Below are 144,179 nucleotides of genomic sequence, written 5' to 3' on the forward strand. Positions count from 1 at the left end.
TCTAGTAGAGTCCAAATATAAAAATATGAATTTGGAAATGAACTGAATAGATCCCCTTTAATAAATGTCCTGTAATTTAATATCGTCATCCCTAAACAAACATATGGCAGTAACTGTAAAGATAAGCTGCTGCGTGAACCAAACCTGTCACTCGCTTTTCTCCAACACTTCAGCTCAGACTCACAAAACAGTGGGAGCCTCACACACTAAGATCTGCAGCCTTTATACTGTCAGACACCATAATGTCCTCTTTCAGCTGAGCTCTCTTTGTGCGTCTCCTGTGATAAGCGCCGCTACATTTTCACCAAAGATGATGAGACTGAAGCACAGATGGCGCGAAAGCCTCCACCATGCTGTCTGCTAAGAGAAAAGAAACTTCTACTGTACTCTCCTTTGCCGTTTTTGAACGATTCACACTGTGCTGGTGCTTCCGCAATAACGCACACTCACTTTTCACAACCTAATTAAATCTGTGATGCTCAAACCCTGACTCATTTATCTCACAGATGCTTCTCTCAGCTGATGTTCTGATGTGAAGCTAAAATGAATGGTATCGTCACTAAATTTAACACTTTCCCTGTAAAATTAGCTTATCTTGCAAGTGTGATGAATGAAGCTCGAGAGCGAGCAAAGATTTGATCCCCTGCCTGCTTGTTGGAGCTTGTTAACACAAGATATGGAGTTTTTCCCCCCCTTTCTTCTCCTGCTTTCCTGAGGCAGGCTGATATAATCCCTCGTGGATAGGAAACAGCTGACCCGGTCACTGATTTCTGGAGACCCTGCTGCGTGTCTATCATGGATTAGTGGAGTTGAATTTGAATCAGAGGTGGGGAGGAGATGCAGCCGATGGGCAGAGGCGCCGTCCAGGTGTGAAAGTGCACACATTTACCGTCATGGTTTGGTTCATCTCAAAATGCATGACATTTCCTCCCTGGAGATCGTTCCATAACGAGGTCATTAGACCCCTGGACACAGCGGGAGGGAAAAACTCCGCAGTGGTGGATGCGGTTTGCTGGGCTGTTTCTATACACGGTGCATAATGTATTCACCCATTTCTGCCGGTATTAAAGCTGAAGGTCAGTTTTGTGAAATAAGAAGCAGTCGTCCTCAAAACTCAATTTCTGATTCATTTCAAGGCTGCGACAGGGGTGTTAATACAGCCTCCCAGATATTCAGAGGCCAGTTCATTTAGTACACTGCACAAGTACGCCTCTAACATTTAGCATCTCCTGGTAGGGATTTTCAGTCTCCTTGCAGCTCTGTTGAATAGTTATTTGTCTCCTTGTAACTATTTAGAATCTTTATGAATATTTTGGACCTCGCTTTGCACGTCTTTGTGGTCATTCTGCTTCTGTTTGTGCACATTGTTTTGCATCTGCTTGTAATGATCATTTGTAGTGACTGTGTGTCATTTTGCAGTTCTTATACTGTGTTTTTGCCTTTCTATCATTTTTTTTATGTCTTGTTAGTTATTCTGTATGTTTTTGAGTCTCTGAGATTGTTTTGCATCTCTGTTTAGCGATTTCATTTTTTAATAGCTGTTTTTTATTGTTATTCTACAATTGCAATGAATTTCAAACCCCTAAACCCGTATTTTATTCATAAAAAAGGACGTAGAAACTGCACAATTTTAAGAAAAAAACATTGTCTGGTTTTGAATTTGATGACTACAATTTCCAAAAAGCTGGGATAAGGCCATGTTGACCATGTGGCCTCCTCTCTACTTTTTTTAAAGTTATTTTTTAATTTTTAAAAATACTGTATTTGAATTAATTTTTTAAAATGTATTTAGCCTCTCTTCTTTTAACAACAGTCTACAAACATCAGGGAGATGAAGACACCAGTTGCTGGACTTCTGGGAGAGGAATGTTGACCCATTCTTGGCTGAGATAGGATTCTAGTTGCTCAACAGCGCTGGGTCTTCTTTGTTGTATATTTTGTTTCATGGTCCTCCAAATGTTTACAGCTGGTGAAAGGTCTGAGCTGCAGGCAGGCGAGTTCTACGAAGCCATGCTGTTATAATAGATGCGTCCTCCTCCTCCTCTGTGCAGCATGCATGTCATTTTTTGTGTTTTTACTGTTATTTTGCATGTCTTCAAAATGTGATTTTGCATATCATTGCAGTCTTTTTTGTGTTTGTGTAAAGTTATTGTGATAGTTTTGGTAGTTTTTCTTGTTTTCCTAGTGTCTCTCTTATTGTGTTGAATCCTTTTGTGTCCTTTTTTAGTCATTTTGCATCTTTGTGGTTACTTTGCGTATTTGTTTTTCTTGTGTCTCTGTAATAATATTGCTCTAATATAGCATCTCTTTCTAGTTATATAAAAAATTACAGTATAATAAGTTTAAAGCTAATAATAAATTTTCACTTCCCATCAATTAACATTAAAACTGAAGCTCCTCTATCTTGTATCTGTTGTTGCTCTGTAGTATTTTTTTGTGCCTTTTATCAGTTTTACACCTTTTTGTTTGTTTTCAGTCTCATTGGTCTGGTTTAAAATTTTCTGTCTCTTATATTGAGGTCCCTTGACATATAAAAACCTCTGCACGATATGAGCTGTTTGGTGGGCTGGTTCTCTGTACACAGTGTATAATATATTCATCCATCTCCACTTAGCATTAGAACCGAAGGTCAGTTTTCTGAAATAAGAAGCAGTGGGCCTCAAAATTCAATTTCTGCTTCATTTCCAGGCTGAGATGTTAATACAGCCTCCGATATATTCAGAGGCCAGTTCACTTTATACTTTGCACACGGCCGCCTGCTGACATGTACTGTACCCACCAGCAGCTCTGCCAGATAGCGCTCGACTTGTACTGTATGTGCTGCCAAGTAAATTAGTGAGAGGTCATTGATCACCCACAGCCTGAGATATATGCGAGAATTAATTAGACACAGAGATCTGAAAGTGAGACAGACAGGCAGGAGGACAGGAAAGAGGAAATTTGGGTGAGAAAGTAGAGCGACACCGTGAGATTAACAGTGTCTGCAGAGTGAGATGCAGTGAAAAACACAAACCGAGTGGATTTACAGCTTTTTTTTCTTTGAAGACATCCACAGCCAGACTCTTGGTGTTGTCCATCAAGCTGAGACAGTCATCCCCTCGAGTCTCTCCATGTAGCTCCTCAGGCACTCTATTATCTGAAGATTGTCCCACTATCACAATCAGGGCATCCTGTCTTACAAAGCTCAATCTGCATGACATGTAAAGGACAGCATGCTGCGGATACTGTCAGCATTGTGTCTTAATCCTGATCTGTGTGGGATTTATTCCTCTGAGACAGGTGGGGTGGTTTTTAGATTACATGCCCTTGTCATTGTTCTTCTTTTCTTCCTCTCGCTCCATCCTTAACTCTTGTTTCTGGTGTAAATGTGTGAGTTTTGTTGGGACCAGAGATCTTCCACAGACCTATTTTCCAACACGTATGTCTGATACACTCATCATCGTCCTCCACATGAAAGGATAGGCTTTTCCGCGAATCGTTAGGGCTCTGTTGTGGTCCAGCAGTCACCGTCCCGGCAGGCCCGAGTTTGTTTTCCTTCCTTTCTCCCTCTCACTCTTTATCGCCTCTCAGGCGTAGCAGTGGGCTGGTTCTGCAGATTTTTCTCCAGCTTTTCGTACCTCCAGCCGTCCCACCTGGTTGTTATTAGCTCATCAAGCCTGCAGTATTTAAAGACCATCTCAAGCCTCCACATTCTGCTAGATTGTTGCCTCCTCAGTTGTGACTTTGCTTTTTCTTTTTTCCCTGGTGAATTTCCTGGTGCTCTTATCTTCTGTGTTAAGCACATTAAGTTTACCTTTAATGAAATGTGTTGTACTGTATAAATAAAACTGCTATTGCCATAAACAGCTGGAAACTCCTCTATGAATTTTGTTCCTCAGTGAAGGGTTTTGGATAACTTCTGCAAACTTGACTCACCTGCTCTCACAAGCTGGTCTAATCCTGCTGGGGGAAGAAATACCTACCCATTACTCACCTGTTTGCCCACTCCCCCCTCACCTTTGAACTCCTCTGGCCTGCCTCCTTCCATCCTCACAATCTGCTAAAAAAATCTGACCTGATCTTCTCTCACCTGTTTAGAAGTCCCAGGTCCTGTCCTGTAAATAAACAGTTTTTCTAGTTTGTGTTGTGCTTTTGGATCCATAATTACAGGCATCATGACATCAGTATTTCTGCCTGTCTGGAAACCATCTTTGGAATCATACCTACAGAAGGAAAAGGGAAACAACTTTTCCCAAAACCCCACCTCAGTAAAATGAATTGCTCCAGTAACGTCCTCCCTCATTTAAGTCATCCTGTTAAATATGACAGCCCTGGTCAGTGAATTAAGTATGTATAGCTTTCACCTCCTCACTGATAATAACTCTGATAAAATAAGTCGCCTGTACTTAGTCCCAGAATATAATGTCCAAGCTGCTGGTGTATGACCAAGATGCCATTTTCTAGCTGTATGTGATGCATACCGGCATCATTTTAACACTCTTTTTTTAAAATCTGATCATGATCATTATGACTTTTAGTGCCTAAACATAACCTAATACCAAGAGAACAGATATATTCCACCTTAATCTTTGCTACTTTCAGCTCAGTTTCAGTACTGGGAAATGCTGAGAGGACCAGATGTGGTCAGGAGCTGGGCTTGAGATGGGTTGAGACCATTGATTTTGGCCAGATGTGGCCTAAATCCCACAACACATCTGACATCTGGCTCATATAAAGAGGACCAGTGTGCAAGCTGAGACAACCAAACTCAGCCCAGAGTCAATTTTTTTTAGTTAAAGGCAAATGTGGCCCTAAGAAAATGACTAATGATTACTAATGAGGTTTTTAGTCCCTAATTCTACAGCAAGCAAATGTACAATCAGTATCTGGCTGATACTTTCTATTAATATGCACCTTCAAGTTCCATAAAACCAAGGCGGATGGCTCTCATGGGTATTGTTATTGCTACAACTGGTGCGTCACAGATGCCAAAGGACACATAGTGTGTAATGCTGAGATGGTGAGATGCAGGCAATGATAAAATAACATTACGTGACATGCTGGGATGAGAACATGCTCAAATAACATCCTGTTTTTCAATCAACTCCTCCAATAACTCGAGTCTTTCTGGGGGAAGATGTTCTTTTTCTGTTTGCTTTTTTCTTTTCTGAAATGTAGTTTTTTGTGCGAATAGGCAGGAAGTCGAAAATGTTTCTGCCAGTCTTATGGACGCCAACAGATACTTGGAAACCAATGCTTGTGCTGGCCGATGAATGAACAAACAAGCAGTTTCTACTTGTCTTTGTTGGTGGCTCAAACTGAGTTTACTCTGGCATAAACAGCCCTCAGGAAGTTGGCATATTCTCACACTCACAAACTTTTACCTTACATCTGTTTTTACATACTTCCTGTCAGGTTTGGAAGAAGGAGGGATATAATTAAGAAACGGGCAATTCAAGGATTCGAGCAAATTGAATAGCTACTTCGACCATGAGTCACTGCTAATATCTATCTTTTAATTGTCACATGCTGCACTGCAACTAAGAAGTCCCAACGCAGCAACAACCAGAGGTGTGGACTCGAGTCACATGACTTGGACTCGAGTCAGACTCGAGTCATTAATTTTATGACTTTAGACTTGACTTGAAAAAATGTTCTAAGACTTGTGACTTGACTTGGACTTTTACACCAATGACTTGGGACTTGAATTGGACTTGAACCGGTTTACTTGAAAAGACTTGATATTTTACCCCAAATATAAAATTTAACATGCATATTATATAGAGATTGAAAATGTGACGTCATTCAGGGGTAAAACCGCAAAGGATTCTGGGAACTCGTGGCAAGAGGTACTACCGCACGCAGGCTTTCAATTGAAATCAGTCACACAGCGATAAAAAGAAACACAAAAATGTCAAGAAGCTGTTGTATGATTAACTGCAATAGCCGGTCGCATGACAGCCACGGGAAGCCGACGGGTAAAGAGATCGGTTGTTATCGGATTACGTCGTTGAAGAGAAATTGTTCCCGAAGTAACAAAGAGGCGACGGATGGCCTGGATTGCAGCCATTCAAAGACCAAATATAACGTCCCAGAACACTCCAGCTCACAGGTTAGTCTGCTCCAAGCATTTACACAAAGGTCAGTCTGCTGTTGTAGTTAACACGTCATTTTTCTTAACATAATTGGTGATATAGGTTACAAGCAAGTCTGGCGCTGAACAGAAATTGTTGCGCTATGCTCCTTTATTTATTGTGCATAAATAGTGAATTGTCCTGACACAATATTGCGTTTCGCTTCTGTTATTATGGTACATTGACAAAAACATATACTTTTATTCACAGGATAAAACAGGTTTTTTGTATCACTAATTGTCCAGTACGATTACAGATTACAGTATTATTGTCACTGCTACATTTCTGTGATGCTACCAGAAATTATTTCCACTACTAATTAATTACCGTTGAGCTCAAAGGTCCTATTAATAAACGGTTAACGAATGTGTATTTATGAAGACGATTTGTGAGACTGGTAAACTTATGATACGTACGATGGTCTTTCGTTCTACACGGTGCATTTCAAGGTCCTGTACCCATCCGTCAGTAAACTGTACCTGGGCTTGTTGCAGTGACCTGAAGTTACTAAACTTCACGAGTGTATGCACTCACTCCAAGAACTGTATGATTATAAATATGCATATAAATATGCTACGATGAAATAGCTGACTTCATCTAACTAGCAAATGTTTTCCAGGCTACGTTGGTGATGCAGTTTTTTTTAATGTGTATGATATTTTTGTCATGCGATTTTAAAGCCGGTCCTACAACCGCATCCAAGAATAACATGCAGCTTATCTCAGAACTGTCGGTGAAAATTATTCTAGGAGCTAGGTTTAATTGAGCTGCATTTTAAAGAGGTGCAATTTCACAATTTGTGTATATTTTCTAAGTTCACTATTTTGTCATGTGTTGAGAAAAACACAGATTTTAAAATTACATGGTCTAATATTTACATTTAGCATAACTGCAACATTATTTTTTCGTTTTTTTTTAAAGACTCGAAAGGACTTGAAATTCAAAATTTCAGACTTGTGACTTTACTCGGACTTTTACACCAGTGACTTGAGACTCGACTCTGACTTGCCTGACATTACTTGAGACTTGACTTGAGACTTGAGGATAAAGACTTGAGACTTACTTGAGACTTGCAAAACAATGACTTGGTCCCACCTCTGGCAACAACTGTGCCAGCCGGATTAAATAGGAAGACTGTTTCAACAATAATCTATAATCAAACAAACTGAAACAGAGCAGGCAAAAATAAGTATCGAACACATGACCAGTTTTCTAAGTAAATGTGTTTCTGAAGGTGCTATTAACATAAAATTATCACCACATGTTTGTATCAACTCAGTCAATTCATACATACAAAGAAATCAAACCATAGTTGGAGATTATGTATTCAGGAGCGGGGCCACGCCTCCAAACACGCTCCTTCCGGTTGTCATCTATATAGGCTCCCCCCAGTTCTGCAAGCTGTTCATTCTTGTTTACGTGCCCCACCCTCCTTGTTCTCAAGTCTTTAACTTCTTCACTCCTATTTAGTACATCGGGATCTGCCCGGGAGCCGTCGCCAGTCCCTTCGAGGCCTTCCCCAAACCGCAGCTCAGTTCATGTCCAAGCATTCACCTTTACCTACTAAAACGCTGTCAAATCCTAAGATGAGGACGTGGACCAAACTAGTGAAACATCCATAAATTGACAGTTATGTGCAATAATGACAAACGACACGAGGAAAAAGTATTGAGCACGTGCAGAAAGGGAGGGGCAAAAAGGCATGGAAAGTCATGATAGCAGCTGAAATCTGTCAGTAATTAGAAGGCAATCCTGCCACTTAGTGCAAATTAATATCAGCTGGTTCAGTCCCAGCTGGCCTATATAAAGGTGTCTCATTACCAAGGTGTCACACAGGAAACATCCCATGAGGAGTAAAACCAATGAGCTCTTTCAAGACCTGGCTAACCTTTTTATTGCAAGACATACGGATGGTATTGGTTGCAGAAGAGTTATAAACTACTCAAGGTTCCAGCGAGCAAAAAATGAATTAAAAAATGAATTTCACCATAAAACGGCCATGACCAGTTGTTCCCTGTAAGATTCCAGACAGAGGAGTAAAAAGAATTATCAGAAGAGTCCAAGAGCCAAGGAGCACTTGTGGAGAGCTCCAGCAAGACCTGGAATCAGCAGGTACAGTTGTTTCAAAGAAAACAATAAGTAACACACTCAGCATGGCCTGCATGCACACTCACCACACAAGACTCCATTGCTGAAGACAAAAGCATGCTGAAGTGTGTTTAAAGAACATTTAGACAATATAAACCATGTTTGGAAGTCAAAAGGCACTGCATAAGTACCATAATGACAATGAAGTTTGGCGGTAGGAACATCATAGTGTGGGGCTGTTTTCCTGGCACACTTCATGTAATTGAAGGAAGGATGAATGGAAAAATGTACAGAGACATTCTTCATACAAATCTTCTGCCATTTACCAGGACGATGAAGATGAAACGAGGGCGAATGTTTCAGCAAGACAGTGATCCCAAAAATACAGCAAAGGAAACTTGCAATTGGATTCAGAGAAAGAAAAATAAAGCCGCTATATTGGCCGAGCCGATCACCTGACCAGAATCCAATTTAAAATCCTTGGCAAGAAGTAAAGCTCAGAGTTCATAGGAGAGGCCCACAGAACCTTCAGGATTTAAAGACTGTGTGTGGAAGAATGGGTCAAAATCACACCTGAGCAGTGCATGGACTCGTTTCTCCATACAGGGCGTGTCCTGAATCTGACGTGTACTAAGTACATGTCAGTAAGCCTGGTCAATACTTTTTCCCTGTTCTCATTATTACACAGAACTTAATTTATGGACATCTATGCTTTGATTTTTTTGCATGTGTTGATTGGATGAATTATTCTCAAAATCCTGTGAGAATTTCATGTCCATAGCACCTTTAGAAATCTTCAGGTATGTATATAATATATATATATATAAATCAGGGGGTTCAGTATCTTCCAGTTCATATGAAGCTGCATTTTAATGTCATTATATTTGGTTATAATGACATTAAAACTTGGGAAATCGATCCAGTAGTTAATTTTGATGTAAATAAGCTAGCTCTTAAGGTGGACATCTTGCAACAGCCTGAATTCATTTATCTATATCTATATATATATACACACACATATATTTATTTATTTATTTTTTGGATGCCACCAACCACTCCTATAAGCACCAACAGCACCTGTTAGATGCCATGAGATGAAAATTGCATTGTTTTCCTTAATTCTAACAAACAAACAGGATAACCTGCCAAACCTTTAACATCTTAAATGTCAGGAAAGAATTCCGACATGCCACGCTATTGGTAAATGAACCAAAAACACACCGTCAAACTGTCACAATCTTGGAAGAAGATCTTGGAAGATCTTCTGCTGCACCACAAACATGTTGGTTTGGGAAGAACTGGAGCACGGAGAGGGAGAAAATCAACCTATCAAGTCCTGAGCGTTTGCATAAACTCCTTCAGGTGATGACTTCAAGAAGCTGTTTGAGAAAAATGAAGAGTTTGCAAAGCTGTTATCAAAGCAGGAGTCTGCTTTGAAGAATCTGAAATATATTTTGCTTTGCTATACTTTTTTCTTGCTTCCCACACAAACCAAAATGTGTTGTTTCATCAATTTTGGTGGATTCCAGTAAACTTCTGTGTGAGGGTTGACACTGCACTCCAAAGCATCAAACTTGAAGAAAAAAAAAAAAACTACAAACTGAAAATGCGTTAAATCTCTTTTATTCACCTTTTATCTTAATGTGGAAGAAGCTACATTTCCCAGCTTTTCCAGTGCTAATTTGCACCTCAGATTTACTTGGGCGGTGTTTGATCAGACCTTTACTGCAATAATCCCTGAAATTCATCTCAGCTTGGCTTCAAAGGCAGAAATGCTACAGGCTATTCTGCTGATTTAAACTGCATCAGAGAGCATGTATCTGAGAGGCAACGCCAGCGTGGAATCTACAAGGACACAATTAAAGGGTTCATTTTAAATGCTTAAGAATAACGAGGCAAAGACTGGTTACTTTCATCTGTAATTCCCCTTAATCGAAGAGATTGGAAGCACAAGCTGATTCCCATTCCCCACGTCATACTCAGGTACAGTAATTTATCTTTGTTTGTTAACAGAGAGGCAACAGGGTGTTCTGATGAGAAAGTAAATAAATAAAATAGAAACATCTAGAATACAACAAAATATGAAGTTATTTATGACTTAGAAGAGTTGAGAAAATAATTGAAAACATGTAATCTTTGCAGTTTAAAGGCCTATAATGCTCTGTGATTTGGTTCAGGCTCAGGCAGGGACAGCCATGTGTGTCACTCTTATGTTACAGTAAAATTTGAGTGTCCACTCTGAGTTAAAGCATGACAGAGACTGTGATGTAGAAGTTCACCCAACAAGGAAAAGACAGTCCTCTGTGATTTTAAATTGGTGTAAATTAGTGTTTTATTAGCAGCACTGTTGTGCTGTTACACGTCTTTCTGTGAACTATGTGAATTAAAAAAAAAAAATCAGTGTTACATAAGATAATTACCAAAAAGTCTTAGTTACAGTGCCTTAAAGTAAGAAGCTGTTTGCTGTCCAACAGTCCAAGCAGCTCTATCATTACATAAAGAAATTAAACAAACTGTCACATCTGAGCACGTGGGAAAAAGTGATAATGTCCATTTAAGCTTATTAATGTGAATGATGACAAAATCATGCAGCTCAGGACACAAAATTCATTCGGGTTCTAATCTAATCAGACAAAAATGAAAACATTTTGAAATACAAATTTGTGCAAATATATAAACTAAAAATAATCCACATTGTTAAAAAACCATCCAACTTAGCCTGGCTCTGTCATTCAGTGAACCTTAGTGATAGCCATTATTGACAAATAGAGAAAACTTGGAACAGTGATGAACCTCCCCAAGAGTTCCTGGCCAACCAACATTACTCCATGAGCATATCAGCTCCATGTCAGGGGGGCAGAAAAGAACACAGACCAATATCTTAAGCACTGCAGGCCTCACTTGCCTCAGTTAAGGTCAGGATTCCTGATTCAACAATGGCAAAAACACCATCTATGGGAGAGATTCAAGGCGAAAACCAATGTCGACCAAAAAGAACACACACACTCGCCTCGCGTTTGCCAACAAACATCCTGATGATCCACAACACATTTGCAACAATATTCTGTGGACTGACCCCCCTCTAATAAATTAAATAATCATTTATAAGCTTTGTTACGAACTTGCATGTCCATGTGTTTGTTTGTGCAGGTGTTGTCTTTTTATGTTAATTTAGCTGTGCCAGGGCCCTGCTCCGATTGGTGCGTGGATACACCGCCCCGACGTGACTGATTCCAGCTGGAGGACCCGCCCATTAAAAGGAGGCTGGAGTGCTACAGCGGGAGAGGTCCTCGCGTGTCTCCTCATGACCCAGCAGTATTCCTGTGGCAGCCGCTGGCTGCAGTGCGCTTAAAAGCTGTGGAAGTGGAGTGGGTAGGGGTGAGCTGCCGTTTCTTTTGATCACCCGTTTTCTCCTGTTAGTTAAGGAGGTCAGACTCTGTCTTTATTTTTGACTTTGTTTTGGTAAGGTCAGGGGTGCGGGATTTGTGTAGATTTGTTTTGTTTATTGTTTTGGCCTTGGCTCACCCTGAAGTGTTGACACTCCCGTTTTGGTTCCTTTATTTCACATTGTAAATAAATCACCTTGTATCTACCGGATTTGTTTCTTGTGGCTGCTTGGGTGTTGGGGGGGGGGAAGCGAGTGCCTCACTCATGTTATTGCCTGGCCCTAGACAGGTCGTAACAGCTTACAAATAATTTGATCAATTTGAAACATTTAAGTGTGACAAATATGTAAAAAACCAAACAAACAAACTAGGAAATTAGCAAGCGGGGAAACAGGACTATATACCACATGATTTCAACACTTTTGAATTTTTACCAGGTAGGTAGTTAAAATGCTGACATGTTTCCATTTAATGTGCCATTTAAAAATAAAACAAAAGAATGCGAGATTCACCTACCAGCTGTTCTCTGAAGAGATCCTCTTCCTTCTCTTTCAGATACACCTTCAGGCGACGGATTGCGACCTCTCTCTTCATTTCCACCGAACTCTGGAGAATAAAAAAAAAAAGCAAAACAAAACTTAAACTTACAGTTTATTAGGTGAAAAGTCAAAACTGTTACATTTATGTGACTTGCGTTGTGCCAAATATTGATTTTAAATATATTTTTAAAAGAATTAAAGATTTAATCTTTGTAACTTCAATTTAAACTGTTACACACTGACCTGCTTTAAATGCCCACTTTGCTAGCAGTAGGATAAGGTGAGTAAAAGTAAATGTAACCTAAATTTCATCAACAGCACAATTGTGCTTTTGATGAATAGGACCTGAAGCAGAGGAAGAAATGAATTGTAACTGTAACAACGAATTCATCAATACACCTGCGAGGTACATTATATATACTTTCCAGTTTTAGTAGTAGGTGGGCTAAATGTTTCTCAATTAAATTAGGCAATTCACCAATTTCTTCATCCTCTGCATTTGCTACATCTTCACACGATGGATTTTCATTATGTTCCTCAAGAGGATCATCTCCTGCATTCAAACGACTGACACACCTCTGTATCAGCTCAGGCTTGAAGTCATCCAATGAGTGAGGAGCGTGTTTTCGGTTCCTATGAGAAGCACATGTTCAACACGTTCCATGAACATTTAAATGAGCAGTAACAATCCCAGTACAGGCAAGGCATAAACAGTCCACCATGGCTATGTTTAAGCCTGTAATGCTTTCAGAGCTCATTCCTTCTTGATGTTTCAAATTTGCAAATTTTGCAAGTCCAATGCATTTTGAAATTTACTGCAACCTTTTGTAATGCAAAGAATTATTGAAGCTTTTGAGTTAACAAGCTAAAACCTTTCTAAAACACTACAATGCAACACTGAAAAGATGAATCACAAAGACTGAACAAAATCGAATTTTAAAATTTACATCTACAGACTGCAGTTTAAACTTGTAATAAGGTGTCAAATCCAAACGTGTGAGAGAAATTTCTTTTAAACTATTTAAATACCACTGTGGAAGGATGTTGAAACTCATTTTTACATGTTACACAAACTTAATGTTTTCTGTTGTTGATTGATGACAAAAGTATTTTATTTATATTCAAACATTTAAGTTAAGGAGCTGTTTTTTAATTTTTGTGTTGCACTGACTTTTAACATTGATTAGTCAACTCACTGAAAGTGTACATGTAGACAACTTACTTTTTTTTTTTTTAGCAGAAAAATGCTTTTTTGTTAAGTTCTACCGACAAACACAACGAATATTTTTTAGAGTGTACCAATGGCCAAATGCTTTGCAGCAAACTAAAGTTGACCTCTGGTGCATTTTTTCCTCTCAGCAAGCATAAACTGATTGTTGTTTCAGAGGCTCAAGGAGCAGCGGCCCCATCTCATCCTCTGTAAAGTGATTACTCTCATTCACAAACATCCATCCCTGCGCAAACACTCTGGGAAAGCAGGTCAGTGGGGGCCTTTTTTACCTGGGATAAACTCAATCTCATGTCAGAGTATCCAATTATACAGCCTTGCCAGCCTCTTTCAGAACGAGGTCACCTTAACTCCTATCTCTTCCTCATCGAGTTGAGATTGAAAGGGGGGATTTGATTGGATGATAGCAGCCGAAGCAGAAGGTGGTGGCGGTGGGGTATATTGGTAAATTATCATCAACATACCCCGTCTATCTTTTTTAGAAGGAAATGCTTAGGGGAAGGTAAGGCCAAGGGAGTAAAGCCAGCTGGAGTGTGAAGCAAAATGGAGCAGTCAGGTGGTCAGTCGAGGGGTGAGTCAGCAGATGTCTTATCGCTTTTCAGCCTGTTTTGTGCAGTTGAGGGTTTGCTTGCTGGAAGGTTTGTGTGAATAAAGATAATACGTTATGGCTTCAAACGTGTTGTGCCAGTAGTTAAAAAAAAAAAGGGTTATTTTATTATTTTCATTCTATTTTTATAATAAACAAATTTTAATTCGAAGCACTAAATGCATAAAAAGTGTAACACTTGCAGTCAGAAGATGATCTGTGGCAGTGTCTCATAAAGGATCAAAGTGTTGCGTTTTTAAAGTTACGATTTAGTATGACGATGCTCTTTATCCTCAACCATTTCTCATCTTCAGCTTCAGGTGAATGATGCAGTGGACAGTATAGTTGGGACGTTTGAAGTTTACATGGATGTCATGGGGATTTGGGGTTTTTAATGATTTCTTTGAATTGTTCTTTTTGCAGGCTGGAACGATTTCACAGCATACATACACTGAACAAAAATATAAACGCAACACCTTTGTTACTGCTCCCATTCCCCATGGGATGGACGTAGAGACCTAAAATTCATTCCAGATACACAATATAACCATCCCTCCCAGACAGTGGTCACAAATCAGTCCAAATGTGTGGTAGTGGGCACATCTGCCATATTGAGATAATCCATCCCACCTCACAGGTGTGCCACATCAGGATGCTGATCTGACATCATGAGTAGTGCACAGGTGTACCTCAGACTGCCCACAACAAAAGGCCACCCTGGAATGTGCAGTTTTGTCTCACAGCAAAATGCCACAGATGCCACAAGCAATGAGGGAGCGTGCAATTGGCATGCTGACAGCAGGAATGTCAACCAGATCTGTCGCCCGTGCATTGAATGTTCATTTCTCAACCATAAGCCGTCTCCACAGGCGTTTCAGAGAATATGGCAGCACATCCAACCGGCCTCACAACCGCAGACCTCGTGTAACCACACCAGCCCAGGACCTCCACATCCAGCAGGTTCACCTCCAAGATCGTCTGAGACCAGCCACCCAGACAGCTGCTGGAACAATTGGTTTGCACAACCAAACAATTTCTGCACAAACTGTCAGAAACCGTCTCAGGGACGCTCAACTGCATGCCCGTCGTCCTCATCGGGGTCTTGACCTGACTCCAGCTCGTCGCCGTAACAGACTTGTGTGGGCAAATGCTCACATTCGATGGCGTCTGGCACGTTGGAGAGGTGTGCGCTTCACGGATGAATCATGGTTCACATTGTTCAGGGCAGATGGCAGCTGAGAATGTCCCAGTTCTTGCATGGCCAGCATACTCACCGGACATGTCACCCATTGAGCATGTTCGGGATGTGCTTGACCGGCGTATACGACAGCGTGTACCAGTTCCCACGAATATCCAACAACCTCGCACAGCCATTGAAGTGGAGCGGACCAACATTCCACAGGCCACAATTGACAATCTGATAGACTCCATGCGACGATGTGTTGCACTGCATGAGGCAAATGGTGGTCACACCAGATACTGACCGGTTCTGGGTCCCCAGACCCCCAATAGTGCAAAAAACTGCACATTCCAGGGTGGCCTTTTGTTGTGGGCAGTCTGAGGTACACCTGTGCACTACTCATGATGTCAGATCAGCATCCTGATGTGGCACACCTGTGAGGTGGGATGGATTATCTCAATATAGCAGATGTGCCCACTACCACACATTTGGACTGATTTGTGACCACTGTTTGGGAGGGATGGTTATATTGTGTATCTGGAATGAATTTTAGGTCTCTACGTCCATCCCATGGGGAATGGGAGCAAATTAAAAATCGTTGCGTTTATATTTTTGTTCAGTGTATTAAATGACTTTAAAAAACAAGAATTGGGTGCATGAGTTTGAATTTATCTTGGATTTTCCCTATTTATACATTTAACTGTACACAGAGGGTTAAATGTATAAACACAGGGTTAGTCACACTTCCATCAGACAATTCTGGTAGCCATCAACAAGCTTCATCCATCCATCCAGCCAGCCAGCAGCCTAAGCAGAGAAGCCCAGACCTCCCACTCCCTGACCACCTCCTTGAACTTGTCTGAGGCGTTGTCATGGCGTTCCCATTCCAAAACCAGTTCTGATATGTGTTTCGGATCATTGTTCTGTTGGAATACCCGACTGTGTTCAAGTTTCAACCAGCCGGCACCACTGAGTGGAAAACAGCCTCAGAGCATAATGCTACCACCACTCCCCGTGACAGCTGGTTAAACGCTCTCACCAACACAGACCATTTTGAGTCCCAGCAGCTTCTCTGGGCAGGTCAGCGGCTACACGAAGACTCTCATCAGTAACATCAAACTATGTGATAAGAATCTTATTTTTGACCAGCATTGTATTATTTTATTATCATTATATTTAACTGAGCTGCTTTTGTGTAACAACATTTGGGATACTTGTATATATATTTTATATTTTAAATTTAATTCTTCGGTTTTGAATTTCGAATTTCTCAAAGGTCATTCAATGTTGTTTCTTTCATCTTAAGCAATGTTTAAAAGTCAGCTTTTGAAACAGTGCAAACTTTCATTTTCAGCCAGTAACTTGAACTGTTAGCACACACCTTTTTTACTAACTCACTTTTCACATCAGTGTCTCAGTCCTCACTGGCTCCAGCTAGTTCAGAACACAGTTGTCATACATTTAACTGCAATATGGACCCAAAGACTACACTCATACATACAACTGATAACTGTTTGAAAAGGTTTATTTGTAAAGGTGGAATGAGTAATCAGAGAGCCAGTATTTGACTCTAGAGGGAGTATTCACAGCTGGAGCAGAGCTGGAGTTTCTGCTGAACAGGAGAGTAGATGTTAACAGTGGGCAACTGGTATCATCTTGCAAAGTTTAATATGATTCTGATGCCTTACTTGCTGTTTTCTTGAATAGGTGATTCAGAGGGGCAGCAGGCAGACAGACGGGGGGAATTCCAGTGAGGAAATAAGAGATTCAATAGAGAGCAGGCAGGTGAGCTGCAGGTAAGTCCTTGGTTTTGTAGTTGCAGTGGCTGTTTGGCTCAGCCAAGTTAAACTGGCTGTGCTCATTAAACTTCTTGAAGTTATGCAGGTCAGTGAACTTGGAAGCGTAACACAGGCTTCGGGCAGACAACTGGAGAACAAATGAGAGCAGAGAATTACTGGATGAAACATATGAGAGCTGGAAAGTTTAAAAAAAAAAAAAAGGAGGCCTATTTACCACCGTGATGGTGGAGTGTAGCAGCACCAGCTGGTTTTTAAATATCATGAGCTGATTAGTCAATGAACTACAGGTGTGGGAGGAAAAAACACAGGAAAAGACCATTCCACCTGCAGGCTGACCTGCGAGGAAGCAGTGGCCCACATCTTCACCTGAGAGCAGGAAGTAACAAGATGGAAGAAAGCATGAGAGAGAAGACAGGGAAGGAGAAAAAAAAATACAAGCCTGCCCACATCTAAGCTGGTGCTGCATGTCACTGCTGTTCTGAATGATTATTTTAAAGTCTTTGAGCCTTAAAACAGCTGCTTTTGTGATTTGGTGCTTCATAAATTGAACTGAATTAAGTTCTAAAATCTGTTTTATTAATTTTATTATCATCTGATCGGTGTATTCTGACTGTTCCATGCTCTTCTTTTAAATCTAGAGACGATTTTTAATTTGCTTTAGAGCAGACTTCCTCGGCTCATCAGTTTGACTGAATCTATGGTTTAAAACAAACCACAGCTGGTTTTCCAGTGTTTTTGGCTTCACTGCATCTGGATCTGTACGCCTCTTTGGAACTGTGTGCTGCACAGGTTAAGCTTTTATTATAGAGTTATTATTAACTCACCCATCTAACGGGGGTGTGCATTAGTCAGAGCTCAGCCACACATGTCAGTAAGTGCTCCGTTTTCAAGGCTGTTTAGCTCCTTTGTGAAATAGTCTGATGATGTTATGAGAAAACTACGGCTGATAACAACATGAATGTGCACACTCTGCCACAGCTTAGATCATAAAACAAGGAGCACCAGTGATTCACACAAGGTCAGCCTCGGCCCACGGGCCCTGCTAACTGTAAATCACTCTTGATACCAGCAGCAGCCAAATGCTTAATATGTAAATGTCCTCATCACGGTGGCTGAACCTGGTGCCAAGCTCGTGGGGTGCTATCAGCCGAGGAAGCCCTGCAGTGGTTGGCAGGGAGCAGATGGGGACGGAGCAGATCCCTCTGATGAGAGAAGTTCACTGATTACACTAATTTAACAGTATGAGCTTCATTTCAGTCTGCTGGATTTGTGGATGTCATACAAGCCCTCTTTCTTTTCTTTCTTTTCTTTTCTTTCTTTTCTTTTCTTTTTTCTTTTGCTTTGCCTCTGTCATGCTGCTGACTTTCATGCTCTTTGATGTTACCAGCAGAACTTGAAATATGAGAGTCTCTGAGTGTATGGACACAGGTGCAGGATATCTATTTCTGCCCTCATGGGTACAATCTTCAAAAATGTACACCTCAGGACTAATTATTTTTTATCTTTGAGGGCCAAAAACCTACACATGTATCTGATCAGGGTCAAAGTGGAGCCAATTTTCAGCCCAGAAGTCCACTTTTAATATAAACAAAGCCACAAATATAGTACGTAATCTACATTAAACAGTGTGGTAATATGCTGCATCTACTTTTAAATGAGCCCATTAGACCCATTACACCTTGCTACATGTCCAATATATCATCATTTAATATTTATGAACAAACACGTAATGGGGAAAGGGTGAGAAAAAGTGTAATGAGGAATGAAATCATGAAAAATAAATTATGTACAACGGAAAATATGTTTTAAAAATAATGGCTGGATTTTTATTGGTCTGTCACCTGAGCAGGTGTAAAACTAAGATATTAAGTTAAAACTATTACCACAACAAAAGCTTCCAAAATATGTAAGCAACAATAAAAATTGAGCACCAAAACTGCACACTGAATAAAACAAGCATAAAATATAAAGAACCCAACAACATTAATAATAATTTAAGATGTTTTCATCTGTGAGATCATTTTGGGAGGGTAATGGCTTGAAGTTCTTAATTGAAAAGGATAATTTAAGTGGAGCACCCTACTGCAAATAACAGCACAGACTCATTACAGTCAAATGCATTGAAGGTCATTAATGTTAATGTGCACTGATGAGACGATACAGTTGTGTCAATAACCTGCTGGGAAAATACATCATTTTTGCAGTTTAAATCAAACGATCAAGGTGTGATTGAAACACATACTTCCAGCTTAAACTTAAGAGGTTTTACTGTCATTTTATAAATGAGGTAAAATCAAAAAACTTTGAGAGATAAAGCAAAAAACAGGAGTCGGCAAATCAAAAATCTGGTAAATTCTTAAGAAGAAGGTTAAGAAAACCTCCTCCACAGCATCTAACAAAGTCAAGAACAGCTTCAAGGATGTAGGTGTCCCACTGTGAAAGTCTACATGAAGAGATGCCTTAATTAGTTTCATTAATAGAAACACACTCAACAACAGAAAGGTCAGATTAGACTTCATCAGAACACAGCGAGAAGAGCTGGCACATAAATAAATAACAATATTTGAACAGATGAAACTATGATGAACTTGAACCAGAACAATGGGAAAAGAAAAGCATGGAGAAAATGAGAAACAGCTCATGATATAATAATGGATTGCATTTATATAGCGCTTTTCAAGGCACCCAAAGCGCTTTACAATACCACTATTCATTCACTCTCACATTCACACACTGGTGGAGGCAAGCTACGGTTGTAGCCACAGCTGCCCTGGGGCAGACTGACAGAAGCGAGGCTGCCATATCGCGCCATCGGCCCCTCTGGCCCACACCAGTAGGCGGCAGGGTAAAGCGTCTTGCCCAAGAACACAACGACCAGGACAGAGAGCTCGGGAATCGAACCGGCGACCTTCCGGTTACAGATACGCTTCCCAACCCCCTGAGCCACAGTCGCCCCCTGATATGATGAATATGATTCATAGAAAAGCTGCAAAACTGATCCTACAGTGCTTCACGTCACCAAAGGATAATGGCTGAAAAGTCTTTTAAATTAAACAAATGAGATATTTTTCAACGATTGTTTTTTCATTAAAAACAATCGTTATATTTAAAATTATGCCAGCTTTTCAAATTACATTTGAGCCTCTGAAAATGAGAGACTGTGTGCAGAAGTGGCTGAAATTCCTAAACACTTTTTTGGGATTAAAGCTGAAAGTCTGCACTTCAGTCACATGTTGATTGTTTGATTTAAAATCCAACAGTGATGTACCGAAGCAATACTACAAAATCTGTCAACAAAGATTTTTTCTTACAAAGTCTTAAAATCAGAGTTACAAGTGGATGCCAATGCAAGTGGCAATGTGCTGCACTAAATATCTCAGTCATGTTTTCTACCACTTCTACGTTTTTGGAATTGAGTTAATTGAGTTAACTGGGTTATTTGACTAATAATACGACTTGCTGTGTTGTGCAGATGATCCAAGATATCTGATGCGCCAAGAAAACAACATTATGGTGGCTTGAAAATGCAGCTACATCCACCTTTTATCTTTTATCTGCCATTAAATCCAGATGTTCTTTCCAGCAGAAAGCCAATTTCCCAAATATAGAAATGTTACTTTACTTTTAAAGAATGGGATCTGTGAAGTATTATACTCGGTTTGCCGTGAAAATCATTTCTAGGCTGCTAAACTATCAGAGTGGAAATGATTGTACATTGGCATTCAAAAAGGCTGCTTCTGTCTCCTCGTCCTTCGTTCCCAGACTTTCCATCTGAAGGCCTCGCAGCTTGTGACTCTGAACAAACTTCTTTGGACGGGCAAAGAGAGCAGCTGACAAACTGGTTGTCCTGGGAACGCCGCGTGCATGCTCACTTTCCACTCGACATACATTACACTTCCACTTGACATGTACATTACATTACAAGAGACACACGGCGGGGAGAGGGGTGGGGGGGATGTGTGTGGGAGACAAGGACCAGGAGTTACTTTTCTGAGGATGCGGCTTGTCACAGCACATCACAGAGACAGCCGAGCTGCGAGCACAATAGGCAATTAGAAGCTCCCATGGAAGCAGAGGAGACATGATGTAGCTAATAAGGGAAAATAGAGGAAGGACTGGGTGTAGAAGAGGAGGGGGTGGTTGTTGTTGTTTGGATGTTGCATCCTTTGAAGAGTTTGATCCCGCCAGGAGGAGATTCACCTTAATTTACTTGTAGGAAACATCGGGAGCTTGAAGGGTTTGTGTTTGGGAAGTACACAGCAGCCACGCGCTCTGCTGTGATATCGCAAATTTCTCACAAACACGCCATCAGCCTGCATGCTTCCCTAAATTACTCCATTTATAGCCTGGAGTGGCAGCAGGTGTTTGATTCTTTGTGGTGTAAAAGTCGACAGGAGCGGTGAAAATCTCCGCCGAAGCTTTCCGTCTTTTATCTCAGCCGCCGTCCCGTTTAGAGATGGCAGCAGCTGACCTAATTTTCCAGGAATGTGGATGCTTTGTTTTTAAGCCCATCGATACCCTTTCAATTGGCTGGATGCACGCTGACATATCTGTGTTGTCACACTTGTACCTTGCTGTGGGAAACGCCTTATCCATCGTGCAACAGCACTGGGGAGAGGTCTGACCCGCTTCCATATTCATTTTGCAGGCGTACAAACATAAAGAGCTGCAACAGTCAGTTCAACAAGCACAAGTCCTCTGGAAGAACTGAAAGTAATTTATTTTATTGAAGAAAGCCTGACCAGAGAGCCAGATTGAGGTAGATAAAATAAGTGACGTACCATATATTAAACAGCCAAACAGAAACATGATGCACAAAGTTTTGAAATGTAAATTAAATGAGATTAATATGAGATGGCAGTCATGCACTGGGGCTGGAAACAGAAGAAGTTAAAGTTTTCTTCTTCAAACTTTTCCTGCATCTCCCTCTGTGGAGTCTGGGGATCTCTGAGCTGCTACACTGATGTGTGTCACAGCGCGGGAACAGCAGGCCAAACATGCACAAAAACAGCCAATCAAGAACAACCAGAGTGGCTGGTATTTCTACTGTTTGTTATCTTAATGCTGAACTGTTTGCATTTCTCAAAGCTTAGTCAGTTTGTCAGTTGTCATTGCATTAACTGCGAATGCACTGTGCAACTTTGTGCTCCAAATTAACAGCATTGCTCTGTGCTTTTAGTGATGCTGGTGACTTCACCAATGCACACTCCGTCTTTCACCACAGTCCAGATGGAGTAGTGCAGAATGTGATCGATCTGCAGTTTCTTCAAAACCTAGTCGAGCTTTTACTCCGAAGTTGACATCTTTACGGTAACAAAGACAGTTAAGGCCTTTTCACACTGAGTGCTTTTGCGACAAAATTAGACGAAATTCAAATGCAAGCTTGTCGTGTATCATCCACAAACACCAAAAATGTGCTGTTTTTTTAAAAACTTTGTTGTTAAAAAACTGAATTTCAAAATTTGTAATTGATAACTGTTAGAGTCAAATTGTTAAATGCACACACACACATGGATACATATACAGTGGGGCAAAAAAGTATTTAGTCAGCCACCGATTGTGCAAGTTCCCCCACCTAAAATGATGACAGAGGTCAGTAATTTGCACCAGAGGTACACTTCAACTGTGAGAGACAGAATGTGAAAAAAAAAAATCCATGAATCCACATGGTAGGATTTGTAAAGAATTTATTCGTAAATCAGGGTGGAAAATAAGTATTTGGTCAATAACAAAAATACAACTCAATACTTTGTAACATAACCTTTGTTGGCAATAACAGAGGTCAAACGTTTACTATAGGTCTTTACCAGGTTTGCACACACAGTAGCTGGTATTTTGGCCCATTCCTCCATGCAGATCTTCTCGAGAGCAGTGATGTTTTGGGGCTGTCGCCGAGCAGCACGGACTTTCAACTCCCGCCACAGATTTTCTATGGGGTTGAGGTCTGGAGACTGGCTAGGCCACTCCAGGACTTTCAAATGCTTCTTACGGAGCCACTCCTTTGTTGCCCGGGCGGTGTGTTTTGGATCATTGTTATGTTGGAAGACCCAGCCTCGTTTCATCTTCAAAGTTCTCACTGATGGAAGGAGGTTTTGGCTCAAAATCTCACGATACATGGCCCCATTCATTCTGTCCTTAACACGGATCAGTCGTCCTGTCCCCTTGGCAGAAAAACAGCCCCATAGCATGATGTTTCCACCCCCATGCTTCACAGTAGGTATGGTGTTCTTGGGATGCAACTCAGTATTCTTCTTCCTCCAAACACGACGAGTTGAGTTTATACCAAAAAGTTCTACTTTGGTTTCATCTGACCACATGACATTCTCCCAATCCTCTGCTGTATCATCCATGTGCTCTCTGGCAAACTTCAGACGGGCCTGGACATGCACTGGCTTCAGCAGCGGAACACGTCTGGCACTGCGGGATTTGATTCCCTGCCGTTGTAGTGTGTTACTGATGGTGACCTTTGTTACTTTGGTCCCAGCTCTCTGCAGGTCATTCACCAGGTCCCCCCGTGTGGTTCTGGGATCTTTGCTCACCGTTCTCATGATCATTTTGACCCCACGGGATGAGATCTTGCGTGGAGCCCCAGATCGAGGGAGATTATCAGTGGTCTTGTATGTCTTCCATTTTCTGATGATTGCTCCCACAGTTGATTTTTTCACACCAAGCTGCTTGCCTATTGTAGATTCACTCTTCCCAGTCTGGTGCAGGTCTACAATGCTTTTCCTGGTGTCCTTCGAAAGCTCTTTGGTCTTGGCCATGGCGGAGTTTGGAGTCTGACTGTTTGAGGCTGTGGACAGGTGTCTTTTATACAGATGATGAGTTCAAACAGGTGCCATTCATACAGGTAACGAGTGGGGGACAGAAAAGCTTCTTACAGAAGACGTTACAGGTCTGTGAGAGCCAGAGATTTTCCTTGTTTGAGGTGACCAAATACTTATTTTCCACCCTGATTTACGAATAAATTCTTTACAAATCCTACCATGTGGATTCATGGATTTTTTTTTCACATTCTGTCTCTCACAGTTGAAGTGTACCTCTGGTGCAAATTACTGACCTCTGTCATCATTTTAAGTGGGGGAACTTGCACAATCGGTGGCTGACTAAATACTTTTTTGCCCCACTGTACACTCAATGCCTTAGGGTTTATGATGCACCATAGGAGTTTTTTACAATGGGTGTTGCTGTAAACTGTGTGTCACAGAAGTAAAAGGCTGCTGTGGGGTGATGCTTCTTCAAAGTGGTCTGACACCAAGGGCAGAAGGGCTGCTCTGAGATCCTTCCCTTGCTAGCACGTGAAAACCGGTTGAGCTGTTCTGTCTTGCTTTGTTAACGGGAATAAGTCTGAACTAGCAGGCCTGTGGAAGCGCAGACCCAACAATAACACACAATGATGAGCTGGTCACCGTGTTTCTAAACAGTAACTGAGATTCTGGGTTCATCCAGTTCTCACAAGACGCCAGCAGCAGGGAGAATTTCACGGTTTCATCCAGGAGCTGAAGCTGTATCACGATCGCTTTCATGCATATTTCAGGATGTCAGAGGGGCAGCTTGAGCTCTTGTCTGCAGAGTTGGGACCACATCTGAGGACGCAGAGAAACTGATTGATCCGAAGCAGCGTCCAGCTGTGTGTCTGAAATAAAATAGTATTATTTCACTATTTCCATATCATTGTACATTCAGTACTGATGTGTGTTTTGATCTGCGAGCATGCTTGTTGCCAGATCCAATCGTCTGATTGGTCCGATTGCATGCAAAAAAGAGGAAAAACGCAAAACAAATCAAGCTAGGTTTGAAAGATCAAAATGCCACAAATTTTTCCTGCAAAATTATGCGATCGGTGTGAACAGTGAATACTTTTAATGCATAATATATTTGCGCATTCTACACATCCGGTGTTTAAAGCTCTTTAGTCTGGAAATGTTTTGGAAACACAGTAAAAAAGTTCTTTTACATGCCAGCCGTTGTGCATCACTTTTGGCTTCATGCTGCTGTTTGACGAAGATGAGCATAAATTCTGTGTAATAAACATTCAAGACTGTTACTCTGTCATAAGTGGTCTCCATCCCTCCAGTTGCTAAGTTTAAGTTATTTATGTTGGACCCCTCCTGGGGTAAAAGAGAGAAAATATAGAACAACAGCACAGGAAGTAAACACACTCACACACAAATAAATAAATCTATAAACAAACTCTCCACATCCAAATATAAAAATAAGTTCATTTGAAAATGTTACGTGTGCTGTATTGTAATATCTTTAGCACATATACAGGCAGATATTTCTGTCTTTGCTACTTAAAATCGTCCAAAAGCTTTCTCAATCTACAGAGTGCACTGCCACGTCCAATACCACGAAACCGTTGAAACCTCATAAATTAACACCAAAAAGAAACATCTAGACTTCACAGGAACACCTGGTTAAATATTCTATCATTTATACAGAAGCTGTTGTTAAAAATCACAGATTTCTAACTTTGCCTCAGGATATCACATCTCCTCATCTCAGCTGCAGCTTTTCTGTACCTGCCATTCACTGCACATAAATAAGTCAATCATGCATAATCAAGTATTTGTTTTAGCTTCGCCATCAATTTAAAAACACTCTTCTCCTGGTTATTCTTCAAGCATCTAGACTTAAGGAAGGGGCATCATTGTGATTTTGAATCCACCGGTTGGCTGGGTGCTGTTTGTGTGGAGTTTGCATGTTCTTCCGGTGTGTTAAGAGTGGGCGAGAACAACCCACAGAGTTAAAAATATAACCTTGAAGCACAGGAGGGGAAAAAACATGGGGATGATAAACAGACACTCTGAGACAGGAAAAAGGGAAAGCGTGGCTTTATATATCCAGACACAATGAGGAGAAACAGCTGAAACTAATAAGGGGTAACAAGAGCAGGAAAGCAAGACTAAATATAGGACAAAAGAAACAAAGACTATCAAAATAAAACAGGAAGTAACTAAACAGGGAAGCATCTAACAGAGACAGGAGGGAAAACCTGAGGCAACAATAACTACAACTAAGAATCTAACGTTATAAGACCAATAGTTAAACTAAGGATAAAACAGAGAATATTCAGTAATATTTAAAATTTCAAAGTTTAAAAAAGAAAAAAAGAGAACAAACAAAAACAAAGTCAGTCTGTGTCTCAGAAGGAGGAAGATTACACTGTTCTCTTCAGGTACTTTGGCTTCCTCCCACAGCTTTTTACGTTAATTGATTATTCTAAAGTGGCTGTAGACAACCCTGCTAAGCAGGAAAAATGCATGGAAGAAAATATGAAAGGATCGTGTATTCCTGTTGCCATTCACCAGAAGAAAATCATCTTTGTCTTGCCTCAAAGTTTCAATTACTTTAACCAGGTCAAACAGTTATTTTGACTATTGATGCTGTGAATACTGTGGTGCTGTAGAGTGGCTGTATGTGAAGAACGCTGAGGGAAGTTAAAAAAGAAAAAGCAAACCTTTCATAGCTCTTATAACAGAAATATATACACTATATAACAATACAAATAAGTTGTTTGGCTTTTCTCTTTTATTGAGTTCTCACTCTGGTAATTAAGATATTACCGTTGTCCATTATTATTGTTATGTGTGTGTATCTATAACTATGGCCTGTATAAAGTTTAGTTTGTAATTTAGTTTTTTTTTTATACCAACCTCGCTGATGTATCTTGGTTTTCCACTTTTATCTTTTCATTTATTTGTTGGAAATAAACGAATCCATCTGAATGGCAGTCTAAAAGAAGCAGGAAAAGCTCGGAGAACGAGAGGTACACAAACAGAAATTAGAGACAGCAGCAGCAATGAACACAACGCAGACAATAACAAAAGAGGGAACAGAACAAAAGCAGCCGGTAAAACCACAACGAGAAACAAGAGACAGAAGCAATACAGAGGTGGTCGCTGACATTTATCAGCTATAATTGGTTTTAAGACTTAAAGGCAAAAAAGCAGATCTAACACCGTTGATGATGTTGATGTGAGTCAGACAGCGATAAAACCAACCAACATAGCATAATGTGGAATACTTATGCACAAAAATCTGACTACTGTAGCACCTAAGCAAATACTAACAATAGGTGTGTTTACCATGAACAAATAGAGTCTGAGCAGAAGAGCAGAATAGTTCTGCTTTCTTTCTCCTCCTACACTGATGCTACACCTTTACACCAGGTGCAGCAGCTTCCCCATCAACAATGAACACTGACAGTCTGCCCAGGCACTCTGCAAAATGTATAGACTTAGACTTTAAAGACTGTAAAGAATTATTTGACCCGTCCTTAAGTTTTTGGTATTCATGGATGATGGCTAAGAAACACTGGGAGACACAAAATGCACATTTGAATGGAGGAAACAGGAAGAAGCTGAGAATTCAAGCTTTTGAAGCCCAATAAATAAGACAGTTACAATCCTGCTGACACAGATGATGCTGATAATTTGTGTAGCATTATGAGTCCTCAGGAGAGGCTCTTGATGAGGCTGCAGCACTTCAGCACTGGAAAGGATATTCAGAGAAGGCCTGATGGTTGGAGAAATGTTCACAATAGATAATAATTCTTAAGATAAATACCGAATTGATCCTGCCCTGCTCTATCCAACCTTAATTACCACACCAGATTGCTAGTTCTGGACAATTTAGCAGCAGCTTCGATAACACACAATTGCAATATTATTGCTCTTTCCATCAATATTGGAAGGGTTCAGCAGGAATCCCAGCCATCTGATTTTTTCTGCACATCCAAGAAGGAAATGTCAGATATTTCGAGCTATGCAAGGTGCAGCTGTTCTTATCTTATAGTGGCGAGGTCCCTAAAACAGAGCTGTGTAGGGTAACCAGATGTCCCTCCTTATGTAGGACTGCACAATATTTTTAGCCCTTGTCCTCCTGGCCCACATATTAAGACAATGCCCCACATTTTGATTGTCTCTGCTTTTCTAAAGTCAATACTGTAGGACAAGACAGTTTTCTAAGATCTGGCTTAGGTCTGGCTTAAAAAGAAATCCAGCTGCAAAAAAGAGAGGATGCAGAGAAAAGCGTTCACAAAGAAGTGGCAGAATCCAGACGATGTTTAACACTGATGTAATGCTTTCAGAGAGAGGAGGAGCCATACCAGAGGCAGGGAGAGTAAAATCCAAATATTTATTCCAGGCTTAAGAGCAGATAAAAGATACAGAATGACTGGAAACCAGAGGATTGCGCTGTAAAGCAGAATTTTGGGTTAACTTTTAGGATGAACTCTGGGTTTTCACTGTTACAATGATGGTTCACTTACTGGTGTAAGTTATGCTACAGATCTGGTTCAGAGCAGGTTGTTTTTGAGATAAGAAATGTGCAAGGACAAACCTACCGCCTACTGGCCTATTAATACTCTGGAAAATAGCATCACGAGTCTTGGAAGATGCTCAGACATCAGTGTGTTGACAATAAGAGGGTCTGAAGTCTTTGTCTTTCTCTAATGAGCATCAGTAACAAATATGATTCTTAGATTCAGAATCTGTTTTCTTGTCTCATATCAAAGTTGCATGTAGTCCCACATGGTCAGGCTCCTGCCTTTAGCAAACATGCTGAGGGCCTCTTAACTGCTCCTATTTTAAAACCAAAGGTGATCCCAGGCTTTTAGGTTGTGGCTGCTAAACTTTGGAAGCGTCAGTCCGTCAGGTAGGCTAACCAGCCTGACGGATCGAGGAAGCCTGACGTAGTCTAATCGATCTACCTGATAGACTGCCGGCTGATTCAGTGGTTTGTTTTAAAACAGTTGAAAACTCGGTTTTAGAGGTTAATTTTCTCTTGATTGTTCCCCCATTATTTTGGCTCATGTGTGTATAGAAGTGTGTATGCAGGAATGAATATTGAACCTGTAAACTTAATGTGAAGTTTTTAATCAGACTGTGAAGCACTTTGTGACTGTATGTTTTAAAAAGTGCTCTACAAATAAAAGTATTATTATTGCTAGATTACGTCTATGTTTGAATTCTATTTCTAGATTAATTCTTGCTTTCAGGCCATTAAACACCTCTGCTGAAAGAGTAAGAGCTAAACCAGCCCTGTGTCCATCTAAATATTACATTATAGAAATAATAATTACAGTATGACATTTGTTCAGTGCACTCTCACCTACACTTGCACACACACACGTGCTGCTTTCAGCCTATATTATGGCTTCAACCGTATTTTTCTGATATCATATTTTTATGTTTCTTATGTGAATCAGCTGCTCTGCTGCTGTCCATGGACATACTAATATTTCTGATTGGATAAGGAAATGATAATTTGGGTGAGGTGAATTGCTTCATAGTGCAGGAATGCATGAGAAAATAAACTAATAATAATAAACAGAAAAAAATGGAAACTTAAAGCTGGAACGGTCAACTTGACAAAGTGCAAAGATAATCTGGCAAGTGGGAGGTGGACAACTGGTGTATGCACAAAGAAGGTGGTGCAGATACTGAACAAAGAGCAGTAAAACTGTCTGAAACTGAAGTAAAAGTGGCAGAAATGAAAAACTATTGCAAAATATTGCCAAAAATAACTTGAACAAAAACAATAAGAGACTAAACTTTTTAAAAAATGCCTTACGGGAGTGATATAAATGGTTTAAATTACGTTTTATGCAAACATAATTAAGAAATGTTGTTAATGTTTTCCAAATATGGTCATTCAATATGTTCAGGGAAGACACGAGCATCCAAGCTTGTATTGCAATATCCACTACACTACACTTTTGGTTGTTTGCTTTTACGGGTCCACAGTACATCATTTGTCTACATCTCATCCTGTTCCTACCATCCTCACTTAGCACACCAACCCCCTACCCTGCATCTTGCTTCACTTCACTACATCCATGAATGTTCTGTGGTCTTCCTCTTATTTTCTTGCCTGGCAGCTCCATATTTACCACTCAGTCCAATATATGCACTCTTCCTTCTCTGCATGTCCAAGCACTAGCACTTTTTGGTTCTGGTAGAACCGAGTTAGAAAAAGGCAATTAGCTGCTTTTATTAAAGAAAAATCAGTGTTTGAAAATGACCTCTTTTTCTTGACCAAAATGTTCTTTTTGTTTGTTTTTTTAAGCCACATACTAGAGTTTGTGGTGTGAGAGTCGAGTGCTTTGTACGCCCACTATCCACCCCCACCTCCTCCTTCTGACACTGATGTAGTTTGTAAATGCTTCTCCTCATTTATTTTAAATCAAAGCTGCTTCTGGATGTGATCCAGAAGGAATTATATGTCAGCTAAACTGGGAAAATGATTTATCTGCAATGAAATATTAGAGCCAGGACAAGTTAAGAAAAGGAAGAAAAACGGATCCATGTGTTGACCATAACCAGATATGATCAAGGGCAATAACAATCATTACTAAATCTAGGATGTCAAGAGTAGTTTGTCAGAATTTTGTGATGAAAACTTCTTAAAGTGCTTTTTCCCCACCTAGGATAGTAAAGGGCAAGACGTTGTTTGACTGGTGCAATGCTTTCTAGTTTTCTCTTTAGACTATTCCAACATTGTTTCCGTTGTACATTTACAAACTTGTTTTTGATCACTGTTGATTCCTAATAATCAAGTCTTGAAAGACTGAGCCTTGTATGATGGATATTATAAGCCTCAGCCACATGGGCCTAGAACCCCCTGCAACCTCCTGTTACAGGGAAAAAAAATGTATATTTCCTGACTAGTTGGCGAGTGGTTGCTAGCAGTCACAAGGTGGATGTAGCTCCAGAGGTAGAGCAGGCCATCTACTAATTGGAAGGTTGGTGGTTTGATCCCTTGCTGATCCAGTCTGCATGCACATAGTCTTGGGCAAGATACTTACCCCAATTTGCTTTCTAATCCATTTAGTGTGAATGTTAGAGAGCACATACACAGAAAAAGCGCTTTTACGAATGAAGCAAGTTGTATAAAGCACTGAGTGCTCAGAGGAGAAAAGTGCTATGTAAGAACCAGATCACACGTAGTTGGCACCAAAGATGCTGATGTTTCTGCAAAAGTTGAGAAAAGAGCACAACAGAAATGGAAAAGGTTCTCTTTCAAAGTAAAAACTGTACCTCACAACTGCAACCAACATCTTTCAAAATGCACAGTTTTACTGTGAAGCCAAATGCTCTATTTCCTGTTTATGTTGCACTTTGCACAGTAGAGTAGAATAGTTGGCGAGTGTTCGCTAACAACTTGATGTCTTCCATGCAAATGTGTGCAAATGACCAAAACAATGAAAGGAGGCTCTTGGTCCTGCACTGTCCTCTTTGTGACCTAGCGACACCAACAACCTCCATCGACCATTAATACTTTGTGTTGATCATAGACCAGCCTCTAGGTCTTTGTGACTGGGATCTGATGTGTCATCTGTTAGTCAAGTCAAGTCACGTCAGTCTTATCTTATCAGTCAAACTGGGTAGTTTAACCTCACGGACAGTGTCCAGGAACCTTAAGAGCTTTTTCTCTTTGCTTGTTGAATGTGTTTCTGTCCATGTGTCTCCTGCGCTGGCTGAGGCTCTCAACTTTTAAACCTGATCCAGTGATTTGATTTCTTTTTCTGAATAGACAAGAACTCCCAAAACTTTTCAGTTGGCCTCTCCAGCTTTATTTGCACTATTCATGTGCAGTTTTTCTCTAAGCCAAGTTTACAGGTTAAGGAATCCTCCCGCAGCGGTTGCTCGCGTGTCCGGTGAGCTGCTGCAGGGCTATCGATCAAGAGAGATGAAGACTGAAGGTTGCATCCTGCCTGTCTGTGTGTTTATTTAGCCTACAGTAAGGAGGGGAGCGTGTCTACCGAATGCCAATTAAGCCAGTGATGGTCAGATCATTGTCACGCTGCGCTGATGACTGGCAGGTCTGACAAGCTGGCTGAGCCGTGCATGTGGTTCCTTTAATTAACTGCATGTGGGCGGACAGAGCGAATGTGCATGTCAATGGAGAGCAAGCTTCGTATATTTTTTGTAGAACAAAGGATAAGAAATTGGGGCAGCGTAAAGCTTCACTGCTCTCTGACAGAGTAAAGTGAACGCTCTTCTATAAGTTGGTCTCCTGAGGACAATTTTTTGGTTTCTGCCAAGCATTTTGTTTGTAAGTGCAAAGCAGAATGGACAGCATTTAAGTGAGGGTAAGCTAATGCTTAGCTTTGCTCTCCCGTGACAAGTGCACATCTCTATCACAGGCTCACTCATGTATTTGAACCAGTGAGTCCCATGGGCTGCAGCCAGATTTAGGCACCAAAAAGTCAGCATTAGCATTTCAGATGTCCTATCTGTTTTCATTAACTCAATCTTGCATGAGAGTTCCCAAACTTCCCAGGAGCCCGAAGCTCTGTCAGACATTTGTGGACTCCAGGGGGAGGTTGCCATTTCAGAGTCTTGATTAGGGTTGCCAACCGTCCCTTAAAAAACGGAATCGTCCCGTATTTCGAAACAAAAGTACACGTCCCGTATTGAGCTAATAAGGGACGCACTTTGTCCCGTAATACAGTGAGAATCAAAAGTAGTCTATAACTTTTAATGGAATTAACGCTTTGTTTGAAAACATAATTCCCAGCCCCTCTCCTGCTTTGTGACCAATGAGCTGACAGCACACTTACGAGTATGACAATTCAGATTACCGCTCATCTCATTGGTCAAGGAAAGGTCGCTTACGGAGAAAATACCGGAAGACAACAGATGACCACAACAAGAAGCATGGCCAACAGGGAAACAAACGCCGACACTGCGGTGCAAGTCTCGGACGACAGTACACCTAAAGCTGGGCAAACACTGTGCGATTTTTTCAGTCGCGTTATTCAGCTCCTGCTCAAACTGCACGATTGACTCGCAGGGGTTAGAAGTTGGTAGGTCACGATGCAGGGTCTCACACTATACCGCCCGATGCTCTGATGCGACCTGAGTGCTCACACTGTGCCTCCATAAAATGAAGGTTATAACAGAAAATCTGTCGCGCTCTCTCTCTCCGTCTTTCACTCACTCACACAGACACGCACACCACCACCATCAACTTTGCTAAATTGCTAATGAAAAACATTGATCGGGCAGCTGTGACTGAGCAGCAATGTAAATCCAACTATTTTCACGGTTGTGTGCCTCCATTGCTTGTGTCCAGATCACACGCTGCACAGCCGTGCTGCTCCATCTTTTACACCAACGTTTACGTGTTTGCGCGCGAGCAGTGTGAGCGGCTGTGGTGAGACCCTCACGAGCGATTGATGATCGGGAGCTGGTCGTGAGGTGTTAATCACTTCTCGTTACCCCACGTATACTACACAATGCACGATGAAGGCCAAAATCGGTCCGATCACTCAAAAATCGGCTCAAAATGGGCCTAAAACCGCACAGTGTAAGCCCAGCATTAGAACAGCAATGTTTGTTCAGAGAAAGGGAAAAATGGGAAAAGGAAAACACCTGGCTGGAAAAAGTTAATATGGGCATGTGCAGTGAATATCAGTGCTATGTGGCCAGAAGTGTGATAATATAATTTATTTTGTGTAATAAACAACTGTAAGGATAGATGATTACAACAAATAGATGACTAATACATAAAAGTAATACATAGATGAATAATGATGATGAGTTAAGATGCGTAATCATGGGAACAAGCGGGTTTACAAACAGGAGCAGCTGATTAGCATTAAGCCAATTGTACTAAATGCACTAAATGTGCACTGTTACAAGAATGTTTTTCTTTCTATTGTTTTCTATTATTTTAAGTTAAGCAGGACAGAGTTCTTTTAAAGAAAGATTTACTTATATTCTCAAAAGTTAAGCATGACAGGCTTCTGTTTAAGAAGGAGACCTGTTTTATTGTGTTAATGTTGTCATTTTGAGCTAAAAAATAAATGGCTAAATGATCATTTGTTTCACATGTGTTCATATCACAAAGAATACACATCTACTTAAATCAAATTCAAGTGAAATGGTTAAAAAAATAATTTCACACACAAAAAAAGAGCTAGAAAATTCACCACACTGGGAAGGGTGAAGACAACTGGGTCGCCCGGCCCTGGCCACGAGGTGTCCCTTATTTATTTTTCAGGGAGTTGGCAACCCTAGTCTTGATGCATCACAGATTCAAACTCCTTATCCTCCATAATTAAAGAAAATGTGTTAAAGGCTGCAGCAATACAGTCATTGAACTCTAGAGGGACCGAGGCTTAGGTCTGCATCACAGGTGGCTTCAAAGAAACTTAAGCACACACATTCACACATGCAGTATATCTAAGATCTTTTTCAATGCATCCCAAGGCCCCCTTTTAATAATTTAACTGAGAGACTTCCCTGCATCTACCTCAGCTGTCCGCTTATGAGCTGCATTTGCCATTACTTTTAATTACTCATCACATTTAATCCTAATGTTCAATCTGATGCTGGTGAAATCACTTTTGAAGCAAATCAGAGCTCCTTCACTGGCAGAAAGTGGTTATATTACCCCCATAATACTCTCAGAGGATCAGATTTTAACAATTATGGTAGTTTTTGAATTTCCTATGAGGGAATATGGCAATATTCTCATCTTCTGCAATCTATTATATTAAATAGAAACCTCTTTTACTCTCTTAGAGTGCCTTGTGTTGTGATTAAAAAAAGTTTTTACTGCATCTTTGCTTTTATTTGACTGAGTAACAATTGGTTCAAATAAGGCAACTTTAGTGAGCAGAACCGCCTGCTGCAAAATTATATATATACAACAAACAGCAAATATATATATGTAAACAACAGCAACAGTTAGGCTGTTTAGGTTAGCCTCAGGGTCGTTTAGCAACAATAGAGGTGTTTGGTGACCAGTGGGCCCCCACCTACTGCTTAATCTATCAGGCTCCTGCTAAGAAGCCAGTTGTTTTCATTTCCATTTGTATGGCTACTAAAATGCACTCCTTTGCCTATTTATAGGTCATTTGCATTCTCATCAGTATTAAATGGGGATAACAAAGGATTTTATAGAAAATGACGTGCAGATGGGGGTGTAATTACAGGTACAGTAAAATCATCATTGGAGAAAGAAAGCAATGAAATTTGAGCTTATCCAAACCATAATCATAATAATAGTTTTACTGCATAAAATTAAGCAAACAGTGACAGAAAATAAAAGTGGGAAGGCAAAACTAAAACTTAAGTATAAACCTGGACTGAGACTCAAACATTCTGGGTAAAAAGTCTGACTTGAGCCTCTGCTTATACTCTCAGTGGATTACAAACAAGTAGAACAGGCCATCGTATCATTTACAGTCCATGTCCACAACAAAGTCTGCTACCTAGAATACATGTGTAGCTGGTGCACTGTAATGTTATTGGACAAATCTGCACAGTCACAGAAGCCTAGCAGGCATATGGATATCCCCACGAGCCTTGTGCTCACCGTCTAATGATGAAATTGACATCACTTGAAAGTAAACTCAAAGCCAAATTCCACAGCCTTCCCTCCAATTATTTAAAAGAGACTTTTGTTATTCTTTTAAACTGCAACACACTGATCAGCCACAATATTAAAAGCACCCACCCAAAGCTATGATTATTACAGATCTATTGGTTATTGCTTGTGCATAACCATAACCATTCAATGCTCGCATTTTAGGCACGCTTGACTCACTGCAGCCTTGTGTGGAGGTGTCACAACAGGAAACAAAGCAATTCTGAATGTTTCTTCATGGCTTTCTGCAGAATGTTTCATCTTTCCCAATTAGAAAAGAAAACGATCTCCCTCAGCACGATCTGGGAATCCTTATGCTCCCGCAGAGACCAACTTTCTTACAGGCTCTTGCCTCCAGCTTGCTTGCTCCAGTAGACATGGCATCAGAAGGACAGGCAGTGAACATATCCTGCCTATAATATGACAGGGCAGCCAATCCTTTGGGTCCTTGAGTTGTGGGGCTTCCAGGCTGGCACATCCCATGATGTGGTGGTGTAGAGTGTAGAGGACCCAATCTACAGAATGCGATAAAGTTGAACCGTCTACCTACTCCAAAAAGGAAACACAAAGAGCAATCCTTGATTAAAACCACAAAGAAGAAGAAGAAGTGGCAAAAAAACAAACAAACAAGGAGCACAGGCTGGTAAAATAACAGACAATGCACTAAAGATGGAGGCAGGACTGTATTAATACATCTATATTGTTAGATTGGAAGCAGTAGCTGAATGAAAAGTAAAAGTGATGAAGATATTCAGAATCAGAATCAGAATCAGAAAGGGTTTTATTGCCAAATGTTGAGCAGGTTTACAACATTAGGAAATTGCTGCGGTGCTTCAGTGCAAACATACTGTCATAAAAATATAAAAATAAGAATAAGAATTAAAAGTGCTAAGTGGATAGATACATGATATATACATGAGTGCAGGTGGTGATCAGTGCCAAACATGGAATGATGCAGTGAACACAGCGTAGGGTCATGTGTTAGTGGCGGGTACAGTCATACGGTTATTGTTCATGTGTCCGACAGCAGAGGGGAAGAAACTGTTCTTATGGCGAGAGGTTCTGGTGCGAATGGACCGGAGCCTCCTGCCTGAGGGGAGCAGGTCAAACAGACTGTGTCCAGGGTGAGAAGGGTCAGCTGAGATCCGAGCTGCACGCCGCAATGTCCTGGAGGTGTACAGGTCCTGCAGAGATGGGAGTCTGCAGCCAATCACCTTCTCAGCAGAGCGCACAACACGCTGCAGTCTCTGTTTGTCCCTGATAGTGGCTCCAGCGTACCACACGGTGATGGAGGAGGTGAGGATGGACTCGATGATTGCAGTGTAGAATTGCATCATCGTCCGTGTTGGCAGGTTGAATTTCTTCAGCTGCCTCAGGAAGTACATCCTCTGCTGGGCTTTCTTAATGACGGAAGTGATGGTGGGCTCCCACTTCAGGTCCTGGGTGATGGTGGTACCCAGGAAGCGGAACGAGTCCACAGAGGTGATGGGGGTGTCAGTCAGGATGATGGGGGGGAGTGGAGCTGTGTGCTTCCTGAAGTCCACAATAATCTCCACTGTCTTCTGGGCATTCAGCACCAGGTTGTTGTGGCTGCACCAGGACACCAGACGTTCAACCTCCCTCCTGTAGGCAGACTCATCCCCGTCAGAGATGAGTCCGATAACGGTGGTGTCATCTGCAAACTTGATTAGCTTGACAGACTGGTGGGTGGAGGTGCAGCAGTTGGTGTACAGGGAGAAGAGCAGAGGAGAAAGAACACAGCCCTGAGGGGAGCCGGTGCTGATGGTCCGGGAGTCCGAGACATTCTTTCCCAGCCTCACATGCTGCTTCCTGTCCGTCAGGAAGTCAGTGATCCACCGGCAGATGGGATCAGGCACATTCATCTGGGAAAGCTTGCCTCGGAGATGGTCTGGAAGGATGGTGTTGAAGGCAGAGCTGAAGTCCACAAACAGGATCCTGGCGTAGGTTCCTGGGGAGTCCAGATGCTGCAGGATGAAGTGTAGGGCCATGTTGATGGCGTCATCCACAGACCTGTTGGCTCTGTATGCAAACTGCAGGGGGTCCAGGAGGGGGGCCGTGAGGGTCTTGAGATGGGAGAGAACTAGGCGCTCAAATGACTTCATGACCACAGATGTCAGAGCCACGGGTCTGTAGTCATTTAGTCCAGTGATCCTAGGTTTCTTGGGGACAGGGATTATGGTGGAGGACTTGAAGCAGGCAGGCACATGGCATGCCTGCAGTGAGGAGTTGAAAAAATTCAGACAGAGAAGTTAAATCTCAAAGCAAGGAGACACTAAAACAAAATGTAATTAAAAACAAATACGATGATTTGCAAATCTCATAAACACATTTGATTAATTTTTCTGAAAATACATTTTCAAAAAATTGTACATATCAATTGTACAGTTTTCTGAAAAACAGAAGGTCATTTTGAACAGCTGCTAGACGTAAATGGGCTTTGGCGCAGAGAACACGGCAGTGTTTGTTAGCATCCAATATTGATTTTCCACCTTGTCCCTTACACACAGAGATTTCTTCATATTCTCTCTGGATGATATTCAAAGTCTTGATTCAACAATTTGTAGATGGAGTTTTGCTGATTTTGTAAACCTCTGCCCATCTTTACTTCTGAGAAACTCTGCCTCTCAAAGATGCTCTTTTTAGACTCCGTCTGTAACTGACCACTTCCCATTTAACCTAATTAGTTGCAAAATATTCCTCCAGCTGTTTATTTTAGTATCACTTACATTTCCAACCCTTTGCTTCCCCTGCTACAACATTCATGAGTTCTGATACCGCCATGAAATTCAAAACAAGCTAATATTTTAATGTCTTAGTTTAAACATTTAATAAGTTCTCTATGTTGTATTTTGTGAATAAAATATGACATTTGCAAACTGTTCCTTTTTTGGAACTGGTGTTTTTAACTAAAGCAGGACATGGAAAGAAACTAAACTTTCAAAGTGAAGCAGGAAGAAAGTAAAAGAGAAATACTGATCACACAGACAATTTGATTCAGGCGGGGAAACACTGAGGGAACTAAAAATACCACTTTGACCAAAACCTACAGTGCATGAAGAGAATTATCATGAAAAGGAATCAAGAATAAAAAAAAAATCATAATGGCAAACAAGAATCTGAACCACAAAACCCTGGGATCATGGATGCTCAGTCAAAACAGCCCTAGTGTTTAGGTGGGTGGTAGATCCATAGTTTGTAGTTGAATGTCAGCCACTACAGCTGGCAGTGTTTTTATAGTTGAGGTTCACTCACTTATGACATTTCACAGCCGCCCTTATATGGCGTGACAACGACCTGAGCTTCCCTGTTGTTGGAGGAGGCCGCCTGCTGGAGCTATACATGGAAATGGCATGCACGTGGGAACAGCCTTTAGGAAGAAATGGATATAGGAGGAGATTTAGCTTGAAATTAATGACTGCGTGAATGGGCGATACTGGGCAGGCACTTAAAATGTAAAATGGAGGCCACTTAAAAAGTAGGACAACCAAGTTAAAGGAACTTGGGTAACCACGGGGGTTGTTAGGGCTTAAAAGGGGGCACAAATAAGTCTGGACTGGATGGGAGACCAGAGGTGAAACTGGGTCAAACATCGTGGGTTTTTGTGTATCTAGGGTTCGGATTAATTAATATAATAAGGCATGAAAGGAGCTGGGGGGTGGTTGCGTGGGGTGTAGACATACCCCAGCTTTTCTGAATGGCACTTGTCAAAAAGGACAGACTGTACCCCTCCTCCTCCGGGCATCTGTTTCCACTTTAAAACCGCACATGCCTTTTGCAGAGCAGTTAGAGCCCCAGAGGAGCTCGGGAGTGCAGCAGGACCCGCATCACATCGCAGCGCAGCCTGTTTTACTCTGATACCTGCAGCCTGTGATGTATTTATTTATACACATTATTTTGTCTTCCCCTGACAGTGAGAGGGCGTATCCGCTTTGAGAAGGAGGCTGAGCGAGTACAGCGTGAGTGCAAGGAGTGGGAGGGCTGGTTGGAAACACGGGATGAAAACAGTGGAGAGCCACGCCGCCCACTAAACAAGCCGAAGCGCGTACCAACAATTTCGCAACCACCTCTTCTGCTGCTGCTGCTGGTGCCCTGCTTAAATCTACAGAGGAGCGGTGGAGAGCAGACATCCGCCGTCATACATCAGGCAGACAGAGGAACTAACAAAAGGTAAGCGCCGTGTCTCTCTTCCTCTTATCTCTTAAAACGGTGATTTGGTGAGTGAAGCCTGGTCTAAGGGGTTCGAAACACGGAAGAAACAAGTTATCATGAGAGAGAGGATTGCTTTGTTTTGTCGTGCAAAGGTAGGAGCAGCATCCCCGTTGTTTGGCTTTGTCTGCTCACTTTTGCGTGCGCATTGTGCTCGGAGATTCGCGCAACACGGAATGCATGATAGTGACTTTATTTAGGTACTTATTTTAGGAAAATGAGTATTTTAGCAGTGTGCACTTTTGCAAAGGCACAAGAAGTTCCTGTACGAGCGGATTTACCTTCCTCTTTGTTTCTTTATCGCACTTCCTTTGTGTTGTTATCAGGATCCCTGCGCCTTCATCAAACTGCCCTTACCAGTATGCACTTCGGTAATTGGGTCTGCTCAGCTTTATCTGCCCGCTGTGTTTACTGAGACTGCGAGAATTCATGTTTAAACGCTGATGTCCTCAAACACTGCCTGAATTTTATTCTGTAAATGGTTTTTAACAACCTACAATAAGTGAAGCGCCCCAGCTGTGCCACAGGCCATCCATGTTGTGCTTTACGCAGCGCTTGTTGTGCCTTTTCAGCAAGAAGACACAGGGTCATTTCATGAAACTGTGCACTGTGATTACCACTAATCTAAATGTAAACTTTGATCTAACCCAGTCTTAATCTCCCCTATGACATTGTCATTTATTTATTTATTTTTTCAGCTGCCAGACTTCATGCAGCGTTTAGGATGTTTGCGCTCCTACCTAATTTTGGGCTTTAGCTTAATTATCTGGAACTATTATCACAGTTTTATTTCCCTGTTGCGCAAATAATTAAACGTTTACTGCTTTATAACCTGTCCTCCCCCCCTTTTCTTAACAAAAAAAAAAAGACACTTTCAGCAGGCGACAGTCTGTCAGCTCTTCCAAATGTGAGAATTTGGCTGCTAAATTTAATTATTTGAAAAATACCAAGAAGTTTGAACACCATAGTAAGGCAGTGAAGGATCCATTTCAAAGGGCCACAGGGTTGACAGTTAACTGTAGCCTTTTATATAAAGTTAAATTTAAAAAAGATGTGAAAAGAATCTGCATTGTCTAATAACCAGCAGGGTGTGACTCCTCTGGTTTCTAATCCATTGTTGAAATCTATGGGAAAACAGCCCCAGGCCTCTTGAGCCTGACTAACCACTTTCCTTTACGGGATTTACGTATTATTTAATATGATGTGATGATTATTTTGTAATTCTTGGTCACAAATTAGAGTAAAAAAGCAGAAGAACAGAAGGCATTCTTAAGAGAAGAGGGTTACTTTGTCATTGACAGGTCAGTGAGCGTAGCTTCTTGTCCTGCACTCGTCAATCTGGTTTCAAATTGCTAGGATGAATGCAAAAAAGCTTTGAAAACATGACTCCACTAACCAGTGCTCCAGGTCTGTTTGCAGTGTTGCTTACTATTATCACTATTAGCTTGTGACACATGTCAGTTGGTTGAGTTAGCACACTTTTAAATAAGTCTTATGTTTGCAGGCTAGCATTAGATTTATCCGATTGTTGAGTTGGCTCGCTCCTAACAAGTTACATATTAGTTACTATAATAGCAAGTTGCTAACCTAAGTTAGCCACTTGAACTAGCTTTATCTTAAAAGATCAGATATTAGCACTTAAATGTTAGCTTTGTCAGTGGTTTGCTATACAGGGTGTGTATGTATGTATGTATATGTATATATATATATATATATATATATATATATATATATATATATATATATATATATATATATATATATATATATATATATATATATATATATATATATTAGTTTTATTAGCTACTCTAAATAGGCCACGTGTTAGCTAATTTTAGGTTGTTGAGTTAATGCTAATGCTAATTTGATTAAATATTAATGAAATAACAGTAGTTTTGGTAGATTGTTGGGTTGGTTCATGTTTATTAGATAACAGCTAGCATTAACTGATTCAGTTAAGCACATTTTTACCTGGCAGTTTTTACGTAAATAGTTGGAGTGGTTTAATTTTGTGTGCAAAAGTTCTCTTAATTCAGGCTTATTAAACAGTTGGTGCAGCTAGGCCCAGGGCCTTTTGCCTGGTTATACCTGCCAAACTGGCAGGATTTAATGTTAATGACATTAATTGAAATGAATTAACAGTGTTTATTAAATGCTGTTTAAATGAACAGGGTTCGGCGTTGGTGACTCATCAGGAGATGTTGCAGAGCAAGCAAGTAGGCATGGTACAGAAAAGACAGAATATCAGACTGAGTGCAACAGGAGAAATGTTTAACTTTAAGAGTTCATTCAGTGCAGTCATCCTGCTACAACCTTACACTTATATTATTAAAAGACAAAATATCTCCCCAAGTTACACAGTTTTCATCTATTGGCTCAAACTAGCTTTACATTGCTGCAGTTTTGTTTCTTCTTTGTCAACACCATCTAATTAGAAGTTGTTCCTCCAAACAAAAGCCACATGTATTCATAAGTTGCTTGTTTACTGGGAAGAGTTGTGGTAACCCGTCAACCTGCCTGAAAAGAAAGTTTGGCAGTGAGAGTCAAAACAAATCTGATTGTACTCTGCACTTGAAATGTGATGGATTTGACAAGCTTGGCCAAACAAACCAAACAAAAACAAACCAAAAAAATGTACATGTTCTCCTCTCACAGATTTGGGCTTGCAGTAATTTAAAAGCTGCTGAGGTATTTCACAGAGACATTGCAGTCTTTGTTTTAGGCAAAAAGAACAAAAGTCTGGAGCTGCAGTTTAGGTGTATCACTTAATTCAAGGAACCACTCTCCCCTTCACTTTTTGCAATTTTTATCGAACCTCTAGTAGCAGCATTTAGACAGGCTACAACAATTAAGGGCATAAAATGTAAGAACATAGAACATAAAATCAGTCTCTATGCGGATGATGTGTTGCTTTTTCTGCAAAACACACAAACCAACCTCTCTGAGGTAATTACTCTAATAAACTGGTTTCCAAGAGTTTCAGATTATTCAATTAACTGGTCAAAATCTACAGTTCTTCCCATTAACTGCTCCTTCCATAATTCTTCCTCTGCCCCACTACAATCTGGAAATATTAAATATTTAGGTATTAATGTTTCTCCTAAGCTTTCAGACTTAACTAAATTAAACCACATCCCACTTCTAAAGAAAGTAGAAGGCGATCTGACTAGATGGAAATCGTTACCCATATCACTCATGGGAAGGGTCGCCACTATAAAAATGATGATCTTGCCAAAAATAAATTACTTATTTTTGATGAGCCCTAACAAACCATCACAAGATTTGTTCAGATCTCTGGATTCATATATTTCTAAATTCCTTTGGAAAGATAAACCCCCGCGTATCAGCTTAAAAACGCTACAAAGAACCAAGGATAGGGGAGGATTAGATCTGCCTAATTTTCACCAATACTTCTTAGCCAACAGGCTTCAGTTAATCTCAGAATGGTTAAAACATACCTTCTTAGATGAGCCCTGGCTAGATGTTGAACAGGCACTATGCAATGATCTAGAGATTTCAGACCTACCATTTATTAGCTCAAACATCAAAAGACATGAATGCTTTAAAAGCATCAACATCAGCTTTTCTCTGACAGCATGGTGGGAGTTTCTAAAAATAACGGAGTCTTCATTAATCCCATGCAAACGTACACCTATCTGGAATAACCCTGACATATTACAAAACAATAATATGATTAATTTCCCAGAATGGAGTTGTAAAGGAATTAAATACTTAGAACATATATTAGAGGGAAACGAATTTATTCCATTTGACAGACTAGTTGCACAATATGGGATCAACAAGAAAAGATTTTTAGAATATCAACAAATTAAATCCATAGTAAAAAAGAAATTTAACCTCAGTCAAGTTGAATTACAAACACCACCAAGTGCGGTACATTTTCTTACTCTTAAACCCCCCAAATTATTATCTAAAATATACAGAACACTTTTTAAATTAGATGAATCAATATCCCTTCCTATTGCAAAGTGGGAAGCAGATTTATCAGTCAGCTTAGACCAAAACTTCTGGTCTCAGGTATGCTTAAAAACCTTTAAATTGATTAAAAATCCCAGTCTGCAATTAATACAATACAAAACACTACATAGAGTGCACTATACAGGTCATCGGATGTTCAAGATGGACTTTACATCTTCCAACAACTGCTCACACTGTCAAGGCAATACACCAGACAATTACATCCACGCTCTTTGGTTCTGTCCACCAGTGCAGAAGTTTTGGCACGAGATATGTGAAGACTTATCAAAGTGTCTGAAATGTAAAATTCCAACCTCCCCTTTAGTATGCTTGTTGGGAAAATTGGATGAGGTCACTACAGAAACTAATACAGTCCACATGGTTTTTACGGCCCTATGCATCGCCAAGAAAACAGTCCTCATGAACTGGAAAAATAAAAATAATCTTAATTCTAGCCAATATAGAAACCATCTAATAGATCACATTAGTCTCGATATAGCCTCTGCCACCACATTAGATCAATCCCTCTGGGCTCCTTTGATCGGCTCCATCACCTAGCGGGGGTAGGGGGTCGTGGTTTTGTCCCGCCTTAGCTACTGTGGTTGATGTGGAGTTGGGACGGGCTTAGGGCGCCTGGAGGACCCCTAGAGACGTTATCCCTGGAGGGCTTAACCCGGGGGTTGTGTTCATAACCTGGTTAGTGGCTCTGGTTGCTCTTAGAGGTTGTTCTCCTCGTGGCTGCGGGCTGGAGGATGGTCTGTACTGGTGGACGTAGGTTACTGGCCTGGTGGCCTGGCTGCCCCTGAGTGGATCCGGGGCAGGTGTGGGGGTTTGGGGTTCGGGGGTGCTTCGCCTCCGTGCTGGGGCTCTGGCTGGGCCTTGGGGGCTTCGGTCCTCGTCGGTGTGTCACCGAGGTTGTGGGCGGGTGGGTGCACGGGGGCTCAGCCCTGGCGCAGGGGGCCTCTGGTGCATCCGGCTAACTGGGGGGCTCTTCAACTGGCGGGGAGGTTGTTCCATCCTTGCAGGAGTCCACTCTGCAGGTGGGGGAGAGACATAGGAGAGGTGGAGAATAAACTTAACCTGGGTGTCTGTTGTCTTGTATAGTCTGGGAGACGATTGAATGTTGGGGTGGGTACAGTTTCCTCTGCGGTGGGGTAGGGTGGGCTGCCCTGGGTCCTGTGGGGCTTGGCAATTAATCTTTTTTTAGAAAAAAAAATTCAAGGAACCAGACGTGCAAAATTTTATAGTGCTTTGTATGTGAGAAATAAACACACAGAGTGAAAATCTCATAAATCTTAGGAAGTAATGCAAATGGAATGGTTTTTTTTTTCTCCTCTGGTTATGTGGTCATACTAGATGGTCAAAAGTATATGGACAGGTTTTACGTATATTAGTTTGGACTAAAGGGAAGCCTTAAAGATGACTTGCTTTGCTCATTTACAGCTGTGCATTTTCACCCTTGTTTCTCACAGAGTGGCTTTTCACACACACAGTTGAAATTAATCTATATTTGTCTTCTTCTGGTCCTTGTTGCAGCCCCCTTATAAGCCAACTTTCTTTTTAGTAACAAATCACAGCGATTTTAACAGACTTTCAAGGGAACAATGTAACATCTCTGCCCTACATTTCCATGCAGTCCTTGTTAGAAGTCCAGGTTATGCAGAGTCGCACACTTCAGCACCAGTGCGACTAAATCTCTGGGGGAATATGTCGCCTTATATCACCAACACTTACAAATATTTACTTGGCTTCATCCAGCAGCTGCCTGCCTTCTGCGAGCAGTCAGAGGGAATGAAGGTAAACACTGCCTTTAAGTTTGCTGAGGCAAGGATCCTTAGAAACATGCACAGCTTTCAGACTGTCCTCTGGAGAGCTTAACTCGTCCTGGCATCTTATTCCAGCTGCTTGTCTCTTTCTCTGCTCTTGGGTAGACGTTTGATATTTAACATGAAAAAATGTTGCACGTTCATTCAGTGTCAGTTGAAACGGGGAGATTATTTTTCAACCCTGCAGGTTAAGGTTTTTGTAACAGCTTGCCGGTGCTGGGTTTTTGACTTCAGAATTATTTACGGCATAGATTTACCAATGCTCACTGAAAGATTCCTCGCAGGTTCTTTATTCATATTTGATAGAATAGCGCCGCACAGTTGCTACACATCCGTGATGTGATATCCCCATTCCACCACATCCCAAAGATGCTCTTTTGGATTGAGGTCATGAGTGACCGTGGAGGTCACTGGAGGTCAAGTGAGGGTTGTCATACAGTGAACTCATTATCATGTCATGATGCTCAGCTTGTGCGGAGTCCAGAGTGTGCCTAGAGAATATCCTCCATGATCAGACTGAACCATTCATACAAGGAAGGATGGATCCATGTTTTCATGTCGTTTATATGAAATCCTGAAGCTACCATCTGAATGTCGGAGCAGAAATCAAGACTCATCACACCAGGCAATGTTTATTTCAATTTTCTATTCTCCAACTTTGATGAACTTGTGTGAACAGCAGCCTCAGATTCTTCTTAGCTGACAGGAGTGGTCTTCTGCTGCTGTAGCCCATCTGCTTCAAGGTTTGAGGTGCACTCAGAGATGCTCTTCTGCAGGCTGTGGTCATAATGAGGTGTTATTTGAGTTACCATTGCTTTCTGTTATGTTCAGAGCTCTAGCATGAGTAAGGTATTTTCATCCAGTGAACTGTCACTCACTGGATATTTTCTCTTTTTCAAATCGGTCTCTGTAAACTCTGGAGATGGTTTTGTGTGAACGTCCCTGTACATCAGCAGACTCTGAAAAAACTCAGACCAAGAACCATGCAACATTCAAAGTCACATATTTTTTTTTTCCATATTCTGCTGCGCAATTTGCTCTTCAACAGGTTATTTTGACCATGCATTGAATTGCTGCCACATGATTGGTTGATTAGACATTTGCCTTACCAAACAGTTGAAGAGGTGTGCATTCACAAAAATTCAACAAATTGCCTACGCATCAAACCATGAGCAAAGGCATGAGCACATCAACTGATCTTTGATCCTGTATAGCTCACAGTGTTATGCAGCCCTGCCTTCTCGTGTAAATTTTAACACTCATAAATCACAAACTTACTTTGCATTTTTTTTCTGCACCTACACTGATTGGTGAGCCACAGTTGGAGTTTGCAAAGATTCATTTTGAGTTGGTTAAATATGACAGGTAGGTCAAATTTGAGGCATTTGATATATCAACCTGATGCTAATGCAATATTAATAAACATCCTCCTTAACCAGATATTTTCCCCCCTTGTTTCTGTTAGCTCTCTGGGGATCTTCAGTCCAGCTCTCTGTGCTCCCTCCATACATCATTTCTCTCCTTTTTTCTCTTTCCATTTTCCAAAAGCGCACTTCCGCTGTCTCCTCCATTAATTTCTCCTCTCCCAGGACGTTGGCAGGTCCGCTTCCACCTTTCCCTCTGCTTCATTTGCATCTTGGCTCCACACGGCTGCCCAAGTGTTTTCTGGGAGTCAGGTGGCTAATTGGTTCCCATCTGTTGGGAGAAGGCGGCCTTTACGGGATGGTGGGTAATTTGTGTCAGGAGTTTTACCATATTGATTGAGTTCTTTCCTTTTGTTTCCTTTATGCTGCCTGAGCTCTGTGTTGAGTTGCCTGTTTTCTGCTGCTCTGCCTTTCATAGAAGTGAAGACTGTTCACCTGCAAGCTTTATTTTCACTTGTTTCTGAGGAGAAGTACATCAAGGCTTGTGCTTCAATTTTTGGCTGCTCCTCTGTGTTAATAGTTTCACAATCCTTATCTGCAGCATGAGTTTCTCTCTGTGTAAAGATAACTCTGAGAGGAGGAAGTGGTTGGATCTAGCATGGGCCCAGCAAACCAAAACAGGAAGTGGCAGGAAACACTGAAACGCTTGTTGAGACACACGCGAGAGCCATGAAAAGGACATTTTGTTTACTTCGGAGCTACCTGAAGTCGGGGACATAATTTCACACAGCAGCCCGGGAGACTGCTGGCTCTCTTCCATACAGCACTTTACTGCAGCAGTTTAACATTCAGTATTAACAGAGATGACTGTGTTTAGCCTCAGGGGGCTGCAAAGAACCAGCATGGTGAGGGGTGAGGGCGGGGGGAGGGGTGGCGGTGTCTGGGCTGAGTTGTGATTTGCCAGTGATGAGCCAGTGTGGGCGAGCGACAGACTGACTGCAGTGTTAAGTTGGAGCGTTGCAGATTCTGTGATAACTTACCAAATGATGGGGTGCCTGGCAAGGACGAGATGCTCTGTGGTTGTGCCCCAAAGCTGTTGATTTGGTGGATGCATGACTATTGGCATATTCTCCCTTAGCGGTGCAACGGGTCAAAAGTCTCATGGATTGGATCGGATCACGGTTTTAAGTCACGGATCGGATCAATTTTTGGATCAGCAAAAAAAAACCAAAAAAAAAAACACAAAAATTTAACATTTACTTTTTTAGTTATTGAAGTATTTTTTGCCTGTTAAAAACATTCAACTCAAGACTCATTCCACGCAATTATTAAAAAAAAAAAAATGGTACAATATAGGGCTTTGTATCTACCACTCAATTCAATTCAATTTTATTTATAAAGCGCCAAATCACAACAACAGTCACCTCAAGGCGCTTTATATTGTAAGGTAGACCCTACAATAATACATACCGCTCATTATATCGCACTCCGCTGTGATCGGATTGATCGGATCGGATTACGGATCAACCGTGATCCGTTGCACCACTATTCTCCCTCACTATCATCGCCTCTCGGCTGTATTAACTTTGCTAATTTTGCATTTCATGTATTTTTAGTTTTAATTCAAAGGTTTTATTGCAGACAAGGTGCAACATCTGGGCCACTTGATGCTGTGTTTGTAAGAATATCAAGCATGTCTGTCGTATTCTATCTTTTGAAGTGTTTTTATTGCAATTATGTAACCAGTAATATAGTTTGCTGTGTGGTGCAGTTAGTCTGCAAACTCCAAGCCCCCCCCCCCCCCCCCCCCCCAAAAAAAAGCAGTCATTATGTAAGTGCAAAAAACTGTAGTTCCTTTAGTGGCCACTGGAGTCAATCCCAGTAGACTCCCATTTATACAAAAGTGGTTAAAGCTTAAAAATGATTGTGATTGATGCTTTGATTTAGGGCATGGGCAGCTGTAGCCAACCAGTGTGTTTGGCTGATGGAGTGTTTGTAAGAGTTGTAATATAATTTTCTGTGAGGTAGAGAACATCCAGTAAGTTTGTGGTTCAGTTTTAGCGAGTACATTTCTAGTATTTTATTTATATCCTACTAATCCGCGTCTCTGTGTGTTACAACTATAAGTTGATAAATGCAGGTTGGCTGCGTTTGCTGATAACTTGGCGCTCCTCTTGTCCAAATATGGGCACATCTAGCTCCCAAAAACCCACATAGCAGCAGCCATGATGCAAACATTTAAGTACAACAAACAAAGTTTGCTGAGTAACTGGTTTCCTGTTCAGTATTCTGGAGTCATATGACTGCTGACCACATGATGTTGACTAACTTTAAGTTCCCTAACTATAATAAATATGACGTGTCTGGGAAGTATTGACAGGTGTCTCAATCTGGTAGATAAAAAAAAAAAAAAGAGACCATCAGCTACAGGTTGAGACGGCAGTCGGTTTGTATTCTTCTGATACATCAGTCGCCTTCCTTCCCCACTTGTGAGCATGTGTGCATCACATCCTGTCTCTGTAAACCTGCTAGAGTGAAGTTTTATGACATTTTATTAAAATTACAAAGGCACAATGATGAAATCCATGTTTTACCCCCTGAATGTGAGTTTTCATTGGAAAGTGTGAGTTGCTATTGTGTAAATACCTTTTTCACACTGCACATTCTGCATCTTCATGTTATTAATGTAATGACTGAAAAAGCATTTGTGTTTTTGTGTTATTATTAAAAAAACTGAACAAGATTAAGTGTTTTCAGGAGACATTTGCATAACAAGAAGAGGGAAATAAACCCCTGCCACAAATTAGCTTCATTTAATGTGGATCTGAGTACCAAACAAGCGTTTAGGGAGAACTTTAAGGTTATAGAAAGATTTTAAGAGCCCACTCATTAAATATTCCTTTAACTGTCTGTTTTTAATGGACCTAATTTGCAACTAAACAAACATTTGTGTCAGGTAATTTTCTTTTAGTCTCTTAACTGATTGCTTTGAACGTATTTGGCACCTTTTTATGATTTTACTTTTATTCTCTGACAGAAAAATTAAAACATTTCCTCCTTCATTTCTTATTTTGAAGTGTCCCTTTTGAGATTTCAGCAGTACTTTATGATCTACATTACCTTGATATAATGATTAAGTATTAGATTACTGTATGTTTTCATCTCTTGCCGTTACCTCTGACTGTTCAGGACGAGCTCTCAATCACTCTGCATCTGTGTGTTTCTACTCATAAAGTTCATCACACCATCCCCTCTGAGAGAGCCGCCAGTGATGAATCAATTTCAAGCTCTTTTTGAGAGCTTCCCGACACTCGGTGGGGTGCCAGTGTTGACCTTGTGTAATGAGGGAAGGTTTCCATATCTGCAAGTTATAAAAAAAAAAAAAAAAGTGAATAGCATGAGGAGATGGTGAATGGTGCACTGCTTGGGTAAATTTAATTTGGCATAAAAGAAAAAGGAAAGAGGAGAGAAATGATGAGCTGGTGTGTGGCAGTAGAGGGAAGATGAGAGAAGTAAGTGACATTGTTAGAGCACCACAAATTGAGACGCTTTCAGAGAATTGCACACATCAGTATGTTTTAATGCCGTTATCGTTTTTACTTTCCTGATATCAACGATTTGATTGCTTGCACCAGGCTTGTGAGCTGATACTGCCGTGTTTCTCCTTCCCGCAGCCTGACAGTCGATTTGTTTAGCTGCTGTAATCTAAAATGACTTGCATGCATGCATAGAGACTCGTACATCCATCCTTAATGACACCATTTAATGCTTTTTTTTAAAATTTTATTCCCTTTGGAGGAGTGCTGTGTACCTGTGGCCACGGATTCCTGATAAGGATCCAATTTGATTCAATCACATTCTGTCCTGGTGTTCCTGTTGTTTGGTGGGTGTCTCTGCCAATGATGGATTCAGTTATTTCCATTCGCGGGATGCATTGTAAACGGTGACGAATGGTGCAGGCTAATGCATCATGTGTTGTCAAGGAGAATCATTTACCTTGCCTTCACAATCCATTAAGCCGATGAGAAGAAGAAAAGTTGGATGTGCAGCTGTGGTTTCTCTCTGACACTGACAGAAGATGGACTGAATGGGATCTGTGGATTCTGCGCGTGCCATTGTGAACATTAAGTTCAGTGTATGAAATGCAGTTTGATGGCTGACGGTTCTTTACATTTAGTCTTTGCTGAAAATTGGCTCCAAAACAAATGTTGTGCTGACGCTACTTCAACATCTAATCAGCTCGAATGTTGTGTAGACTTCCGTCTTGGACTCTAGCAAGGAAAAATATGCGTACAAAGTATCTGATATCTAAATCTCGCTTGTTGAGATTTGAGCCTGTAAAAACCTGAGCTGGAGACCATAACTTATGCTGTTGTTCCTGTTGGTAAGGTGAAGAGTGTGAAAGGTACAGTACTGTGCAAAAATCTTAACCTGGACTTTGTCTGCTTTTTCACGTATTGTAAGTCCGGGCCTTGTACTTGACCTTTTTCTGATGATGTTTCTTTTTAAACCAACATTGAATTCTTTGAACAAAGGGTTTACTAGATATCATACTGCTGTATTACCCATCCATCTAAAAGCTTTAAAAAAAAAAAATCAATACATTTTTTCTACAACAGAAAAGCAATGAACGTTGTGCTTATTCTTTTGTAATGGAAATGAAAGTGAAAGAAGAGCCCATTCTCACTCCTGGGGCGTAGCATAGCGACGTTTTGTCACGTCCCGTGGCGTTCCAGCCGTAACCTTATCCCTAACCATAACCATAACCTTATTCCTAACATTAACCAGACGTTAAATGATGTAAAATAGTGTTTTCCAAAGCGATTTGAAGAAAATGAACGAACATGTGTAGATTGAGTCCAAACAGTTCTCATGTGTTCTCCTTTTTCCGATGTCGTCATTTAGGAACGTGTTGGGTACCCGAAAACGAAATATGTTGACGATTTGTCACCTAGCGTAAAATGTTACGCTTTGGGAGTGAGAACGTGTTGGAAAGAAAGATGGTGAGAGGTAAAGCATTCAAATGCAGCTTACTGTCACTAAGAATGAATTGTGGAGTTGTTGACTCAAGTGTTAAATGGATAACAATATATCCATTAAGACAAGTGCAGGGTGCCCATAATTAAACAAGTCATCATCAGCTTTCTCTATTGTGTTAGCCAAGGAGAGCCACTTTGTTTAGATAATTATTAGCGAAGAGATAATTTGGCACTTGTGTTCGTGTAATGGTGGTCCGTTGACCCACACGGCTTTATCAGGCAAGCGCTGGATGACTAAACTGTCGAGTTAACGATTGGGCTGACTTTTTCTACGGAGCTGCCATATTGTGACCACAGAAAGTGATTTTTATAGTGCTTGTTCACTATTTGAATACCCCCCTTGTAGTTCCTGTGGCAGGTCCACCTACTCAGCCATGCTTTTTTTAATAAGTTGGTCTCCCACAGTGATTTAGCCACAGTGTCAGGCAGTAACTGAGTAAAATATTCATATCTGCTGCCCTTTCTCTGTGTACCCAGGTAGCGAGCTAGTGAGCATTTGAGATGCTTATTTGAGGAATTATGCAGCGAATGCTTCATTTATATATAATGTGGGTGGCGTTGCATGTCACAAACTTTGGTAGGCGGGGTTGCTAATCAGCTGAGAAACAGTCAAGCTGGGCTTCTTCTCACTGATTTGACAAAGGGGTCAGGCCCAAATGACCTATTACCTACTGATTATTTGGTTATAATGCATCAACTGCTGGCATTCATGTTGCAGATTAGCAGAGACATCGCACCCATGCCTTAACAGGCCTGAGCTGTAGTAAAACCCAAACCATGTCAAAACCTTTAGGTTTAAATGCTTTAGGTGATTATTGTAAATGCATTTTAATTAGACACTATTAGGGATCTGCCAAAAAGGATTCTTTGCATAATAATCAGACATCCAAGGGCTGATTCAAAATATGGTCTGTAATTCTGAACACGAGCTTCAGTTATTTTTAGGTCAATAGTGTCACTTTAGTGAAAACCATATAAAAGCAACTTCATATTCCAAAAAGACGTCTATAGTAATATGACTACTCGGTCTTGTAGTTTGATCAACTCAGCAAATATTTACTAGTTTTCCTCAGTTTCTCGGTCAAATGATAGCGATGGAGGCAGTTTCAGGCTTCACAGCGAAACTTTGCCTGCTAACGGTGACATCACCATGTGTGATGTCACTACATCCATCTTTTATGTACAGCTGGGGCCTCAAACTCTACTCCTCCCCCTTAAATTTACTTGAGTACAGTTAGGGGTTGCCACATAAGCATGCAGTCAGGTTCTATAGTCTTACTAATGACCTATTAATTTTATTCAGGTGTGTTGCAACAAGGACACATGGAAATGTTTAGGACACAGCCCTCGAGGACTGGAGTTTGAGACCTCTGGTGTACAGTATGTGGTCTCACGCAAGATTTAAAGCCAGCACACATAATATTATACCACACAGTATTTTTCTGCACTTCTTTTTATATTATTGAGGTACATACCAGCCCATGAGTTTTGTGTACCGCTGTTGAATTTTATTCAAACTAGATGCCATGCATTTCAAAGTAACAGCAGCAAAAAATGCAGAACTTCTTCTTTTTTTTTGGTAGTTGTTTTCTCCTTTTTGCCCTTTTTACATTTAAATGCAAAGTATCCACATGTTCTTTGCAGAGCAGTCATTGTAGTGCTAAAAAAAGAGCGAAGGGCTAAAAGCAAGATACCATCGCAAGGGTTGAACTGATGTCAATAAGGTGTTAATAAATGCGTAATTAAGTTTTTAAGTGTGCAAAGCTCACTTTGCGGTGGTAATTGTTAATGGACTGAATTGAGGAGCTTTAATAAAACAAGGGTGTGTTGTGCGATTTGTGAAATGATCCAGATATGATTGATGGGCTGGACTGTAAATGGTCGATTTACGGTGAAAGACGTATGTCCTGAATGCTGGGATTTGCATGATGAGATGGCGTCGGGATTTCAATGTCTGAGGCAGATGTTGGAGGATTGATGGATGTTTTGTATTGGAGACGTATGAGGCTGTGAAGCATTGTTGAGCTGTGAAAAATCTGGAGCGCACAACTCTCCACTGTGCAGCGAGTGATGTATCGAGAGCTGGCAAGACGCCCCTGGGAGTCGTTCATTGGGCAGTTCAGGCGACGTGACTCTACGCTAGGGCTGCCACAAACGATTATTTTGATAGTCGACTAGTCACCGATTATTTATGCGATTAGTCGACTAATCAGATCATCATCCACTGGACGTAAAACTACAGCTTATTGCACCAGCAGCATCTGCTCTTATATAACTATCATTAGCTTACAGCTTTAAGCTTTTAAGGTGCTAACTAAAAATAAAGACAAGATGATAGTTTATTCAATTTTAATGAAATTTGCAGATTGTTTTGGTAAAGTTTAATAAACTCCTTGCTATCTAAAATATAACAGGACACCGGAGTATATTCTCCAGCATCTCACACTTCTGATAATCAGCTGTCTGCTTGACGTTTATTCAGCTGTGTAAAAACTATAACTTTAATCTCAGCCAAACCGATTTACTCAGGAACAAATAAAATACTAAAAAAAAAAAAAAGCCAAACAACAACATTTTTAATTTATCTAAGTGACTCATATATATTTAACCTGAGTCGCGAAAGACGGCAGTGGGTTTGAAAACAATTTGCCGGGAGTCCGGTGTTCTCACGGCGCTAGTGACCTAGCCCCCGGCTAGCTATCGAGCTAGTGGGTAACAGACGTCTCCGAAAACGTCGGAGCGCTTTTGAAAATATGTGGTGTCCTGATAAACTGAGCCGATATTTGAGGTTTACACAGCTACATTCTCGGCTGAAAATATGTTAAACGTTTATTTTGTGACCCAGAAAGAATAATAAGAGTAATATTAAAACTAACTAGCTGCCGCCATTGTTGGAAACTGAGCTGGGCTGCGCTATGAATTCTGGGACACAGCTTCTTCTTCTTCTTCGGGGTTTAACGGCAGCTGGCATCCTTGTACATGCAGTGCTGCCATCTTCTGTTTCAGTCCGTTATTACACTCTTAAATCCTGCTATTATTCCTGCGTCTTTTGCGATCTTACAAAGCTTCAAACGACACGTCGACTATTAAATCAGTCGTCGACGATTTTGATAGTCGACGTAATCGTGACTAGTCGACAAATCGTGGCAGCCCTACTCTACGCCTCACCTTTTTGACCTTTTAATGAACTGCAACCAAAGGACTCGCGAGTTTATGCCCTGCTCGGCTCAGGTGTAACCACTGCTTGTCATGTGACCTGTTTTTCCATTTTTATTTAAAGCTTGACAGATTTCAACCATCCGTTCTCCGGTTGGGCTGAAGCCTCGGCTCGCTCGTCACGCAGCCGTGTGCTCAGCATCAGCTAGACACCTGACCCACTTTTCTTTTATTCCAACATCTGGGGCCGTCTGCCTCGATTTGACGCCTTGCGCATGCCTTCGTTATTCATTATGGGGACGTGACACAATCTGTGACAGCTGCTCTTCATGAAGGCATCATGAGAGAAGAAATATAAACAGCAGCAGCATATGGTGCCTTAAATGATGTTACAGATGCTCTAAAAAGATAAATAATAAACAAACAGAGGGTTTATTTTTTTCTCTTTATCTTTATCTCTTTGCACACACATCTTATTTGACTGGGGGACTGAATTAACAGAAGCTAAAAATTAGGCTTCTGCAGTTGTTCTGTGTATTTTTATTTTTATTTATTTATTTTTTTCATATTCTGTGCCAGGTTCTGGCAAACTGAGGCCCGGGAGGTGAGTTGTTAATGTTGTTGTTATCCCGGGAAATGTGCTTTATTTTTTCAGGGTGACCTCTCCTTTTGAACCTTTTGGAGCTTTTTGGGGGACGTTCTGTGGAAATGGCTGCATGCTGTTTTGTGTCTGTAGGGTAGAGGAGTCACAACGCACTCCTGCCGTGATTGAGTTTTTTTTTTTTTTTCCTCTTTCTTTTTTGTACGTAGGACAAAACCCCAAAAGGCATGCAGCTTGATGGTGCAAAGGGAGGAGGAAGAGAAGATAGGTGATAACGGAAAGTTTAGAAGAAGGGCACATAAAAGGTAGATGAGCAGCAGGGGCGTGCATTTGATTTTTAATTATGCTTGAGGCATCAGCCAAACTCTTTGGTCCTGGGTTCCATAGCTTTGAACCATTCCTTGTTACTAGGATACCTGGTACCATATTTTGGAAGTTACTTCAAAGTTAATGCCATGGTGACGAGCCTGCAGAGTAATAATCTGCTGTGTCTGTGAAGCTGAGAAAATATTCATACTAAACCTACAAAATATTTGACTTTAATAACCAGGTTTGAATTTAGTAAAATAAAAGTGTCTCGAGAGCTGTCATGATCAGTAGGATGGTCCGTAACAAAGGATAAGACTGATGCTGATAAACTGTGACTTCATGTGACAGCTCACCTGTCTAGCGTGAAGGAAAGTAACCTTCACAGTCTTGTTTAATGTTAGCTCCTGAGTGATTTTGCCCTCGATGTCCTCGTTCATCAGAATGCATAAATGCACGGATCTTTCTAACTTTAGAAACTCTTGTATCCTGCTGCTCTGTAAAAGCTGTAATGTTGATTTGTTGGCATGTTGTCAAGCCTGTATGCTAAATGTTTCACTCTCTTTGCAGCAAGCTTACCAATGTAAGGCTTAAGAAATGTTAATAGACAAAATGCTATAGATTAACTCAAAAATATAGAGGTGGTTGGCACAGTTTAAAAGTGATTTTTGGCATTAATTCAGATTATTTCATAAGAAAGGGTAAAATTGGGCATAATGAATACAAAGGCAACTGATGTAAGACAAAGTAGGAGACACTGTCCCTATTCCTGGAGACCTTGTGCATCGAAATCTTGCAAAACAAAAAAGTGCATATGTAAAATTACCATTGGATTTATTAAATGTGCACACTGGCCTAGGGGTGGGCAATATATCGTATCTACTAGATGTATTTGGGACTGCATGTAATTCATTGAGGGTTTTTTTTTTTTTTTTTTTAAATCCCACATGTTGCGAAGGCATCACTACCTCCCCCCGCCTAATCGGAAAATGTTCTGCCTGCCACACGTGTTTACCAGATAAGGGGGGGGGGAAATGGCGACAACAGCCCTTTCAGACGAGCGAGGGAATGAGACTAACTGAAGAGGAGTCAGATGAGCTAGTTCCAAATAGAAACAGCACTGGATCAATAATCTGGCAGTGGTTTGGATTTCACAAGAAGAATGTTGAACAAAATGTAATAATTTTCAAGAAATGCCATAAAACTATTTTTGTTAAAGGTAAGAGTACCATGAATTTATTCTACCACCTGAAAAGTCATCCACTGCAAAATGAAGAATGCTTTAAACTCCGCTTTAAGCTCCTGCTTTAAACTTCCCACACACCAAAGAAAATGTCAAATGTTTTTATTTTGAATTATTCTATTTTGTCTCTTAAATTCTTACTTGGTGTACTTTTTGTTGCTTTAAACATTTTTTTGTTAAATGTCTAGTGTTGACCACACAAAGAGATGCACTGTGACAATATTGTAATTTGAGAAAACCCCTGTGTGCAGCTGATGGTTACAAAATGGTTAAAATAAAACATTTAAACTCATTTTGATTTATTTTTTTTTTAATTCAAAGTAGGAAAAAATATTGAATTTTGGATTTGAATGAGGATGCCAGTGCAGTTTTGGGCATTATATGGTTGAGAATAACATTTGTTTTTGGAGGTTATTTGAACATATCATGATATATATCGTGTATTGTGGAGAAAAAAAAATACACTGGCCTATTTTGCTCTTTAACCAACAGATTTCTATAATCTGCATACACTTTTCATACCATTTATACACTGATACAACCCCATTTCCAAGCAGAGAAAGTGGTGACAGTGTTGTAAGAAAGTAGTTTGGACATCAAAGTTGATTTTAAAAAAAGACTAATAGACAACAGCAGGTATTTTACTGCCCATGAAAACAGGAGAAAAAAATCGACAAGTCAACTAATCTCCACGAAATGGCTAAAATTGAGCTCAGCTACTAGATGAAAGATTGACTGTACAAATATTGTGTATTTTTCTGAGCCCTTTGAAACCATCAGTCACATTCTTTAATAATCAGATCAAGTTGCTAAAATGTGTTGCACTTTCTGCCGTAGGTGGCATTGCAAACACACTGTCCTAGATCAGTTTGCAGAGTGTGGCTAACGTTCTATTGCTCCACATAGACATTGTTCCAACTGAGTGTTTAAATATCAGTAAAAATCTGATTCCATCATTTTAGTACTGCAGATCCTTGCTGGTTCATGCTTCTGCTATGTTTATTTTCCAACTCGCTGTCAATTTCCTCTCACAGAAAGATGGAGGGGAGCTTGTTTCTGTTGGATATCCCTCTGTTAGTCGCCAATGGCATTATAAAAACTTAGAAGCAACAGTTTACTGGTGTAAAACATCCATTAAATATGAATATCTAGCTGACTAGTATTTAGCAATATTTAATCATCTAGTTGACTAGCGAGCTTTAAAACAAAAAGCAGCCATGTTTACATGGAAACGAGTAACCAGATCAAAAGCCTGACCAAAAAAAAAGCTTAATGTAAACACACTAGTTGGAAGATACTGACCTGATCACACTTGTTTGGAGCGAAATTTCTGTCTGATTAAGGCAGGTGGTTTATACAAATCATTAATTAGATTGGATGTAAAGACGCCTTTGTATGTTTGATGTGAAATTATTGTGGTTTTTCTGGGAAGTTAGACATTTGTATTGTACAATCACACATGTAATTTTATTGTATTGTAACTATTTGATGTGTCTTCTGGGTCTAAAAGGTTAGGGCAATCCAGAAGAGCCATAAATCTGCTTTCTTTCTAATGACTAGCAGGTGCAGCCACTGCAAAAGGTTATTTTGGTTTACAGAAATCTTGGGGAAAAATGGTCCTTGGGCTCCACTGATCCCTGGCCTCAGTAAACGCCAAAGCAACGTGATGTTCATGTTTTTAAAGCGGGATATGCTTTGCCATGTTACAGACAGGCTGTCAGCCTACGAGTGTCTAGTGTCCTTGGTTTCTCAGTCAGATCTATCAAACATGTTCAGATTGATGCTTTACAGCTGGATTTGCCAAGTGATGTGTGATATTGGGATAAAATATTTCATGATTCAAAATTTCATGTTAAAATTTGTTTTCATTGGAGGTTTTTTATTTTATTTTTTATTTTTAAATCCACCATGTATGAGTGACTGAGCTTTGCGCCAGATGATGCCAGTCAGCCTTCCCTTCCATCCTTCATCATTAGTCCACTGCTCCACATTTTGAGTCAAGTCTTTCTATGCTGCAGCTATTTAACGGTAATAAAGATGTACTGTCTTTGGATTCCCCAGTGCTCACTCTGTTCAGCTCTGCCAGCGAACCTGTCCTCGTAGCCAGATTTATATGCTTGGCAGCCATTCCTCGGATCATTGTTGGACATAAAACAAGCCATGGGTGGAGGGTTGGAGGTGGAGAGGATGTTCAAATGAATAACTTTTATTTCTTTTCTTTCATTTTCACCCAGAAAGGAGTCATTCCTGAGATTAGATGTCACACATGTGATTGGTTTTGGTATTAATAGACTAGTCTGTCATATATGCTGATATTATGTACTGCTTTTTATGCAGTCCACAACAGGAAGGGAACATTTATGAGAATTTCACACATGCTCTCCAGAAGACGACTAGCAAAGCAGTGAAAACCAGGGAGTCTGCAGCAGCATTCCTACACCGTCTTTTACTCCATCTCGCAAAAATCATCTACCTGGCCTCTAATGTGTCTTTACTGCTGCCAGGAAGCACTACAGTGACTTTAATCCCTCTTTTCCTTTTTTTCCCTCTACCTGTTTTTAAGTCTGAGTCAGCGCTCAAACAGAATGACAAACTGGGCCCAGCCGCCTTCCCTTCTGCTGCATTAGACGTCTCAGTGGCTGTGGATCACGATGGTGGGTGGCGAGGCTTTGCCCAGCACCTTGCCGATGGGGAGGTTGATGGTTGCATGTGGAGCAGCATGAAATGACCCTTTTGATGCACACACTTTATAATAATAATAATGGATTAGATTTATATAGTGCTTTTCAAGGCACCCAAAGCGCTTTACAATGCCACTATGCCACTTTAAACACACACAAACATAGAGCTTAGTGTGGCTGTGGGTCAAGATGTTATAGTTTTCTTGTTTTATACATTTAAATATGCAGGTTTTAGTTGATTAAAAGCAAAATCCTGAAGCGTTGTTTTGATTCAAAGATTTTTGCAGATGTGTACAGAATACGTTCATTTTTATGAACATGTTAAGATCGCAATCAATTAAATAGACAAGTATGCATTTTTGGAAGTCTTTAACGTTGACTGCTTAAGGTGGTAGAAAAGGTCCTTTTAAGGGTTTTGGTGGCTATTGTAGGGCTGTGCGATATGACAAAAATCCCATATACCAATATAAGACATATACATAGCCCCTCCTTTAGGAATAAGGTCCTCGATTTGTTTTGACTGGTCTTTCTGTCTCAACAGGGTCTCAACAGGATCTTCAGCTTTATTGTGAAAGGTTTATGTGGAAAATAAATAAGCGGAGGCGGAGCCACACACTGGGTTTAACTTCATTGTTGCTAACGACAAAGCGTAAAAACAGCCGTTTGTCCGTCCGTAGTGTAGTTATTTTAAATATAAGAGAAAGGGGGAACTTTAAGAAATTAACATAGCTACTACAGTGACCGTCAAAGCGATGAAAAAATATAGCTGTAAACAGTTTATTTTGCGACACCATGAAAGAAACAAACGGTCAACGTCTTTATATCGTCATCCGATATATATATCGTTATATCGAACAGCTCTGGGCAATTGGTAAAAAAAAGAAAGAAAGTTGTTGTTGTTTTTTTAACATATGAATGCTATGCTTGTAGGTTTTGCATGTTATTTTTTTCTCAAAGATGATTTTCTGTTTTGTAAATCTATACACTCACCAACCACCTCATTAGGTGCATCTCGCTAGTACCTTGTTGGACTTCCCTTTTGCCTTGAGTGCTGCCTTAAATCTTCACAGGATAGATTGAACAAGTTGCTGGAAACGTTCCTTGGAGGTTTTGATACATGATAGCGTCACACAGTCACGCACGATGAAGCTCTCCCATTGCACCACATTCCAAAGCTGCTCTATTGGATTGAGATCTGGTAACTGTGGAGGCCATTTGAGAACAGTGAACTCATTGTCATGTTCAAGAAACCAGTTTAAGATGATCTGCTCACAAATCCCTGATTAAGTTATCTATGTTGGTGTTATTTTGAGCTTAATAAGGACACATCAGCTGGAAGTGGTATATTATTTATTTAGGTTCCCATCAAGGAAAAACTCTGCCAGCGTGAAACGACTTAATCAAAGGCTCGTTAATGAATTTCCCTGAATCTTTCTAAAGGTCATGCTGGTGATCTGCAGCTGTGTGTGGCTCACAGCAGGTTTGAAAGACAGGATGACAAGTCATTTAAAGAGCAGGAAAGAGTGGCTAAACATGATTGACCAGCTGCTTTGAAGGCAGTGGATCTATATTGTGGTCTTTTTTTGTGTACAGCTTTTAAACATTCAGACAGTGTTGCTCTTGCTGCTGTGAGAGATGCGTATCATTTGCGCTTTCTCGGAAACATCATGGTTTATTTGCTGCAAGTCTTTGATGAGCTGTAATAAATTATTTATTTATTTTTAACAGACAAATTGAACATTGTGTTTGAAGCGCACTTCAAATCCAGATCAAATCCAACTGGAGCCCATCAGTGGCTTTTAGGTAAAAAGGAAAAAAGTACTCCTACTATGCATATATTATTTTAAAAGCCTGTTGTATTGGAAGTAAACCAAATAATGAAAGCAGGCATGTCAAACGCATCAGGTGTCTCTTCTCTTTCGGCTCCAAACCCTCATTTGTCTTTGCCTTAATGGGACAGCCGATTGTTTTCCTCCTTGTGAGCATGTTTCCACACAATTTGAATTAATTGGATTGTAAATTGATCCTACTTTGGAGCCAAAACCCTGGAAGCCGTAGCTTTGGCTGCGTACAACGGTTTAATCTGAATACTAAATGTTATTAAAAGCCTCCCCTGCTTCGCCCGTGTAGGACAGTGTGTACCTGGTAATGAGAAAAAAGCCCAGAGGGCTTATTGCATTCATTGTGCAACAGCATGGTATAATTCAGTAATTGATTGCCTTAGTGCCTGCATGTTGCCGTAATGTTTTCAAGATAAACACTATGACGTAGTTCCCATTAAATGGCTCTTTTGGCTCATGCTAACTTTGCATTTACCACCTCTGCTTGGAAGTATCCCCAGACGGTGACCTCTTATGCAGGCAGCAAAATGGCCATCCCAGGCAGCTAATATATGTATTTACTTTGGATCTGTCAGAATGGCAAATATACACAAGGAATCATGTAAAAACCAGCTTTCTAGAAAGATAGTTTTTGGAACCTTTTTGTGACAACCAATTCAGAGGCATGTGGTACCTTTTACAGAAAGGCAATGAGAGCTAAGAAACACAGATAACTTTATTTAAAAAGAAAAAAAACAACAACCATGTTAAGTTAAACTTTGTACATTTTGGCCAACCAAGTGGTTTCACAGCTGCTAATCAAACAATTATAACAAGTTATTAAGTTGGTTACGTCATACAAGTTGGCCGAGGTGGTCAGTGAGAGAATGCTCATTTGTTACAACGATAAATGAAAGCAGTTGTTTACTTGCCAATGCTAGCTTTGTTTCACACAAAGCACAGAAGGTAACTGATCTGAGAGCAGTGAAAGCAGAGCCAGCAGTGGCTTAGCTAGCATGCTAATCTCCGACAGTCTCCCGTCACAGACCAGAGGTTTATCCACACTTCACATGTGCAATCAAGCTTTTATTAATAGGAGATGGAGACAGACAAGTCCATGAGATTTTAGTAGTTCTGTAATCAAGTTTGCTTCCAGAGACAATATCCAACTGCAATCACAAGATGGCAGAGATCTAAAGGATAGATGCGATGAGGGATGAGAGAAGCTTTATGACAGAATACTGTTTGAGATGAAAGAAGATTTCTTTCACTTAATTTAGGCCTATTTATTTAGAGTCCACTGCACAAGCACTTCCTGCCTTGCTTGCTCTGATAGAATGTCAACGTTCAAATCTTTATAACACAGGTGGAGTTTGCAAAGTTAGCATAATCAGTGAAGTTATAATCGCACAATATTGAAAAATCTCGGTTGAAATAAAGTTGCAATATACTTAAAACAGAGAATTTGGTGCTTTACTTTCTTTCTTTTTATTGGTTAAATCAGCATTGTGTAAAACAGACTGTAATATATGGATGTCCACATCTCTACACCACACATCAGTTAAACATGTTTTGCAGTTTCAATGCTGCCATGTACATATCTCCTAGTTAGCTAAGCAACAGATGCATAAAATACTAGAATTGCAGCCAAAAACGGCCTCCAGTGGAATCACAGGTAGTATAAAAAGAGGGATGTTACCACTTCTTGATGAGAGGTGATTAGATAAGGAGTATATCCTGGTGACTGACACCATGGACTTGACTGACCTAGGGGTTGAGGACCATTTTCTCACAAACATCTATAGGGCCGAAGTCCTTTTACAACCACAGTTATTGGCCCCTGGTAGCTTCACTTTAAAGACCTTTATACTATCTGTGGTCGGGAGACTAGTCATTGAAAGCAGCCAAGCAACAACTCCAGTATTGAAATGGATAAGCTATTAAAAACAAACCAAAAAACAACAACTCTATAGAGTTGTCCTAAAAGAGAAGATAAAATAAGAGACATTTATAGTGTTTTTCACTGTATCAATCTCTGTATTTACGACGATGTTTGTGCAAGTTTTCCCATGAATTAAGGAGGACATAAGGTACAGACACACAAATATTCATACATATATATACTACAATGATGATTATGATATGACTATATGGAAGTAGAATAACTTGTCTACTAATCAGAAGGTTATTTGTTCGATCTCCCTCCAGTCTCCATGCCAATAATTCTTGGGCAAGAAATCAACCCCAAGCTGAATGTTTGTAAATGTTAGATAAAAAGAACTTAAACATAGAAAAAAAGTGCTTGGATGAATGGATGAATGTGGCATGTTGTACAAAGTTCTTTGAGTGCTCAGGTAGAGTCGAAAAGCGCTACATAACAACATGTCCACTTAACCATTATAGTAGGATGTACTGTTTTTAAAGCTAGGCAGTCACCTGAGACTATTATGAAGGTGCCACATGTTTTATATTAACATCCCTTAAAGACCTTATTATCCTTGGTGAGCAGGTTTTTCCTGTGTACACTATACATGTACTTATTAATATTCTGCTCCCAGTAGTAAGAGCTCAGTGTGATGTTTGCATTATATGAGGAGCTCATTGACCTTAATTTGCATGCATCCTTTGATTGATGGTATTTACCTGCCTTTTTATGAATGGCCTTTTTATAGCTGGTGCTCTCCATGAGAACATGGATGAAGTGTGGACTGAAAGATGAACGATTTTTCCCCCCCCTCCTTTCTGTCTTGCACTTTTCTTAAGATCACATTTAGCTGTATTTATAAAAAAAAACAAAACAAAAAAAACAATGAGAAAAAGGACTTAAATGTGTCTGGTCTGCTTTAGCTCATTTTCCATTCCCTCTAAACCTTGTGTTTGTTCACTTTTGAAAGCTCTCTTTCCAAGAGAGTGAAGTTCTTCTATCAAAAACACATTTCATTTCATTTTAAACCCCTCCCCTCACAGACACACACGTGGCATCTTATTTTGCTCCACCGGTGGCAGAATTTTAATTCTCTCCTTGCAAAACCTCTTCGCCTATTGTGCTTCACTATTCAGAGTACAGCGCTGCTTCTTCTCATCTCGCCAGCTCTGCTTACACAGCCAAAGCTCGAAGGAGCGAAAGACGCTCCCCACAATGTAGATGACAGGATAAAGGGAGAAGGAGACGGAGAATGAATGAGGAAGGGGAGCGAAAAGAATGGAGAGAGTGATAGAACGCGAAGCAAAAAGGCCAGGGAGGGAGGAGAAGCCATGTCTCCTTTGTCTTGACATTTCTCTGCGTCTCTCCTCTGGGAATGAACACCTCGATATAAATGTTCCACACGTAAGCTTGAGTGGGATAGGAGGAAGAGGAGGAGGGCTTGTTTGATGTGCATTAGTTATTACAGAGTCTGCGTATAATTTGGTTTGGGGTTGATGTAATTAAAGGGTTCGGGCCTCAGCAGTTTTCCTCAGACTAATTTGTTTAGGAAGTGCTGATTCCCCCACCGGCCGCCGGTGACGATAGAGTGACTCTGCTGCAGCTGTTGCTGGTGGTCATGGCAACAGGAGGGCCCACAGGTGTCCATATTGATATCTCTGTCGAGCTAGCTGCTTCCTCAGCGGGACTGCATTCACATTCAGCACTTTGCAGCTGGTGCTGTTAATCCACACAGTGGCTGGAAAGGACATCCACCTGCTAAATTCTCTAAGAGATGAGGTGGTATTTGGAGGGCGGTACTCATTTACACCTGGGAAAAGGTTATATCCCACTAATAAAATTATATTAACTGCTTATAAAAACTAAAAAGAAATCATGCTAATTAGTGAGCCTTAAGCCTGAATTGCTTTCCAGACGGTTAGCCGTGTACCTCCTGAACAAGCAGCAGCAATTAGACCTGAACCTACCAGAAATTTCAGTTCCTCTAGTGGCCACCTGAGGCTGGCCCCAAAAGTGAGTGAATCCCCAGAGACTCCCAGGTTAAAATTTGGACATTTAGACAAAGCATGTTACAAAAAACTGTTTTTCGATACTTTCCCTTTTCATGATCACTCTGATCTTGATGCTGGAGGTAGGGACGTGGTGTATTTGACTGACTGGTATCTGCCAGCTCACTAATCTGTGGACCTCTTTTAATGGATTGACTGATTTTGTGGTTGGTTTGTGTGATACACACCATCCTAAATGTTTGTGCTTCAGTTTTGATGTGTGAAATTCTCATATTTTATTGGTCTGTTACTTAGCAGTAATTTGCAGGTTTCCCTGTCTGTTCTTTGTACCTGTGCAATTCATAGTAATTTACCTTCTCACACAAAGGGTGACAGCCTGGTGGCTATGTTGTCTTTTATATACAGTTTATGCTCCTGAAGCAGATTATATAAAAAATGACACTAAGATGAATTTTTTTGTTTCTTTGTTTTTCAGACAAAATAAACACAGGACTCTGACGACGCTGGTGAGTGAAGTTTATTTAAGTAGAATTAGATTTGTGCCCTTGTGTTTTTAACTTTTAGTAATTGTTAATGAACATTTTGCATTTCAGATGTGAACTTATGATGTGTGAAATGCAGCATGCTAAAAAAAATTTGAGAAACAGGGATGATTTCTGCTTATTTCATAGTAACCTTTAGGTTCTATTAATTTCACTGGACTACTTTTTATATTAAAAAGTATTTTATTTTATTCCCAATTCTTTCATTGACTTTCAGTGATGGTTCCCATTAGTTTTACAAGTGTACCTTTGGTTTTCATTATTATCTTTTTCTTGATGCATGCTCAATCATCCAGGTAAGTAAATCCTAAAACGTTGATTTTGTTCATTGGGGCATTTTCAGTGGAAGAAACGTTTTGTCGCTCATCCAAGTGACTTCTTCAGTTTCAGCTGACTGCAGGGTTCCCCAAGCTTATAAACAGTACATTTGCAGAATGACTGAAACCAGCCCAATTAAAGAACAAAGGGCTGTGAGGTCAGTTTTTTTGATCATTAATATGGAAATTGTCCACTCAATTAATCACTGGCCATGAGGACCATTCACAGAGAGTTGGGGAATTGTGATGGCGATACTCAAAATAAACAAATAATAAATAAAATAAAAACATTTATTCACTGCGAAAAAGAATAAAAAAAAAAAAATCTCAATTTTGGTTTCATTATAACACTTTAAGTTTAATAAACAGGCAAGTTGCACTGAGATGATGCAACGCTTGCAGAGACATGGACATTGCATAGACTTGTCTGAATAACAAGTGCTGAATTTTGTAATATAATCTGCCATGCTGCAAGCATGACACACCCACAGAGTAAAGGCAGGAGGGCCACCCCAAAGTAGATTTCCAAAGAGTCTGAGGGAGGGAGATTTGAAGAAACAGGAGACAGGAAAACTGCTCGTTTCTGACAGAAGATGAGATGAGCTGCACAAAGAGCTAAAAGTTCACTTTTAAAAGTTCTTATCCAATATTGTGTCAATATGTTATGTACAAACTGCATGCTGGTACCTGATATGATTGCAAAAATGACTGATTGCACAAAAAGCTAATTTGCCTTTTTGTGTTGTTTTTCTGTGGAAAAATCTAACGAGCTAATCAGCCTTAATCACAAAATGAGGCTGATGAGATGTGTCATTCATTTTTTGTTAACTACAACAACATGGGTTCCCTCCAAATAAAAATCTGGCACGTGTTACAGTACAAACACATTCTTGCTTGCAGGAAAGGATGAGTTGGATTTGAGAAGTTGTGAGTGCTGGCAGGGTTTTGGGTTTGTGCGAGCATCACGCTTGTGGTTTTCTTTGATTTAAAGCCTCACAGTCTGGCGGGGACAGCTAAAGTAAGCGTGCTGTGTTCACGTGCACTTGATGTCACCTTGCAGGATTTCTCTGGGCATTAAAGTTGACTCATACTGGAGTCTGGAGCTGCGGGCATGTGAAGTTCAGCTACAGAGATCATGATGAGTCTCAATTCAGCCTGAAATGAAAGTGCAACTTTTTGAGACGTGAACTCAGTTTCTCTGTGAAAGCATCTTCATACTCATGCAACTACATGATTCTTACTAGACACTGGTTATATCTTAAAATTGCTGCCATTATTTCTTATAATTTTACCATTTTGCAGTAATAAGTTCTTCAGTTCTGCTATGGCAGACTGCAGCTTTTGGGATTGGTTTTCTCTGCGAGGTATTTGATGAAAGCAAAGCTTTGCCTACATCTCGAGGCCTAAACTCGGCAGGTTGAGAACCGATCCTGCTGCTCTGCTTCCTGCCGATGATAATCTGTCCACTCCTCGGGTGGCCTGAATGAGAGCAGGAGCCGGCTGACAGATCAAACAAACCACCTCCTTGCTTTCCTGCTTGATTTTCTGGGAAAATAAATGGTTTTCAGCTTTGCTGACAAAGAAAATCACAGGTGGAAAACAGTTGCTAACTATGTGCAGGTGGAGTTTTCATTTTGTGAGCTGCAGGTCTGATAATCACTGAATCTGTAAGTGGTACTGATAAATTCTCAAGTCCTCTCAGGAAATATTTAGATGGACTTGCTGTTTTTGAAATCCTGGAGGCATCCACGGATGTCCTTACGTGGCCTCCCCTGATTGTGTTTACTTCATGCTGGACCAGGCAGGTGTTTCATGTATAAATTATGCCCATTAGCTCTAACTAAATCGAACACAAAGAATAAAAGATGTTTCCAGCCTTCTCTAATTCAAATGGCTTTGTAGATTTACTCTGTTCAGTCATGCATTTAGTGAATCTCCTCTCAGTGCAGAGAAAGCTGGCTCACCCGTAATAATCTTTTGTTGGCCAACTGTGTTTTTAAGGCCACCAAGCTGCTAACCATGAGTGCACCATTAGTACTCATGGTTAATTCTCTTTTAATGCCATCTGGAGCAACCAGTTACACAGATTTCAGCTCATTCAGTTTGAGTTTCACAATTAAAGTATGGGAACACCAGGTGATAGAAAAACATCATTAATAATCCACAAGGATCCACTCCAGGAGAGTGGGGTTTAACTCCCAATGCTTATGCTTTCGTCTAATTTGTTGTTAGATTATTTTTGTGGTAAAGTGGACTTTGTTACAACGTTAATCACATTAATAGCTCTATTTTCCGAGATACCAGCTGACAAGTCCAAACTCATGGAATATACTGCGTGCCTGCAACCCTGAAAAGAAATGCAGTGTTTCCCGCACAAAGAGTTTTTCAAATTTAAATGTAACAATAATAAGTTGTGATAATCCTAAAAACCAACTACACCCCACGATTCAACAGCTGTTAGAACTACCTTCAACAGCTCTCTTAAGATCTTGTCACATCATTTAAACCAGCTTAATATCTGGCTTTGACGGGGTCATTGCAACACCTCAATTCTTGGGTGACTCAGTCACTGCAAAGTGTCCGGGTCCTGTGGCTGCAAAACGGGCCCAAATCATCACCCCTCAGCCACAGCGCTGACAGTTGGTGTGCAGTGTTTCAACTGACAGGATGTGGTTGGTGATGCTGTCCACTATCACCCAGCATCTTCACTCTGGTCTTGCCTGTCCAAAGGACATTGTTGAAGAAGTCTTTCTTTCTTACATGACTGTATTTTTGGCTGTGTGAAAAGAAATGCAGTGTTTCCTACACAGATTTTACATGGTATGACTCCACAGGTATATTTGGTGATGCATTTTCTTAGGAATTTTTTTTATTTTTATTTTTCCAAATTTTGATAACATGTTCCACAGTAGAATTAAAAAGTTTAGTCGCTGCGAAACCAGCAAGCCTTTGCTGTTCGTCTATTTTGCTACTGTAAGGAGGACACACTGGAGATGCCATCAGCTGGCTCTCCAGTGAGTCTCGTGTCACATGGCTTGAGCCTTCACGGCCTGCTGCAACATGGTTGAAGTTTCAAATAATGAGGTAAGCCTATGTAGATGTAATCCCTAAAGCTTTGGCTTCACACAATTTTTTTTTATTTTATTTTTTACATTTTTTATATGATGTCAAGGACGGAATAGGATTTCTTTGGACTGTAAAGCATGCAAAGCTACTCTAGAGTCCAAGACGAATGAAAAATGAGCATAATAGGCCCCCATTTAAAACTTTTTTTTATGAATATAATTGTGTTGAAGTAGCTTCTTCACTCCAATCCTCTAATTGAACTGCATTAAAATGGCTTCACATATCTCTGTCCATGTATTGACACTTAAATGCTCTTTAATATTAAAGCACTGTAGCTTACAGTATAACATGTATGCTATGTTATATCATACTGCCATAAAAGTTGCTTTCAGATCATTTTTGTAGTGGAGTTCATATGAAGGGAATACGAAAGAATTCATGAGACTTTGTGCTTAACTGTGTGCGTGACAGCAAGTTAACATGGCTACGAATATGAGCTCCAGAAATATATATGACCCATATTCATGTCTTGTGGGACTGTCTTCACTCAGTTCATCCTCCGGTGATGTTTTCAAGCTTGATGTATGTCTTTCTTGCCGGCGTCTCATATCTCATTCGTGCTCGTTGTACTCTCTCTCTTTTTTTTTTTTTTATCCCCCCCCCCCCACATGCTGTCAGTGTGTCCCTTGGCCTGTTGATTGAAACATGCCCGCAGTCTGTCTGACGACATTCGATGCCAAGTGGCTGATTTATTTGCTCTGTAACACACCGATCCTCCTGCTGTGAAACCCCCCTCCACTCTGCTTCCATTTGAGGAATCTTGGAGTGGATGTGGTGCATTTCATCAGACATTGACTCTGTAAAACAGTTTTCCTCCTTCTCACTTCTGGCTGCTGAGCTGTCACTTGCTGAGATGACATTGTGCTCTTCATTGACTGCACCTTTGTGTGTTTGTCTGGTCCTTTGCAACGGTCTCATCGGATGTCATGGCCATTGATTAACTCGACAGGCCTCGTCAGAGCTTGTTATCCCGTCCATTTTCTTGCCAACTGCTCGAGTCATTAACATTTAGGTTACTGCGCAGAATGCCTCAGCAGGTGTTAATGTAGCTCATTTTCCTCACCAGCGTCCATCCACACCTGTGCTGCTGTCCGAGAACAGCGTGTGCTGTGCAAGTGTGATAAAGAAAAGCAGCACATCACAAACACTCTGAAGTCTGTGCATCTTACAAAGGACGAAATTAATGATTGAGTCACTTTCTGATGCTTTGTTAATCAGCTGATTGCATTTGGGTCGCAAATCCTCTTCAGTCAACTCTTAAAATAAACTAAATGACCAGCTGAAATCTGTCCATCCGTATGTCCATCCACTCAATCATCCATCCATCCATCCATCCACTCACCCATCCATCCACTCACTCATCCATCCATCCACTCACTCATCCTCCCACTCACCCATCTACCCACTCATCCACCAATCCATCCATTCATCCACTCAATCATCCATCTATCCGTCCGTCCGTCCGTCCATCCATCCATCCATCCATCCACTCAATCATCCATCTATTCGTCCGTCCGTCCGTCCGTCCGTCCGTCCGTCCGTCCGTCCGTCCGTCCGTCCACTCACTCATCCACCTACTCACCCATCCATCCATCCACTCACCCATCTACCCACTCACCCACCCATCCATTCATTCATTCATTCATCCACCAATCCACCCATCCATCCACCAATTCGTCCGTTCATCCACTCACCCATCCGTTCATCCATCCACCCATCCATTCATCCATCCATCTAGTACTGATTTTCTGGGTTGTGGTCATGGCGGCAGTAGCTGGCAGAAAACTCCAGACCGCCCTCTCACCAACAGCTGCCTCCAGCTCGTCTACGGGAAAAACGTAATCTTTCTGGTTTGCCCTGGGTCTACCTCACAGCCTCTTCTTGCTCTATGCCAGGGAATACACTGCTCATCCATCCATCACTACCCTATGACCACATAGATTGACCGGTAAATTGTCAGCAGCTCTCTTTACCACCGTTCCTGTAAACCATCCGTTTGTCAATCACCCACTCATGAACAAGACCCCGAGATACTTAAACTCCTCCACTTCTATTAGAACTACATTATCTACTACTGTATCAGACAAGGTCATGTCTGTTTTATACAGTTATTATATACTACACTGGGCTACAATTAAAGTTACAAAATGCGCTTTAAATTTTGAACTGGGTCAAATTTTTCTGCACCCCCCCCAAAAAAGAGAGAATACGTAGGACAAATTAGAGGATCTCATCCAGGCTGGTTTGTGACTGTTTCTCTTTGGTGTAAGCCACTGCAATGATGTCACAGTGTATAGGAGAAAGTGGTGCACTCAAACACAGGGAAATCTTTGTACATAATATTTACATATCACCTGACGTCTGCAGGCTAAAGGACTGTTCTCCTGGCTTCTCTTACCATGGAGGTGTTTCTTTAATACAAGCTACATGTTGTTGACCACTACAGCCACAGCTCTCTCTGTCAGCTGCAGGTCTTTCTGGAAACCAATTGTTTCCCCAGGTTGTCCACTGCCAAGCCCGAGAATTGGCTTTACAAAAGGAGCTCTATGAGGCTGAACCAATTTCATCAAAGGCACCTTGAAAGCATGTGTGCACAGGTAGCCTTTCACATGTTTGGCCTCAGGAGACACCACTGAAGGTCAAGCGTGTCAGCTGTGAATGTGCAATATGTGTGTTTGTGTGTGTCTGTGTGTTTTGTGTTTGACATTTGCCTTTTTTTTTCTTTTTTTTTTTTTTAATAGTAGCTCACTCAGCTGCGGGGCTCTTGTGTGTTGCACTGCTTTAAAGAGAGGGGTGATCTACAGGAGAGAGTGGTGCTGGAGGTGGAGGTAATCAGGGGTTTGTCAGCGGTCGTATCTGTGTGATGTCTGTACAGGTCAAAGGTGCGTCATTCAGCTCATGTGGATGTAGAGACAATGACACGAGCCTCTCTGCCTCTAGTGTTGTTCTTTGTCTTTCCCACTAACTACCCCCCACTCTCTGTTACATTGCAAAGGATTGTAATACAAGATGGATTAACCTCCCGTTAGGCTAGAATACAACAAGCAGCTGAGACTATTAGAGAATTTTTTTTACTGCAGTAGAGACTTTCATTATTTCCTTTTATCTCCTGAACAGTCATTTGCTTAAGAGTCCACATCTGAGTGTCTCCTATAATGGATGAAATTGCCATTTATTAAACGTGCCACAGTGCTTCGTCTGTCAGCTCCTAAAAACAATACAGTCATCAATCTCAGACGTGCTCTTGGCAGAAGTTTGGTCCATTTTCAGCATGCTCTCCTACCATACGATGATACTTGAACTTTGCTGATATTTCAAAGATTAGCATCTTTCCTGTGCTAATATTTCATAGACTGGTACATGTGTAGTGCTTTCCCACAATATCTGGTAACTTAAAGTGCTTTTAACCAACTATTTATACACTCACACTCTGATTCATCAGGGGCAGTTCAGGGTTCAGCATCTTCCCCCAAGGATACTTAAACATACAGCAGTGCTCTGTGTCTGCAACATCATGACATATAATCTTTAGCTAGTTAGCTAACTGTTGTTGTTAGAAGAGTCTTTGTATTACTGCTGTATTTTTTTTCCAGCTCCATTCTGAAGCTTGCATTTGCACTAAATTATGTTTACACACCTCTGCCAACTGTATCCTGACAATCAGTCATTAGTCACTCTGACATGTTTCTCTCTGGTAGTTATTGTGCAAATTAAGTGGTACTTAAATGAATCACAGGCAGCCACAGACCTGATCTGATCTAAAACACATTCTTTAAGATTTTTACCACCAAGAAATGGTCAAAATCTCCCTTTTTGATTACTGGCATGAATTAAAAAACAAAAAAAACAACGCAGCCTTTGTTGGGTCCGTCCATGCCTTGTGCCAGAGTGCAGGATTAAACCACGACTTCAGATGACCTCGACATGCTCACAGATCAACACCACGATTCCCCGACATGCTCGGGTGTAACGAGCAACACCTGACACCACGAGAACAACACACCGTCAGGCTTTAATCCTGTCAAATTGCCACCACTGGTCTGTTTTCTAAAGCCCTTTATCTGCCTCGCCTGCCCATTCACTAACATGCATAAGCTCCCAGAGTCACTGTGCATCCTATATCCTCCCCACCGGGGCCCATTATCTTAAGTGAGTGCTGATAGGATGCGAGGGGTAATCCAAATGAGCAAAAGTGTGTTTGAGATCTGACTCGTAATCTAGCTTGTATAAAAATTGCGTAAGTGATATGTTCTAAATTTCCCTCTGTGTTAGTATAAACCAAACCTGTATATGTGAGAGCTGCGGGGCTTTGATGTTGCTACTCAGCTGTCCGACACATCAACTCCATGCTCTTTTTAAACACAGCAAACACGCCGAGCTTGCCAGTGAGGGATAAGGCATGTAGGAATATCAAAGCCTTTTTATTTGGCAACATCTGGGGACATTTTCTGGAGGCTGACTGCAACAGAAACTAATGAAAGCTGCCCTTAAAGTGGGAATTATGCACGTCAAGGTTCCTCTGGAGAGGAGTCTCTTTAGCGCTGGCAAGCTGTTTTACAGTCCCCATACTGAAGACTGCTTCCTATTTCAAAACCAGCCCCGTGTTTTCACTTCTACAGAAAAAGGAGAGGCTTCGAGGCTGAGCCGTTTTTTTCTTTTCATTTCGTTTTCTTGATGTGTGTTGATGTGCAAATAGTTGTCAAAGCCGCAGTTCCCTGTCTGAGGTCGGAAACACCAAGACTATATATTTCCTTTCTGGTTGGCACAGGTTGCTGATTTAATGGGATCATAACATATTCTCAAGTCTTGTTATCTCGGCCAGACATGTTCTAATATTTCATATATGTAAAGGTAATAACCTTGCATTCATTTCGCAGCTCGCTTCTACAGAAATGTGATACAATGTATGCCTTAGTCTATCAAATAAACTGCGAGGGTGCCAGAGTTCATCCCTGACAGTATCTGATAGTGTTTTTTCTTTTAGATACTTCTTCTTATCAGTTGCACCAAAAACACGATTCAGGACTTTCTGTGCAGGCTTCACAGCAACATCAAGGATCACTTGATGCTGCTGGAAAGTAGATGAGTGGAAAGAACAGCTTTCAGTTCTTCCCACTCATTGAGATCAGCTGCAATCATGTCATGGTCTCAGGGATTGTGAATATATATATTTTTTTCTTTGCTTCCCTCGGTCTTTTCTATGTCTGTGCCTTTGCCTTTCTCTTTACGCAGTTACTTTTCTGTCTGTCTCTTTTACTTCCTGTCTCTGTCTTCCCTCTGGTTAACTGTTCTCACGTGCTGTTATTTCTTTCCTTGCACTGGTATCTGTCTTGTTCTCTAATTAGTGCACTTTGTAAACACAGTAACTGTCCACTTTGTTTGTTACACCTTGGTAGTACCAATTTTGATCTCTTTTTGCTTTCTTAATTCTTCATTGCATAGATTCAACAAGCTGTTGTATGTATTCCTCCAAGATTTTGGTCCATATTGACATGATACTCTCACAGATTTGCAGATTTATTAGCTGCACATCTGTGATGAAAATATCTCATTCCATTCCATTCCAAGGTGCTACATTGGATTGAGGTCTAGTGATTATGGAGGCCATTTGTGTATGTTGAATTCTTTGTAATGTTCTAGAAACCAGCTGCGTGACATGGTGTGTTATCCTGCTATGAGCAGCTATCAGCTGAAAGATGCTCAGTTGGTACCTGGGGACCTAAAGTGTCAAGAAAACACACTGCTGCTCCACCAACACCAGCCTGAAGTGTTGATACAAGGCGGAATGGATCTATACTTCCATGTTGTTTATCTTAAAAATGACCCTACCATCCAGGTGTTGCAGCAAAAATCGAGATTCATCAGACTATGCAATATTTGTCTAGTCTTCTGCTGTCCAGTTTTGAATTGTAGCCTCTGTTCTTCCCAAGAGGAGAGGCACCCAACAGGAAACAGACTGTGGTCCTCTAGTGTAATAGCAAAAGAGGACCACATTGTGCTAAAACTGTGCTTCAACGTTTGACATGTTGTGCATTCAGAGATGCTCTTCTGCATACCTTTGTTCAAATTAATGGTTATTTAAGTTACTGTTGCAGTCCTGTTAGCTTGACCCAGTCTGGTCACTTCCCTTTGACATCTGGCATCAACAGGGTGTTTGCACCCTTTTTGTTTCTCGTACCTCAGATGGATTCTCATCTTTTGTTATGTGGTCTGCCGGTGTCTTATATTTGAGTCCTTTCTCTTAGTACAATGATATATTTACAATCAGATGTCTTAGGTTGGAGCCATTACTTCCAGTAACAGTACTTTGTAAAGATATATGCACTGATCATTTTCTCTTATTCTGAATGGCCATAAAATCTAAACTAACTAAACAGCCCCCAACAAAGCTGTTAGAGGACAAAGGGAAATCGGGGCTGCAAGGAAGATGAAATTAGAGAAATCAAAACAAGTTTTGGTGAATTAAACAGTACAAATGTGTAAAATTGACTTTTTATTAATAAAAATGAGTCTAAAAGGCCATAATGTCACCTTTTCCTAACAGAACTGAATGTTACCATTGATTAAAGGTGACACAGTATCTTTCCATTTATTTGTTGATAAGGCTCGTTAAAGAGATTAAGAGGTTACTGTATCGGTTTGCACTGCGTCCTGATGGATTTATTAGTAGTTGTCCTGACCTGTGACTCAGGAGCTACCTGCCAATCAGGGTATTGACTCGCTTTGTGTTTTCACCAGCTGAAGGTGTCCACGCTGACATCGGCCTCTGTGGAATATTTCTATCCTAGGCTGAGTGCCAAAGATGTGCTCAGCCTCAACACAGTCTGTCTCACTAAAAGAGATGAACGGGGAGGGAGAGTGGCAACATCCCAGCCATTCCTCAAAGTCTAAACTGTGTTCGCAGGTGGCACAGCAGGCGGCGAATTTATGAAATACTGTTTAACTTGCTTTTCCCATTTTTATCTATAAACTGGCCACATAGTCCTTCAAAACAATAGCCTTTACTTTCCCTAATGTAGAATGTGTTTGAGGAGTTTTGTTTCATTTGCAGTTTTACAACACAGGCAGCTTTCCTTTGTCCTTCCAGAGACACCACAGCTGCTACTTAAAGATTTCTGCTCTCTGTTCTGGTGTTTCTTCTTTTCCTTGTTTTTAAGATTTCAATTTTCACTTGAAACAGAAGGATTAAATAGTCTTAATTGGTTTATACTCAAAGGATTTAGGATTATAATATAGAGTTACGTCATCTTGCCTGAAAGTCAATGTTATTGGTGGTGAAAACAGAGCTTTCTGAGACTGGTGCTTATTGAAAAATATCTTCAAGCACACAGAAACAAAAAGACAGGTTTACCCTGACATATCTGGAGCCTACTTGCTATGAAGAACAATTTTGAGTCGTGATTAAGGTTCAGAATGTGGAACGAAGGCCTTTGGTTCTTCTTTGATAAGATTTTCTCTTGAGGTAGGTGATGCCAGTGCACATCATTTGAGGTTGGAGTCTTAAGATAAGATGAGAGTTGTTGGGCTGTCAGTTTAAGAGCTTTGATAAGCCAGTTATGTTATGTGTGCTACCAAAAGTGACATTGTTGCTCACAGTGTCTAACTTTGCATTTTATAATCTGAGTTTATTCACTTTCTGGCTGAAAGTATGGGAGACTAGAGCACACCAAACTAATGCCTTAGTCATCTAGGCAGTGACCCCCTGGCAACCTCTGGGGGCCGAGGAAAATATGTGCATTCCCATTTCCAACCATTTTTCAAGTGGTTGCTGACCTTGGCGCAGTTGATTTAGACAGTTTCGCTTAGGCTTGGTTGTCAATAGTTTGCATGGTACACACTGATTTGTCTGCAAACACTCACAAGCTACCCACTGTTTCCAGTTTCTGGTTTGGATTGCACTTTTCAGATTCACTCCAGCCTGTTAGCCTTCAAAGTAAAAGCTTTGCCTTATTGTGGTAACTAACCCCTTTCATAAGTTGTAAACTATATAAAGCAAACTTGCAAAAGGAATCAAACCATTCCAAGAGACTTCCTCAAAACTTTCTCAAAAAGATGGAAAAATAAAAGGAACATAAGGAAACAATAAAAAGATGCAAAACAAGAACATGTTACAAAAGAAAATCATGAATCACTGACTATAAAGATGCAATCCAGCCCTGAAGAGATGCAGAACAACCACAAAGATGCAAAACAAAAATAATGAGATACAAAAAGACCTCACTTGAAGACTGACTAGAAAGAGATTAAAAAAAAAAAAAGACTAAGCGATCATAATTAGAAACAAAATGGCCAATGGAAGAGCGGGGGGTCTTTTACATATCAGTACTCATGGTTCGCTCATATCAGTAGATAGGATTTTGCAGTCCTTTTTTTTTTTTTTTTTTTTTTTTGCAGTACCTTAAAACACTGGAATTAAAGGTGATATTTACCACCGTCCTCTCAGCACTTTACAGCTGGATTCAGAGCACAGTTTCCTGTTGTTATTTCCCTCCATCCCACTCGACACATGCTGAATTTTACTGAGGGGAGAGCAAGAGGGGAAAGTGAGCCGAACTGGAAATCGCATTACACGTTTCCGCAAGGACTTGGAGGGAAAACAACCTGTTGTTGTTGCCAATGCCAGACAGAAAAACCCTCGAGCAAGTGTCAAAGTGGGACACGCTTCTTTTTCATCCTGTGTCAGAAAATATTCCAACTTGTTCACACGTGTAACCCCAACCTGACAGCTTTTTCAGAAGTAAGATTGGCAGGAAGTTATTTATTTATTTATTTTTAATGAAATGTGTATAAATGTTGTGTTGAAAGTAAAAGCATGAAAAGACAAAAACTGGGATGTTTTCCACATTTTCCCAAACCATCAGATATACTTTAATGCCTGTTTACAATATGGATTACTGAGCTGTCATTGGTAAAGGACGCAGTTCATTTTTGACATCTGTCTTTGGACCAATTGCTTGGCAACAGCACATACTCCATCATCCTACGACTTCGCCATCTCAGGCCACTCAATCCTCCTCGAGGCTTTTCATGTAATTCACAACGATGTTCCTGTGTTTCATTGGCATGTTGAACCTTGATTTCATTGAATGGAAACTGGCTATTATGCATTTGCTTTAATGGCGGTTTGACACGATCGCAACTAATGGGACGGGCGTTACTCTGAAAAGGAAAATAATCCACCATTTAAATACAGCTTACTATAGAGAGGAAATTAATGCATGAAGGTTGAACTTGCTGTTGGATAACACAGGATCTGTGGAGTGCCTCTTAGTAAAGAGTCGGGGACATTACACAGCAGATAATGGCATGTCTGAGTGCTAATAATGAATGTAAAGATGAGTTTCACATTTTCTTATCCGACACCTATGATCTAATATATTTTTCTTATTTTACTGGAAAGATGAGATTTGTGTTTGAAGTTGAGTTTGAAACATGATTTTGTTTTTATTTTAATAATAATTAATGCTAAGCTGTACCCATCCATGATTAAACTTGTTTTAACATTGTGGATTGCTCCCTTTTTCAAAAAAAAGTTTAAATGTCTCTAGATCTTGATCAAGAGTGATTGGATAGCAAATCCATATTCAAACACTCAGCAGTGGTGTTGAGCTTTAGTTAGAGACCAAAACAATAAAGTTTGTGTTTAGTGTGGCTGGGTTCAGCCCAGATTGAGGAGTTTGTGGTCTAGATTTGGTGATCTGGACATCTGAGCATGTCAGGGGGAGGGGACACCAGGGTTGGAACCAGTGATGTTATTAAGCCATAAATAGACATAAGTTATTTTTGGCAGTTCTTCAGCGATCAGAGGCCGATCCCCTCAAACTGTAGGTGTGCCTGACCTGAGATTCTTTAGCAAAATATGAAAGAAGTGGATCATCAGTTCACTCCTCTTTTGAGGCTTTAACCCCTCAACTTATTCAGGCCTCCATAGAGGCAGCTCTTCAATCGGGGCCAGTACTGACAGTTTGTCTTTTGTCCTTTTCTCCTAACAGCGATCCTTTTGGCCCTGATTCATTTGTGATTTGGGCACCACGACTGATCGGAATAAGTTGGAATCCGCTTCTGTCTGGGTGAGTTTGTATTGCCTGTCGAGAGACCCTAAAGACACTAGTTAGACTCTGGTTTGCCTTTTATTTTCTCTGCATTAGGTCATGTCAGACATAAGTTACATACTTGAAATCACTAATTTTATGCTCTGCTCTTTACTATATTTAGTCTTTTGTTTATCTTTCATTCTCTTTTAGAATAAAAGACAGAAGGAACAACATGACAATCCTGCCCCTTTTAGAAATGATAGCTGATGTGTATGAGAGTGAATTTGACATTTCAGACATTGCAAATACAGACTATATTTGACCTGACCATAAAACTTGCTGTCCTACAGAAATTGTGTAGTATTTAGAAGGAAGTGCTGCATTTAATGAGAACAAGCATTAAAGTCAAACTATAGTTCATGAATTAAAGGTTATGGAGAGCATAACATTGCCGTACTTACCGGCTTTAAGAAGCTTGTACCTGTAAGCATTAATTGGTGAACTATGGTTACCTGTAGTTTGTCATGTTTGTCTGTAACATCTCATTAACTACCAGCTGAGTCACTTCCATTCAAGCTACAACTACATTTGCAACAATATGCTAGCAACCAACGCAATCACAGGGAGGCTTTTGAAAACCAGTTTGGGAATATAAATGTTTCTCTTGTGAGTTTTGGTTGCCACAGGATCACGGACTGGTCTGGTGTGGCTCAGTTTTAGCAAACACTCAGAACCAGTCAGGCGAATTTTTCCCCTCACAACCGGTGGCTAACTGCTGGTTGAGGATTAATCTCTGGGCCTTTATTCTCTTCTCACATGACCAAAGGTAATTTCATTTGGTTAGTGGTCACATGTCTGCAAAATACTTTTACCACTATTTTTTTTTTTGCCACATATTTCTCCCATAGATTTCAATTTAGTGTCTTTCTCTAATCAGAATCATAAGAAACCTGTCTAAACTCTGCTGGTGTCATTATTCTACCAAATGAAAATTTCCATTTCCTTCATAGTGATAAGGTAAACCTTGTTTATTGCAGCAATTACTGCTGAGTAAAACAAAAAGAAAATATTTGTTTACGTTCTGTGAAATAATTAAGTTGTCACAAAGCATTAAATTACACTGAAATACGCAGAATTAATCCTCAGGCCTTCTTCTGGTTTTCTTATGCGTGTGGGAGTAGACGACGTTTGTTTGGGTTCGCCCATAATTAACGTGTCAAAGCGCCAGCGACGATATAGAGGTGTTAATGGTGACAAGGTGACATGTAAAGGTTTGAGGGCAGCTCTAAAAATATGCCGCTGTCACCTCATCAGTTCTCCCACCGCCGGTCGTTTCCCCGACGCCCTCGGAGCGAGTCTTTGACAAAACATCCACGATATGACAACCCGTGTCTCCTAACAACATGCCACGGTTTCCAAACGTGCTTCAAACTGACTGACAGACTCTTGAAAGCGTTAGCTGGCAGCGCTGCCGTCGATGGATGTGCGAGCCAAGGTGCAGGTTGAAGAGGAGGCGATACGTGTGATGACTCTCTAATCGACTGGTTCTTTTTTTCTTCTTCTTTTTTTTTCCCTGAATGTTTTCCTGCCGAGCTTCTAAAAGACACTCAAGCTTGGAGTTTTTAGAGCTTGTGCTGTGAAAATGCTGCAAATGGACGCACACACACGAACACCTACACCAACACGCACACAAATTCCTGCTGTGCTGCTTCCTGATGTGCGAATGAGCTCATACTGAGGGATCGGGGTCGAGGTGCATTATCTCAGGTACCAGAGAGTCTTATTTACCACTTCCTGTCAGGCTTAAAACCCACAAATCAGGGCAAAAACACACAGAGACAGAGAAAAGCTCTTCTTCATACACCTGTGATTATGGTTTCTGGTTTTTTTTTTTTTTTTTGGTTCTCTCAAATGTCTTCTCACAGCCTCACGGCCTGTCCTTAAATGCCATCACCTCACCTGTGAACTCCGTTATTTAATAAGTGAATTGAAGTGTTTCATTCTGCAGCGAGATGTGCTCCATTTGAAGACCTGATGGTACAAAATGATTTCTGCCATGGGAGGAAAAAAGCACATTATGAGCTATGAGTCATCTGGAGACTGCATTAACCTCTGAAAGTTTTTCTTTGTTTTTGAAATATTATTCAAACTTTTTTTTTCTTCCAGGAAACAACATAAAATAATAACAGTGCCATTGTCCCACAGTTGATAATTTGTGTGATCCTCATTTACATAATTTCTGTAAGAAGATTAGCTTAATTAAAACTGTCAGTGCTGTTTTGAAGTTTAGCCAGAGCTGCTGCGCTTGCCTGTATCTCCAAGCACCTGGATCTTTATTTGAATCTGCAGATGTAGATCGAGCCTCCGGCTGCTGTAGTCGCAGCGATGACCTTTTTCTGCTTTAAAAATTGCATGTTTTCTCAGGATAGAGATGCCTCTCATCAAAGAGCAGAGAGGAACATTGATTAGTTTTCCAGAGGGAGTTTTTTGGACTTACTGCGACCTCTGTGAAAGTTGAAGGGATGCATCATGCTGTAGTCATAGGCAGTTTAAAGGATGGATGAAGCTTCATGGGCTGAAACGTGAAGCCAATCCTGAAAGCGACTTAAACTGGGCTTCTTTTTAATGGCCGGCAGCAGTTGTGTCCTCTGCTCAATCGATCTTTTATTTCACTAAAAAGATTTTTGAGGCTTTTACAAGGTCAGTGTGCAAGTTTATAGTCTCATACATTAAAACGTGATGTACATATTGTGTTGTTGTAGTCAGAAAAGTTAATAAACCAGGGAAAGCATCCAGTTTCATGTTGTTGACTGCAAAGATTGTCAACTCAAGTCTTCATAACCAGTCTGTGGCTTCAGTAGAAGTGTGCTTTCTGGTCTTATATTTATTGGAGAAAGCGATACATTTAAAGTTTCAGTTTTAAGTTTATAAGGTTGAATTATCCATCTGTAATATAATGGACTCTGTAAGTCACTGTAAATCATCCTGGGATGAATTGTTGTTATGCTTTATAATTAAACTACAGTTGAAACTGAAATGCAGCTGACATTAGTTTTGTCTAAATTCTCACTGGCTTTTATAGCTGATTTTAAGTTAAGACTTTGTTTTTGTACCTGGAGAGAGGTACTGGATGAAGTCAGTTCTCACCAGGTAACCTCCCAGCATTGCGGGAGTTGATGTGACGGACAGTGCTGCACAGGCAGACCTGTGCTGGTGGAGGGAATCCATCCAGCAGTTCTGCCAGCTCTGACTCTCTCTGGCTTCTCAAGCTGGAAATTGCCATAATGTATCCTGCAGTGGTCGGCTGCACAGGCCTCTTTCAGACGCTCCGTCTGCTCTGCTGACACACATACACACAGTGCAACACTATCACATTATATGTGATGCACAGAAAGAAACGCGCAGATACAACAGTGTCAGCTAATGTGTGCACGTAATATATGCTTAAATACGCAGAGAAAAACGGTACGATTACTAATGTGGACTCAGGTTTGGTTAAGCTGCTGTTGTAAAGAAGCATTAGGGAAGCAGTAGTTTGCACTTTGATCACAGCGAGAAGCTTAGAAACAAACTCAGCTTGGAGTCGTTCTTCCCAATTCTGGGGTAGAAATTCTTCTGTCTTCAGTAACTCGTTATCTTTGGCTCACCTTACCCTTTCTGAGTCAAGCACACAGCCTCTCTACTTTCTTTTACTGTATCTGTCTTTACTGTTTAAAGCAGCACAGTAACCCAGCAGCTAGCTGGCATTACCCATCATGCCTTGTGACAGTGTGCGTGTCATTGTGTTTGGTCTGTTCAACAGGCTTAGCTGCAGATTTTTAATTCTTCTTTTGCATGAATGTTTATGATTTATATCATTTAGTGTAACAAGGAAAAAAAATGTTCTTTTCGGTGCTACTAGTGACCAATAATAAAATGTGCCCGTGACATTTTAAAAGCCACAGTTTATCTTTTCTGTTCACCAGTACTCCAAAACCTAAAATCCCACAAGTACTGATTCCAATTTTCAAGAGTAAGGGTGATGCAGAGCTGTAGCTACTGCAGAGCAATAAAGCTGATGAGCCATGCCATGAAGCTATGGGAAAGAGTTGTTGAAGCCAAGTTAAGGGGAGAGGTGATGATCAGCGAGCAGCACTACTGATGCAATGTTTCCTTTGAGGTTGTTGATGGAGAAGTGTAGAGAGGTCAGAAGGAGTTTCATGGTGTTATTGTGGCTTTAGAGAAAGCATATGATAAACTACCAAGAGAGGAACTGTGGTACACCATAACGAAGCCAGGAGAGGCAGAGAGGTAAGCGAGGGTGGTGCAGGACGTGCATGAGGACAGCGAGACAGTTGTGATGTTTGTGATAGGAGTGACAGATGGGCTCAAGGTGGGGGTGGGATTACATCACAGATCTGAGCACTTTTTTGTTTGCAGTGGTGGTGGACAGACTGCTAGATGAGGCTGGCTGGGAGTCTCCGTGGACTATGATGTTTACAGATAATATTGATCTGTAGTAAGGGTGGGGAGCAGGTGGAAGAGAGCCTGGAGAGGTGGAGGTATGTTGTAGAAAAAAAAGGATTGAGTGTCAGTAGAAGCTTGAAAGAATACATGTGTATGAATGAGAGGGAGACGGGTATAAGAAGCAAATAGAGTAAAGTGGATAAAATTTGCATACAAGAAACAGTGGAGAAGAGAGGCAAAGAACAGAGTGCCGGCAGGGTGGAGTGGGTGGAGATGAAAGAATGAGAGAATGAAAGGGAACATTTACAAGATAATACCAGGACTTACTTGCAGGACTTATCTAAGATTCGGAGACAGGAGACAAGACAGGAGGCCAAACTGAAGATGATAAGATTTTTATTGTGATTTCCATTGAGTGGAATGGACAGGATAAACAAGAAGCACATCAGCTCAGGTTAAGCAGGTTAGAGAGGAAAGAGTTTGGACAAGTGCACAAGAGGGATAGTGGATGCATTGAACAAAGGATGTTGAAAATAGAGGTTCCTGGCAGGAGTAAAAGTGAAAGACCACAGAAAAGGTTTATGGATGTAGTGAAGGAGGACATGCAGACAGTTGTTAGGACAGGTGAGATGGAGGCAGATGTGGTGACCGCTAAAAAGAATAGCCAAAAGAAGATGAATGAAATTATACCACACAGGACTGTACAGAACATCACAACTTTTCAGGTGTGTCCCCCTTAACACTTGAACCTCTGCACTGTGCCCATTATGCACAGTGGGCCTCCATGCCCACTAAAATCAAAAACTGGTCCTCATTCTGTACTCTACTCTTGAGCCCACAGTCACATATGTACTGTAAAATGTAACGTCTCAAGGACAGCCTGTTCTTTGCCCTTCTCGCCTGTGCAGTTAACATGAAATGTGTATGAAAAATGGGCTGCAGTTTAACGAAATTGATGAGTTTTGGATTAAAACACACGCACATACGCGCGCACACACAGCTGCTTGAGCCTTAACCCCAGCAGCTCCTGCTTGACCACTTCACCTTCAGTTAAATGTACTCTGGAGGAGAAGTGTTGAGACCCATCCAGACTCGTGATGTGTGGGAGAGAAAATCGACACAGCAGCTTTATGCAAACGCTGCCTCAGCACAATGCCTGCAGTCCTGACACACAGCAGAGGAGAGCACGTTTGATTTGGCATGTTTATTCACACTATAACATTTATGTTGTTGCAAAGAGCCTGCAGCTGAAAACATGAATGTTGATGGAAAGATTAAAAAAATTGGAATACATTAGTGATGATTAGCTGCAGTAAAACCAACACTTCATCCCCATTTGTCTGTCATGTCACGGAATACATTAAAGCGGTGATGTTGGCACTCTGCAGCTATGCTGGTCAGTTTATTTGACACTGAAGGCGACACAGGTGAAAAAAGCAAAGTGGGGTGGAGGTGAGCGATGAGTTCCAGCAGTGAGCTACATCAGCGTCTGTCTGTGTGTTTATTAAAAGCAAATCTGGATGCAGTTGTGGATGAATAAGTGGGTTAACTGGATGAAACTGGTTTTTCACAGGTTGAATTGATCGTTTTTTAACAATGGTAGCAGGGCCACAGCACAGATTTCCACACCAATTTTCACACTAATCAGTAGTAACCTATTGCAGTGACCCTGGAGGCAACACTGCCATTTCATAGATGTTTGCCGGGGAGAACGCAGGTGCTTCAGCTCTTTGATGTTGGTTTGAGTTGTTTGTTCATGATGGTGGATCAGAAGCAAATTTATTGTTAGGAAGCTGCTGCAGAAATACGTTTTCAGGGTTTTCCAGATTGTTCTGACTAAACTGACGAGTTACATTCACTGGCAACTCCTCATTGATGCAAATATGTGATTGGCAGCAATTTAGCATGCAGATGTGGTTGAGAAGTACTGGTGTGAGTATTTCAGCAACTGTTGATCTGCTGGGATTTTCTCACACAACTAAGGTTTAACCCACAAAAGAGAAAATATCCAGTGAGTGTTGTTTCTCTGGGTGAAAATGTGTTGATGTCAGAGGTCAGCAGAGAATGGCCAGACTGCTTTGAGCGGATAGGAAGGCAACAGTAGCTCAAACAACCATTTATTACATCCAATGTATCCAGAAGAACATCAATGAATGCACAACAAACCAAAGCTTGAAGCTACAGCAGCAGAAAACCACACTGGATGGCACTCCTGTCAGCTAAGAACAGCAAACTGAGTCTATAATTCAAACAGGCTCACCCACACGGGACAGCAGAGGATTAAAGACACGCTGTCTGGTCTGTTGAGTCTCTGCTGCAACACAGTCGTAACATGATGGTAGGCTCAGAATGTGGCTTAAGTAACATGGAAGCATGAATCCATCCTGCCTTGTTTCAACAGTTCAGGCTGCTGCTGGTGATGGTGGTGTAATGGTGTGGAGGATATTTTCAGATTGTTTAAATTCTGGCCTCTTGGAAGCAGTGACATGTGAGAAAATCACAAGTCATGATCAGCTGTTCTCATAAAGATTATGACGGCCAAATGCAACAATTTATTGGACACCGTTGTGTTCAATATGACATTAACAAGTCGTGATTTTCATTACGACTTGTACCGGGTGAGTGCTTTAATTTTCTCATTTTTAGACTTTTAGATACATGAACCCGTGTCCAGTCCTCCTGACAGTAATGTTTGTGGTTTTATTTGTTCTCAACTTCAAAGTAAAAAGAAAAATTCAAAATAGATCAGTTTCTGATTGCGGTCTAATTTTTTCCAACCTCAATCTGGGCAAATCTGGTTGAGATCTGACAAAAACATTGAGCTGACAGCATTGATTTAATTTTTTTTTTTTTTTTTTTTTTAAATGTCATTTTGTTAGTGTAGAAGAACACTTCAGTTCCTAAGAGATCTGGTTAGCAGTGACATAGGATCCTTTAGACACATGAACACTAAGTTTGTGTGTCAGTTTGTTAGTTGAAGCATCTTGTTGGCTCTTGTGGGTCGAGGTGTTGCTTTTGTTTTGACCTCACCTGAGTTTTTTTGTCTGTAGTATTTTAAAAAAACCAAATATGCCAAAACAAACTATCAACCCTTTCAGGAATTTCCTTTGTCTTCTGCTCTTTTGTCTCCCTCGAGCTCACACTGTACATCATCAGCTCACTGACATTTCACGGGTGCAAACCGCCGGATTAGCAAAGCTCTCCCCAACGCTGCTTCCAGCTTCTTTATTATGTCGGCCATGTGGAGCTGTGGCTGTTGTGGTTATTTTTAACTCCTGTCTGCGAGAAGGAACACTTTTTCTGTCCTCCTCCTCGTTTGTGTGCGGAGGCCCCGTGGGGAGGGGTTGTTTTCTGTTGGTCACTCCCAGAGGACCACAGGCGCGATGGGCCTACGGAGGCTGCTGCTCGGTCACTCTGCATCGTTACTAAATCGGACCTCATTCCCTCCTCCCACGCTGTAAACTTTCCTTCAAACAAACCGTCTCCAGGTGCGCTTCAGTCTCAGGTTGCTGTTGTTCAACGCTGCTCCTGTTGGACCTTTTGTGGATATTTCGTTGTTGCATATCCACAGTATGTAGGTGTGACAGTAAGTGGGTCAGCCAGGTTGTCCTGGTTACAGCTCAGTTGAATCGATAAATCATATTGTTAAGTCGCAGCCACGTTTGGTCCTCCAGCTCCTTGCTGTTATTTCATGGCCTCACAACGCTCCTTGAGAGCAGACAAGGACTTTTTTTTTTTTCTTACAGGCTGAGAAAACGATACCGTGTGGCTGATTTTCTATTATCATCCCTCCCCATTTTCAGGGAACAACAACAAAAAAACTAAAACCCAGACATGACAGATTGTGACGATGATGGTGACAGATTTTGGAAAATGGTGGCGATGGATTTTGAAAAATTAATCCAAAACATAAATAATCTGTGCTAATTATAGACACTGACTTTATTTAATCCCACACTGGGGAAATTCACTCATTACCGCAAGGGACAGAATAAAATTAGAGATGTATTAGAAAAATAAAAATATAAAAAAATATAAATAAGAAAACTAGTGTAGTGTACGCAAAATATTATACTATGCGCAGACAGTTATAATTTACAGAGAAATACCCCGTGGTGGTGGTTGTTGTGTACATAAAGTGCATTGGGAATGATAATGATACACGTGTACTTTTATCCCGTGTGGGTATTGTAAATCTTTTTCTGTTTCCCAGAACTGCAACCAATTCTCTTCTATCATGTTAAAACTAAAAAAATACTTTAATTACTTTCTTTATTCACACAAATGTTAAAAAAAAATTACAAATAATACATAAAAATGATGCTGCAGGCAGTGTAAAAGATAGACAAAGCTTTCAGGTCTGCAAAGTTAAGCTAACAAAGTATGTTAAACCTGCACTCTGTTAAAGACCACTAGGGGGCAATACTTGTGGTTGCAAAAAGGTCTGTGGGAAAAGAGCCTTCTGCTGACCTCTGTGAACACTTTAAAGAGGAGTTTGTGGGCTCTGTCACAAACAGAGGTTGCTCTGTACTGTATCCAATCCAGAGTGTCCCCTTCTGCCCACTCCCCGGTTGGACTATGCCCACACTCCGATGAACGATCCGAGCGTGAGCACACATCAGTTCGTCTCTGCTTTTTCCATGGAAACACTCACTCTTGCAGTTACAATTGCAATTTCGTTTAAAGCTTTAAAGCTAGCTACACAATCTGAAGAACGACATTTTTATCACTAAAGAGAACAAAGAGAAGGGCTAAATCGCACATCCTGACTGGGCTAGACCAACAGACTGAGTCGTTTGGTACCGGGCCGCGAGAGTTGAGGCTCGGGTGTGAAATTGATGGTTTTCAGGGTTTTTATCGGTTTTTAGCTTTATTATTATTATTATTATTATTATTATTTTTTGAATCATTTTTATAGTCAATTCAGTTTCCCTGTGTCTTTTCCTGTGTGTTATAAATAAATCTTTTTTTGGTACCGGTACTGGTTTTATTTTGTTGTATCTGCGATACCTTAAAAGATGGTCTGTGAAAATATTGTCAGGCATAAACCAATCCGTGGCGCAAAAAAGGTTGGGGACCGCTGGGCTAGACCCAAAACCTTCAGGGTAGATGCCAACTGCAGTCACCCCTTAGCCCAAGTGGGGCCAATGTCCTTCTAAGTCTTCTAGTTGTTGCAACCAGATGCACTTAACAGTGTTTGTACTTATGTATTAAAATTACATTTTTTTTTTTTTTTTAGCCCTTCCCAGGCTTCATGTCTTACACAGCTACAGAAAGAATGCTTTAATTAACATTTGAACTGCACTCTGAACACGAACACACCAGAAGTCGATAATTACTACAGCAGTTCATGGCGGTCTGTTACTGTCTAACCCTTAAAAGACACAAACATTGTTTATATGTGGATCTGTAATGTGGCTTCAAGGTCTAAACACAGTATAACAACACAAGGAAATTAATGAAGCGTGGGAGTGTGTGGAAGTTTCTATAGTCAGAATATGTTTTTATTCTTATAATTATTATTATGTTATTAAATTAAACAAGTGTGTGAGCAAAAAGTAAAAGGCACCAGGGAAAAGTAGTAAAGTTTAGTGTAAATGCAACAAATAAGGCTCATTGTTTGCATTAATAGATCTAATGATTTATTGTAGATCGTATAAATGACTGCAGGAACCACCAACCACTGACCTTTCACACACACTGTGGTTGGCCAGAACTGGACTCAAAAACCACAATAGTTACAGGTTGTGTCGATGCAACATTTCCTGAGAGTTAAATTTCCAGGGGGAGTGATGTCAGGTTACGTCGCAGGGTTTTGGAGTGGGTTTGTGGTTATGACTTACTCAACTGTACAGCACAGGCTATTCATTCAAACCTGCTATCGTATTAGTCTTTTTGACAATTTTATTAAACTAAAACAAAGTGCACTTTTCTTATTTTACAAGTCTATGCTGTATTTTTATATCATGTGGCTTTATTTTCATCAATGGCGTTGACAAAATGCATAGAAAGGAAAAGGCCAAAGGGAGGAGAGCAAAAAAGTCACTTGGAAAGTGAAAATCCTGAACTGATGTAAAGCAGAGGAGGAAAGCATTTGCAGTCAGGAGGGAAGAAAAGAGGGAGAGCGACTGGGTGTATGGGAATATTGAGCCACAAAGCATTTATGTCAGATCAAAGCTAATCCTTATCTTTGGGAGAAGGATTCAGTAATACCCTGGGCTGTCTTTCCCCCCCTCAAGGGCAGGTTTCTGTCTGTCTCTCTCTGCTCTTCTTGCTCACTTTTCCATGGAACTAGGGGAAATTTTCTGCACCTTTTCCCAGCTTTGACTCAGTGTGGAGAAACTGGGTCAGCTGGGGAGTGCAGAGTGAGGAGGAGGAGGAATTGTGGGTCTAGCCTCCAGACTCAGCTGGAGAGGGAGTTTTGCCTTAGGGGGTGCTGGTGCTGAAGGCAGGGGAGGGAGGCGGGGCGGCCGAGTGGAGGATGCTGACTACAGACACTAGAGATGCTCCACGACAGGACTCTCTTAAGATCTCATCATAACTTTCTGAAGGAAAGTGCAACATTGTACCAACATACTTGGACTTGCCTAATAAAGCTGCGATATTACTATTTAGTCAAATGATCATTAATACATCACCTTCTGGGTTTTAGCCTCTGAAATGCCCAGCCTGATGCTTTCACGAACTCTGCAATTAAAACATTACATGTAATATATATCACATGTTCATGTGTTAGAGTTATTGTTCTTTTTCCAGCTTGCTTTGTATCCCTTTTTCTTAGTTTTGCTTTGGTTTCACTTTCTCGCTTTACAGACCAATATGTGACCCCATGGTAACCTCCACATGCTAGGATATCAAATGCAATCCTTGACTGGTTGGTGAATGGTTGTTTGCTGCAATTAGGTGAAATCAGTAGTAAAGAGTGTGCAGCAAAAAACGTCGCTAACAGATTGCTGCAGTCACCTGTTGTTTGCATGTAAAGCTTGCCGACTAGTTGCTGAGTGGTAGTGAAACTGAAAAAAGTGCAAAACATTCACCTTCAAAATATCTGCGCATGGAATTCACCATCTTCTATCAAATTGCTATACTGGCGAATGACTAAAAATTAAAGCTAAATAGAATCAGTATTCAGAAAAGAGGTTAACGGTCTTGCAAATCAGGGAAGGGTTTTGTTGCTTCTTTATTCTGGAAAGCGTTCGTTTAGGTGGCTCAGCCCTCTGATCAGGATTCCTCTTGCATGCGTCCCTAAGGAGGTGTTCTGGTTAGGGCAATTTGGAGGAAACCCCAGGGCGAACCTTGAATACACTGGAGGGATTAGGCTTCCCATCTGGCTATGCAGGATCCCCCAGGAAGAGCTGCAGGATGTGATTATGCATGAGGGTGCTTAGGCTACGCTTTTCTTACAGCATATATTGATGACTCAGTCAGTGAAATTATTTCAAACAGACCAGCCTGTCCTTTTTTTTGTTGTGGTTGTTTAATGCCACTCAAGGTCGAATGTGATCATCTGTTTTCACTCAAGTGAACCAAACTAAAAGAAGACTGAATATAGCGCTCCAAGCACGCTTAGTGTGAACTCATTCTTATCTGTCACTGCTACATCAATGTCCCCACAGGGCCAGAGGATGAGTTTAATTGCCTAAGATCTTGTTTTTGATAACAGTGTAAGATGCGCAGTGTTGCAGGGCAATCAGTGGTCACCTTTTTCCCCATTTCTGTCAACACTTTATTTTGCCGACCCCCACCCACCCACCCTTTTCGTCCTCGACGTCGGCCCACAGTCATGCCCGGACGGACGCCGACGGCGCCGAGATGGCAGCGTAGAGAAAGATAGATGTACCCTTCCCTCCTCAGCAATTTTCACACTTGACAATTTCAGCGAGAAAATAAAATATAAAGTCGGCAGGGCCCTGTTTGGTATTCATTGTTTCCTTGGTGCTATTTTGACAGGATTTAATCATCTGCAAAAGCAAACTATCACAGCTTCCGCATGGATTAACACGGTAGAGACGTGATTATGCAGGAGGAGGAGGAAGAAACTGTTTATGGAGTTTGTGGCCTGAAGGAGAAAAGAATTAGCCGTGGTTAACAAAGATACCGACGACGAGTCTTGTGAACTCGCCTCTTCTGCAGTCCACTGCCGGCTGATGTGTAGAGTGTCTGTTGCATATCACGACTCCTCATCCTTCATGATGCATTGTTGTATTTTGACCACTATGCTTGTACCTTCCCTTCTTCTAGGCCTCTTATCTGTGCATAAGTCACATCCGTTCCTCTTGCTGACTCATGTTGCATTTAGTGATTTGACATGACTCTTACAGCATCTTTGCAAGTTCTGAAAGCTCCTCTAATACAAAGCAGCAGACGCACAGTTTGAAGGTCCAATAAGAGGAGCAAACGATGGCATTTGGTTAATTCTCCCTGTGATTTTGTTTTTGCTGCAGTAGCAAGCAGATTGCACAAAACCAATTTGTTTTGTCAACATGAATGCAAAATCCAGAACAGGAGGTACTCATTAGCTGAACCACAATGCATGCATGGTTTACAGACAATTATGAGATAGGAGGTTGTTAATTTTTAACGGCACGTGGCGCTGTCAAACCTCCTCAAAATTAGATCCAGCAGATTAATACTTTTAAATAGATTAAACAGACATTGAACATTTAGGAAGAAGTTGGATGTTGCTTCGATATCTGAAATCATCGGCGCCAATCATATTTAAACATATTTTTAATTAATGGGACAGGAAGTTGTAAACAAGAAAAGTGAAAAGTCCAGTACAGTTCTGCAATACTTTGACCGAGAAACTGAAGAGTAAGCTGATATATAACCACTTATTGGAGCAACGCATAATCACATTCAGCACAGGCATGTGGACGTTAAACCACCATGAAAGATGGCTCTTATCATTAGCAACACTAATCACATATAAAAGCAATATTTTAACTTCATCCGTGAGATTATAATAAGTTTTGAGTGTCAAAAAGTCTGATTTTTGCAAAACTGCGATTTCAAACCTATAGTCCCTATGAAGGTCACATAAAACCATTCAATACAGGTGCACAACAAAGCACTCATTATAAATTACATATTACTGTATTTAATACACATTAAATCAATACATTTTAAATGCTAACATTTAGGTCATAACATGACATGATATAACTGTTTAGAAAAAAGGCCTCTTGCCTTTGCTGTTATTATATCAGGGAAAGGTTCTTGTTTTCCCTGGTAACCAGTAGTTGTTAGGGAAAAAAGTCATTCTGGACATTGCTGGGGGAAATTTGCAAAGAAAGTATTGCATCAAAAACCTCAGTGTTTGCTGTGGCTAATTGCCATGGTCGTTTGCAGTCTTTCATGTTTCTCTGAAAATACTAATTAAGCAAATACAATTTTTAAGTGTGTGTTTCACTAGTGCTTAGAGTAGCTGAATAGTGTTTGTAGCCAAAAACGTGACTCAATCTTCGTCTGCAGCCACACGCTAGAAATCAAAGCAATCAGAACGAGGTTTTCTTTTGCCAGCCAGTTGGGAAATACATATTTTTCCTTGGTGACAGGCTGCATGGATATGGTTGTGTCTAGTCTCCAGTTCTTGGGCCTTATTCACTTGTTCTACATTATCACGTCACACATCCCAAATTACAGACAAATCGTGTGGTTAGTGGTCACATGTCTGCAAATCCTCAATATGGTGCTACATTGGAAACCTCATCGCAGTTGCATTGGTCTCTATCAGATTGCCAGTCACTGACCAGTCTGTAGGCCTGTGTGACTCTGGGACTGGTCTCTAAATTTGATGTTTAACAGGATCTGTTTTTCTAGTGTTGCACTTTGCAGACAGTCTCTGAACAAAAATTTTTTGCCACTTTTGCAACAACTTAACTTTTATAAATACTGGTCTCATGTGTTTATGCTCTCAGTTATTAGTTTTAAAGTAGATGATAAAGCACTACATGCTTGACTGACAAGTTTCTAGAATATGAGTCTGCTGCACTCTCGCAGTCAGATCCACTCCTAACTTGTCATTAAAAAAACACTTGATGTCGAACTCCAAAATGCCAAACCTTCAAACCAATAGACACTATCAAGGTGACATGTCCATTTTTATATACAGCCTATGTTACCATCACTGGTAACCACTTTCTAACTTCTGTACAGGTAAAAATAGCCAGCCTGCACACTCATATTTTACAACAATGAATTGATGTTTTATAAAAAAAAAGATGGTCAAGCTGTAGAGGTGTCTGATGGAAATTTAACCTACTTCCTGTGCTGATTAAAGCTTGGGAACAAGTGAGTCAGTTGACCTTTTAGTTGCTGTTTCAAAAGGTCAAACACACACCGCTCAGCTCAGCAGCATGGTTTCTAAAAGCCGCAATAACTGCAGGAAAAAGCACCGGTGCAGTCATGAAAGATTGGGTTTGGGCACAAAAAACAAGACTTTTCTGCATCAGAGAAATGGTAAATATTGGAGCCGATGTTTGAGTATTCAATGATGAGCAAGCTACCGAGAGATGAGTTTTTGGTGAAAAGACTTTAAGCAAACAGCAGCTGCACTGTGTCCTTTTTCTCTCCAGAGTCAGAAGTGTTGTAGTTCCTGCTGATGCTGCAGACTCTTGATATCAAATGATGAAGATCAAAAAGAAGAGATCCTCAGTAGATAGTTCTGCAATGTGCGTACAAAACCTTGAATTCTTATTGATGTTTTTTTCCCTTTTTTTCTTTCTGTTGCAGATGAAGGGCCATGTTGCCCCCAAAGGGCCGTAATATCACTGTGAAGTCGTGAACGAAACCAGCTCTGCTTCCCCCCCTGCATTTCTTCTAGAGCCGATTAAATTGTGTTTTCCCTCTTGTGAAAATACCTTTTTTCCTGGAAATGGAGACTCTTTCCCAGGATTCGATGCTCGAGTGTCAGATCTGCTTTAACTACTACAGCCCCCGACGGCGACCCAAACTCCTGGATTGCCGACACACATGCTGTTCGGTGTGTTTGACCCAAATGCGTAGCAGCCAGAAAGAGATCCGCTGCCCATGGTGTCGTGGCGTCACCAAGCTCCCCCCGGGCCTGTCCGTGTCTCACCTCCCGGATGACCCAGACATCATCACCGTCATCGCCATCCCTCACACCTCTGAGCACACGCCTGTCTTTATTCGCCTCCCCAGCAATGGCTGCTACATGCTTCCCATCGCTAAAGACCGGGCACTGGGCCTGCCAGGGGAGCTGGGATGTCGCTTCTTGCCCGGCAGCCAGCAGAAGGGGGTGACAGTGGTGACTGTGCCCGAGGAGCAGCCACTGGGTCTGGCTATGGGTCTAGACGGTGTAGGTTTGGAGGGAAGTGAGGGAGAGAGGAGGGTTACTGGTCCAGTGGGAGGAGCAGGAAAGGGCTCCACATGGTCTGGAGTGTGCACAGTGATCCTGGTGGCGTGTGTGCTGCTCTTCCTCCTGGGCATCGTGCTGCACAACATGTCCTGCATCTCCAAACGCTTCACTGTTATTTCCTGCGGCTGAGGGAGGCCGCTGCGGACCCCCTCAGGATTCCCTCCCACCAGCCCTGCCTCTCCTCAGGGTGGGACTCTGTTAAGGAGAGGGAACTAAACTCACATCGAGGGCATTAAAGGAAACTACAGTGCAGTGTAGAGAGACAGTGATGATGATGATAAAGAAGAAGAGGGCAGGAAGGAGAGCCACAAACTGGTCTAATGTTGTGGAGTTTTTTTTAATCCTTGAAATGGAAATATGCATTTAAATCTTCACTCTCCTCTCATTGGACAGCACTCTGCTGGCGTTGAAACACCCACCTTTCTCCATTCCTTCCATTTTTCCTGAAAGAACGCTTTGGGAATCCCTCCAGATACGTTTCTGGCCCGCCGATTTGTTTTTGGCTGGAAACTGTGCTGACACTCACACTCGCTGTGGTTGGATTGCCCGTTTAGTCTGTGGTTTGTAGAAATGCATCATCATAGAGTTGTTTAGATGAATGCCCGCTCCGAGTGCGATGTCTCCAGCTGGTGCTGCAGTACAGGGAGTCCGGACTTGGCCGCTCACCGTTCCCTGATGTTGCAGGAATTAACTGTGCAGGATTTTCTTCTGCCTCCTCCAGCCTGAATATTCTGAGGAGCTAAAATCAATTTTCTTTTTTCTTCTTTTTTTTTGTCAAAAACACAACCTGTGCAGAACAAACTGTTGCTGTGATGATAGTTCCACATAGTTAGTAAAGGCTGCGTTGTCAAAAATATGGATTGTAATGTTCATACATACCAGCTGAAATACAAACACAGGTAGTACAGAGTCGTGTTATTAGGGCTTTAAGAAATAAACAATGTTAAATGAATTGATTGTCATTGGTTCCAGCCTCTCATATATCAGGTTTTTCTGTCTTATATAACTGTACGATAAATACTCTTGTACTTTGGCCTGTTGTTTGCACACAAAAACAATCTAAAGCTGTCACTTAGGATTGCCAATTAACTCATAATTGACAGAGAATTGGTATAAGCAATTTAATGAAGAAATTAAGACCTTGAATTGGTATTAATTTAAATGAAAATGATGAGCATTTGGAAGAATAATTTAGCTTCGCTTCAGGCAATTGGATGAGAAGTTCAGCATCACCTTCTTATCTGTCTTGAAGCTATAGAGAAGGGATATCTTTGCAAGAAAAACACGTTGCACTAGCTTTAGAGCATCAGAACTTCACTTTGAAGTTAGCTAGGCTAACGCTTTCCTCTTGTGTCCGTGTAACTAGCTAGCAGGTTAGCTTTCAAAATGAAGCTCTAAAAAATAAAACATTTGAACATCAAGACGTACCAATATAGAGCTTACCTGTTAGGGCATATTTATTAACTTTAAAGTTAACTTAATTTTAATAGTTAATGAATATTCAAAATTTTACTTTTTTTTTTTCCCCTCAAATTAGCTGATTGGCTAGCTTTCTACATCTCTGCCTGTTTAAAAATAAATAAATCACAGCTTGATATTTTCTATTGATATTTTTTCTTCTTTTTTTCATTTGTTCTTCTTCAAAAAAATAATCAGAAAATATTTTTCTGTAATTCGAGAACTTTGGATATATTAAAAAAGAAATCACATTTTTTAACTTTAAAGCAACCAAGGCTAGATGGTTTCCCCATTTGAGCTGAGCTCCAGCTGAGAATGGACAGATACAGTGATGCTGATCCTCTCATCAAATTCTCTGCAAGGAAGCCAACAAGCTCATAAAAATTTGAGTTTTCAAAATTGCAGCATTCTTCTGTTTTATTATTTTCAGTTTTTATGTTTTTGATGTTTATTCATGTGATTGAATTTGTTCATTTGCTTTTTCATCCTGACCCGCCTCATACTGACTTCATCCTCTAAAGCCAGATCCTCCAGGCCTTCGCCAGCAGCCCACATGCCATCTTCCTCCACCTTCTCATCTTCCCCTTAATTCTGAAACTGCTTTGTATATGGGCTGAACTGTAAAACAACGAGTTTATGTAGTATGTGAGTAACAAGTCAAGAGTGGGAGGCCGCTGTAAGGTTACTGTTAATGAGGGCTGTATTGATTTATCTGCTTTTGAATATTTCACTGCAGAGGTGGATATTTCTGGACTCATTTTATTCCCACTTTTGTATGTTGAGGCAAGCATTTTGTCTGCTTACTGTAAATCAGTAGATGTACAGTACACATAAACAGGGTAAACGCTTTTGTACAGCAGTCTCATCATGTACAGAATGATTGTAATTGTCATTTTTGATCATTTCCTTTTTCTTTGACATATTTTAGCCTTTTTTGTGTGTTTGAGCTTAAATAAACATGAGTTATTCAGGGCGCGCAGATTTGTTTCACCACACCAATGATAAACATGAGAAAAATAATGTTTAATATAATACTCTAGGTTTATTTCAGACACCTAAACTATAAAATGACTTTTACCCTGAAAAACAAACTAGAAGAAATATTATTTGATTTATACTCAATATTTATTGGGTTGGATTCCTATCAGCATGATTTTATCGACTGCCGCCAAAGTAAGAATTCCAAACTGTTCAAAGTAAATAAATTTAGAGATTAAATCAAACGTGCTTCAGATATTTTGCCTTTCAGCTCTGCGACACTCTCCTGAAAAGGCGTTCAGGGTGCAGAGGGGGCAGCTGTTTTGTTCTGCAGATGCAGGGATAGATGGAGTTAAGTTCAGCTGAAATGGTTTGTGTCGTGCTGGTTGCTACGAAACAGCGCTGAAGGTCCTTTTGAAGTTACTCAAAGTTGAAATATTTCCAGCTCCTAGCACTCTGTGTTCTATATGCTCTAAAGAACTTTCTAATTTCTCAACACTTGGGGTTTAAGTGGTGTTTTGGGGAGATAGCTTTCTCCAAGATTAAAAAAAGTTGGATTTTATTTATGCCTGTTAGTTGGAGATAATTGCTTAATAAACATTAATAAATTGTTATTCATTTCTTAAAATGTCATCATTGCCTTTAAATCATCAAAAAGATCCTCTAATGGACCTTGCAACCCAAAGCTCTTATTACTGTTAACATTTAAAAACACCCATATCTCGATGCCTAATGTAGAATCACAGCATTTCTACTGGGAACTTGAGTCAAAATGTCAGTTTAAAGCATTACAAGTATGTCATGCACAGTTTTATTACCATAATGTGGCATGACTGCTACTTTTAATCCACAAGAGCAATGCTGAAGGGGACAAGTGAAGGATGTGCTCTTAAAGACCAGCTTAACCCATATGGGTTTATTCAGCCATGCTTCATAAGGTCAAATATATCTGCTAAAGTTTTTTTTGTATCTATGTCTCAGATATCTGTGGAATCTTTGGGCTTAAAAGAGACAAAAACAAAAAAATATCCAACTCTGCCAACCTGTTGTCAAGTACTACACACTTAGTCCACACTTAGAATAGTGTTAGTTAGATAGTATTTTTGTAGCTGAAAGTTTTTGCCAAACAACTTATCTTTGGCTGATGTTCCCACACAGCACAGCCATCCATTTAAATGGCAGGTTTAATACCAATATCCACCCTAAGCCCTACAAGGACTGACCTCTCACAGTGTTCACCTGTCTGAGGAGTCCTTGAAAACTAAGGTTATTTTTAATTTCTTTAGAGCCAAGAACTTAAAGGACCAACTCTCTCACTGGAACATCTTATAGGCTTTTGTCTTAAAGAGTGAACAGAGGGAAAACATGGTTGCTTCTCCCATACTTGCTGTTTTTCAGTAACCTTATAGTTAACGTCATTGCACTTTGAACTGTGGGTAAATTTAAGCAAGACATATGTGCATTTTTTGGTGCAGTTGGTGTAGGAACAACAACCAGTCTTCACAAGGCAAGCTAACAGAGGACTGTTACCAACTTTTATGATGAACTTTACATCAAAGTGCACAAAATGCCATGTTGCTCTTTCAGCGATGTTGTTTGGTTGACACTGTTGATGCCAGGGATGTGTGTAATGCCCCTCAATATCCATGAATCTGTGATGTGGACATTTGCATTGAGCTGTAATTATGAGTTGGATAGGGTTGAAGAAGGTCATCAACCCAGCAGCAGGCCCAGTTTTATGCATCGGGGCATTTTTGTTTACTCCAGGAAGTTTACTCAAGCGCACGTTTCTAACTAAACAGTCTGAAACAGACTCTATGAGGGAGCTGTGCTCAGACCCTAGCACCGTTCACCTCAATCGTCATTCAGCTCGTTCACACTGAGCACATGTGACAAACGTGAAAGAGTCTGGAGATACCATGGTATTCATCAATCTGAATAAATATCAAGCATCGATGATGGCATACTAAGACCTGTAGTATGGTCCAGAACCAGTAGTAGGCTTATGAATAAGATTCAGCACCAGTCCATTGAGTGTTTGGTGACCATTAGCTTTTGATTTGCTACAAACCTCATAGCTCTAAATGTGATGTCTGTATGTAATAGTTTCAGTATCCAGACTAAGAACATTAGTTTTAATCATAAATTTTTAGTGATAAACTGGAAGAATATAAATTTAAAACGCCAAATAAAACCAATATAAACTGTGAAAATGTGAATTTGTGGTGTGGCCAAGATCTATGTTACGGTTTAGTGAGCAATGGGCCACCATGAACAAGACTTCAAAAGCAGAAAAACAGGTTAATGAAAAACAAGCCCATCTTTTTCTTTTATCCATCCATCATTTCATGTGATGTAAGCTAAAGACAGCGGATGAAATCCACCTGGAAGAAAGTCTTGTTCCTCCCATTATACTACCATTTCATCTCTTTCAGTCCCTCCACTGACTGAAAGAGAAACCAAATCACATCGCTGAATCTCCTTCTTATTCTCTGTGTTAATTGTTTTATTTCTGTTCCAATCAAAATGTGCCCTGTACTTCCTGTTTTCTTTCTTTCTTTAAAAAAAACAAACAAACAAAAAACAAAGCAAAAACAGAAACTTAAGAGACAGAAGTGTAGAGGGAGGCTTGTCATTTCTGTGCCTGTGTTTGTACAATGCCGTGAAGTTCCTGTTGTAGTTTCCTGTGTGTGTCAGCTCTGATGATGGCTGACAAAGCAAGCAGCAGCTGTTTTCAGTGAAATATTAAAGCAAACACTGAATCTAAGCTAAGGACTCTGTCTTTAATTAAACCTCAATTGCACCTATTTTCTGGTGATATATCAACTTTTTTTATTAAAAGAAATTGAGCCATGTAAAAGATTTAAAACAAAAGCATATTCCCTGTTGCTTTATGTATTGAAATCCCATATGTCATGGTTGAGTAAACTCAGTGGAGAGCAGACTCCCTTTTGTTTACCCTCAGGAACCTCTTTTCTTTTTTTATTTATTGATATAGTGGCACCGTGGTAATTAGGTTCCCCCAGGGGCCAACTGCATCCAGCCTTGCTGCAGTAAAACACCTCTGTTTTTACAGGCAGCAGCTGCTGCTAATGATGGCCACAGTTACAGAGACTTTTGTAGAGTTTAAATGGTTCTAACAGGTTACACAAGCCCATGAAATTAAACAGTCCTTGGGGCTTAATTCTTGACCACTAGAGTAAATGCTGATAATAGCATTTCATAAAGCTAGGACTGTCTCCACAGCAGCTTTACACAGTTTTTTGGGGATTGCTTGCTAAAGTCATGTTCTAGAAACCTGGCTGACCTCGACTTTCTTGTACAGGGGTATTTGTGCCTCACTTTGAGTGTCACAGGTTAGATCCCAATCATTATGCATGACAACATGACCCAGGAGAGCAGTAGAAGCCAACCGCATGGATCTGACATCATTCGGACATGAATCCTAATAGAAAGAGAAGTGAGCAAGCCGGAGAGGAAGAGCTGTCTAACCCACAGGAACTAAGAGGCAGGCTAGAGGAGGTGCATGTGTTGTGGAAAAATAGGGCAACTACACTTGGTGGTTGGCAGCTGTTGGCCTGAAAGTGGAGCTTGAACTTCATTCATAACTTTGGTTACAGTCAAAAGTTCCAAAACACATAATAAAAATAGACAAAGCAGGAGGATGACCTGGAAGAAGACTTTACAGCTGAAAAACATCAGCCAAAATACTTTGGATTGATTTTCTGCAGTATTAGTTCAGTTTACAGTCAAGACTATACTGGTCCTCCATTGAAATGCTGGATTCAGGTAGCATACAAATGTATAGGGATTCACAAAAAATGCAATTTATTAAATCTGTCCGAGAAAGCAAAGGACACTTGTGTGCAAGTGCCACGTCATTCACATATTATTACCACCCTAATGTCTTTTGGTAAAATGAATATTATGCTACATTCAGTAAGATTTAAATTCACGTACATTTATCACGAAATTGTTTATTGAGGTCATAGGTCAAAGGAGATTATTTGGTTCCTGTATAATCAGACTTCGTTTTGGAACATGCCACTGGAACTACTGGCCATTAGAAAAAATGCAGGATAAAGGGACTTTCTTAATGGTTTCAGTTTTCATGCCTGTTTGCTATATTTATCTTGTACATGTGGTCTAGAAGAGCAACACAAACAGCGCTGTGAGAATTTAAGGAGTTAAAAAAAATCATAATGAAGCCAGAAATGAAAACAAGCATAGAAGCATTTCAGTCAAAACAGTGTCTAGACTAAAATTAGTCATGTGCAATCAAAACTGAGCTGTAACCTGTAGATTTAAATGGTTCTGTTTATTCTCATTAGATCCTTTCTGATGTAAAAGAGAAAACATACACAGAGAAGGCAGGAGGTCATTTACACCCCAGAAAGAAAACAAATGAATATATCAAATTACAGACGCCCAGATGTGGGTATAATTCTTTACAGAATTTTGCAGTTTGGTGCTGTTTCTTTAAATTCTACAACTTTTCTACCTCATGCATATTTCAAAGTAACAGTAACAGTACACAGGCAGCTGTTTCTATCTTTGCAACTTTGACCCGAGTTAGATTTAAATGGGATTTTCATAATTCATAGTATTAATATTTGGATCTAGTTTTCAGTCAGCACTACTGCATCTAAAGTCTTCTCAAGCTCTGTTTCTGACTCCACCAATACCACAGTGTCATCTGTGTCAGACAGTCAGATCTTATACTACAAATAGAAGTTAATTAAATTATGTACAGCAAACATATGATCTAATGTTTAATAACCTGCCTTAAAACCAACTTGGTCGTCGCCAAGGAAACCCATTTAGTTAAATAAGAAGTCAAACACTTTTTAAATACGGAAGTAAATCCTTTTCTGATACAACTAAGGAGTGTGATTACTCTTTAGTTGTCTGTACAGATGTTAACTCCTTTACCACAATATAATGGTTTGATAATTCCTATTGTCCAGTTTCTTGGTATGATCCCTGTCCTCTGCACCAGAAAAACATGCTAACATCTAATATCTCAATACCCTTAATTTAAACAGAAACATCGTCTAACTGATTAAAACTTCCAGAAGTATGTTTTATACAATCTATAGGAATAGAAACATTAAGAATAGAATAAAATGTTGTCACCTTTCCATTGCTTCAAATCAAATCCATTTCCACTCTCCTAAATCTCTAATTACATTATTCTTGAATGAATGACTTTCATGGTCGTTGTAATGTTTTCTGGAGATGCTTCTTGTTCATGTTCTCACGGTCTCAAGGTAGCATCTCAGGGTGGTTTACCACAGTAGATCGATAATTTGATTATACCCATGCATACAAGTGGTCTGTAATTTAGAGGCATGCCACATAAACTCTTCCCACGCAGCACGAAAAACAGGCAGAAGGCTGTTGCTATTCAGACTGTGAAGCCAAAATGGAAATTCAAAGATCTTTCCAGTATCTTGTTTATGTAGAAAGTTAAAGCTTTTTAAAGAAGTTTCCCCATTCATCACGTACCAACAGCTTCTGTAAATTTGCATAACTGCTCTGCACCACAGATAAGATAGATGCTGTGTACACATATGACACAAGTTGCTCTTTAACCAAAATTAAGGTCTCTGTGCTACAATACAATTTTCTATGATGAACATTAGGCAGATGCAATTAATTTAAATGGGAGTCCTACTTATAGTCACCCTGGAAACACACCGGTTGTGGACATCACGTCTTTTACATGTTCTTTTTCTCTTTTACATAATTTCTACAGTTTCAAATGACACTTGAAGTGTTTTGAATCAGAGTCTTTTATTTTGGAAAATTTACCAGATTCTTGATGGTTTTCCCTGTGTCTCCCTTCCAGCGTTCCTCATCTGCCCTTTTCAGCATGATGTAACTTTTGTAAAATATCAACTGAATTTTTTTTTAAGTCTCACCATGGAGACCATTCCTGAAACGCCCTGCAGCACATCTGAAATTGCAAGCATTGTCTTGAGCGTTCAGTAGTCACTGGTGCTTGGATTTGCACTTATAGGAATGCTGCCAAATTCAATATTAAACAAAAACTTTTGAGATGAATGCCAGGCAGATACGATTTATCACAACAGGAGTCTCATTTAGGGTATTACACAGTTTGTTTTGTGTAAACATCTCCAAGATGACTGTGTTCACCCTTCATGCAACATAAAAATCGCCTGGAGTTTCAAAGGTGAAATGTTTAGTATCTGGGTCTTTTATTATTTTTTTTAGCCTTTATTTGATAGGACAAAGTTAGGGAAGCACTAAGATGGTTCAGACATGTGCAGGAGGGATAATGGATATATTGGACAAAAATGTTGAAGATAGAGCTGCCAGGCATGAGGAAAAGGGACAGACCACAGAAAAGAATATTAATGGATATAGTGAAGGAGGATTGTGTGACAGAGGAGGGTGCTAGAGACAGGGTGATCCGCTGTGATGACCCCTAAAGAAAGCAGCCAGAAAGAAGAAAGATTTGGAAATGGTCTCGGGCAGTCTCAGACCAGGCCAGTGCAGGATCTTCAGTACATGAGCTGCCAGCTCAGCTAGCAGTGACTGGGCAGCATCTTTAATATTGAACATCAACCAGAGTCCAGGGTTTAATGTCTTGCCCTCCCACATCTGCTCTGCGCAGCCTTCATAGAAAAATGGATCTGGAACTATTTTAAGCAAAGTGGATTATACAGCTGCTTCTATTACACCAAATACATAGAAAGATACTTTATTTATGCCAAGACTCTGTTACAGCAGTTAGATATAATAAAGAAGTAGGATGCTATGTCTCTCCCTAAAGCTTATTCAGAATTATCCTCCCTTTAATTCAAACTACAATTCACAAAATGAACATTATGTTGTATTCAGTAAGACTCAAAACTATTTTATACTTTTGAACATAAACTCAGCAGAAAAGTCTTTACTGTGGTCATGGATCAAAAGAGGAGGAAGGTCATTTTCCCACAAACTCACGAACAAAATGAAATCTGACTGTATGGATCTGTCTGAGCAAGATTACGCAGAATGAACAAGCCAAATTTCATGGCTTAGTAGAGTTGTGAAATAATGCAAAAGACGTATCCATTTAGTTTAGTTTCTGGATTGCTGTCTCTAAAATAGTAAAATTAAGGGCCTGACCTTAGACGTTCTTTCTGAGATTGTTTTATTTGGACTTTTGAGGCCCAAAGTTGTCCCTTTATAATAGTTTCTTTTATTTTCTCCCCTTGACCACTGTGCCTTCCTTGAAGAGAAACAAGAAACACAGAAAACCAGTTTCCCACCTCTCATTTTTGTCCCGCTCCAGTAGTCTCAATTTGTGACCAATTACCCCCCATACCCAGCATGAGTACAATACTGTATTTAAACCAGCTTGTTTACACTACTTCGCTGCTCACCTCAAACCTGCACCTGAGCCTGGCTTTGCTGGAGGTTTCTTGCTGTTAAATTGAGGTTTTTCCTTCCCACTGTCGGTAACTAGGATAGAATAGAATAGAATAGAATAGAATTGAACAATCCTTTAATTGACCCACAAGGGGAAATTTGGTTACATTTTGGTTAAACTGTAGCTCATAGGGTTTCATTGACTGTTTGGGTTTTCTCTATATGGTTGTATGGTCTTTAAGTTACATTATAAAGTGTGTTGAACCAATTGCTGTGATTTGGTGTCATATAAAACTGAACTGAAGTTGACTGTTAAATAGTATCTTACAAGACATCCATTGTGACAACTAAATATGTTATTTTTAAAGGGTCCAACTACCTTCCTAAACTTGTTTTTAAAAAATAAATTCTGCATTTATGTAATGGAATGGCTGGTTCTGTTTTTCAGCCAAAAATCAACTTTGTCCTAAATGTAAACACAGAAACTGAATGCAATTTTACACAGCTATAAGCTGCATACCAGGATTAAACTGAAGATGAAATCCAAATGTAACTTGGTAAAGTTTGCTAATCCTCACCTGGATGGCTGCTCATTTACATTTTTTCTGAGTCAGAAGTGAGAAATTCTAGCTTCGTCATATCTCTGGCACACAGCGTTAAAGGTCTGTCACAGGGACTACTTTCCTGTATCACTGTATTATGTGAGCGCTCTGAAAGAGGATGTATCATCGATTCTTGGCATAAGCTTGCTCAGCTCATCCGTTTAAGCCTGGCAGAAGATGAGACTTCTCTTCCTCACACTGGGGAAAGAGAAAAAAAAGTTATGGTTCCCATTTATAGGAGGCAGTGTTGGGTGACAGTGTGCAACAGAGTGAATAAAAGCAATATCAATTTTTTCAGCGAACACTCTTACAGTATGTCAGGCAACTGGAGCTTGAAATATTTGAAAGGATTAAGGGACAAAGTTCTGCGTTACCCAAGCAGAGGTGTACATCATGTGCATGTTTTAGGCCTGGAAGTTTGCTTTAAAAGACATGCAGAGGATAACGGGTGAACTTTTGAGTGACTGAAGTGCAAAATACAATGCATGATGGTTAGCATGCACCAGCAGAAACTCTGCTTTAAACACTCCTAGTGAACATCTAATTAATTTTCATTATTCAAGTAAGGGATACTTTTTAATTTCATGTATATGTCACATAGATGTTAAGTGCTAAACAGCGCCTTGTTCCATGACATTAACCTGGCTGTCAGACAAAGCCTTTTGGGGGCTCTTTTAGGGTTACTTGTGATGATTTAACTGCAAATACCATCCAGTGTTGACAATACAAAGAAGGATTTGTGGTTATCGCAGTAGACTGAGTTTTAATCCTAGGTTTTCAAGATTATGAAGGTGTTTTTGATGGGATACATTTTCATGGTAACCCCAGATAACAGATCACATTCCTGGAAGAAAATCCCTCAGTGAGGAGATTTTAAGTGTTGTTTATAAAAGTCCATTTTTACTTTATTCCTCGGTTGTTTGTACTGGCTGCAAGAAATAGAAATTGTTGTAGGCATTACTATAGTATATTATAGTATAATATAGGCTATAATATTGGTATATCTGCCTATTACTAGCCTTGCATCTATTGCATTAATTGAGGCTGTCGTTGTTTTTACGTGATGGAAGTTTATCTAATAGAAACAGCAGTTGGATTGGCTTGTGGTGTCCTGGACACCAAATATTGAGCCACTTCAGAAAAGGATCGCTCTCCGGTTGACTAGGATTTCAGTCACTAGGATTTCATCTTAGGATCAGGAGTTTTTCAAGGCAAGTAATCCAAACCATGCAGCAACATATTAACCTCGTGTTGTTCTCTTAGTTGAGAACAACATCCAAAGTCATACCAGAGCTGTACATTTCATTTTTTAGATATTACATAAAAGATGTTAAACTTAATTGTTACATTTGGGAGAAGGTGGCTAAGTGAAAGCCTTGCTGCTCATTTAGTCTTTTTTTTTATAATGATAAAAATCATGACCCCAAAATACTTTTACCGTTTGCAGTTTTTCCTGAGCTTGTAAGTAATTTTCTTCTTTAGGATACACTAGAACACTTTTAAGCTGCCTGCTATGATTGCCGCCTCGGGACATACAATATCAAAGAAAAACAAACAGAATTTTGGTATCAGATCGTTTCTGGTGTTCTGACTTCTGGGTTCTCTTACTCAGTTCAGATGAGGTTTAACTACGTTGTGGTTGGCCATCCTGTACACCACTTTTCATCTCTTTCTCATAAACATTCACACAATGGTGTGGAAAACTTTCTAATATTATAATTTGATCTTAATCCATGACATCAGCTGCTCTGGTGCCGATATAACCATCCATGCTTCTGATTAGTCAGATACTGCTCAGCTCAATGGGGAAATCCTAGGTTGACTAGCTGATTTGATAACCACCTTTGCATGACCAGTTCTTAGAATAAGAATAAGAATAGAATAGAATAGAAATCCTGGGTGTGTTAAATACGATTTGTTCATTTTGATTGTGTCAACATTTATAAATTACTTTAACATATTGTAATGCTGTTAATGGTCATTTCTGTGCAGGCTTTTCTGCTGAATTCCTCTTTATTGGTTGCTGATAAAAGAGTCTTGTGGCGAGTTCAGATCTGATCTTTCTTTCCTTCTTTACCCGGGAGAAGCTGCAGCCGACCTGACCCGACCCAGCCGAGGACGATCAAACAAATTGAAAAATGACAGGCTCAGAAAAATGACCCTCACTTCGCTGGCAAATACAGACGAGAGAAAATCAATTCTGTTGCTGATGAGATCGTTGCTTTGGCACACGCAGGTGTGGGTAATGACAGGTTAATTAGTCTGCCTGTGTGGGGTAGTAGCAGAAACTGATGGCTGGTGGGTTTTTCAGGGTACAATGGCCCCTCATTTGCATTTTGACAGCATCCACAATGCAGGAGAGCCTCATGAATCAATCAATCTCATGAAATTCATCTTTTTCTGGCCAACTGAAGGCTTGATTGAGGGCTCTTAATGGAGCAGTTTTAGATTTCTTTGGGCTTTGAATTTAATAATATTTATTTTTAAAGCTAACTTTGAAGAGGCAGACCCCGAGGTCACTTTATCCTGCTGAATTTAACTCCCACCATCAGGACAGAGTTTAGTTATATGGTAATTTAAGTGGGAAGAGAAGGGGGGAAAGTAATGAACAGATTTCCTTCCAAATTCAATTAAAAATGACACCCACTCTCAGGAAATGATTGAACATCAAGCCAAAGTGTTTTTACTTGAATGCCAGCAAAGAAATGAGTCAGCTGAAGACCTTTGCTTGCATAATTTCTCAATGATTTTAATGTTTTATATACTGACCCGTGACACCAAGGCTTTTTAAAAATCACACTGGATTTGGGGTCTGCAGATTTTTCTTTTTTGGAATCACTTTAGATGACTTCATTATTCATTGGGAGCTACTTGACACTGTGATCCCTGAAAAGATGAGCTGTGTACTTACAGAAACATTTCTGTGTCATATCTGGCTTTTAGGGTGACATTTAAAAAATGCATTTTAAGATGGCACTGACAGAGCTCGCGTTCAGGGTCATTACAAAGATAAAAACTTTGTTTGATTGTTGAATGGATCGTAATCTGCAGCTAGAAAGATTGAACAAACCAGTGCCAATAAACTGTAAGATAAGGTCTCTTTGCCTGTGGACAGCCATGTTTGGGGTATTAGTTGGTTTTCTGTCGCTTCTTTTTTGACTTCCAAAGTCAAACTATGAAGTCAGTGAAGGGAAACTTGTGATAATAAACACAAGAGGTAATGAGGAGAGAGGAAACACAGCTGAAACTAATCAGGAAAGACCAGGCTAGGGAAGTGAACTACATACCAAACATGCAAGATACAAGTTACCAAAATAAAACAGGAGATAACCAAACAAGAAAACATCACTGATGGAGACTTGTCACGCAAAGATGGAACTCGAAGGAAAAGATAATACACAAATCCAGGGGTCAATATAAACCCAAAGAAAACCAAGAACCACAGTGAAGCTGCATTCGCTTCAGCTTCTTTGCACTTGCATTTCTCAAGTTGGTATCTCTTTGTTGTATTTTGTGCATTGAACTAAAACGGTATTACTTATGGATCTAGATAGAAACCACAATACCCCGATGTTTATCTAGTTTAATTTAGCTTCCTGTTCAGGAAATGACCATCACCACGTCATTCCTGCTTCTTTGTTTCCTCGGAATGTTCTGGGAACGACATGTTGCGGTCTACAGCAAATCTTTTGCTCAGACATACTCTCGCTGTGACCTTTCCCACAATCAGGGCAGATGGCCAAACACACCATGGATTGCTTCCAATTTTCATTCTTTGAAGAGATGGCATACTCTCGGCAGCTTTGCACTTCTGCCTTGAAAAACAAGTTGAGATGATGTTATTTGGAGCTTCTGCTAACTTTAGAACAGAATTCAGAACCGTGTCTGAAAGTTTGAGGGCTAACAAAGGGCTCATCGGGGGACCATAAAAAGAAAAAAAGGGATTCAAGTTTTAATGGAAATACCAGCTCCTGTGTGTTTGTCTCATTTTCTTCAGAGGATGCCCACGAGGTAAGGATGGGGTATGAACAGATGGCATGTTTTATCACCGGCGAGCACTCAGCTCTCATGCTTTTCTTTGAACACGAGTATTGTTCACTTCAAGTGAAGCCCAAATTGACTTCCTTCCTCCCTGAGCTCTGTCCCCTCCCTGCTGCTTCACTCCTGGAAATCCCTCTCTGACGCTGACAATGCCCCGATTCCCCCGAGCAATTACACTTCAAGGACTTAATCACACCGTTTCACACTCTCCTCTTTTATTGCTCCGGGATTCTTGCTCGATTCTCCTCGATTTTACTTCTCCAGTTGACTTCCCAGCTTTGACTTAATTACCGGTTTGAAAGACAGTGTTTCTTTTTCCTTCCTAGTCTGCCTGTGTACACATCAGCATCTTTTTATCATTAAGAAGGGGTGTCAAGGATCGCAGAGAAGCCTGTTAAGAGACTAAAGGCTTAATTAAGGAGTTTAGACAGCCGAGAGCACTGCTTGCCTAAGTGGCCCTTTAGTTGGAAAGTTCTGTAAATCTTGGCAGCATCATTGGGGATGAAGATGGGAAGAGAACAAGATGGTCGCCATGGGTTTAAAGCTTTCACTCAGCCCACTACTTTAGCTTCTTTAAAATACTCGGATTCCTCATGCAACATTTAAAACCCCCTCTTACCACAGAATGTACGGGTTAGGTCTCAAGTAGTGCAGAAAGTTATTCAACAGCGTTTTTTAATATTCAATTAATGCATTTGAAAATACAAAATATTTTTAAGTTACAGCTGTGAAGCTTCTTGATATCTAATCTCTAATTATTGAAAGGCTTTAGGATCTTTCCGTGCTGGCCCTATTATGAGAGCCCATCTGAGCCCGTAGTATTCCCAGGATCCGATCCTTCTGTACCGTATCAGTACAGAAGCTCAGAGATTCACAGATTAATCATGATGAGATGTTTCTACACTTTTAAAAACTGAAAACTGATGAAACTTCAGGACAAAAGTTTGGAAAAAGCTCTCAGATTTCTTTGTTTTTAAGTGTATTATTATTATTATTATTATTATTATTATCCTCCTATATAAGCACCAATGCAGAGATTTTGTCTGAGTGGAGGTACCTATTTTTTGGAAGAATACCACAGTGAGTAGCCGTGCACTCAGTGCTAGTATAATATTCTGTTGGAATATGGGTTTTTGCTTGGTCTGTGTATCCAGAGGGGTTTCCACCAACTGTGAACGTGCTGCCTTGCAGTACTCCAATATCTCAGTGGTGCATTGCTGGACGCAAATGACCTATTTCCAGTGTCGGTCGAATGTTGATTGGTTGACAAGTGGACCGAACCAGGGAAGAAAGTGAGAAGCACAAACAATATACAGTAATAAATGAATCAAAGATAAAGAAAAAACACAGCATGAAAGGTGCAGTGTAATGGGTTAAAGGAGGGAGGATCCACAGATCCTGGTGGCAGCATGCAAAACGTTCATATAGGTGTGAAACTGTAAAAATAATTGATAAAGTATCAGAATTTCAGGAGCGTGACCACGGCTTCAAACACGCTCCTTACAGTTCTTATCTAAATATGTTCAACAAGCTGTTCTTGTTTACGTGCCCCACCCTGCCACCCTTTTCAACCATACAGTTCTCCTGTCTCCAAATATGTTCAACAGACTGTTCTTGTTTACCATGCCACCCTGCCACCCTTTAATTCTTTAACTTACTTTCACTTCTATTTAGTGCACGGGGATCTGCCAGGCCCGGGAGCTGCCACCAGTCCCCTTCAAGACCTTCCCCAAATCGCAGCTCACGTCCAAGCCATTCACCTTTATCTACTAAAACACAGTCAAATGTTTTTGTTATTATTATTATTTTTTTGTTACAGTTGATGGGAAGACATTGGTTTTTGCTGCCACCACTTATAAACTGTCCCAAAGAGAAGTAATAGAGAAAGCAATCTGTCATCTATGTAGACGTGATCTGTGGTTGCTGACCAGTGGAGTGAAAAAGGTTCATTTACACATATTAATTTTTTTTCCCTCAGGAAGAGGCCGCTGATGATGGCAAGGAGTTAGTTTTTTAGTTTTTAATTTACCTGTCTTAGATGATCAGAAAGTGGATACTTGGCAGTAATTGTAAACTGTATCGGGTGACGATCTAAAATAAGTTCGTTCCTTTTTCTGCCGTGATAATTATGCATGTAGCTGGAAATCTTCCTCCCCCTGAACACATTCAGTTAAAGGTTAAGAGAATCATACACGGAGTAAAAAACCAATCCTAATTTAAGCAGAGTTGTCTCTGACATTTACACCTTTCTTCAAACAAACTTAGAAAAGGTGCATTGTTTAAATAGAAGAGTAACCGTGCCATTTATTTTTCAAGTTGGAGCAGATAATGCAAGAAGTCTGTACATGACAACTCAGGAACTTGATACTGAGAATGAAAAGATCAATACTGAATTAAAAAGTAAAACAACAAACTTTAAATCGCAAGTTAAATTTGTGAACGAAGGACACTCAATAACATCTTTTATTCTTCTGAAATGCAAAACAATTAAGCTCAAACATTTTTTCCAGTATTTTTAATAGTTTTTACAGTTCTTCAGCGAGGAAAGTGGGCATCAGTGTTTTAATTTGGTCCAGATTATTTTGTTAAATTGCTAAAGAGTGGCTCTATACAAAAATATTCTAGAGTCAAACGTGAGGCCATTTGCCCAACAGCTGAAGGCTGGCCAAAATCTGATCATGCAGCAGGATGCACAGCAGCAAATCTAGAACTGAATGGCTGAGAAAGAAAAGGATGAAATGAACTAAATCATCACTGTAAATACCAAGGTAAATAATAATAATGGATTGCATTTACATAGCGCTTTTCTGGGCCCTCAAAGCGCTTTACAATGCCACTATTCATTCACTCTCACATTCACACACTGGTGGAGGCAGCTACAGTTGTAGCCACAGCTGCCCTGGGGCAGACTGACAGAAGCGAGGCTGCCATATCGCGCCATCGGCCCCTCTGGCCAACACCAGTAAAGGCTAAAGTTGCTGCACAGCAATGTGAGAGACTGATGAAGTCATACAGAAAATAATTACTTCAGGTTATTGAACTTATTGCCGCTAAAGGTGGCTCTACAAGCAACTGAATCATGGGGTGTACTTAGTTCTTCACATGACTTCATAGAGTCCTGTTGTGAACTCATGAACATGGCCCAGACTGACTATTGCAACCTCTTAATTGAAGCTCTTACATTTTCTCTTGCCCTTGTTACATTTGGTGATGTAGTTGATGATATTTCAGTCAGAACAGAAGAAAAACCCAGCATAAAAACCCAGCAACACACACATGCACGCACGCACATGCACGCACACACTACTGCAAACCACAGAAAAGCTGAATAGCTTGTGTCAGTGTGACCTCTGTGGTTTGGAGTATAAACCGACGACTGGCTTCAGGTCTTTGTGGCACACCGTTCATACTTTATCTTTTCAATCCTCTCTGCCTTTAGATGACGACAGGGGATAATAAAATAGACGAAATGATTTGGCAAATTCAGTCAGTGATGCCTATTTTCTATGATACAAGATTAAAAACAGAGCTATGAGAAAAATAAAGACTGGAAAACAAAGCCTTTGTTTTTATACATTGTAATGGCATTGTTTCAAGGTTATGCAAACATCAGTGGGGACTATTTTGAAAATCTCGTTAGCTGCCGACTAGCAGTGTTTCCACCGGGTTTATTGTCAGTCAGTGAAACCCAGTAGATAAAAAGTAAACAAAGGCAGACCTTGAGGGATGATGTGAATTTGTTTTCTTATATTTAAAAGGCTTCTGTTTGGAAGACAGCAACAAGACAACAGATGTCAGTATCCTCGGATAGAGTCGTTCCTGCAGGAGTTTGATAATTTGCCAATAATTTACCAATTATAATCCTACTGTTTCTACCTAATTGTTATGTTTATGTAAGTCTCACGTTCTCTTCAGTTTATACTCTAGTTTTATTTATTCTAATGTTTGTACTCTTAATGTTTTTATCTTAAATCATGTATAGTTTTCATCCCCTTCCCCTACTTAAAGTTTAAAGTTTGCTTGTTTAATGGAGCAGAAAGCTTAAGTTAAAGCTTTATTTTAAATGACAATCCTGACAATCCTGTCCAGCCCTGCCCATCCATGCATCCATCCATCCATCCATCCTCTTAACTGCTTCTCCAGCTTGGGTTCATCCAGCCTGTCCTTTACATCATATATTTTGCTTTGTGACACTTTATTTTTGGCTCATCGTGGAAACATTCACTGATTCACTACACTGGAGAGTGGACTTTGCTTCTTAAAAGTTCTATGATGCTCTAGTGGCAACATGTCCCCTTCCAGGGGAGGTGTTGCCTTCTTCTTTGCAGGCTGGAAACCTATAATCAGTCACCATGGCAGACTGGACGGTGGCTGAATACACTGAACACCAGCAGGGACTTACTTATTTCTTTCTGGATGTTCTTCTTCAACTCTCAGTCCATCAAACTGCAGGTAACCTCTCCTGACGTGACGTACTGTCCAGCTTTTTCTCCACTCAGAGTGGTAAACTCCCACTGTGCCCGTAATGGCTAGAATCACTGCTCTTCCACTCTGCCCTAAATGGCCCACAGATGGAGCCTCTTGTCTTTTTCAGTGTCTTCATCCTGATGTCCCACTGGGTTTTGTTTCCCATCTCGTGTGAGCCTGTGTTGATTATCTACTGATAGAAAGGCACAGCCATCTGGCTAATATCTTTACCAGACATCCTTTATAGATTTTTCTCCCCACGTCGTACCAAAACAAAAAAGGTGCAATATCAATCTCCTGAATTCAGCAAAACCCAATAAAGACAACATCGATCCTGACCGGTCCCAAGAGGGTGAATCCTTCCGCTGGTGAAACACTTCACCCTCCATTAGATTATTTCTTAATTAGATTTGCAGTGCAGATTATTTGCCGTCACTCGAGACAGGCTGTGAAACAGGCTGGCGGGATCGATGCTGTTCGGAGATGACCTCAGCTGCAGGTGGCAGAGATGTTCATTAGCATATTTTTACATCAGGAATATGCTTCTGGATTTGTCTGCTCTCCCCCCTACCCACATGCTCGTGTGTGTTTAGATAGTTCAAAGAGGCATAAACTGAAATTAATTCTGTCTGCGCCAGCGGAGGAGCAAAGCACTCGCTCTCTCCATTTCACTGACATTTTTGCCACTTGGCGATGTATTTCCTCAACTGTCCCATCGCCGCTTTAATTTATTGACGCTCCTATTGATTCAGATAGTTCCCAGCGATGCATGGCCCCGTGCGAATTATTGGACTACACTGGAGTATTGACTGTAGAAACCTTTTGTTGTGCCATCATCACACAGGCCTGCGAGCCAATTTCTGCAAGCCGTGCATTTTTTATGCTCACAATCATAAAAGCAGACAAGCAAAATTATGCAAACACACACTCGCACGTACACTCAGGCAAACACCTGCATCGCTCCACCCTCACACAACATACACAGACACGCACACCAAACTTGTTTCTTTCATTCCTTGCTGAAATGAAGCATGCTCGCTAAGAGACGGGCCCCATTCTGGCTCGTCTAATCCATCAGCTGTGGGGAAAACGCTGTGCCAGCCATATTCACTAAATCCCTCACTGTCAGAGTCATCAGCCCGCCTGTCTGTCTGCTTGTCCTCACTTCAGGCCCCTCGAAAGATCTTAACACCGCTCCATAAATATTCTCAACTTGTTCCAGACTTTAAAGGGTTAGTTTACTCAAACTTGCCTCCAAAAATCGCTCAGCCACAGTTGTGTCTGCTGGTATTTACTAGCATGTGTAAAGTAATTATCAGTGTTCCCTTCAGACCAGTTTCATAGCAAACCCCCACAAGTTTGCAGTTAATTTCAACAGGAATTATGTTTTGTTTCCTCTGAGGGGTGTCTGAGGTCAGCCTTAGAGAGAGGGTGAGGTGACTGGTCATTTGAACCACTGTTCCTCATCAAAAGGAGCCAGTGGAGCTGACTAGCATCCCTCCTGGGCACTTCCTGGGTTAGTATTTCAAGCAGGTTCAACTGGGAGGAGCCCCAGGGGCAGACCCAGGACATACTGGAAAGATTATGTACCTTAGCTCACTTGGGAACACATTGATGTGTCCCCAGAAGAGCTGGTGGCTGGCGAGAGGGAAGTCTGGGCATCTGCTGCTTAAAGGGACCAGGTCACAGATGAGTGTCAGAAAATGAATGAATATGGATGGATTGATGTATCTGCAGCACATCCATGTATTTTCTCCATAATAAGATCCTTGATTTAAACTTAAATAAGTATCTTTATAGATATTAATTCAAAGTACATGTTAACTTTCACTTTACATTGGAGATAATTTATCTGACATTTATCTGAATATGACAAACCTCTTCCAGTTTATTCTCAGTTTCATGCCCCAGCTTCCTTCCCGGTTTCTTATTTCTCATATTTCTCATTTGTACATGAGGATCTGCTCCATGCACTTCCCCTCACCGCCCAAACACTCGCAGCAGAAAGCCGTCCCTCCCTGAGCCTGGTTATGCTGGAGTTCTTCCTCCCCGCCATCACCACTTGCTGCTCATTAGGGATCCACTGATTGTTGGGGTTCTTTCTCAAATATTGTAGGGTCTTTTTTTTTTTTTTTTTTTTTTTCAAAGTCAAAGTCAACTTTATTTGTCAATTCTGCCACATGTACAGGACATACAGAGAATAGAAATTTCGTTACTCTCAAACCCTAGATGAAATAGCAATGAACATTTAAATATAAGAGAGTGATTAAAAAATGCAAATAAAATAATTAAAAAGTAAAAATTTAAATAAATACAATACAAATTAACAAGAAAGCTATACAATATACAATATACACTATTCAGGTAAGGGTAAATGATATTGAGTGTAAACCAGGCAGAGTAGTGCAAATAGGCAAATAGTGCAAATGGAGATTAAGTAATGTACATAAGAGATAGCATAACAACAAAGTCTTATGAGGTAGTGGCAGTCCAATGCTCCACAAAGTGACTGGTAACTGGTGCAGGCCAGTGAGTGTGTGTGTGTGTGTGTGTGTGTGTGTGTGTGTGTGTGTGTGTGTGAGTGACAGAGTTCAGTGAGACCATGGAGGAGAAGAGGGGAGAGGGGGCAGAATCGGGAGGGAGTTAAGCTTCCTGACAGCCTGATGAATGAAGCTGTCCTTCAGTCTGCTGGTCCTGGCCTGGAGACTCCGCAGTCTCCTCCCTGACGGCAGCAGCTTGAAGAAGCTTTGCATTGGGTGCGTGGGATCAGCCGCTATGCAAAGGGCTTTTTTAGTGAGACGGGTGCTGTAAATGTCCTGGAGGGAGGGGAGAGAGACACCAATGATCCTCTCTGCAGCTCTCACTATGCGTTGGAGGGTTCTATGACAGGATGCATTGCAGGCTCCAAACCACACAGTGATGCAGCTCGACAGGATGCTCTCGATGGTGCCTCTGTAGAAAGTGTACATGATGGGGGCTGGTGCTCCTGCTCTTCTTAGTTTGCGGAGAAAGAAGAGACGCTGCTGTGATTTCTTGGCCAGTGCTGTGGTGTTGTACGTCCAGGAGAGATCCTCTGTGATGTGCACACCCAAGAACTTGGTGCTGCTCACTCTCTCCAATGGTCAGAGGAGCATGTTGGGTGTGCATTCTCCTGAAGTCCACAACAATCTCCTTCGTCTTCTCCACATTCAGAGAGAGATTGTTGTCAACACACCACGTGGCCAGGCGTCTCACCTCACTTCTGTAGTCGGTCTCATCCCTGTTGCTAATGAGACCCACCACCGTTGTGTCGTCCGCAAACTTTGCCTTACATTTGTAAATAAATAAATACATTCAGCATGAAAAGTTGCCAAACTTTAAGTGGGTTTAGCCAGCCTATTCCTGCAGGTTTTATAACCCAGATATTGATTTCATATGATACTAAGTTGCAAAAGATAAAATGACTTTTTAAAATTTATGATAATTATGATGTGAAACGTTTACCTTTATATTTAATCCATTCACACCAAATAACTGCATCTGCCCATCCGTCCAGGTCTCTGCCTCATCGTTTTTTATACACACTCTAAAATCATTTTACTCCATACGTATGAGACCCCACAGCATTACAGTGTGGACACACTCTCCTCATACATTTCCTGAGAGACAGAATCATACACAGATACTGTATTTTTAAAGACACACCTGCTCCCACAGTCAGCCCATGCTGTCAGCTCTGATCTAATCAGACCCGACTGCCTGAGAATGGGCCGCTCTGACATTTACACCACCTGACCACAGCGCTACCAACTGTCAGTCTTCCTCTGTGTGTGTGTCCTTAAAAATGCAATTTATTGAAAGCTTTTATTCAAAATGGCTCCCAGTCTTGGGTGTGTGCATGTGTGTGTATTTCTCTCTTAAGTAGGTCCAGTGGGGAATCGAATACCTCGACTCTGACGTCACTAAACCGCGGTCTGAAAATAACTTCCTGCCCATGTTTTAGATTTAGAGTCGAATCCAAAAGCACAAGTTGAAGGTAACTTCTTTCTGCAGGGCCCCTGCTGTTTGGATACAAGCGTCTTTAGTTTGCTTACATGTGGAAAACATGCTTATTAACCAAAAAGGACTGTGTAATAAGAAGGATTGTGTAAATTCAAGTAAATCTGCTACAAAACGTATGAGTTTAGAAACTATTTTATATTCAATGTCCTACATTATTATGGACAAAAATAAACTTTGTGCTCATACATTAAATAGCACGTGTCTAATATAAGTGCTTAATATAAGCCACTAACCTCAGTACTTTAACATTTATATGTTATGGAGCACAGATGTAAAAAATACATTGCAGATACAATATTGGTCTATCTGTAAATGCTGTAAGTTGGTTTTCAAATTACTTGTCAGCAAGAAAACAGTGTGTCCGTGCTGCTGGGTCTTCTTCCTCTTTTCTCCCAGTATCCAAAGGAGTTCCGCAGGGCTCCATATTAGGACCATTGCTATTTTCTCTTTACATAAACAACCTTTGTGATAATTTGTCAAATGCAGCATTTCATCTTTATGCAGATGATACAATTATTTATTGTTCATCCCCTTCAGTAGCACAAACCCTGCAATTTCGGCAGTCTGCCTTTGATGTCGTTCAGTCCCATTTAACTCAACTTAAGTTGGTGTTAAATCCAGAGAAATCCAAGTTCATGTTATTCTCAAATGGCAAAGAGTTGTTAGCTACGTCTCCTAAGATTAAAACAATTCAAGGATCTGAAATTGAAATGGTCACATCTTACAAGTATCTAGGGATCATTATAGATCAGAATTTGTCATTTAAGACTCACATTCAAAGGCTTGTGTCGAAGTTAAAACTAAAACTAGGTTACTTTTTTAGAAACCAATCCTGTTTCTCCCTCCAAGTGAGAAAACATTTGATTCGTGCAACCTTTTTACCTTTATTGGATTATGGTGACCTGCTTTTTATGAATGCACCTGCCCACTACCTAAAGAGGTTGGATACTGTGTACCATTGTGCTTTATGTTTTATTACTGGCTATGGAAATCGTGTACATCATTGTTCTTTGTATGCTGCTGCTAAATGTCCATCTTTGCATATTCGCAGACTCTCCCATTGGTTGATCTTTATCTATAAATCTCTCCTTGGGCTGGTTCCATCTTATTTATGTGTTTATATGTGTAAAAACCGCAACCAATACAACCTTCGTTCGAACAAAATCATACAATTGATTGTCCCAAAAATCAGAACAGAATTGGGGAAAAGGGCTTTTAAATACGCTGCCCCTGCTTCCTGGAATAATCTGCAGAAGGAACTGAAATGATCAGAATTGGTTACCTTGGGAGAGTTTAAGTCTGTCTTAAAGGAACGAGAGAACAGCTCTTTTACTCAGTGTGATTGTTTTTAATGTATTCTTAATTTGATCTGTTATTGTATATTTTACACATCTTTGTATGGGATATTGTATTTGTTTTAAATGTTATATACCTATGTGGTATGTGACTTTTGTTGCCGTGATGCCAGGTCTCTCTTGGAAATGAGATTTTTAATCTCAATGAGATTTTTTACCTGGATAAATAAAGGATTAATAAAATAACTAGAATCATCAGAACGAAACAGCTAAAATGATAAATTTTTATAAATACTTAAGATGGAAAAGTAAAACATAGAAAACCTGTAATCTGTGTTTGTGTTTCTCTCCTAATGGGGCAAAAATGAGCTGCTCTTTCCACTGGAATGCAGGAAATGTGCATTTACGAGTTTCCGCATTTAAAAAGACACATCAGAGCACAGGCAAGAATTTCAAGACTGTGAAACAAGCCTGTAATTATCCTTAGATCTGATGGCACAACAGGAGAGAGCAGATACAACTAATAGCGGGCATGCATTGCTTTAAAGATAAAGGACCAAGTGGTTCTGAAAATAACTGGCTCAGAAAAGCAAAAGCTTTAGTGCAGCTGGAAAAGGCATTGGAAAAATAACTGAAGCAAAAATGAAAAGTGCTAAAACACAGATGTTAAGTTAAATTAGCATACGGTATAGCAGATTTAAAAAAAAGCTAAATTAGCTAGACGATATTAGCACTATCACACACTTCAGCATGCTGAGTTATAAGCAGGGCTGCAAACTTTAAAGCAGCATTAGAAGGATTTAGGACCAGTAGAGCAAATACTAGCCACATATATTGGTCCTGCTGAATGTGCTTAATATTCACCCAATCAGGTTTAGTTTCCATTGATTTAGCTGTCAGGTGTTCTACTTCCTCTACAAAGACACTCAACTTATTTAATCTGAAACATTTAGTTCAAGCCTGCCTACTGGGGCCTTAACACGGGGAAAAAAACACTAGCTGTGAGATCAGAGGCCATGAAACATCAGGGATTCTTTGACTTGTAGCAATGGCATGCTAATTAACCAGTGACAGACTGATCTGTCCAGAGTGTACCCTGTCTCTCCAGCCCCTCCCCACAACCCTCTGTTGGATGTGCATTTAATAAGACAGATGGATGGGAGATAAACAGTCCAAGTTAACATTTGCACCAGTTAATGAAGGACCCTGAACTTAATATAAAGCGTCCTGAGGCAACTGTTGTGATTTGGCACTATATAAATACAATTGAACTGAATTAAATATAAAAGGTGCATGAATGTTGAGGCAAGTTTAACATAGCCAGGTTTTGTTGTAATAGCTGGCTTGACAAGCTGGTGTCATGATGGTGGTTCTTTCTTAACCACCGTTTACACATCATCAGATGAAAGGCTGATAGAGATTTATAAAGAATATCTTTAAAAATATATATATAACAATTTTTATCCAAAAAAAGGTTCGCTTAAACGTTTAAAGCTATTAAGTGGAACAAAGTAGAGCAACAAACAGTGTTGGTTCTTTTTTTAATATCAGGTTTAAAAATTTCTAATGTATAGGCGTCATGAAACATATTGATGATGGATGTATTCGGTTTAGATCAGCTGAACCATTATGTGTAAAATATGGTTTGAAAAGTGAACCGCCATTCTTTTAAATGGCCACCAGATTGCAAGATTGTAGTAAACTTGTCTGCCATTTTGGACATGTGACAATCATGAGGATAATGTAAGACCAGGTCAGTAATCATCTGACAGTCACCTATCACTAGGTAAAAAATTTATTCCCTCCTTGGTCTGGCCTCTAGCATATTTCTGGTTGCATTTTGTATGGAAGTGTTGGACTTGTTGCTTGCTGCTCTCTAAGCTCTAGTAAAACTTGAAAAAGTATGAGACAAACTGGAAGTCAAGAAGGTTTGCCTTCAAAGTAAAAATTGCACATGTTGAAACAAACTTTAAAGGTGAACCTTTGGAATTTCTCTCTTGTGTCACATTTATTCATGTTTCACCAGAGCTGGATTAGAAATTGACAAGTATTCGCAGGCAAACATGGAAAAACTACAGGCCAGCAAAGCAATCAAAGTAGTCGATGTAAAAACAACCCTTAGTCCTTACCTGTGTAAGTATTTGTTTATGGGCTCACTCACTTTGGTCATTGGATAAAACAGGAAGTCAATTGTATAAATTTAGTTTGTTGGCAGAAAGGAGGATTATGCAGGGAATTCTCTATTAGCTAATGATTTCTGATTTAATAAGTCATTAGTTCCACCCATCATATCAGCTTTCAAAAAGCCAAGATGGCGACAGCAGAAAAAATTCATCTTGAGACTTCATAAGAGGACTTCACAATGCCTATATCCATCTTTTATACCGTCTATGGTATACTGCTTAAGAACCTGCTCAATTTTACATTTAATTTACTAATTCATATTTATCCTATATCTTATTTGGTCTGGATGATCCAGTTTCAGTTTTTGACATTTGTGATTATCTCCAGTGTAAATTACATGTGAGCAGTGACTGCATTTGACCCGATTTGAGGTTCCATTTCTACCTGTTCTTTAGCTATCGATCTGTTTACGCTTCTCGGCCTTAATGAATGCACCGGGGAGGCTGCAGAGGCGGCATGACGGATTAAAGGAGGTCATACTCAACTCAAAACAAATGTGTGCAATCCTGGGAATATGCATCATGCTGCTCTGTATGCACCGTGCCCTGACAAGATGCTTGCTCACGTTGCAGATTCCTATCCGCCTAAATCCACCTTCATCCTGACATCAGCTTGACACATACCAACCGGATAGAGACCTGCTTCAGACTGGACTTTTCAAAGTTATCCAGGCATATAAATCGCTGTGTTGCCCTTGAGCAAGATCCTTAATGGCAGCAGAGTTCAGTCTGTGTTATGACAAAAAATAAAGGTCAAAAATTGCTCCTTTGAAATGGAAAACTTCAGTGTAGTATTTGTAGAGAAGTCTGCACCAGCTCCTCTGTCCTCACATTTTTCTTTGGAGACTTAGCGTGGCTGCTCTTGGAGAGGTGTAGAGTCAGAGGTGAGGAGAAAAGCTTTACTTCATGTTTCTCACTGGGAGAAAGGAGTCTCAGAAGGTCAGTAAGAGGGCGAGAGTCTGTCTGTGTGACTGTAGTTACACTGAGGGAGACAGAAAGAGGGAACAAGCCAGTATGAAGGGTACTGTTAGAAAAAGGAAAGAGAACATCTAAGAAAAAGCCGTTCAGAGTACTTAACAATTTGGGCTAAATTTGTAAATTGACTCCACTGTATATAGCTTCTTTTTTTTTGGTTACCATAGCTGTCACAATGCACTTTGCAGCGTTTTTGCTTTATTTACCTCGCTCACATTCGGCCCAGGGGATCTGGAGATGTAATGCAAGGCTCCAGCCTGCAATAAAGAGCAACTTTAGGTCCAGTGTGTTACACAGAGTCTCTCTCAGTGTGTGGAAAGTCAAAACAATGTATACCCCCTAGAGCTACTTATCAGACCTTAATGTCTTTAATAATAATATGAAAAGAAAAGGTAAATATTTTTTTCCAGTGTAAAGGAAACCATTGACAAACGTTTATTGACACTGTTAAGATACAGTATTAGAAGATATTTGCCAAAACAAAGGTAAAATAGGTTAGATATTGAGTAGATTTGAATGTTTCTCTGGGTGTGTTGATTTTTCACCATTTCAGGTCCATTTCTGCACATAATACCATTACCAGAAATTCAAGACTAGTCTCCATGAGGTATCATCCACATGGGTATAAATAAGTACACAACAGCATTGCCCAAGTTACAGTAAGTTACCTTATTTTCTGAGAGTGTATCCTTATCTATGAAATGAACAGCTGGTGGAATGTCATCAGCTGTTACGCGGACAGCTGGTTAGGCTACAATCCTGTTGAGTCACTGCAGCCAGGCTAGGCACAAGTAGCTCAGTACCTCAGGTACAGGTGGTACACCTTCTGATTTTTGCAGTTTCTTTAAAGATATTTATTAAGGCATCTGGGCAATTGGTTTAACTCTCAAGGCGCCATGATCCTTAAGCATGCAAAGCACTTTCTATTACAAGTCTTATTCACAAAATTACACATGAATGGATTGGAGGCAACTTGGGGTTGCCCATCGATACTTTCACATATGGTCCACCAACCTTAGTAGCATCCCTCCTGGGCACTTCCTGGGTTTGCAGTCTGCAGACTTGCAACTCTACCACCTGAGCCACAACCGCTCCTTGTCTGTTCTTCCTCGTCCCTCGTTTTTCATCTTTCCTGGCTTTTTGTTTGGAATTCAATTTGCAGTTGTTGTTTTTGGGCTGAAGTAGGACTCTGGATTCAGACACAGGGTGCCAAAGTCAGATTTAAAGGATTTGTTGAAAGGCAACCAGTTCTCAATATTGAGCAAGTGTGAAACTCGAGATCTAGGTCTCAAGGCAGGAAAAGTAAAGCGTAGACATCAAGTATAACCCTTATTTGTAAGTGTGAGTGACTGAGGCTCAGGAGGGGTTTGTGGAGGATAGGTGAGCTTCCGGAAAGGTGAGTGGTGCAGCGACAGAGAATGGGTAGGCAAGGTTCAAGTAAGTCCTTCTCCTTACGGGTAGGAGATTCCTAAAGTGATGGTGGTAAACACAGATTTCCTCAGTGCAGCAGGGTTGGAACAGAGTTGGAACAAACTACAAGACTGATGGTGAAACAAAGTTAGTCAATGGAAACCCAAAACACAGCAGCAAACAAAGAGGGCTTGATAACCACGAGTACGTAAGAGCAAAAACCCAGAGCCTGCCCAAACCATGACAGCAGTATCATGCATTTGGGTCCTCTCCATATTAACCTCCCAAGATTCTTCCACGTGCATGCATTTTTAACTTCTCTTTGATATTTGGACATATTGGGACCCGTTGAAAAGATTTTTTTTTTTACCTGATTTTTGTTTCTAAGAAAAATGAGAGCCACATATGAGGGTATTCGTTTAAAATTTTGATAGAACAGTAGCAGTATAATGTCCTCGTAAGTGGATATCAGGCCCCTGTAGAGCAAAATTGAGTATTTTGGTCTAAATAACCCAAAATATGTGGACGCAGGGTCCTAGGAGGCTAAGCTAGAAATATGTTTTAAATAATGAAAAACTCTGATGACAAACGGTTGCATCTCTATTATTTAAGAAAAACTATATCTAAGAGCATTTTTCTTGTTTAATATCAGATATGAGATACGCCTTATAAGATTTGATATTTATTTAAAACACATCATTGTTGAGTCTGTGTGTTAGATCGAGATCCAGACTTGAATTCAACAGATGGTTTTCAGTAGATAAACTCGCCTGCAGGTGGGTGCAGACTGAGGCAGCTGCTCTTCACTCACGTGGCTGGATCTCCATGAAAGTGTGTCAGTGACTGACATACAGCTGGCAGCTCCTGTGATGTATCGAGTAATCCTGGACTGATGACAGCCCTCACGCTCCACCTGTCTCCTCTGAAGATGTAGCCCGAAGCGTGCCCTTCCCTGCCAGCTCCTCCCCGCACCTGAGGGTGTCAGCGCTCGTCATGACTGACCTCTGAAACTCTGCACCAAGGGGGAATGGCTGCTCAACTTCTTACCCTCAAGGTTCCTTGAAAAAGCCAGACCTGGCGAAAGTTAACCTTGCCTGTGTAATCCGTGTGCGTGAAACAGCTGCTGGGCACTTCCTGACAAGATTCAGTAATAGATTTTTCAAAATGCCAAGGATATATAGGATTCTTAGAAGAGCTGTGCATCTGGCAATTGAGTTATTTTCTCATCAGGTCCCTGCTGAGCACTAATTGGACAGAAAGTATGAAATGTCATCCATGTGGTCATGAGTTCCAGTGTAGCGGATCTATATAGGCCACGTCTCTGCAGCATTGAAATGTACTCACCTACACATAATGTCAACTTTTTACACCTCATTTTATTTAGTAAATTTATTGTTCTTCTAAATCTGGTCTAATAGTACAAATGTGTTTACACAGGAAGCACAATTCTCCACAGAGAGAAGTTCACACTCCATAGAGTGGAGACTGAGACCAGAGGGTTTTTTTTAATTCACTTGGTTATCTCAGTTTAAAAAAAAAGAAACCCAGACAGCATGAAGCCAAGAACTGGTCTCTCCCAGGGTATGCCTGTATCCACACATTGTCAGGTGTACACAATTGGGAACAAGCCTTGGCAGCAACTACAGATTCTTGCACCAGAGGTTGTAGAGGGGCGTACCAAGGTCCAATACCACCACTAGTGACAGAACAAAATAAGTGCCCAGTAGCCGAAAGCATCTCAGGATAGACCTCTTCTGAGCCAGTCACCCCCCAGGATACAAGTGCTCAAAGAAAAATGTAGGCATGTACTTCACATTTTATGTAAAGTAAATAATTTAAGTTCTGATTTTCTCATATATAGACTATATTAGCCTGTCAAAGCTCCAGAGATGTTGTAAAAGATAGCTAGTCTTCTATCATAGCACAGCCAGGCAGTACAAGGATTCAAGGGTTTTTTTTTTATTGATATTTCTGGATAGTTATATGAGGTGAAAAGATAGTTTGTTTTCTTGACATTAATGCAGAGACTCTTGTCCCTGCAACGGCTCTCCAGTCTTTCTACCTCCTGCCTGCAGTCACACTCATCATTGCTGATGATGCATCCCACCACATCTGCAAACTTCACAATATGGCAGCTTTGATGTTTTGCTGAGCAGTCACATGTCAGCAGAATGAACAGGAGGAGACTCGGCACAGCCCCCTGGGGAGCTCCGGTGCTGAAGATGATGGGGGAGGAGGAGCTGGTCTTAATTTTGACAGGCTGTACCCTGTTGGTTAAGAAGACCAGGACCCAATAGCAGAGTGAGGAGTTCAGGCCAAGCATTGCTAGTTTTTGCACCAGTCTGTGCAATAATTGTATTGAAGGCAGAAATGAAATTTAGGAAGAGCAGGCATGCATACAAGTCCTTAGTCTCAAGGTGTGTGAGGGTATGTATCACTGATGACCTAGTCTGTGATGCAATTAATGCCCATACACATAATCTTCTGTTGGTTTTGCCATCTTCATGATTTACTATATATAATATTAATTCAGCAAAAATGGAATTATGATCATTTTACTTGAGAGCACCCAGAAAAATAACTTGTTTTTCATTTTGGTCTGTAGGTTTTCAGCGCGTCACCTCAGCAGGTGATTCCTCTGAAGAAGATTTCTAATTGAGGGTGTGCTAATCAGTGAAATCAGCAGTGGAGCCTTTGCCTTAAATTAAATCCTGCTGACACAACATGTGGAGCACAGTTGTTTTTTGTTAATTCACTTGGTTATTTTAGTTAAAAAAATAGAAGTCCAGACAGTATGAAGCCAAGACGTTTTGTCTCTCAAGGCATGCCTTTATCCACACATCCTAACGGCTGCAGTCTGCAGAATGTGGCATCCCTGACTTTCAGCAGAGACTTGACCTCTGCATGCAGCCAGAGTTTCTGGTTCTGGTAGATGGTTTCGGTCTTAGCGGTGGTGACATGGGTAATACATTTGGAGACGTATCAGCTCCACCTCTCTCCACCTCTGTGAATTGAAAACTGTCCTGTAACACAGGAATAGAGTCACTCGGCCACATAATGATGGTCCTCTGTGTTAGTCAGTTTGTGGCGCTGTAACAGACGACATTAAGCACAGACCAGCATGACTGAGATGTGGTCAGAGAGGTCGAGGTGGGGTCAGAGGTGACTTTTTATGCACCTCGTATGTTTGTGCACACACGGTCCAATGTGTTGTTTTTCCATGTTGCTGTGGTGCCATGCTGGTAAAATTTAGGCACGATGTCCGTCACATCAGTGTGGCTGAAGTCTCCAACTACTGCCTAAAAGGCCTCCAGGTGCTTGTTTTGGAGGGAGCTGATGTTGTCGTCCTCCAGCATCAGCAGCTGGTGAGATTTAAACAATCATGACAAACACAGCTGTGAACTCATGAGGTCTAAGGCGAAGGATCAATCACAGTGAAAACATACGAACACAGTGAAATGTTCATAAAAGGCCACACAATTCTGCTTTTTTACATAACTAAACCATGCTGAATTTGATTTCACCCACGTGTTTTCTTTTTTAAAGATGCTTATAGCATCAGAGTAGATCTTGAATCAGAGTCATCAGCAATAAGAAGTAGGTGCACTGTCAATTAACATTCTTTTATTTCAGATAAATCTACAAGAAACACAACACAAAGAATTTGTTCGGATGTCTGTGTCTGCTGTGTTTATTGGAAATGTATGACCAGAGAATGTTTAGATAAATTATGTTTTGTGGCAGTGAAAGGTAGCATTCAATTCAGTCATCATCAGGGGACTGTAGATATAAGTAGACTGTACTCATGCTATGTTTTTCCACTCAACTTGAGCAAACAAAATGCCTTCTTACTACACAAATGCCCTTTTGTAGTAAAAAAGGTGCCTCATTCACAGATTTTTTTCTACATCTAAGCCTTTGACTAACTTTCACACATATGTACAATATGATAGATCCATCTGGGAAGGTCTCGGTTCACTATTTTGTCTAAGAATATGTGAACATGCAGACTATGGGGGCCGGAAGTTGACCCATCAACCTCCTAAGTGATAGACTACCCACTCTAGCCCAGGAGCCCCTCCATCCAATGGAGTTTTCAAAATCCGCTCACCACATAAGGCACTGCAAATTAACTTCTACATCAACTGGATTAATAAGGAAAGTGCACAAAATTTCCAACATTTCTCTTTTCACAAAGCAGGATGAGGCCAAGAAGAACCTGCCAGCAACCTGCCAGTAGGTGCAGAGTTTCCCTCATCTCTGGCCTTTCACTAAGCCTGTTTTCTGGAGCAGGGACCAGCTTTGAAGCCAACATCATTAGAAAACTGATCCGTTTGCGCTGCTTTTGAGGATGTCGCTCACAAACTTTGGAACAGCTTCCTCACCTCATCAGGTTGTTTGAATCTGTAGTTCATTTTAAAATAACTGTTTTACACAAGCTTCAATCTGTTTACGAATTGTTGAGTTCTTCGAGTATTGTCACGGTATTGGGTTCGTAATTATGTTCTTTGATTATTGTTGTTCATGTTTTTGGGGTTTCTTTATTTCTCAGAGATCTTAGTCCTCTCCCCCTTGGTTTTATCTCAGCCTGTGTTTGAGTCTCTGTGTTTGTTCATCCCCTGTGTCTTCCCAGTCAGTCATGCCTCCCTATCACTGTTAGTTACCCTTGTCTCTGTGCTCTATGTTCTGTTCCTGGTGTTTTGTCTCTAGTGAAGGCTTAGTCCTGTTTCTTGTTCTCCTCATTTAGTCTCCATGCGCTGTGTGCTTGCCTGTCATGTTCCACGTCTCTGTGTCGTCTGTTTGTGTCGCATGCTTCCTGTTTTATTTTGATAGTCTTTGTCCTACGTCAGTGTATCTAGTTTTGCTTCCCTTGTCTCTTTATGTCTGGTTAGTCCCAGCTGTGTTTCCACCTGTTCCTCATCCTCTCATTATCCTGCCTGTGTATTTTTGTCCTCAGCTTTCCCCTGTTTGTTTTCGTGTCGTACCATCAACCTTCACAATACTGTGGTTTTCCCTCTGCGTTTCCAACTATTTCCTAGTTACTGTTCCTGGTTTGGTTTCTAGTTTGAGTTTTGTATTTGTAGTGAGTTATTTACAGCCAAAATAAAGCTGCCTCTTTTAGTTTACTCTTTCGTTTATGAGTGCTGCATTTGGGTCCTACATCCTGCCTGCCACACAGCAAATCCTTAACAAATGTGGATCTTCATATTTCACTGTAGCTCAAACTGGTACTTGAGATAACCTTTCATAAACCAGTATATATCATGGTCCTGAAAACGTATTCTTCTGTTTCTAATTGTTCATGTTTTCCTGTTGTTTTCTGTGTTTCTCTCTGTTTTATTTTAACATTCACTTCTCTTGTTTATGCATGCTTTTCCCCCCTTCTTCGGGAATGTCTGCTCCACCCTCATTAGTCTCGCCTGTGTCCAGTCTTCCTTGTATGCATCTACAAATAAAACTCAGCCCCACACAACATGTTTCACATTTTAGATTCAATTCTCTTTTTTCCCACCGGGAGCACAACAATTCATATTCCTCTTTTTTCCCCCTTTGTACATCCTCTTTACAAAAGCTAGAGACAAGTGCTTTGAGATGAGCTGCTCAGCTTCTGAAAGTTAAATGGACGTGGCTGTCACCTCCATGGAATTTCAAGGGAGAGTTAAAAGTAAGATCTTTTAGCTCTCCATGTAGAAAATGTGAGCTGGCAGAATATTAAAGGCAAGACAATGCACTCAAGATAAAAAATGTAGACTCAAATTTGGATATCTGTGGCACTTCACAGGGAGCTGAAACATGGAGGTTACCCTTTGTTGAACTCTCACACTCAGCTGCTTAAAAATCAGTTCAGTGTTGGAAGAATTCAGCAAATATGGTTCTGTGTTTTGCTCTTGTTTGCAAACAAAATGTGATGAATATATGCAAGAACTCACAGTTCTGGGAGTCTTTTACAAAGTGAAAGCCACTTAAGATTACTTTAATATTACAAAGAAATGAAGATAAAGTGAAAGAAAAAGCTGCTTCTCAGATGCTGAGTTGAATATTTAAAAAGCTTTGTGTTTTCAGCTAGTTTACTATTTTAACAATGGTTTTGCTTGTGCTCTCCTAAGCATAATGTGTTTGGATGTAGTCCAGCTCCTTCAGCGAATGCACGATGTGCTTTTACTGCAGCTCGTGCTTGCACAGCTGGAATTAGATCCATGCGTGACCAAAAGTACACAAGTTGCACGTCTTCCATCCATCTTCAGCCAACTGATATCAAACCTGCTGTGCTCAGTGGCTTTGGCCTCTGGGGTGGACAGCCGTGCACCACTGAGAGTCTGCAGGATTTAATTTAGGGCAAAGACTCCACTGCTGATTTCACTGATTTGCACACCCTCAATTTCAAATCTCAAATCTTCTTCAGAGGAATCACCTGCTGAGGTGAGAAGTTGAAATGAAAACCTGCAGATCAAAATGAAACAGAACTTCTGGGTGCTTTAGTTGCTCTCAAGTAAAATGATCATAATTCAGTTTTTGCATGTGTAACAGCTTATGTGTAGTTCCCATTAAAATGCTTAATTAATGACCTTTGAGCTATGCAAGCCCACAAAGTGCCCAGAACTTTTATCACTGTCAAAACATCTTTAAAAGTCTTATGCAGACAAATCTGTCTACATGATATCAAGTCAGGCATGAAAGCCCATTTTGAGGTGGGTTGCAAAGTAGCTCACAGGGGCAGGAGTAACTTATGGGACAGGCAATGTAGGGTTCTTAGCATATCAGATTTTTCAACAGGATACACAGAAGGGAATCAGATGAATCATCTGCTGATGTGAACTGGCTTTGAAATCAGCTGTAATGTTAAAATTGCTGTCTATGCTCCATTTCCACACAGATAGTAATTTTCCTCAAGCCGTGTTAACCTGTGTTTACACCATAGTCTAAAACCTAAGATGCATTTCATAAAACTGACAGTATAAACAAACACAACAACTACAACAAAAAAAATATGTCGGGGGAAAAATGATTACAACCTTACATTTTTAAATTGGAACAGCTCCATGCCATGTTGAAGCACAGTCAACAGTTGCTACTGTTGCAGTTTTCTTAAAAAGAGTAAAACTATCTTTAAAGATTTTGAGAGCTCACACGGTGGTTTGGATAAAGGGGACATTTCTAAAGCTTAAATTTCAATATTCTGAAGGTATACGGTTAGAAGTTAGTGGCAGAGGTTTAAAATGCTCCAGAAGGAACCAAAACAGTCCATCAATAAACCGTCCGGTTCAGTGATTTGAATTAGTAGAAGCAAAAGCTTCTTATGTCTACACAGCTGTCTAGAAAAAGCTGTTGTGCCACTGGTTTTGAGCCTCAATAAAATACAGATTGAGTTATCACAAAAATTCATCCCATATACAATAGAACAGAAACTTTGATCATGTTTATTTTACTGCTCAAACTAGGCACATTAACAATGGGGTTTATGAGGACTGACTCACTTTGTCAAAGGTAGGGGTAGTTACTTTGACATCACCCGCTGGTTTCTGCTGTCCCATTTTGAAGCTTCAAGTTGAGTGTTTACCCTGTCACCATGTTGGTTGCAAAACCCTCCCAAAAAAACAGAACCAAAAAAACTAAACCAAAGAAAACCCCTGAAAGCTTGTGATTGACAAGTCATTAGCAAATGAGCATCTGGTTATACTACAGCTTATCCTCCGTTTTGAAACATGATACAGTGCTTTACTAAATACTCTTTTTACTATTGTATATGACTCCAAATCCCTCACTGAGATCACAAACAAAGAGAATTTTCACAGAGGTCAATCACAAATTAGTCAAATCTCTTTCCCATGGACTTCTATTGGGGCCTCTTTTGTGAAGTCATGCACACATTTCTCACGACTTGTCTACCATATTGGATTTGATGCTACCACTGGATGCTTGGGAAATATGTGTGTTCTGACCGGTGATTACTGGACATTGCTGGCCATGATAAACTGGATTGCAAAGGAAGTACTGGACAACAGACTTTGCTTACAGATTTCCATAGTTGTCTGTAGTTTTTCCTTGTTTGTCTGCAAATACTTGCCAACTAACAGTGTTAGTTAAACTTCATCAAATGTGACTCAAAACAGTACCAGTTTAGTTTAGTGGGTGAGCAGGCAGCCGTATGGGACATGGCCAGAAGGCAGCAGCCTGGATTTGAATCTTATCCGTGGCCCTTTGCTGTGTGTCTTCATCTTCTTTCCCTGCTTTCCTGCCTCCCCCCCCCCCCCCCCCCCCAAAAAAAAAGTGATAGCAGTAACGCAGAAATACTCTAGAAACCAAAGAAATTAAAACAAATTTTTTTTTCCAGAGATTTTGTTTGGGGAATATACTTTTTTCCTAGCAACAGCTTGTATACACTTGCAATCAGTTTCCTGCAAGTGCCATCAACCTCCAGCAACCACACCCAGTCAGCGAATACTGATTTTGTCGTCACAGCTAGCGTTTGCCATTTCGTCGAGTACCACTCTCTAAAATATGAGTCACGTTGTTAGTGGCCACATCTGCAAAACTCCACAAGGCCAGAAGTCTTCTTCCTATCCGGTGGCCTTCAGAGTGAATGCATTAGGTTTTAGGCATTTCCTTATTGGCTTATTTTCTCCTTGACCTGGAAGTTAAGTCCGTGTTTTACACCATGAGCCACTTTCAAGTGGCCACTAGAGGAACTGCATTTTTTGGCCCTTTTTCTTTAGATTAATTATTAAGTTATACAGCTTAACCCCCATGATTGTAGGTGACACGTTTCCACTGATTTCTGTATTTACAAACAAGTTTGTTGTTTTTTATTTATGTTAAGAGACCATAAAATACATATTAAGAAATTAAATCACAATAGAACAATTGATTAAATGTTTTCATTTATATCCTGGCCTATTTTTGAGCCTAGTGATGGAGATGGAGAACTCATCAAGACAGCTGTGAATCAGAAGACACAAAGAATGAAATACTTCATCTCAGGCTCATGTAATGCTTAGAGCTGTCATTAAAGTTTGGGTGGGTGGCAGAAGATTTGTCCCAGTGGTCCCAGTGCAAGATAGGTTTGGTGATTTGCACATGCAGTATTTATTTAAGTCCTAATCTGAAACTACAGAGAAAGCAAATTATGATGGTGAGTTAGTGAGATGCTAAAAAAGAGGCTGCTTGTTTGTTAAACCAGCAATATTTTCTGAAGAAAGTCACATTCACAAATGGTTCATCTTCGCTATCAGACAGAAGGAAGACGGCTGGTAAACAAATCAGCCCAAAAGATCATCATCTTTATCGTCTTGGGGCCAGCTTTACAAACACTCCATATTCCTTCCAGTCCTCTTGCTGTTTTCCTCTTTGTACAAACAAGCATTCATTGTGAAGGTCCCAGATACCCAGCACACTGTGTACCAAGTCCAATTTGTCAGATCCTGTTTGTGGATCCACAGGGATGATGGAAGCAAACAAACTGGACACTGCGAGGCAAAATGAAAAGAGGAAGTATCGCTTCTTCTAATCATTGCCTTTGATAGATCGAGCTACACCTCCTGGGTCATGGCTCGCCTCCCACCGACTCTCAGAGATGAAAGGTGTCTGTCAGCACCATTAATAGCAAAACGTGCAAAGCAGGCGGGGGCGAATGCAGGATCAAAACAGTTTGAAGTGCAGAGTGAAATTCTTGTTTCTGTCATGAATTTTTTTTTAGAGTTTATAATATAAAGGAAAAAACAAAACACGCATGACTTCCTCTGTCATGTTTCTGTCACCTGGAGGATAGCCGCCATCCGTGACATCTTTCCTATACATTCTTGTGTGTGAGGACTTTGCTGCTGTCTCTCCTTTTTTATTCAAGAAGCGGGACGGATGCTTTGATGCTGCTTGGCAGTTTTGGCTCCTCTGTATGTATGTTTTAGAGTTTTTATCTAAATACAGTGACATTCAAGTGACCTAATGCAGAGTGTTTAAGCTTCGAGCTTGTGTTTGACATTACTCATTTGTCCTCATTCCAAAGTCATCGAAAGTGCTTTTTCTCAAAAGCAGCTCTGCACAAGGTGTCCTCTGGTAGTGGATGAGGCATCGGGCATGAGCTGAGTCTGTCACTCCAAACTCAGCATTTTTACTGTCATGAAGGAAGGTCATTTATATCAGTTTTGTTAAGTTTTCTCTCCGTGATAACCATTAACCATCCTACCTGATTAGTCTCGTCTGTGTTTTCTTCTCTATCTGCTAATGACTCACCTGTCCACTCAGTACAGCTTCCTTTTTTTCTCCTGCAAGACTGTCTTTTTCTTTAATCAAATGTTCAAGCATTTACTCAATAATACTCCTCAGGTTTCCATTTTCAAATGGTTTTGGATTTGTGGCTGTCTCGTTTTCTTTTTCTTTGTTCTGTCCTCCTCCCTTGTGATGCGCATAGCTAAACAGGCTTGATTTGGCAGTTTTACACAACCAGATGTTTGACACGTCGCCTTTGGGCTTATGTCTCAGTCGGAAAACAAACCATCAGTCTTGCCAGGCAAAACGTGTTATGCACTAGACTATGGAGCTATGCACGTTCTCATTTCCCAGTCATGTAAATTAGTGTCAAAAAGAACAGTAAATTAGATTTTGGTGGTTGATTTCTCACAGGCTCTTTGAAATGACAAAGACCACACAAGGATGCTCCAGAAAATACATGTCATTTTCCAAAAATCTAAAATATTAACTTTTCTACCTGCGTGACACTGGCAATTAAAACATCAACTAAATTATTAACAAAACCACACAGCAAAATCTCCAGTGTTAAATTAACACTAGAGAGTGTCTATATGGGTCCACACCTCTGAGTGTTAAATACAACACTGTTGAGTGTTAAATTAACACTTTTGACAGTGTTATATGTTTAAAAGTAACCTAGTCAGTTTTGAAGATTAACAATGGCTAACACTGAGCAGTGCTGATTTTCTAACACTGGAAAATAACTCAAAATGTTAGAAATATTCCAGTGTGAAGGCCGTCTTCATTGTGACTAACTCTGTATTGCATGCAGACATGGGCACTTAAGAAAGCTGATGTCACATTGACAAAGATAGAAAATATGAATTGGCCATAAGTGTCTGAGATTACTATAATTTAGTACCACTTTTATTCTTAGCGTAAAGGGTCATGAATTTTCTCCAGTGGTTTCACTTTTAGTCCTGGAACTTTTTGCAGGATGTCAAAGTGCAGATGTCAGTGTGCTCATGATGTTCTTACACAGATTAACTGGTCTTAATTCAGATATCAACAGAAAAAAAAATGTTGTGAAATATTTTTACAGTGATTAAAATATTAATATTGCTTTTGTTTTAAATTTAGACAACAATAAATGTCAGTAAGATTCCAGCATAGCAGCTGATAGAGTTCTGAAATCTTCTATTTAATATTCACTTCATGCTCTATGCAGAAATAATTTAGCGATAGGTCTATTAGATCAGCACAACCAGTCATGACCTATGTCCTAAACTGTCATAGAGAGATTTTTTTCTAAGCTGAGAATGGATCCTGTACACTGAGTTTTTGTGAGAGCAGCACTTTCTTCTGATCATTAAAAGTAATAAATGTAGGAGAAATTGGCCTTGAGCAGCAAACTGAAACTAATGTGAACTGAAGTTCGCTGATGTGAACTGCAGATTAATCCAATATGCACTTTGATATCGACTGCAATTTTCAGGCACACCAAGAGGCCTCAGATTCTTTTATTTCTGCAACAACAAAGCCCAGAAAGTCTCAAGTTTAGTTTTCTTTGTATCTGCCTTCAGAGAGCACTGTGGTGCGGTAGGTAGTCCCTTTGCCTCACAGCTCAAAGGTTCTGGATACAGACCTTCTGCTTGGTTGGTTCCCTTCTGTGTGGGTTTCCTCCTATGGTTCAAAGACATGCTTGTCAGGGGAAAAAAAGCCAAAAACTGCAGTTCATCTAATAAGTATCAAAAAGTGAGGATTTTGATTTGAAAGATAACATATTTCAGTTCCTAAACCCATGCTTGTTTGTCAAGTAGCTAAAATGCAGTCTAATCCTAAATAATTCAGCAGCAACCTGTTAGATGTTTATGTTGTGACGCCGGCTGTCTACGTGGAGGATTTGAGGTGGCTCTGCAATAATGGCTAATAAACACCAAAAATCTAATGGGAGAAAAAACACCCAGAGGAACAAAAAACAAGGCTGAGAGGAATCAAGCAGATTGTTGCTTGAAAGTAAAGCTAGTGCGAGTGTCTGCAGCCGAGTGTGAAGTTTCTCTAATAGCCACTTAAGGCTGCTTCCAGAAGTGAGCTAATCCCTATACACTCCCATGTGAAAATGTCTATCCTAACAGCATAAAAAAGCACATTTACACCCTATTTTGGCTTAAAGTTACTGGTCTGCTATGAAGGTAAACATTTTGCAAAATGTGAGAGCTTGCAGACACACGGAGCTGGAGCTATTAGCTAACTATTAGATCTAATCACCACTAATTCCAGTCACTGAACTAGACATCTCAACCATGTTTGTAAGGCTGAGGGATTTTACCTGACACATAACAATTTATTCGGCAAATATTTGTATGATGCACTTGTACGTTTAATGGTGTAGCTTGTTAAAGGGCATACTCATCTCTTGCCCAGTGACAGTTGAGATTGATTCCAGGCCCTCGTGACCCCATGTTGGATAAATGGTTAGGAAAATGGTCCATGGATGGCTTCATAGTCAAGTGCCCAATTCCCTTAATGGCTCCTTTAGCTACAAAGAAGTTGCACTGGTGATTATTTGTCTTACAATATTAATGAAAATGCATGTAAAAGCTGTGTTTCGTATAGCCTGCTGCTCTCACTGGCTGTGGCCCAGTGCTTCTCTCGAGGTTACGTCAACAAGAGGAGCTCCTGAGATTATTTGGCATTATTTTCTGGCATTGCTATCGGCGACTCTGTAACAGCTCCCACAGTGTCTGGCTGCTCTAACCTAATGTTCCTCAAATCAGGACACAATTCGGGGTTTCGACTTAGTTCTAAGATGCAAGACACTAAAGCTTAAGCTTTCACTTTGAGCTGGTCTTAAAAAAGCTGCTCGTGTTATCAGACTGATGTTTCAATCAATAATGGCTTTAGTCTAGCATCCAGCAAAAGACAAATTCTTATTTTAAAAATGTATCTTTTAATGTAATGAGTATTCAATGTGGTGTTGTATGGCTAGACTTTCTAAAATTCAAAAATACTTACAAATGTTCTCCAGTGGCCTGTAATATAGAATAGAATAGAATAGAATAGAATAGAATTCAACTTTATTGTCATTGCACATGCACAGGTACAGGGCAACGAAATGCAGTTTGCATCCATCCAGAAGTGCTTTAGTGATATAGATATATTACAATATATATTAGCAATAATATAGATATGTGAGTATATTACAGAAATGGGTCTATTATGGTATGTTATAATGTACACGGTATGAAGTATGTTGTGAATATTCTATAACTATAAGTATGTACAGGCTGTAGTGAGTACAAGCTATGTACAGGATATGAACAGGATATAAATATGAAAAACTATACAGAATATGAAATAAATAACTTTACAGAATCTGGGATATACAGCTATACAGAAATGGGAACTATGCAAGTTGTAAACAGTTGTAGGATTAAAGATTATTGAATGTACAGAATGATTATTTACACAGAGCTATACAGTAGTGCAGTTAAGATAAGTGAGGGTGTAGATAGTTTCTACAGAGGCTATATAAAGTGCTAGTGGTTGTGAGTGGTGGTTCAGTCCATGTTATTATTGTGTTTGAGGGTACAGTTGTCCATTGTGGGTGTGTGTATGTTCAGTCCATGAGTTTAACGTGGGTCAGATGTCAGGAGGCAGAGTTCAGGAGTCTGACAGCTGTGGGGAAGAAGCTGTTCCGGTACCTGGTGGTCTTAGTCCGGAGGCTCCTGTGGCGCCTCCCAGAGGGCAGGAGGGTGAAGAGTCCATGTGATGGGTGACTGGGGTCTTTGATGATTTTCCCAGCCCTTTTCAGACACCGCTTCCTGTAGATGTCTTTTATGGCAGGAAGTGGTGCTCCGGCGATGCGCTGGGCAGTTTTCACGACCCTCTGCAACGCCTTCCGGTCCGAGGCAGAGCAGTTCCCGTACCAGACTGTTATACAGTTGGTCAGGATGCTCTCGATGGTGCAGCGATAGAAGTTCACCAGGATGTCTGAGGACAGGTGGTTCTTCCTCAGAGTCCTCAAGAAGAAGAGGCGCTGGTGAGCCTTCTTGACCAGCTTGGAGCAGTTGGTCGTCCAGGTGAGATCCTCGGAGATGTGGACTCCCAGGAACTTGAAGCTGCTCACACGCTCCACAGCCGTCCCCTTAATGTGGATGGGTGGATGTGGGTCAGCATTCCTCCTGTAGTCCACGATGAGCTCCTTGGTCTTCTCGGTGTTAAGCAGCAGGTTGTTTCTGTCGCACCACTCAGCCAGAGGCAGGCTTTGCGTTATTGAGGTAACTCAGTATTACCAAGGTGTTTCACTTCCTACCAAAGCTTACTTCTCCAGACCAGGATGTCTTAAAAGATTGGGGGATATTGATTAGGAAAAACCCTTTTCTGGTTGATTGCTCTAACACTTGAATCCAAGTTCAGTGGAGAGGATTTGTAACTGGGAACTGTGGGATCACATTCCTCTGGGTTGAGGGTCTTGGGATCTTAGGTGGAGTATATCTTAGACCAGTGAACTAAACTGAAGCACTGATGCAGGCATTGTACCAGACTGTCATACTAAAATGAGAGATGATCTGAAAGGTGAAATCCATCTACATTCCAACCCTCATCCGTGGTTATGAGATCTGGGAAAATGACAGGAAGACTAAGCGGCACTTGTCTCCCTTCAGAGGTTTTGCAGGGATACTCAGCTCCGAGGAATCCCTGGAGTAGACCCAGAATGCACTGGAGAAATTATATGTATGCATATATCATCTGACCTGTGAACACCTCAGGACCTCCCACAAGGAACTAGAAAGGATTGCTGGGAGAAGAACGCCTGGAATACTGTGCTTTAGCCTGCTGCCAATGTGGGTGGATAGATTTCTTGTTTGGCTTCAAATAGTCTCAACTTTATTGATATAGTAGCGTTTGCTTAAAGGTCACACATATTTAAACAGCACTTAATACTATTCTTCTCAAAGACATTCAGACTGCAGCAGCTGTGTTGCTTTTACTTATATTATGTTGTATTAAATGTTTGCTAGATGTTTCCCGTTGGTCAGCTGCTCCTGTGGCTACTTTTTCATGTAAACATACGGGTAGCTAAACTGATGAACGTTGGGGAAACGACCTTTATGCTCAGCCTGATTTCGGCTGATAGGATAAATGAAGCTGGATAAATATATCCTGAATATGTTGAAGTACATTCACCCTATTTGGTGCAAGCCCCAGGCCAGCAGCAGGGTTTAGTTCACATTTACCTCACTGTTTGTTTCATGGTCCCTGTGCCCCGCTGGTCAATCCTCTATTGGGCAATATGTTTGTGGTTTGTTTGCTCTCTCGCCCTCTCTCTCTCACTCTCTCTCTCTCTCTCGCCATGGCGATGCTCACTGCGGGCTCCCGCTGCTGGCCCACACACCTGCTCATCACCACACCGGCTGCTGATCCCAGCTGATTACTGCACTACTTAGATGGCAAGTCTGCACTAGTCTTCGCTGGATCGTTGAGCTATCAGTATCGTTTTTGGAACCCGATGCGGAGAGGAGTGATTGAAGGGGGAACGTTTTGTACAGAAAGTGTGGAACACCCTTCTCCCAACCCTGTTTCCCACGGACCCTGGCGACCCGGACCCGTTTCCCCTGCACGTTGTATATAGCCACTTGGTGTATGTGTTCACTGTAAATAAACGCACTGTCCTTCGCCTAAAGGAAAACCCTGGCCTACGCCTGAGTCTCTTTCGGAACCCCTAACAGAACGATCCAGCCATTATGGACTCAGCAGGACAGGACCCCGTGGGCCGGGCTCTGGCCGCCCAGGAAGCCGCGCTGGCCCGCCATGAACAAATGCTCGGGCAGCTACGGCAGGATGTCGCCGCATTGACCCTGGCGGTGGCGCAGTTAATACCACTGGAGGGAAATGCGCAACCAGGGAATCCCCAGCCGCCCAGCCCGGCTCCCCAGGCGGCACCGCCCGCCGTAGCGTCAGGTAGCTCACCGCGGGTCGGTACGCCGTCTGACGGACCTTTACCCACACCGGAACCATTCTCGGGTGAGTCTGACAAATGTGCCGGATTTTTGGCTCAGGTGTCTCTGACGTTTCGCGAGCTGCAGCGTTTTCATAGCAACGATGGGGCGAAGATCACTTATTTAGTTCAACTTCTGAGGGGCCGTGCACTAAAGTGGGCCCAGGTTGTGTTAAACTCTGATCCTGTCATCACCTACGCTGACTTTCTCTCCAAATTTAAGAATGTGTTTAACCCAGGCACCGGGGCAGAGGCCGCTGCTCTCCGTCTCCTCAACTTCAAACAAGGTAGGAGAAGCATGTCTGAATACGCTATCGACTTCTGGATTCTGGCAGAAGAGGCAGGGTGGAATCAGGAGGCGCTACAGAGCACGTTGCTGAACAATATCAGAGAAGAATTAAGGGACGAGCTAATCATGCGTGATCTCCCTGCCTCCTTTAATGAGCTAATGTCCCTGTGCATTAAGGTGGATGAGCGGTTACGGGCTCGCCGGTCGCAGCGGAACTACAACCTCCATGAGGCTGCGGGAGTCTCTGGCACCGGCGCCATGGCGGATGCCGGCCCCTCCCGGACTCACGAGAGCGGGGACGGAGAGGAACCCATGCAGCTGGGCGGCTCCCATCTCACCGCGGCGGAGCGTCAGCGCCGGATTACCGCCGGTGAGTGCCTCTATTGTGGTCACAGGGGACATGTTGTGGCTACCTGCCCTTCGCGGGCAAAAGGGCGCGCCCGCCAGTGATGGTAGGAGTACTGGTGGGCGAGCTGAGCCAGGAAGAAGCTCCTCCCCGTTTAACACTATCGGCCACGCTTTCTATTCACTCTAAGAGCCGCTCCCTATCGGTGTTAATCGACTCTGGGGCGGAACAAAACTTTATTGACTGTCAGTTAGCCCGGCAACTTGGGTTACTATTGGAGCCCCTGCCTCATGCATTACATGTTACGGCATTGTCAGGTCAACGCCTTCCAGACATCACTCTGGTGACGGAGCCTGTCGAGCTCACCCTCTCTGGCAATCATTCTGAAGAAATCTGTTTTTTGGTGTTTAAAGCAACTCGCACTCCACTAGTTCTCGGCCATCCTTGGCTACAACAGCACAACCCTCACATAGATTGGCTAAAGGGGCGTGTCACTGGGTGGGGGGAGGACTGCCACATGACCTGCCTTAAAGCAGCCTCGCCTCCAAGCACTGAAACGCCCTCTCCTGGGGTATTGAAATCAGCTGATTTAACTAATGTGCCCTCTGTTTATCACGACCTAGCTGAGGTGTTTCAAAAGGCCCACGCCCAGTCACTTCCTCCGCATAGACCCTATGACTGTGCTATCGAACTGCTCCCGGGAGCTCCTTTACCCACCAGTCGGCTATATAGCATCTCACTTCCAGAACGAGACGCTATGGACAAGTACATCACGGAATCCCTGGCTGCCGGCCTCATTCGGGCCTCCACCTCTCCAGTCGCGGCAGGCTTCTTCTTTGTCGAAAAGAAGGATAAAACCCTCCGGCCATGCATTGACTATCGCGGATTAAACAACATCACAGTAAAAAATAAATACCCTCTGCCGCTCCTCAGTTCGGCCTTCGAGCTCCTCCAGGGGGCTACTGTTTTCACCAAACTGGATTTGCGAAACGCATACCATCTGGTTCGCATCCGTGAGGGCGATGAGTGGAAGACCGCCTTCAACACCCACCTCGGCCACTTCGAGTACCTTGTCATGCCCTTTGGTCTCACTAACGCCCCTGCGGTGTTCCAAGCCCTGGTGAACGACGTGCTCAGAGACTTCATTAACCGTTTTGTTTTTGTCTATCTAGATGACATCCTGATCTTTTCCAGAAACCAATCCGAGCACGAGACCCATGTCAGACAGGTCCTGCAACGACTCCTCGAAAACCGATTGTTCGTCAAAGGAGAAAAGTGTGAGTTCCACGTCTCCACCGTTGCATTCCTGGGGTACATAATCGACCAAGGAAACCTCCGCCCGGACCCTGTGAAGGTAAAAGCCGTTGTTGAGTGGCCGGAACCTCCTAATAGGCACCAACTGCAACGTTTCCTTGGGTTTGCCAACTTTTACCGGCGGTTCATTCGGGACTTCAGCCGAGTTGCCCTGCCGCTGACCCAGCTAACCTCTCCCAAGCTTCCTTTTCAGTTGAACAAAGCAGCTCAGGCAGCTTTCCAAGAACTGAAGAAACGATTCGCCTCAGCCCCCATCCTGATCCAACCCGACCTCACGCAGCCATTTGTGGTCGAGGTCGACGTGTCCGACTCAGGGGTTGGAGCGGTTCTGTCGCAACGGAAGGACGGTAAGCTCCACCCTTGTGCCTTCTTCTCCCGCCGTCTGTCCCCTGCAGAGAGAAACTATAATGTCGGGGATCGGGAACTGCTGGCGATAAAACTAGCCCTGGAGGAGTGGCGGCACTGGTTGGAGGGCACGGCTCAGCCTTTCCTCGTCTGGACAGACCACAAGAACCTGGCATACCTACAATCAGCTAAGAGGCTCAACGCTCGACAGGCCAGGTGGGCCCTGTTTTTCACCCGTTTCCACTTCTCCATCTCTTACAGACCCGGTTCCCGGAATGTCAAACCCGACGCCCTGTCTCGTCAGTTCTCAGTCTCGGAGGACACCACTGAGCCCGCTCCCGTTCTCCCCGCCACCTGTGTCGTGGGCGCCATCTCCTGGGGGATCGAAGCAGCCATTCGGGAGGCTCAGGTGTCGGAACCGGATCCGGGAGGTGGGCCAGCCCAACGGCTCTACGTCCCTCAATCAGTACGTTCTCAAGTACTTCAATGGGCCCACACTGCCCGCTTTACGTGCCACCCAGGGGTCCACCGCACTATCAACTTCCTCCAGCGCTACTTCTGGTGGCCCTCTCTGACTAAAGACGCTCGGGAGTACGTCTCCGCCTGCGCGACCTGTGCCCGCAATAAACCGTCTCATCAGCCGCCCGCTGGACAGCTCAATCCCCTGCCGACTCCGTCCAGGCCGTGGTCCCATATAGCTTTGGACTTTGTAACCGGACTGCCGCAATCAGCAGGCAACACTGTCATACTTACCATCGTAGACCGTTTTTCTAAAGCTGCCCACTTCATAGCTCTACCCAAGCTTCCCACGGCCATGGAGACCGCACGACTGCTTACCCGTCATGTGTTTCGTTTGCATGGGATCCCGGAAGACATTGTGTCTGACAGAGGCCCCCAGTTCACGTCTGGCGTCTGGAAGGAATTCTGCTCCTCATTAGGAGCAAAGGTCAGTCTGACCTCCGGTTACCATCCCCAAAGCAACGGTCAGTGTGAGCGAGCTAACCAAGAGCTCGAGGCAATGTTGCGGTGCACAGCGTCCTCCAACCAGTCCATCTGGAGTGATGAACTACCCTGGATTGAGTACGCCCATAACAGTCTGACTTCCTCCGCCACTGGTCTGTCTCCCTTCGAGGTCTCACTGGGTTTCCAGCCACCTCTCTTCCCCTCTGTCGAGGGTGAGTATTCTGTACCATCTGTCCAGGCCCATCTACGTAGGTGCCGACGAGCTTGGCGGGCCGCACGGACGGCGTTGCTGCGCACAAAGGACCGAACCAAACAGACCGCAGATCGCCGCCGCACACCAGCTCCAGCATACAGCGTGGGACAAAAGGTATGGCTGTCCACACGCTTTGTTCCTCTCAGGACTGAGTCCAAGAAGCTTAACCCAAACTTCATTGGTCCTTTTGAGGTTTCGGCGCTGATCAACCCCGTCTCTGTGAAACTCCGGCTGCCGCGCAACATGAGGATTCACAATGTGTTCCACGTCTCCCAAATCAAACCTGTCCGGAATAGCCCTCTGTGCCCTCCTTCCGGGCCCCCTC

At 41.1% G+C, this 144,179-nt stretch overlaps 2 protein-coding genes across 13 annotated transcripts; both read left to right on the top strand.

Moving 5' to 3' along the window:
• Window positions 1-13,880: 13,880 nt before the first annotated feature.
• On the top strand, window positions 13,881-100,531 carry rnf152 (ring finger protein 152). Of its 12 annotated transcripts, none has more exons than XR_014279038.1 (6): window positions 13,881-13,925; window positions 39,239-39,494; window positions 55,710-55,805; window positions 65,959-65,989; window positions 79,461-79,538; window positions 94,683-94,822. XR_014279038.1 is itself a non-coding variant. In XM_082547505.1 (6 exons), exon 6 carries the CDS (start codon window positions 94,825-94,827, stop codon window positions 95,455-95,457), a length of 633 nt encoding a protein of 210 aa, XP_082403631.1. In that variant the 5' UTR covers window positions 13,883-13,925; window positions 16,828-16,916; window positions 39,239-39,494; window positions 65,959-65,989; window positions 79,461-79,538; window positions 94,683-94,824; the 3' UTR covers window positions 95,458-100,531. The 12 variants fall into 12 exon arrangements, 11 of the variants coding, with proteins under 11 accessions (XP_082403629.1, XP_082403630.1, XP_082403631.1 ...); XM_082547505.1 differs by lacking the exon at window positions 55,710-55,805 and adding an exon at window positions 16,828-16,916 and having other exon boundaries at window positions 13,883-13,925; window positions 94,683-100,531; XM_082547503.1 differs by lacking the exon at window positions 79,461-79,538.
• A 39,708-nt stretch (window positions 100,532-140,239) lies between these two features.
• LOC309714782 (uncharacterized protein) lies at window positions 140,240-142,430 on the top strand. The gene is made up of 3 exons (XM_082547479.1): window positions 140,240-140,631; window positions 140,811-141,003; window positions 142,174-142,430. Exons 1-3 carry the CDS (start codon window positions 140,569-140,571, stop codon window positions 142,296-142,298), a joined length of 381 nt encoding a protein of 126 aa, XP_082403605.1. The 5' UTR covers window positions 140,240-140,568; the 3' UTR covers window positions 142,299-142,430.
• The last annotated feature ends 1,749 nt before the right edge of the window (window positions 142,431-144,179 follow it).

Source organism: Aulonocara stuartgranti (genome assembly GCF_965226115.1).
Source record: "Aulonocara stuartgranti genome assembly, chromosome: 9".
NCBI classification, from domain to species: Eukaryota; Metazoa; Chordata; class Actinopteri; order Cichliformes; family Cichlidae; genus Aulonocara; species Aulonocara stuartgranti.

Coding starts and splice junctions, on each gene's coding strand:
- rnf152 (XM_082547505.1), top strand. CDS start 94,825: ATGGAGACTCTTTCCCAGGATTCGATGCTCGAGTGTCAGATCTGCTTT.
- LOC309714782 (XM_082547479.1), top strand. CDS start 140,569: ATGTGTTTAACCCAGGCACCGGGGCAGAGGCCGCTGCTCTCCGTCTCC. Junction 140,632..140,810: donor TCTCCTCAACTTCAAACAAG/GTAGGAGAAGCA, acceptor CTGTGCATTAAG/GTGGATGAGCGGTTACGGGC. Junction 141,004..142,173: donor TCAGCGCCGGATTACCGCCG/GTGAGTGCCTCT, acceptor GATCTTTTCCAG/AAACCAATCCGAGCACGAGA.